The sequence below is a fragment of the Festucalex cinctus genome, chromosome 1, assembly GCF_051991245.1.
Source record: "Festucalex cinctus isolate MCC-2025b chromosome 1, RoL_Fcin_1.0, whole genome shotgun sequence".
Classification (NCBI taxonomy): Eukaryota; Metazoa; Chordata; class Actinopteri; order Syngnathiformes; family Syngnathidae; genus Festucalex; species Festucalex cinctus.
This window is the reverse complement of record NC_135411.1, coordinates 57,360,961-57,504,277: the sequence shown is the minus strand read 5'-3', so window position 1 is coordinate 57,504,277 and position 143,317 is coordinate 57,360,961. Positions and strand designations below refer to the sequence as shown.

At 41.8% G+C, this 143,317-nt stretch overlaps 6 protein-coding genes, 1 long non-coding RNA gene, 2 other non-coding genes and 2 pseudogenes across 10 annotated transcripts; 7 read left to right on the top strand and 4 right to left on the bottom strand.

The window, feature by feature from the left end:
- Positions 1-57,745: 57,745 nt before the first annotated feature.
- trnan-guu (transfer RNA asparagine (anticodon GUU)) lies at positions 57,746-57,819 on the top strand. The gene has a single exon. It is a non-coding gene; the product is annotated as a tRNA-Asn (tRNA).
- Positions 57,820-60,587: 2,768 nt separating this feature from the next.
- On the bottom strand, positions 60,588-62,206 carry LOC144003572 (metalloproteinase inhibitor 2-like). Its single transcript, XM_077500021.1, has 5 exons — positions 61,986-62,206; positions 61,381-61,463; positions 61,218-61,320; positions 60,997-61,118; positions 60,588-60,847 (listed from the first exon to the last, which is right to left on the bottom strand). Exons 1-5 carry the CDS (start codon positions 62,113-62,115, stop codon positions 60,659-60,661), a joined length of 627 nt encoding a protein of 208 aa, XP_077356147.1. The 5' UTR covers positions 62,116-62,206; the 3' UTR covers positions 60,588-60,658.
- A 469-nt stretch (positions 62,207-62,675) lies between these two features.
- Positions 62,676-66,821, top strand: LOC144006983 (metalloproteinase inhibitor 2-like; annotated as a pseudogene). The gene is made up of 6 exons (XR_013280107.1): positions 62,676-62,925; positions 63,439-63,454; positions 63,927-64,006; positions 64,086-64,187; positions 65,452-65,567; positions 65,702-66,821. The product of XR_013280107.1 is annotated as a metalloproteinase inhibitor 2-like (transcript).
- A 3,304-nt stretch (positions 66,822-70,125) lies between these two features.
- On the top strand, positions 70,126-92,606 carry LOC144006280 (metalloproteinase inhibitor 2-like). The gene is made up of 5 exons (XM_077505418.1): positions 70,126-70,255; positions 86,312-86,391; positions 91,826-91,928; positions 92,146-92,267; positions 92,418-92,606. Exons 1-5 carry the CDS (start codon positions 70,126-70,128, stop codon positions 92,604-92,606), a joined length of 624 nt encoding a protein of 207 aa, XP_077361544.1.
- On the bottom strand, positions 70,599-70,672 carry trnan-guu (transfer RNA asparagine (anticodon GUU)). The gene has a single exon. It is a non-coding gene; the product is annotated as a tRNA-Asn (tRNA).
- LOC144006114 (E3 SUMO-protein ligase ZBED1-like) lies at positions 76,716-78,911 on the bottom strand (annotated as a pseudogene).
- LOC144003505 (metalloproteinase inhibitor 2-like) lies at positions 79,202-80,721 on the bottom strand. Its single transcript, XM_077499896.1, has 5 exons — positions 80,537-80,721; positions 79,985-80,067; positions 79,822-79,924; positions 79,601-79,722; positions 79,202-79,451 (listed from the first exon to the last, which is right to left on the bottom strand). The coding sequence occupies exons 1-5, from the start codon at positions 80,664-80,666 to the stop codon at positions 79,263-79,265; spliced, it is 627 nt and encodes a 208-aa protein (XP_077356022.1). The 5' UTR covers positions 80,667-80,721; the 3' UTR covers positions 79,202-79,262.
- A 3,065-nt stretch (positions 92,607-95,671) lies between the features above and the next one.
- On the top strand, positions 95,672-97,884 carry LOC144005581 (metalloproteinase inhibitor 2-like). Its single transcript, XM_077504230.1, has 6 exons — positions 95,672-95,827; positions 96,651-96,720; positions 97,032-97,114; positions 97,183-97,285; positions 97,451-97,572; positions 97,717-97,884. The coding sequence occupies exons 1-6, from the start codon at positions 95,771-95,773 to the stop codon at positions 97,882-97,884; spliced, it is 603 nt and encodes a 200-aa protein (XP_077360356.1). The 5' UTR covers positions 95,672-95,770.
- A 3,493-nt stretch (positions 97,885-101,377) lies between these two features.
- LOC144003482 (uncharacterized) lies at positions 101,378-102,783 on the top strand. Its single transcript, XR_013279000.1, has 3 exons — positions 101,378-101,606; positions 102,356-102,477; positions 102,589-102,783. It is a non-coding gene; the product is annotated as an uncharacterized LOC144003482 (long non-coding RNA).
- A 1,588-nt stretch (positions 102,784-104,371) lies between these two features.
- LOC144003420 (metalloproteinase inhibitor 2-like) lies at positions 104,372-106,597 on the top strand. Its single transcript, XM_077499684.1, has 5 exons — positions 104,372-104,589; positions 105,195-105,274; positions 105,346-105,448; positions 105,879-106,000; positions 106,116-106,597. The coding sequence occupies exons 1-5, from the start codon at positions 104,457-104,459 to the stop codon at positions 106,308-106,310; spliced, it is 633 nt and encodes a 210-aa protein (XP_077355810.1). The 5' UTR covers positions 104,372-104,456; the 3' UTR covers positions 106,311-106,597.
- Positions 106,598-121,815: 15,218 nt separating this feature from the next.
- On the top strand, positions 121,816-138,462 carry hs3st2 (heparan sulfate (glucosamine) 3-O-sulfotransferase 2). The gene is made up of 2 exons (XM_077499558.1): positions 121,816-122,469; positions 137,375-138,462. The coding sequence occupies exons 1-2, from the start codon at positions 122,003-122,005 to the stop codon at positions 137,991-137,993; spliced, it is 1,086 nt and encodes a 361-aa protein (XP_077355684.1). The 5' UTR covers positions 121,816-122,002; the 3' UTR covers positions 137,994-138,462.
- Positions 138,463-143,317: the final 4,855 nt, after the last annotated feature.

Sequence of the window (143,317 nt, the reverse complement as noted above, 5' to 3'; positions counted from 1 at the left end):
AATTTTCGGCCAGGCGTCAGACTTTGAAAAATTTCTGGCCAGCATGGGACTTTGAAAAAATTCTGGCCAGCATGGAACTTTGAAAATTTTCGGCCAGGCGTCAGACTTTGAAAAAATTCTGGCTAGCATGGGACTTTGAAAATTTTCGGCCAGGCATCAGACTTAGAAAATAATTCTGGCCAGCATGGGACTTTGAAAATTTTCGGCCAGGCCTCAGACTTAGAAAAAATTCTGGCCAGCATGGGACTTTGAAAATTTTCAGCCAGGCGTCGGACTTAGAAAAAATTCTGGCTAGCATGGGACTTTGAAAATTTTCAGCTAGGCGTCGGACTTAGAAAAAATTCTGGCCAGCATGGGACTGAATATTTTCGGCCAGGCGTCAGACTTTAAAAAAATTCTGGCTAGCATGGGACTTTGAAAAAATTCTGGCCAGCATGGGACTTTGAAAATTTTTGGCCAAGCGTCAGACTTAGAAAAAATTCTGGCCAGCATGGGACTTTGAAATATTTCAGGCAGGCGTCAGACTTAGAAAAAATTCTGGCCAGCATGGGACTTTGAAAATTTTCAGCCAGGCATCAGACTTAGAAAAAATTCTGGCCAGCATGGGACTTAGAAAAAATTCTGGCCAGCATGGGACTTTGAAAATTTTCGGCCAGGCGTCAGACTTAGAAAAAATTCTGGCCTGCATGGGAGTTTGAAATATTTCAGGCAGGCGTCAGACTTAGAAAAAATTCTGGCCAGCATGGGACTTTGAAAAAATTCTGGCCAGCATGGGACTTTGAAAAAATTCTGGCCAGCATGGGACTTTGAAAAAATTCTGGCCAGCATGGGACTTTGAAAAAATTCTTGCCAGCATGGGACTTAGAAAAAATTCTGGCCTGCATGGGACTTTTAAATATTTCCGGCAGGCGTCAGACTTAGAAAATATTCTGGCCAGCATGGGACTTTGAAAAAATTCTGGACAGCATGGGACTTTGAAAATTTTCGGCCAGGCGTCAGACTTAGAAAAAATTCTGGCCTGCATGGGACTTTGAAAATTTTCGGCCAGGCGTCAGACTTAGAAAAAATTCTGGCCAGCATGGGACTTTGAAAAAATTCTGGACAGCATGGGACTTTGAAATATTTCAGGCAGGCGTCAGACTTAGAAAAAATTCTGGCCAGCATGGGACTTTGAAAAAATTCTGTCCAGCATGGGACTTTGAAAAAATTCTGGCCAGCATGGGACTTTGAAAATTTTCGGCCAGGCGTCAGACTTAGAAAAAATTCTGGCCTGCATGGGACTTTGAAAATTTTCGGCCAGGCGTCAGACTTAGAAAAAATTCTGGCCAGCATGGGACTTTGAAAAAATTCTGGACAGTATGGGACTTTGAAAAAATTCTGGCCAGCATGGGACTTTGAAAAAATTCTGGCCAGCATGGGACTTTGAAAATTTTTGGCCAAGCGTCAGACTTAGAAAAAATTCTGGCCAGCATGGGACTTTGAAAAAATTCTGGCCAGCATGGGACTTAGAAAAAATTCTGGCCAGCATGGGACTTTGAAAATTTTCGGCCAGGCGTCAGACTTAGAAAAAATTCTGGACAGCATGGGACTTTGAAATATTTCAGGCAGGCGTCAGACTTAGAAAAAATTCTGGCCAGCATGGGACTTTGAAAATTTTCGGCCAGGAGTCAGACTTAGAAAAAATTCTGGCCTGCATGGGACTTTGTAAATTTTTGGCCAAGCGTCAGACTTAGAAAAAATTCTGGCCAGCATGGGACTTTGAAAAAATTCTGGCCAGCATGGGACTTTGAAAAAATTCTGGCCAGCATGGGACTTTGAAAAAATTCTGGCCAGCATGGGACTTTGAAAATTTTTGGCCAAGCGTCAGACTTAGAAAAAATTCTGGCCAGTGTCAACTTCCGCTTACCCGCAGGACTTAAATCGGGAAATATGTCCTGATCGACTCTCCAATCAAAGGGTCAGTAATTCCCCTTTTCCCTCACCGGCTCTAAGGCGTCAGCGTGAGGGGACGGGAATTAGTTAAGCCGATATATCAAAGTGGACTCACCTAGGTTTGTTCACTGTCTTCTTATCATGAGGCCAATCCGTTTTCATCCACCTATCAATCCTGAATGAGCAACCACACAGAACCCAGGAATAATAGACTGGACACCTCACTTACTTGGCAGCTCCACTTCTCTTAGTTGTTTGCATTTGTTATTGACCTAGTCATTTAATAATCCTTGTTAGGATCATACGGACTTGTTTCATATCAAGCAGGAGTATTTGACTTTATTAATGCAAATGGAGACATTCATTAGATGTTATTAGAATGCACTTACCTCTTTCCAGACGTCCGTTGCTGCTGTCCGTCTCGAAGAAAAATAATAGGGTCTTATAAAACGACCTGGACTTATTAAACGTCCGAAAGAAATAAAACAAAAGTGAAATCAAATAACTAAACCAATCAAATAAACAAATAAACCAATATTTATATTACAACGGTCTTATAAAACGACCTAGACTTATAAAATGTCCAAAAGGAATAAAACAAAAATAAAAATAAACAAATAAAACAAATAAACATAATAATTCACAATCGGTTTTTAAATCCTTTTATTAGGTCTCATAAAAGGACCCCGGACTTATAAAATGTCCAAACAAAATAGAATAAAACCGAAAGAAACAAATAAAATAATTAAATCAAAAATTGTCTTTCAATGATTTTATTTCAAATAATAATATGAATATAAAACAGTTTTCAAATCCTTTAATAAACTCCCGCCAGACGCGGGACACAATTATAAATCACAAAAATCACAAATATAATAAAAATTAAAATTAATAAAATATAGAATAAAATAGGAAAAGGGAAATCAAACATAAATATTTAAACCTTTGATAAGAGCCTTCTAAGATTGATCACTTCTCAAAAAAGCTCAAGACCTGAATTTAAAATAAGATGTTTTTGGCTAAAAATTAATTTAAAGATATGGGAGTGTGTTAAATGGCTCCGTCCCTACACGCGATTAACCGTTCATAACTTCCTGCTAAACATCTTATTTAATAAAAGCATTTTACTTTACCCAATTTGGTGAGAAAAGTCCCGGTCGCGACTAACAGCCAAAGGTCCTTCGAATAAACCTAAGTCCTACCACGCCGCTGAACAGTCCTCCAGTGACACACTCCATACAGGTTCATCGCAGGGAGAAGTCGAAGAGCAGAGCCCCGATCCTCGCAATGGACGGATCTTTTATAACCTTGGTTGCGTGTCACTGTTTCCTCTTGGTGAACGTGTCCTTCCGCGCGTCTTGGGGGATTTCCAGTCTCTTGTAGTCTCTTCACATATCAATGCGCCGAGACGAGTTAGGACTTGTTCACAGTCTTCACACCGTTGAGTGACAGGCGCGCAACATTGCATCAGCTCAATCTTGCATCAGCGCACACAGGAAACTGTTGAACCAGGTTGCGCTCTGTGGCTTGCGTAGCTTAGCAACCAGTTCCTGTTTTTCAAACAGGAAATTCATCGTGCTGCTAAGGTCTCAGTTACAATTCAACGGTCTTGGCTCTTATGTGATAGTCACAAACATCAAATCAATAACAATATATGATAATGTTTTAACATAACTAAGCAAGCATGAATAACATGTATATACATGACATGTTAATTCCCAAATTCTCTCAGGGAATCTCAACAGGTTAATTCTTTTTTATGTTACACTTCTTGTATGACAATGCTGGGAGAAACATTTGCATACAGGCAATCTTGACACTCAATGCAGTTACAGCAAACTTATCAGCGATAAAAGACAGTATCGCTTGTAATTAAAAGAAAAGAAAAGACAGCAGAGCTTCATAGTGGCTTCAATGTGCTGTGAGCATTGATCCATAATTCAGGATAACAATTGTCGAATTAAGATTGTGTGTGTGTATTATTACTTAGTTCAGGATACCTTTTATTTACATCTAATTTAATGTGTATAAGATATAAGATCATAAGGGATGACCGATCCCTGCTAAGCAGGCGGCTCTGGTTGCTTAGGTTTGGCGGCATCTGGTGGTTGCTTTGAGGAACTACCCTCAGAGGCCAAAGTTAAATTATATCAGCCCTATAGACACCAATTCCTCGATCTTATGGACACCAATTGATCTCTAATTCTAGAATTGAGTTCAGTCCATAATTCGTTATCTAATATTACATGATATGGCACCACATCTGACCCACTCGATCCCACTCAATTCAACACCCCCTCCTAGAGATCATGGGTGTCATTCATGCAAATCAGCCGCATATCCAGCTCACCATCCAACCCCATCATCCACACCTCATCTACCCCCCCGTCATCCCCCAACGGAGACGCCGGGGAGTCAGAAGGCATGGAGACGGACGAAGGATCAGGGAGCGGAGACCACAGGCCAAATTCACCTACCATCAGGGAGGGCGACAACGCAGCCAACGAGTCCTCATCCTCATCCTCGCTCAGCACAATCACCGGGTCATCAATAGATGATGAAACCGCGGGGGAGGCTGGCCTCAACAGTGGCATGACCTTACCAACTGGAGCCTCCTGTCGGGCGGCACTGGATTCCCCAGGCTCGTCAACCCGGTCCAGGGAGGTCGAGGGGGCCGTTTCAGGCGCGCAGGGCCGCTCCTCCCTAACTCTACCCCTGGCTCGCTCGCCAGGTCTGGCCTTCCTCTTAGGAGTGGCGGCTACACAAAAGCCAGACGGGGTATTGAAAGTCAGGCGTCGGGCACCGTCAGGCAGGCGCCATATCATGCGCATCAAAGGGACAGTTCTCCCGATGAGTTCACATTTCTTGTCAACATAATACCGCATATCTTTTATTGGACTTTGAACCAAACCTTCCAACTTACTTGAGCTCGCGAGGTCAGCAAAGCCAGGCCATATCCACATTCTACTTAAGGCAGAATCGAAGAGATCACTCATATAAGTCATATAAATCCCATCAGGTATAAGCCACATTTCTCTACTCACACCCTCTGGGGGCAAAGGATAGCAGCAGTGCCCGTAGAAAGCGTCTCCCACCACCCATGCGGAGAAGAGGAGGAGATCGCTTCCACAGAAGACACACCGCGGCTCATCCTGCCATGGTAGCCCCCGGGGGGGGAGGTTATCCTGGTAAACACACAGACACAAGTCGACAATTCTTAAACCTGAGGAGAGCCTACAAGATTGCGGCCCCCAGTATATACAGTCCGATTCTGATCTAAATGTTCATCCGCATCCGCTCTGTCGAGAGAATGCGGAAAGCCTCTACCACGAGAGAGCGAGGATGTGGTCGCTCTCCGAGTAGCGGAACCTTTTGGCGGGAGAGTAAAGAAAGCTGCATATGTAAAAAACCAAACTACTAAAACTAATTGGTCGACCAGGCGCAACCAAAGGAGAATTGAAATTATTCCCCAAACCATACCCCATAATATTAGTTTAGCTGTTCGCCACACCCAGACCCTGCTGCCCGTAGCCACGGGGTTCCTTTGAAGGCGAACCACCATATTCATAATGTAGAGAGCCAATGCCATTGCCAATACACCTTCTAATACAACTGCTCCATATACAACCTCAAAAATCTTGATGGAGGTTATATCTAAACAAATCCAACAAACCAAGAGGAAAGTTTCAGCTACCCCTCTTGGAGTTTTATAATTTATTCTAATACGGCCATGCATGTACACAATAAAGCATCCTAGTCCCATTGTGTATGTACAAAATACAAAGCGCAACACCAATACCTTGATAACAGCTATTATCAAAATAATGGGTCGAGTTAGCTGCCAAATGTCCCATTGTCCAGTGCAACAATAAAGAAGCCATATTATGAAAATTATCCAATACTCAGCTTCATTACTTACATTTTGAAGGGCGCCTGGTCTCCCTTTAGTACCATTAACCGAACTGCATGCCATGGTCAATTGTAGTTTTACTGTTCCGCCAAAAGATTTCAGTGAGAAGTGAGGAAGTCGGGGCTAGGGCGTAGTATTTAAAGTTGGGTCGATCCCGCCCCTTTCCGTAGCCCTTCCCCAATGCTCAGTAACTTCCTTTTTGTCGTCCCTCCCCAATTTGCCTGCAGCTCGTTGGCCAATAACTGAGCTTTTACCTTATTTGGTATGGTTTTCTCTTTATGATTTTGGCGAGGAAATAACGACAAAGTTCCTCTTTTGACAATTGCAAAAGCTATCACCGCTGATAGGACGATTCCTAAACCTAGCAGGAACCAAAGTCCCACTTCATGTACTAAATTATATAGCCCTGTACTTATTCCAGTAGCTGCCGTCTCCGCTACCTCTTCTACAACTTCAACGGCTGTTGTGGCCACAGTTTTTACCACACCTTTTATTGCCAATCCCATTCTCTCATACCATGTACACACATGTTCCCCTTTACGGTTATATTCGTCACTGTGTCCACAATGCAGCCACCTTTCAGCGGGCTTGTGGCATGTGCCAGGGCCATAAATTTTATTAAATCCCAACCAATCAAACCCTGTAACTATATTTCCTTTACAAAGGGTCTTCCTAAATGCGTGACCTTCTAAAATTTGCATAATAGAGTCAGGGGGTTTGGGGAGAATTTTCAGTCCTACCATCTTGGACAAGTCATTATCTTTGTCCCATCGCGCGCAGTAATCCCTACCTGCAGCCTGACTCCGGATCCATTTACTATTATTATCCTTAATCCACACCGCTCCCTCAACATTGGCATATTCTGCATCGCGGTAACGTGGAGTACAAAAATTCATAAACCGGGACTGAACATTGAGACAGGATATACGTGCTAATACAATTGTACAGTTTTTAAAATTTTCCACTGCATTACCTCCCTCACACACCATCTCCCATGGCCTAGGATTAGCGTATAAGGCTGGTCTCTCAACATCAGGCCAAATATCGTTTTCTTTAGAGTATACTGTCGCAATATATTGGTATTTAACCCAATAATTTTCCGACTCTCCTAAGCATGGTAACACGTCGCTAACAATTTCATCTTTATTGAGTCCCCACCACGTCTTACTCTCCTCTCTCGTATGTTTTTCTTTCCACGCTTGTAGCACCCCTTTAATCGTCAGGTTTCCCTTTAACCCTGTACAGTCATAAATCCAATGAGTCAAAGGTGGCGTTCCCATTTCCATCAAGGGACATCGTGGTGAAATTCCACTTTTCCACTCTGACCCATGTAATCTGTTAAACATTCTCAACGCCACACATTGGTCAATTTTATCAAAATCACCCTTCGGGACATTATGTAAATCATCCGGTGTTGGAATACGTTGAGCCCACATTCGTGCCCACACTACATTTAATACATTTATCCCCAAGGTTCTATTAAAGGTCGATTTCAATAATTTTGTACCTCTTTTCCATATCCATGGAAAGGAGTCGTTCAGCCACTCTTCGTGTTTCACTTCTATTTTCTTTTTATTCAATGTGTTTCCGAGAGTCATTCCAACAACCCCAGCCAAGGGAAACAGGGGAGTTAGAAACTTACTTGCGTCACCCATACGCCCTTTGTCGGGGATGGTAATGCTATTACCCTCATCCGCATAGCAAAACATATGATAGGGCTCAGGACAATATTTCATCATATTCCAATCACAATGGCTGTCATTATACGACTGGGCCTTTCTTAACTTTAACCTACAGCCTGGCCTGTACTTTATTTCTACTATTTTTTGTGGTACGGGCTTTTCTCTACTTCCAAAAACGCCTCCGCGCAGCTTAAGAAATTTAGGTGACTCCTCTGCTGACAGAGTAGGAGTACCTGGCCGATAAGTTATCGCTCGTTTAATAACCTTAATCGCCCCCGGTTTTCTAAATTTCCCAAACCCTTGTAGCCGAAAAATTTTAGATGACTTACCCGATGATGTAGTAGGAGTACCTGGCAGGTGGTTGGTGGTCCCATTGGTCCCTGGTCCCTTGCACCGAAAGGTTAAACAGCTCCAACATGGTTCCCATGCCGGCCGAAGTTCGGTACAAGTGTCATTTCGTGAGACCGCCGGGTAGGTGAAATCAGGGGCATCAGGGTCAGTCTCCACCCAGTATCCTCCTGTTGCATCTGGCAATCCTGCACAGTATTCGTTGAAGAACCAAGCAGGATCTCCTTCTCCAATCTGGATCCAAATATTTCTGACAATTCTTTGCTCTCGCTTCTTCAAGCACAACAGGGTAATATTGACTACAGAGTCGTTCGCTGTGTTATCAATCCGTCGAATAACTCGGACTTTACACTTAATCTTTGATTTTACAGGGTACGTTGTGCTTCTTTTCAAAATCTTCATGGATTCATTGTAATACGTGTCGTTGAAGGTGTTGCGGAGGTAGGAATTCACGAGGGCGGTTCTCTCTTCCCTCCATCCTTTCTCACAAGGATTATTTGCTCCGGCACCGCAGGCTTCCCTATTCGGTCCCTTCCTCCTCCTCCATTCTTCACAAACATGCATCACCTCCACTTTCCAGCATGTTTGGTTGGTTATTTTAGTGGTGCCATGCCGTATCTCCACCAGGTTGATGGGATTAATTGGAGCCATGCTGTCGAAGCTGAACCTTCGCCTTCTCTGCGCTCGCAGCCCCAACAAACAATAAATCAATGTTATTACTATCAAGCAAAGTATGGTGGCCAGCCAAACCCTTCCATACACCCAGCGTTGTCTTCGACGGATGACCGGAACGTTCATGTAAACTCTGTCAGCTTCAGGTTGTTCATGAACGGTGTCCAATGGGTCTTCATGTGCTGGAGTATCATAGTGGTTGTCTAGCATTTGGCGCTTTGGTTGGCGTGTAATCGTTCCTCCGTCGGGGTAGCCATGCGGTCCTTCACCTACTTCTAATGTCAGGGGGTGAGGCACGTTTAGAGTCGCAGGTCGGGGTATGTCATAAATCGGGGTTTCGTATCCAGGAGGACTCCATCCTCGGCGCTCGAATTGTTCCCTTGCCTCGGCTGAACAAAGTTTCCCGGGTATTACTAACTTGCCCCCGCTGCCACCAAAATCTTTCTCTTCTTCCATCGCGTCTTCGTAGCTTCGTTTCATGCTTTCTCCTGTTGGTCTTGTCTTTTGTGGACTGCTAAGTTTTGAAATCTCATTGGCTCCTCCCTCTTTTCCTTGGGGGTTGGCCTTCATCACATAGTTATTTTATTTTTATTTAAATTGTTTCTACATTCCACTGAGCCAAATTCATCTTAATCTTGATCAAGAGGGGGATTTTTATTATTATTATACTCAATGTACCCCGCACCTCTTAATCATTTTAACTACTTATCTTCATCATACTTGGCCCTCAATTCAGCCATTCTTTCTTGCATTTGATTCTGTCGAAATACTTGGTAGTCAAACAATAGGGCCGTTGAGGGTCCTGGTGACCCCTCCTGCTCAAGGTTCGCGGGGGTCTGGTTGGACCTCTGTATTTTGGCCTCAGCTGCCTCGATTCTTTTTTCCAATTTCTTAATTATCTCCCTCATTTCATTTTGCTCAGCGATTCTTTCCTGAGAACGCTCAATTAACGACAACCAATGTGGCCTAAATTGCCCAATATCTACAAAAAGATTGTCTAGGGCCGGTATAAATGCTCCTAAAAAATTTTCTAATAATTGTCTATGTGTCTCTAATCTGGTTACTCTAGTCTTTAGCTCAGCAATCTCACCTTCCATCTCCTTTCGTTGCTACTTCTCAGCGGATGAAGAGGGCTGTGGGTCCTGGTGCCTGTTCCAAAAGCGTGACAGGACCCCCTTAAGGACCTTGTGCTCATCAGCCTCGCTATCTTCGCTCGCCTCGCCTTCATACCCTTTTCCTTCTGGCTCCTCCTCATTAGAGGAGGGGTCTTCATTCATCTCTGGCTTTTCCCTCCACACCGCCTTCGACCCTGCGTCGGGAGTTTCCGGTACCCCCCCCTTTTCCGTTTGCTCCTCTTGAGGAAGCACGGAATGGGGGGCCTCTCTATACATTTTTATCAGCTTTTTCCACTTAGGCTTATCGCTATACCGCCATGGGTTTGCCTCATAAAATTTAGGGCACCCACGCAGAGACCAATGCCTTTTGCGGTAGCCTGACAAATTTCCATCACCGTCACAACCCGGGTAGGGACATCCAAGCCCCCATCTCTTCTTCGGGCGACCCCTGAGGTCAAAGTCTCCCTTCGACCTGGGTGCCTTGTGTTCATCCTCTTCTAATGAACTCACATAACAATATTCCAGCTCTCTTGTGGCCACCTGAGCCAATGCCAACAACTTCTCATTACCCTTAGGCTTTACTCCTTCATCTCCACTCTCACTACTATGCCCTCTTGTCGGCCCAGTACCAAAGTATTCTCCATAAAAAGCACAGTTGGGGTGTAACCGTTTGGCTTCCTCCTCTGTACTCATCGACACTGCCACCCCTAACGAGTATATTCCCTCGTAGGGTTTCATAGCCATCATTACTTTTACTTTCAACCAATATATCGGGTCCCCCAAAACCCATCGTCGCGGCATCGCTGGACTCATTTTTACTACTACTGTTTTAGCTTTATATTCCATTCTATCCAATGTAGTCCCTTTTACTGTATGACTACCTTCCGTAGCGCTAATATTCACTGCTTTCTCTTGCGGGACACCCGGCAATGTTTCCATTGAAATGTCCCCTCGAGCCAAAGCCACATTGATTAGCGTGGGCCAGGGGGTTCTTGGTTCCCCCCCACTTAACACAGGTTCAACGTGAACTAAAGTTGGCACCGCTTCCGAGCCAACAATTAATGGAGCCAAGCAATACTTACCTCCATGCGGTGGCCAGTTGTTGTAAAGCAGTGCCTGGAACCCCGGGTCGCGAGTCCTCTCGTTCACTTCCATCGGCCAATAGGTCAGTAAATCGGAACTTAGCGACTTTATCGAAGTTTCTGCTCTAGTTAACTGCCATCCCTCGGCCTCTCCTGCTTCCACTAGTGAACCTTTTTCTATTCTCATCCTACAATGTAGGCAATACTGTATGCTTTCCCCGTCCCACAAACATTCACAATGCTGTGCCTCGGTATTCTCTTGCGGGGCTAAGTCCCACTGAGCATACGCTTTTATCCTAGGTAGGCTTTTTATTCTACAATATCCACACACCTGTATTTCAAGCACCTTAGCCGGGCCTATTTTACTCAGGTCCGGCATAAAGCCATCTACCCAATACTTATTGGCTATATTCCACTGTCTCCTCGACTCCTCGTTTCCACTGCAAATTACACAGGTCGAGACAGCCGGTTGCCAACTAAAATCTTCCACCCTATTACTAATATATCCTCTCACTGCATTCGTCCAAAGATTAAATGCCTTACCGACCATTATCACCTTCTCCGTCCTCCGCACGATGACAGCTCCCTTCATCATAACGAGCCTGACAAAGTCCGGAGGGACTGGTTCCATTTTTAATTATTTGTCTTACTCCTTAACTTCAGGCTGAATTAACTGGTATCGGTTTTAGCTGCTCTACCCCTTGGACTCCCTTCTTCTTCAGTCGCACTGTATTTCTGTCTAAAACTTCTTCAACAATGTCAAATTGGTCATATTTAGCTTTCACTGCCTGACTATCAGAAGGACTATGAGATTTTATCCACACTCTCTGTCCTACCTGAAATGGACACTTTCCCTTTTGAGGGTGTTGTGTGCTTTGCATCCGTCCTACCTCAAGTGTGACAAAGGGGCGCTGGTTCAATTCCTCTGAAGGGGAGGGTCTATCTGCTCTGCTCCTCCCATTCAAATCCTTGACCAACTCCACCAATTTCTCACTCCATTCTTTTCCATTAGCATTTTTCCCGAGCCAACTTTTAACTAGGCCAATGGTTCGTTCAGCCACGCCATTAGCTTGAGGGGTGTAAGGCGGAGAGTAAGTCCTCATTATTCCCCACTTTTGACACCACCTGTCTATTGTAGCGTTTTTGAAATGAGTTCCATTGTCAGTTCTTAACTCTCTCGGTATGCCTAACCACATACAACCCTCTTCTAGCGTTTTCAGCACGCTATTAGCATTCGCATTACGTACAGCTTTTAAACCAAAATGTCCTGACATCGAATCAACAAGCACAATAAGATATTTCTCACCTTTAGTGCCGCTTACTCCCATGGGGCCTGCTACGTCCATGCAAACTGATGCCCATGGAACAGTGCTTTTAATCGTCAATCCGTCCACTCGCTGTCCTCGGCGTCCTGCATTATACTTATTACACAACTCGCAATTTCGTATAACTGAACGGATTTTCTTTTCTGGGATCCAAAGTTCCAGTTTTTCCAGCTCCCTTTTTGTGGGCAAGGCACCTCCATGGCCTAGCGCTTCATGTACGGCCTTAGTCACCTCACACACAAACTCATTTGGGACCACTTTTCCTCCTTTGGGAGTATTGTCCCATTTTTCTGCTCCTACAATTACCAATCTTCTCTCTTGGACGTATTTATCTATTTCATCATTGCCTCTCCAGTGAGCCCCCTCCTTGACGTGGGCTTTCTGGTGAACAACATCGATAGTCATATTCAACCTTAACTCGGCTATTTTCTTCCACAACTCAGCATGAGCAATTTCTTTACTCCTCGCTCCTTCAAACCCATTTTCTTCCCAAATGGATAAGTCCTCTTTGAGCGCCTGAGCACAATAGTGACTATCGGTTATAAGTCTTACTCGACTCACGTGTAATCTTATGGCCTCTAACAATCCTTCCAACACCGCTGTAGCCTCTCCTGCCTGGGCACTACCAGGAGTCTGACCCTTTCGGCGGCATACCTCTTTACCATTGTGTTTCAGGATGAAGCCCCAGTGGGCATTCTGGTCTTCACCCTTTTTAGAACCATCTGTGTATAAAACCCATTCATATGGCTTCTCCTCACCATTTACAGTTTTCGCCTGTTTTTTAGATATGGATTTTGCTGGTCCTATCTCTAAATCGGGGTCTAGCAGGATATCTTCCCACCTCCCCCATCTCACATTAGTCGCTTTAGTACTTTCTATTGTGTCTTTACGCAGGTAGCGATGTACTTGACTCTGCGTAACAACTTTTATGCCTTGTCCCTGGGCTAAGTCTTTTAATGTTCCCCAGTATTTAGCAAGAACCGCTAATTCTCTCTCCTCCTGGGGAAACTTCTTCTCAACATTATTTATAGTATAAGTCCATAATGTTACCAAGCCGGCACCTTCGTTACTAACACTTACCATTGCATTATCTTCATCACATTGAATCTCGGCAACTAACCTAACCTCTAAACTTCTCGGCTCAAGGCGTATAGCATTTTTTACTGCGTTTTTGAGCCCTTCTAAATTTTCTTGGTCTTTAGCCGACCACGGCCAATCTTTTGTTTTCTTTTCGTTAGGATTTTTACGCAATCGGGCGTAAAGGGGTCTCGCAAATTTCTGATAAAACGGAACATGATCTCGAACATAATTACACAATCCTAATACTTTCTGCAGCTCATTCTCGGACGTTGGCGGCAAAATTTGTTCTATTTTCTCTCGATACGCTTGCGACAGCCCCAAGTCTTCAGACACTTGGAATCCCAGGTAATCTACCTGAAATCTGGCAAGCTGACACTTCTTAAGATTTAGCTTCAATCCTGCCGCCGTCACACGCTCGATTACGGCCTGCAGAGTTTCCAAATGTTCCTCCTCCGTATCACTAGCAATGAACACATCATCAATGTATACTGTGACCGGGAGACCTTCTAAAACATGCAAGACAGCTGATTGAAATACGTTCGGAGAATTTTTATATCCCTGCGGCAAGCGCTGCCAAACGTATGCTTTTCCCTTATGCGTAAACGCTGTTTTCCCTTGTGATGCTTTGGCAATTCTCAGGGAAAAAAATCCATTTGCAAGGTCGATACATGATTTATACTTTTTTACTCTTAATGTTTTTAAAGACGCCTGGGGGTTTATGAGGCTCGCTCGATTAGCCACCGTACGGCGGTTTAGAGCTTTAAAGTTAATGACTGGCCTCCAACCCCCTCCTACCGCTTCAGGTTTTTTAACAGCTTGAATTGGGCTATTGGTAATCGGGTTTAGCTCTTCACGAATAATACCAAGTGCTAATAATTCTTTTACAATTACCTCCATTTCGGCAACTGCTCCGGGGTTGAGGGGATATTGCCTTACGGGCGGATGTACTCCCCCACTTATAGTATGCATATATTTTGCTCCTAAATCACCGCAATCATTTTTAAAATGTGCGATAGCAGCCTTGTCTAAAACTTCACCTAATTTCTTTTTCCCTTCCAATGTCAATACACTGTCTTGGATTTGTTGGGCTTTTACGGCTGGTACATCTACTGACTTATACCATTCTTGATTAGATATTATTTTTGTAGGGCCTACTTTCACTAATTTTGATTTTAGTTTTTCCCATCTCTTTTTCGCAACCTGCTTTTTATTTTTAGACTTTTTTATTTCTTCTGCATCTTTTAACGTCAACAAATTGTGAGGTCCTAACACCCACACAATTCCCTTCCAAATCCCTACCGGCATTTTAGCAATCGAGCCATCAGCTACCATTACTTGTAGGTGTCCGATTTGTTTTAAGGCTCTACGGGTCATGGACACCTCAGCCCCTGTGTCTACTAAATAGGGTACTCCCTCCACCTTAGCATAAAGGTTATTCCCTACTCTGTAGACTCCTTCTAGGGTGACCCGTGCCTCTGTCTCCATTACTTTCCAGGCCCCCCGGAGGCTGCAGCCTTGCGCGCCTCGAGGAAGGCCTTCCTTTCTTCTGGGTTTAGTTTGTCAAATTCTTCTTTGGGCATGTATGCCGGACCTGGTCTTCGCGCTGCTGGCTGTTGTCTTGGTTGGGGCCTCGTCTGCTGTCCTGGCTGAGTGGCCGGTCTCTGATTTCCACTCATTCTCTGTTGCTGAGGTCTCACATAGGGGACAGTCTGAACTGGTCGCTGAGCCCCCTGCTGGACTTGCTGTTCGTTCCCTCGGGTACGACTAGCGATTGGTCCGGTTCTCCTCTTCTCAGCGTTATGCTTATTCAGGCGATCCCACTTCTTAACGGAGGCTTCAATTTTCAGTGTCGTGCTATTTGGAGCCATTTTCACAAAGACAGCTTCGTTCCCTTTGTCCTTAACAATCATCCGCAGCACTTTGATATACCTATTTGGCGATATAACTTCTTTAATTTTGTGCCACACGTTTAGCAGTGAAACGTCCCTTTTGAGTTGCTCCCTAGCTCTGTTAATATGGGCATCTTCATCTTCATCTTCGCCATCCACCCATCTTTCATAGACCTGTTGTGGTGTTTCGTTTGGTCCGACGGGGCTAGCGATGATGTACTGAAGCCATAGCTTCTTCGCGCCTTCCCCTCCTGGCGCGTCCCTAATCATGGGCCATGTCTCAACTAAATACTCTTTAGCTGTTTCTAACCTACCTTTTTGGCGAACCAACTCTTTTAAGGTCTTAAACTGTTGCACATCACCCTCTATGTCGTGTGGCTGATTTATTGGATTCGGTACTATTGTAGTTAATCCCAGTTGTGTCATATATTGGGACTGCTGGTTCAAGGAGGCTCTTGGGGCAGCTGGTACCGTTAAAGTAACCGCTGCTCCATCATTGTCTGAATCTGAATTCAGGTCATCGTCGGCTCTCAACTCACATTTTGCTTTATCATTTATTGCTTTCTTGAGCCGTCTTAACATAAAATCATGTGCCACCGCCACGTAACCATCCCTGAAATTCTTAGTCAGGTCTTGGTGAGCAAGTAATGTGGTGTATGGCGGGGCCTGTAAAATGTTAACAGCCTCGCGATAAGTTATTCGCATAGTTAGAGGCATTTTACTATCTAGCTTATTGAGCCAGGCCGGTGGGTAAGGGCGATTTACTTGCCCTGCCTCCGGTATGTACGCTTTTCGCCCATCCTTTGTCTCGATCCATCCCAAACTAACATCCCTAGCTATCCTTTCTGAGGACCGGTACACATCAAACGTGGGTTGAGGATTTTTCTTTCTTCTATTCACTGGTCTTGTAACTATTTTTGGGTTCTGGCCAGGGTTGGCCGGGTCATCCTCTGACGAGGTTGAGTCTCGGTCTTCATCAGCGGGATTAGCGCCAATCGCGGTCGGAACAGGAGCTTGCTCTCCACCGTCTTCCTCTTCGCTCCCATCTTCTGGCAGGGGCACTGGCATCATGGGGGGTCGTCCCGGGAAGGGGTCCCGTGCTGTTCCAGGGGTAGACGTGACGGGGCTAAAGGTCACCGTTCCCCTTAGGGCTTTGTTTTTCCCCTTCGGGGTTTGTCTGCTCGGTCCCGCTCGCTCTTCATCCTCTACCACCCGGGCAGCTCCTGACATCCCTCCACTTACCGGGGAAGGCACGGGAGTTGTTTTAACTGGGGATGGTGACTGGGGCGAGTCCCTGAGTTCTCCGGTTATCGATTGCTGGAGCTGGCGCCGTTCACGATCCATCTGCCTAGTACGGGTTAAAATTTCATCTGTCACTGATTTAACCCGCTCCTCTCTCTGCTTTTTTGATATTCCTACCACAAATTCTACTCCCGATGGTGTTGTCACGGGAGTTTTAGCTCTTAAGGTGAAGGCCGCCACAGCTATGGACTCGGCCTGTTGCCACTGCATTTTCCCAGTTTTAATCCAATTTACATCTATCACTACTCTCTCCGCTCCTTCACCTAGCGCTTTGTCAACCCCTCTCTCCAATGCTTTTGCCATTTCGTCCGCATATTGTGTCTGCTCGCTTTTAGGGTTCCACTCTGTCCCTGGCACGTGAATTATCATGCCATAGGGAGTGTTCCCGCCACTAGTTTTTGCCGCTATTATTGGCCGCTGATAATTTTTCTGCAATTCCTGTTTAACCTCTGATTCATATTCTTGTCCTGCTTCCTGCCTTAAAATGTTCCTAAGCGCTTTACTATGTGGTTTTAGTGATCTATCTGTAATTATCACTATAGCATCCCCTTGTATTTGCCAGGGGCTCCCCACATAGTGACACAATACCACTCCATTCCCGATTGAAACCTTTTTAGTTTCCTCCGGCAGCCCGCCAAGGGCCGCCGTTCTTATCAGGGGAGTCATTCTCACAGTTATCCCTGAGCTCTCATTCTCCGATGCTCCTGCGTCCTCCTCTACTGGGACACATGAGCCCGTATCATAAAAGCCCTCTTCACTTGCGGCTTCAGCAAACCGCTTCCTCGCCATCTGGAGCTCTTTCAACTCCGGTTGTTCCCAAAGGTTGAGGCTTAAAGCTTCAGTCCCCTTGGGATTTGCCAATTCCACCCTTATGTGCATTTTCTCGGCAAGGGATCTTATCGTCGGGTCCCACTGGACTCCGGTACTAACCACTTCCATCACATTATACACATCCAACAACATAGACCACCAGTGGACCCAAAGGCCCACCGTCCCAGAGGTGCATCCCTCTTGGGGGTGGTTTACCACTACTGTTGCTATGCCCATTATTTCGGGAAATTCGCTCACGAACATTCCCGTTTCCTTCACCGCCCTTTCCACCTCGACTGGGAGGTCTGTCGGACGGATCGAAGGGTTGTTTATCTCCAGGTGCCTTCTGGCTCCTGGTGGCCATCGATCTACACCTTCACCCAGTAGCATAACCACTACCGGTATATTCACTTGTTTTAGAGGACGGAATTCAGGCTTTAATCCTGCTCCCCTCTCCGTAGGGCTGGGGGGCTTTTCCCCTCCATTTTTCCCCGTCAATTTTTCCATTACTTCACTAGCGTGTTTTATAGCCCGCTTTGCTTTCTTAATGTAGGAGTGGAGCTATCTATTTCCGAAGCCTACCCGTGCGCTTTGGGTTTCAGGGACGTACTATAGCTCCTGGTTACTCAGCTCCGTACCCGTGTACGTTGCCTTCTACTTCTATCGGGACTACCGCGTTCGGGTTTCCTACCTTAACTCGTAGGCGGATGTCCTCTCTTAAACGGTGGGGTGTACTGTCCTTCCAAATCGGTTGTAATCCTCTCCGCTTCCCTTTTCCGGGATCTGGCTATCTTCTTGTGCCAATGGACACTCCTGTCAGAACCGAAAAAGGCTGCTTCCACTAGAACATTAGTCTAGTGGAAACTCCTACCTTTCCTCCTTGGTTCTCGACGACTTTCTTCTTGTGCCGATGGACACTCCTGTCAAAACCGAAAAAGGCTGCTTCCACTAGAACATTAGTCTAGTGGAAACTCCTACCTTTCCTCCTTGGTTCTCGACGACTTTCTTCTTGTGCCGATGGACACTCCTGTCGGGAACCGAAGTTTAAAAGTTTCTCAAAAACACCAGGAGAAAAGGCAAGGGAAAGGAAATCAAGTTTTGGTCTACAGCGTCAACCTCTGTCAACGTGTCTACTATCAACGAAAAGGGACTATATATTTCTTCAGGCACCCCGCAATAACTAAGCAAAGAATATGGTAATCTTGCTAAATACGGACACCTGTGATAACAATAAAATAAAATAGGCCACCGCACCCAATTTGGAAGACCTAAATGCCGTAAACCATAGTTTATCATTACACTATTAAAGGAGACTGCTTCTCTTCAAGCAGCTCTCCACCACTAACTCTAACTGTTCAAGCCCTCCTCCTCTTTGTGGGCGGGCTTGTACCACCCCTTGACTCAGCCCCTCCCTCAGGAATGCGCGGCGCAGCGCGCTCTACCAGGTACACCATCAGTACCTTCACAGCCGACCAAAGCAGCAGGTCGCTGTAAAAGCCCATTCACTTGTAATGGCTCTCTCACACTCAGCCTCTGTTTGAGTGTAAGTCTCCTGGGGGGAGCCAGTCACCGTTCCTTTAACACAAAATAGTACAATCAACTTCAATTCAAAAATCACACTAGATTTTCACAATTAAAGCAGTTCTTTTCCATGAAACATTTTCATCAAAGAGACTAATTTTGTGTTAGCTCAGGGTCGTCTGACATGACAATTTATCAGCGAGTTCGCCGTCAACTCCAAGCACGGTGCCCCCAGCTCAGAGTCGCGCTCACTCGGGTTCCTGTTCGGGCTTCGATCGACCCCGATTTTGACAAAAATGAGTCAATCGAGCCCCACGTTGGGCGCCACATGTCAACTTCCGCTTACCCGCAGGACTTAAATCGGGAAATATGTCCTGATCGACTCTCCAATCAAAGGGTCAGTAATTCCCCTTTTCCCTCACCGGCTCTAAGGCGTCAGCGTGAGGGGACGGGAATTAGTTAAGCCGATATATCAAAGTGGACTCACCTAGGTTTGTTCACTGTCTTCTTATCATGAGGCCAATCCGTTTTCATCCACCTATCAATCCTGAATGAGCAACCACACAGAACCCAGGAATAATAGACTGGACACCTCACTTACTTGGCAGCTCCACTTCTCTTAGTTGTTTGCATTTGTTATTGACCTAGTCATTTAATAATCCTTGTTAGGATCATACGGACTTGTTTCATATCAAGCAGGAGTATTTGACTTTATTAATGCAAATGGAGACATTCATTAGATGTTATTAGAATGCACTTACCTCTTTCCAGACGTCCGTTGCTGCTGTCCGTCTCGAAGAAAAATAATAGGGTCTTATAAAACGACCTGGACTTATTAAACGTCCGAAAGAAATAAAACAAAAGTGAAATCAAATAACTAAACCAATCAAATAAACAAATAAACCAATATTTATATTACAACGGTCTTATAAAACGACCTAGACTTATAAAATGTCCAAAAGGAATAAAACAAAAATAAAAATAAACAAATAAAACAAATAAACATAATAATTCACAATCGGTTTTTAAATCCTTTTATTAGGTCTCATAAAAGGACCCCGGACTTATAAAATGTCCAAACAAAATAGAATAAAACCGAAAGAAACAAATAAAATAATTAAATCAAAAATTGTCTTTCAATGATTTTATTTCAAATAATAATATGAATATAAAACAGTTTTCAAATCCTTTAATAAACTCCCGCCAGACGCGGGACACAATTATAAATCACAAAAATCACAAATATAATAAAAATTAAAATTAATAAAATATAGAATAAAATAGGAAAAGGGAAATCAAACATAAATATTTAAACCTTTGATAAGAGCCTTCTAAGATTGATCACTTCTCAAAAAAGCTCAAGACCTGAATTTAAAATAAGATGTTTTTGGCTAAAAATTAATTTAAAGATATGGGAGTGTGTTAAATGGCTCCGTCCCTACACGCGATTAACCGTTCATAACTTCCTGCTAAACATCTTATTTAATAAAAGCATTTTACTTTACCCAATTTGGTGAGAAAAGTCCCGGTCGCGACTAACAGCCAAAGGTCCTTCGAATAAACCTAAGTCCTACCACGCCGCTGAACAGTCCTCCAGTGACACACTCCATACAGGTTCATCGCAGGGAGAAGTCGAAGAGCAGAGCCCCGATCCTCGCAATGGACGGATCTTTTATAACCTTGGTTGCGTGTCACTGTTTCCTCTTGGTGAACGTGTCCTTCCGCGCGTCTTGGGGGATTTCCAGTCTCTTGTAGTCTCTTCACATATCAATGCGCCGAGACGAGTTAGGACTTGTTCACAGTCTTCACACCGTTGAGTGACAGGCGCGCAACATTGCATCAGCTCAATCTTGCATCAGCGCACACAGGAAACTGTTGAACCAGGTTGCGCTCTGTGGCTTGCGTAGCTTAGCAACCAGTTCCTGTTTTTCAAACAGGAAATTCATCGTGCTGCTAAGGTCTCAGTTACAATTCAACGGTCTTGGCTCTTATGTGATAGTCACAAACATCAAATCAATAACAATATATGATAATGTTTTAACATAACTAAGCAAGCATGAATAACATGTATATACATGACATGTTAATTCCCAAATTCTCTCAGGGAATCTCAACAGGTTAATTCTTTTTTATGTTACACTTCTTGTATGACAATGCTGGGAGAAACATTTGCATACAGGCAATCTTGACACTCAATGCAGTTACAGCAAACTTATCAGCGATAAAAGACAGTATCGCTTGTAATTAAAAGAAAAGAAAAGACAGCAGAGCTTCATAGTGGCTTCAATGTGCTGTGAGCATTGATCCATAATTCAGGATAACAATTGTCGAATTAAGATTGTGTGTGTGTATTATTACTTAGTTCAGGATACCTTTTATTTACATCTAATTTAATGTGTATAAGATATAAGATCATAAGGGATGACCGATCCCTGCTAAGCAGGCGGCTCTGGTTGCTTAGGTTTGGCGGCATCTGGTGGTTGCTTTGAGGAACTACCCTCAGAGGCCAAAGTTAAATTATATCAGCCCTATAGACACCAATTCCTCGATCTTATGGACACCAATTGATCTCTAATTCTAGAATTGAGTTCAGTCCATAATTCGTTATCTAATATTACATGATATGGCACCACATCTGACCCACTCGATCCCACTCAATTCAACACCAGCATGGGACTTTGAAAAAATTCTGGCCAGCATGGGACTTAGAAAAAATTCTGGCCAGCATGGGACTTTGAAAATTTTCGGCCAGGCGTCAGACTTAGAAAAAATTCTGGCCTGCATGGGACTTTGAAATATTTCAGGCAGGCGTCAGACTTAGAAAAAATTCTGGCCAGCATGGGACTTTGAAAATTTTCGGCCAGGCGTCAGACTTAGAAAAAATTCTGGCTAGCTTGGGACTTTGAAAATTTTCAGGCAGGCATCAGACTTCGAAAAAATTCTGGCCAGCATGGGACTTTGAAATATTTCAGGCAGGCGTCAGACTTAGAAAAAATTCTGGCCAGCATGGGACTTTGAAAATTTTCGGCCAGGCGTCAGACTTAGAAAAAATTCTGGCTAGCTTGGGACTTTGAAAATTTTCAGGCAGGCATCAGACTTTGAAAAAATTCTGGCCAGCATGGGACTTTGAAAAAATTCTGTCCAGCAAGGGACTTTGAAAATTTTCGGCCAGGCGTCAGACTTAGAAAAAATTCTGGCTAGCTTGGGACTTTGAAAATTTTCAGGCAGGCATCAGACTTCGAAAAAATTCTGGCCAGCATGGGACTTTGAAAATTTTCGGCCAGGCGTCAGACTTAGAAAAAATTCTGGCCAGCGTGGTACTTTGAAATATTTCAGGCAGGCGTCAGACTTAGAAAAAATTCTGGCCAGCATGGGACTTTGAAAATTTTCGGCCAGGCGTCAGACTTAGAAAAAATTCTGGCCAGCGTGGTACTTTGAAATATTTCAGGTAGGCGTCAGACTTTGAAAATTTTCGGCCAGGCGTCAGACTTAGAAAAAATTCTGGCTAGCGTGGAACTTTGAAAATTTTCAGCCAGGCGTCAGACTTAGAAAAAATTCTGGCCTGCATGGGAGTTTGAAATATTTCAGGCAGGCGTCAGACTTAGAAAAAATTCTGGCCAGCATGGGACTTTGAAAAAATTCTGGCCAGCATGGGACTTTGAAAAAATTCTGGCCAGCATGGGACTTTGAAAAAATTCTGGCCAGCATGGGACTTTGAAAAAATTCTTGCCAGCATGGGACTTAGAAAAAATTCTGGCCTGCATGGGACTTTTAAATATTTCCGGCAGGCGTCAGACTTAGAAAATATTCTGGCCAGCATGGGACTTTGAAAAAATTCTGGACAGCATGGGACTTTGAAAATTTTCGGCCAGGCGTCAGACTTAGAAAAAATTCTGGCCTGCATGGGACTTTGAAAATTTTCGGCCAGGCGTCAGACTTAGAAAAAATTCTGGACAGCATGGGACTTTGAAAAAATTCTGGACAGCATGGGACTTTGAAATATTTCAGGCAGGCGTCAGACTTAGAAAAAATTCTGGCCAGCATGGGACTTTGAAAATATTCTGGCCAGCATGGGACTTTGAAAAAATTCTGGACAGCATGGGACTTTGAAAATTTTCGGCCAGGCGTCAGACTTAGAAAAAATTCTGGCCAGCATGGGTACTTTGAAAATTTTCGGCCAGGCGTCAGACTTAGAAAAAATTCTGGCCACCATGGGACTTTGAAAAAATTCTGGACAGCATGGGACTTTGTAAATTTTCAGCCAGGCATCAGACTTAGAAAAAATTCTGGCCAGCATGGGACTTTGAAAATTTTCGGCCAGGCGTCAGACTTAGAAAAAATTCTGGCCTGCATGGGACTTTGAAAATTTTCGGCCAGGCGTCAGACTTAGAAAAAATTCTGGCCAGCATGGGACTTTGAAAAAATTCTGGACAGTATGGGACTTTGAAAATTTTTGGCCAAGCGTCAGACTTAGAAAAAATTCTGGCCAGCATGGGACTTTGAAAATTTTCGGCCAGGCGTCAGACTTAGAAAAAATTCTGGCCAGCGTGGTACTTTGAAATATTTCAGGCAGGCGTCAGACTTAGAAAAAATTCTGGCCAGCATGGGACTTTGAAAATTTTCGGCCAGGCGTCAGACTTAGAAAAAATTCTGGCCAGCGTGGTACTTTGAAATATTTCAGGTAGGCGTCAGACTTTGAAAATTTTCGGCCAGGCGTCAGACTTAGAAAAAATTCTGGCTAGCGTGGAACTTTGAAAATTTTCAGCCAGGCGTCAGACTTAGAAAAAATTCTGGCCTGCATGGGAGTTTGAAATATTTCAGGCAGGCGTCAGACTTAGAAAAAATTCTGGCCAGCATGGGACTTTGAAAAAATTCTGGCCAGCATGGGACTTTGAAAAAATTCTGGCCAGCATGGGACTTTGAAAAAATTCTGGCCAGCATGGGACTTTGAAAAAATTCTGGCCAGCATGGGACTTTGAAAAAATTCTTGCCAGCATGGGACTTAGAAAAAATTCTGGCCTGCATGGGACTTTTAAATATTTCCGGCAGGCGTCAGACTTAGAAAATATTCTGGCCAGCATGGGACTTTGAAAAAATTCTGGACAGCATGGGACTTTGAAAATTTTCGGCCAGGCGTCAGACTTAGAAAAAATTCTGGCCTGCATGGGACTTTGAAAATTTTCGGCCAGGCGTCAGACTTAGAAAAAATTCTGGACAGCATGGGACTTTGAAAAAATTCTGGACAGCATGGGACTTTGAAATATTTCAGGCAGGCGTCAGACTTAGAAAAAATTCTGGCCAGCATGGGACTTTGAAAATATTCTGGCCAGCATGGGACTTTGAAAAAATTCTGGACAGCATGGGACTTTGAAAATTTTCGGCCAGGCGTCAGACTTAGAAAAAATTCTGGCCAGCATGGGTACTTTGAAAATTTTCGGCCAGGCGTCAGACTTAGAAAAAATTCTGGCCACCATGGGACTTTGAAAAAATTCTGGACAGCATGGGACTTTGTAAATTTTCAGCCAGGCATCAGACTTAGAAAAAATTCTGGCCAGCATGGGACTTTGAAAATTTTCGGCCAGGCGTCAGACTTAGAAAAAATTCTGGCCTGCATGGGACTTTGAAAATTTTCGGCCAGGCGTCAGACTTAGAAAAAATTTTGGCCAGCATGGGACTTTGAAAAAATTCTGGACAGTATGGGACTTTGAAAAAATTCTGGCCAGCATGGGACTTTGAAAAAATTCTGGCCAGCATGGGACTTTGAAAATTTTTGGCCAAGCGTCAGACTTAGAAAAAATTCTGGCCAGCATGGGACTTTGAAAAAATTCTGGCCAGCATGGGACTTAGAAAAAATTCTGGCCAGCATGGGACTTTGAAAATTTTCGGCCAGGCGTCAGACTTAGAAAAAATTCTGGACAGCATGGGACTTTGAAATATTTCAGGCAGGCGTCAGACTTAGAAAAAATTCTGGCCAGCATGGGACTTTGAAAATTTTCGGCCAGGAGTCAGACTTAGAAAAAATTCTGGCCTGCATGGGACTTTGAAAATTTTTGGCCAAGCGTCAGACTTAGAAAAAATTCTGGCCAGCATGGGACTTTGAAAAAATTCTGGCCAGTATGGGACTTTGAAAAAATTCTGGCCAGCATGGGACTTTGAAAATTTTTGGCCAAGCGTCAGACTTAGAAAAAATTCTGGCCAGCATGGGACTTTGAAAAAATTCTGGCCAGCATGGGACTTAGAAAAAATTCTGGCCAGCATGGGACTTTGAAAATTTTCGGCCAGGCGTCAGACTTAGAAAAAATTCTGGCCTGCATGGGACTTTGAAAATTTTCAGGCAGGCATCAGACTTTGAAAAAATTCTGGCCAGCATGGGACTTTGAAAAAATTCTGTCCAGCAAGGGACTTTGAAAATTTTCGGCCAGGCGTCAGACTTAGAAAAAATTCTGGCTAGCGTGGAACTTTGAAAATTTTCAGGCAGGCATCAGACTTCGAAAAAATTCTGGCCAGCATGGGACTTTGAAAATTTTCAGCCAGGCGTCAGACTTAGAAAAAATTCTGGCCAGCATGGGACTTTGAAATATTTCAGGTAGGCGTCAGACTTTGAAAATTTTCGGCCAGGCGTCAGACTTAGAAAAAATTCTGGCCAGTGTGGTACTTTGAAATATTTCAGGTAGGCGTCAGACTTTGAAAATTTTCGGCCAGGCGTCAGACTTAGAAAAAATTCTGGCTAGCGTGGAACTTTGAAAATTTTCAGCCAGGCGTCAGACTTAGAAAAAATTCTGGCCAGCATGGGACTTTGAAAATTTTCAGCCAGGCGTCAGACTTAGAAAAAATTCTGGCCAGCATGGGACTTTGAAATATTTCAGGTAGGCGTCAGACTTTGAAAATTTTCGGCCAGGCGTCAGACTTAGAAAAAATTCTGGCTAGCGTGGAACTTTGAAAATTTTCAGCCAGGCGTCAGACTTAGAAAAAATTCTGGCCAGCATGGGACTTTGAAAATTTTCGGCCAGGCGTCAGACTTAGAAAAAATTCTGGCTAGCTTGGGACTTTGAAAATTTTCAGGCAGGCATCAGACTTTGAAAAAATTCTGGCCAGCATGGGACTTTGAAAATTTTCGGCCAGGCGTCAGACTTAGAAAAAATTCTGGCTAGCTTGGGACTTTGAAAATTTTCAGGCAGGCATCAGACTTCGAAAAAATTCTGGCCAGCATGGGACTTTGAAATATTTCAGGCAGGCGTCAGACTTAGAAAAAATTCTGGCCAGCATGGGACTTTGAAAATTTTCGGCCAGGCGTCAGACTTAGAAAAAATTCTGGCTAGCTTGGGACTTTGAAAATTTTCAGGCAGGCATCAGACTTCGAAAAAATTCTGGCCAGCATGGGACTTTGAAAATTTTCGGCCAGGCGTCAGACTTAGAAAAAATTCTGGCCAGCGTGGTACTTTGAAATATTTCAGGCAGGCGTCAGACTTAGAAAAAATTCTGGCCAGCATGGGACTTTGAAAATTTTCGGCCAGGCGTCAGACTTTGAAAAAATTCTGGCCAGCATGGGACTTTGAGAAAATTCTGGCCAGCGTGGTACTTTGAAATATTTCAGGTAGGCGTCAGACTTTGAAAATTTTCGGCCAGGCGTCAGACTTAGAAAAAATTCTGGCCAGCATGGGACTTTGAAACATTTCAGGCCTGCTTCAGACTTAGAAAAAATTCTGGCCAGCATGGGACTTTGAAATATTTCAGGTAGGCGTCAGACTTTGAAAATTTTCGGCCAGGCGTCACACTTTGAAAAAATTCTGGCCAGCATGGGACTTTGAAAAAATTCTGGCCAGCATGGGACTTTGAAATATTTTCAGGCTGGCGTCAGACTTTGAAAAAATCTGACAACCAGGCCAGAGAGCGGGTCGTCTGCCCGAGGAGGCCGCCCCAACACTCCTCTTTGTCGGACATAAGTCTGGCGAGCCTCCCTTGTTCAGCCCTGGAGGTGTCACGTCTGAAATTTCTCCCTTCTGAAATCGTGACAACTCCATTTTGCGGTTTGGGTGGAAAGGTGCCCAGATAGGGAACCGGGTGCCCTTCTGCAGCGCCCCCCGATGGTGGCCCGCGGTACTGCAACCCTGGTAACCCAGGCTATTGAAATGAATGGTGTGGGACTTTGAAAAAAATTCAGGCAGTTGTCAGACTTTGAAAATTTTCGTTCAGGCATCAGACTTTGAAAAATTCTGGCCACCATGGGACTTTGAAATATTTCAGGCCTGCTTCAGACTAAGAAAAAATTCTGGCCAGCATGGGACTTTGAAAATTTTCGGCCAGGCGTCAGACTTTGAAAATTTTCGGCCAGGCGTCAGACTTAGAAAAAATTCTGGCCAGCATGGGACTTTGAAAATTTTCAGCCAGGCGTCAGACTTAGAAAAAATTCTGGCCAGCATGGGACTTTGAAAATTTCCGGCCAGGCGTCAGACTTAGAAAGAATTCTGGCCAGCATGGGACTTTGAAATATTTCAGGCAGGCGTCAGACTTAGAAAAAATTCTGGCCAGCATGAGACTTTGAAATATTTCAGGTAGGCGTCAGACTTAGAAAAAACTCTGGCCAGCATGGGACTTTGAAAAAATTCTGGCCAGCATGGGACTTTGAAATATTTCAGGTAGGCGTCAGACTTTGAAAATTTTCGGCCAGGCATCAGACTTCGAAATAATTCTGGCCAGCATGGGACTTTGAAAAATTTCAGCCAGGCATCAGACTTAGAAAAAATTCTGGCCAGCATGGGACTTTGAAATATTCCAGTAGGCGTCAGACTTTGAAAATTTTCGGCCAGGCGTCAGACTTAGAAAAAATTCTGGCCAGCATGGGACTTTGAAATATTCCAGTAGGCGTCAGACTTTGAAAATTTTCGGCCAGGCGTCAGACTTTGAAAAAATTCTGGCCAGCATGGGACTTTGAAAAAATTCTGGCCAGCATGGGACTTTGAAAAAATTCTGGCCAGCATGGGACTTTGAAATATTTCAGGCAGGCGTCAGACTTAGAAAAAATTCTGGCCAGCATGGGACTTTGAAAAAATTCTGGCCAGCATGGGACTTTGAAATATTTCAGGTAGGCGTCAGACTTAGAAAAAATTCTGGCCAGCATGGGACTTTGAAAATTTTCGGCCAGGCGTCAGACTGAAAAAATTCTGGCCAGCATGGGACTTTGAAATTTTCGGCCAGGCGTCAGACTGAAAAAATTCTGGCCAGCATGGGACTTTGAAATATTCCAGTAGGCGTCAGACTTTGAAAATTTTCGGCCAGGCGTCAGACTTTGAAAAAATTCTGGCCAGCATGGGACTTTGAAAAAATTCTGGCCAGCATGGGACTTTGAAAAAATTCTGGCCAGCATGGGACTTTGAAATATTTCAGGCAGGCGTCAGACTTAGAAAAAATTCTGGCCAGCATGGGACTTTGAAAAAATTCTGGCCAGCATGGGACTTTGAAATATTTCAGGTAGGCGTCAGACTTAGAAAAAATTCTGGCCAGCATGGGACTTTGAAAATTTTCGGCCAGGCGTCAGACTTCTGGCCAGCATGGGACTTTGAAAATTTTCAGCCAGGCATCAGACTTTGAAAAAATTCTGGCCAGCATGGGACTTTGAAATTTTCGGCCAGGCGTCAGACTTTGAAAAAATTCTGGCCAGCATGGGACTTTGAAAATTTTCGGCCAGGCGTCAGACTTTGAAAAAATTCTGGCCAGCATGGGACTTTGAAATATTTCAAGCAGGCGTGAGACTTTGAAAATTTTCGGCCAGGCGTCAGACTTTGAAAAATTTCTGGCCAGCATGGGACTTTGAAAATTTTCGGCCAGGCGTCAGACTTTGAAAAAATTCTGGCTAGCATGGGACTTTGAAAATTTTCAGCTAGGCGTCGGACTTAGAAAAAATTCTGGCCAGCATGGGACTGAATATTTTCGGCCAGGCGTCAGACTTTGAAAAAATTCTGGCTAGCATGGGACTTTGAAAATTTTCAGCCAGGCATCAGACTTAGAAAAACTTCTGGCCAGCATGGGACTTTGAAATATTTCAGCTAGGCGTCGGACTTTGAAAATTTTCGGACAGGCGTTGGACTTTGAAAATTTTCGGGCCTGGTGACCCAGGCTATTGAATTGAAGGGTGTGGGACTTTGAAATATTTCGGGCAGGCGTCAGACTTTGAAAAAATCTGACAACCAGGCCAGAGAGCAGGCCGTCTGCCCAAGGAGGCCGCCCCAACCCTCCTCTTTGTCGGACATAAGTCTGGTGAGCCTCCCTTGTTCGGCCCTGGAGGTGCCTCGTCTGAAATTGCTCCCTTCTGAAATCGTGACAACTCCATTTTGCGGTTTGGGTGGAAAGGTCCCCAGATAGGGAACCGGGTGCCCTATCTGCAGCGCCCCCCGATGGTGGCCGGCGGTACTGCAACCCTTTTAACCCAGGCTATTGAAAAGATTGGTGTGGGACTTTGAAAATTTTCGGAGAGGCGCCAGACTTTGAAAACGTTTGTGCCTGTGTCAGACTTTGAAAATTTTCAGACAAGTGTGGGACTTTGAAAATTTTCAGCCAGGCGTCAGACTTAGAAAAAATTCTGGCCAGCATGGGACTTTGAAAATTTTCGGCCAGGCATCAGACTTAGAAAAAATTCTGGCCAGCATGGGACTTTGAAATATTTCAGCTAGGCGTCGGACTTAGAAAAAATTCTGTCCAGCATGGGACTTTGAAAATTTTCGGCCAGGCGTCAGACTTTGAAAAATTTCTGGCCAGCATGGGACTTTGAACAAATTCTGGCCAGCATGGAACTTTGAAAATTTTCTGGCCAGGCGTCAGACTTTGAAAATAATTCTGGCCAGCATGGGACTTTGAAAATTTTCAGGTAGGCGTCAGACTTTGAAAAAATTCTGGCCAGCATGGGACTTTGAAAATTTTCAGCCAGGCATCAGACTTTGAAAAAATTCTGGCCAGCATGGGACTTTGAAAATTTTCGGCCAGGCGTCAGACTTAGAAAAAATTCTGGCCAGCATGGGACTTAGAAAAAATTCTGGATAGCATGGGACTTTGAACATTTTCAGCCAGGGGTCGGACTTAGAAAAAATTCTGGCCAGCATGGGACTTTGAAATATTTCAGGTAGGCGTCAGACTTAGAAAAAATTCTGGCCAGCAAGGGACTTAGAAAAAATTCTGGATAGCATGGGACTTTGAACATTTTCAGCCAGGGGTCGGACTTAGAAAAAATTCTGGCCAGCAAGGGACTTTGAAAATTTTCGGCCAGGCGTCAGACTTAGAAAAAATTCTGGCCAGCATGGGACTTTGAAAATTTTCGGCCAGGCGTCAGACTTTGAAAAAATTCTGGCCAGCATGGGACTTAGAAAAAATTCTGGATAGCATGGGACTTTGAAATATTTCAGGTAGGCATCAGACTTAGAAAAAAATTCTGGCCAGCATGGGACTTTGAAATATTTCAGGTAGGCGTCAGACTTAGAAAAAATTCTGGCCAGCATGGGACTTTGAAATATTTCAAGCAGGCGTGAGACTTTGAAAATTTTCGGCCAGGCGTCAGACTTTGAAAAATTTCTGGCCAGCATGGGACTTTGAAAAAATTCTGGCCAGCATGGAACTTTGAAAATTTTCGGCCAGGCGTAAGACTTTGAAAAAATTCTGGCTAGCATGGGACTTTGAAAATTTTCGGCCAGGCGTCAGACTTAGAAAAAATTCTGGCCAGCATGGGACTTTGAAAATTTTCAGCCAGGCATCAGACTTTGAAAAAATTCTGGCCAGCATGGGACTTTGAAAAAATTCTGGCTAGCATGGGACTTTGAAAATTTTCAGCCAGGCATCAGACTTTGAAAAAATTCTGGCCAGCATGGGACTTTGAAATATTTCAGGTAGGCGTCAGACTTTGAATATTTTCGGCCAGGCGTCAGACTTAGAAAAAATTCTGGCCAGCATGGGACTTTGAAAATTTTCAGCCAGGCATCAGACTTTGAAAAAATTCTGGCCAGCATGGGACTTTGAAAATTTTCGGCCAAGCGTCAGACTTAGAAAAAATTCTGGCCAGCATGGGACTTTGAAAATTTTCAGCCAGGCGTCGGACTTTGAAAAAATTCTGGCCAGCATGGGACTTTGAAATATTTCAAGCAGGCGTGAGACTTTGAAAATTTTTCGGCCAGGCGTCAGACTTTGAAAAAATTCTGGCCAGCATGGGACTTTGAAAATATTCGGCCAGGCGTCAGACTTAGAAAAAATTCTGGCCAGCATGGGACTTTGAAAATTTTCGGCCAGGCGTCAGACTTTGAAAAAATTCTGGCCAGCATGGGACTTAGAAAAAATTCTGGATAGCATGGGACTTTGAACATTTTCAGCCAGGGGTCGGACTTAGAAAAAATTCTGGCCAGCAAGGGACTTTGAAAATTTTCAGCCAGGCGTCGGACTTACAAAAAATTCTGTCCAGCATGGGACTTTGAAAATTTTCGGCCAGGCGTCAGACTTTGAAAAAAATTCTGGCCAGCATGGGACTTTGAAAATTTTCGGCTAGGCGTCAGACTTTGAAAAAATTCTGGCCAGCATGGGACTTAGAAAAAATTCTGGATAGCATGGGACTTTGAACATTTTCAGCCAGGGGTCGGACTTAGAAAAAATTCTGGCCAGCAAGGGACTTTGAAAATTTTCGGCCAGGCGTCAGACTTTGAAAAAATTCTGGCCAGCATGGGACTTTGAAAATTTTCGGCCAATCGTCAGACTTAGAAAAAATTCTGGCCCGCATGGGACTTAGAAAAAATTCTGGCTAGCATGGGAATTTGAAAATTTTCAGCCAGGGGTCGGACTTAGAAAAAATTCTGGCCAGCATGGGACTTTGAAAATTTTCGGCCAGGCATCAGACTTAGAAAAAATTCTGGCCAGCATGGGACTTTGAAATATTTCAGGCAGGTGTTAGACTTTGAAAATTTTCGGCCAGGCGTCAGACTTTGAAAAAATTCTGGCCAGCATGGGACTTTGAAAATTTTCAGCCAGGCATCAGACTTTGAAAAAATTCTGGCCAGCATGGGACTTTGAAAATTTTCGGCCAGGCGTCAGACTTTGAAAAAATTCTGGCCAGCATGGGACTTTGAAAATTTTCGGCCAGGCGTCAGACTTAGAAAAAATTCTGGCCAGCATGGGACTTTGAACATTTTCGGCCAGGCGTCAGACTTTGAAAAAATTCTGGCCAGCATGGGACTTAGAAAAAATTCTGGATATCATGGGACTTTGAAATATTTCAGGTAGGCGTCAGACTTAGAAAAAATTCTGGCCAGCAAGGGACTTTGAAAATTTTCGGCCAGGCGTCAGACTTTGAAAAAATTCTGGCCAGCATGGGACTTAGAAAAAATTCTGGATATCATGGGACTTTGAAATATTTCAGGTAGGCGTCAGACTTAGAAAAAATTCTGGCCAGCAAGGGACTTTGAAAATTTTCGGCCAGGCGTCAGACTTAGAAAAAATTCTGGCCAGCATGGGACTTTGAAAATTTTCGGCCAGGCGTCAGACTTAGAAAAAATTCTGGCCAGCATGGGACTTTGAACATTTTCGGCCAGGCGTCAGACTTTGAAAAAATTCTGGCCAGCATGGGACTTAGAAAAAATTCTGGATATCATGGGACTTTGAAATATTTCAGGTAGGCGTCAGACTTAGAAAAAATTCTGGACAGCATGGGACTTTGAAATATTTCAGGCAGGCGTCAGACTTAGAAAAAATTCTGGCCAGCATGGGACTTTGAAAATTTTCAGCCAGGCATCAGACTTAGAAAAAATTCTGGCCAGCATGGGACTTAGAAAAAATTCTGGCCAGCATGGGACTTTGAAAATTTTCGGCCAGGCGTCAGACTTAGAAAAAATTCTGGCCTGCATGGGAGTTTGAAATATTTCAGGCAGGCGTCAGACTTAGAAAAAATTCTGGCCAGCATGGGACTTTGAAAAAATTCTGGCCAGCATGGGACTTTGAAAAAATTCTGGCCAGCATGGGACTTTGAAAAAATTCTGGCCAGCATGGGACTTTGAAAAAATTCTTGCCAGCATGGGACTTAGAAAAAATTCTGGCCTGCATGGGACTTTTAAATATTTCCGGCAGGCGTCAGACTTAGAAAATATTCTGGCCAGCATGGGACTTTGAAAAAATTCTGGACAGCATGGGACTTTGAAAATTTTCGGCCAGGCGTCAGACTTAGAAAAAATTCTGGCCTGCATGGGACTTTGAAAATTTTCGGCCAGGCGTCAGACTTAGAAAAAATTCTGGCCAGCATGGGACTTTGAAAAAATTCTGGACAGCATGGGACTTTGAAATATTTCAGGCAGGCGTCAGACTTAGAAAAAATTCTGGCCAGCATGGGACTTTGAAAAAATTCTGTCCAGCATGGGACTTTGAAAAAATTCTGGACAGCATGGGACTTTGTAAATTTTCAGCCAGGCATCAGACTTAGAAAAAATTCTGGCCAGCATGGGACTTTGAAAATTTTCGGCCAGGCGTCAGACTTAGAAAAAATTCTGGCCTGCATGGGACTTTGAAAATTTTCGGCCAGGCGTCAGACTTAGAAAAAATTCTGGCCAGCATGGGACTTTGAAAAAATTCTGGACAGTATGGGACTTTGAAAAAATTCTGGCCAGCATGGGACTTTGAAAAAATTCTGGCCAGCATGGGACTTTGAAAATTTTCGGCCAGGCGTCAGACTTAGAAAAAATTCTGGACAGCATGGGACTTTGAAATATTTCAGGCAGGCGTCAGACTTAGAAAAAATTCTGGCCAGCATGGGACTTTGAAAATTTTCGGCCAGGAGTCAGACTTAGAAAAAATTCTGGCCTGCATGGGACTTTGTAAATTTTTGGCCAAGCGTCAGACTTAGAAAAAATTCTGGCCAGCATGGGACTTTGAAAAAATTCTGGCCAGCATGGGACTTTGAAAAAATTCTGGCCAGCATGGGACTTTGAAAAAATTCTGGCCAGCATGGGACTTTGAAAATTTTTGGCCAAGCGTCAGACTTAGAAAAAATTCTGGCCAGCATGGGACTTTGAAAAAATTCTGGCCAGCATGGGACTTAGAAAAAATTCTGGCCAGCATGGGACTTTGAAAATTTTCGGCCAGGCGTCAGACTTAGAAAAAATTCTGGCCTGCATGGGACTTTGAAAATTTTCGGCCAGGCGTCAGACTTAGAAAAAATTCTGGCCTGCATGGGACTTTGAAAATTTTCGGCCAGGCGTCAGACTTAGAAAAAATTCTGGCCAGCATGGGACTTTGAAAAAATTCTGGACAGTATGGGACTTTGAAAAAATTCTGGCCAGCATGGGACTTTGAAAAAATTCTGGCCAGCATGGGACTTTGAAAATTTTCGGCCAGGCGTCAGACTTAGAAAAAATTCTGGACAGCATGGGACTTTGAAATATTTCAGGCAGGCGTCAGACTTAGAAAAAATTCTGGCCAGCATGGGACTTTGAAAATTTTCGGCCAGGAGTCAGACTTAGAAAAAATTCTGGCCTGCATGGGACTTTGTAAATTTTTGGCCAAGCGTCAGACTTAGAAAAAATTCTGGCCAGCATGGGACTTTGAAAAAATTCTGGCCAGCATGGGACTTTGAAAAAATTCTGGCCAGCATGGGACTTTGAAAAAATTCTGGCCAGCATGGGACTTTGAAAATTTTTGGCCAAGCGTCAGACTTAGAAAAAATTCTGGCCAGCATGGGACTTTGAAAAAATTCTGGCCAGCATGGGACTTAGAAAAAATTCTGGCTAGCTTGGGACTTTGAAAATTTTCAGGCAGGCATCAGACTTCGAAAAAATTCTGGCCAGCATGGGACTTTGAAATATTTCAGGCAGGCGTCAGACTTAGAAAAAATTCTGGCCAGCATGGGACTTTGAAAATTTTCGGCCAGGCGTCAGACTTAGAAAAAATTCTGGCTAGCTTGGGACTTTGAAAATTTTCAGGCAGGCATCAGACTTTGAAAAAATTCTGGCCAGCATGGGACTTTGAAAAAATTCTGTCCAGCAAGGGACTTTGAAAATTTTCGGCCAGGCGTCAGACTTAGAAAAAATTCTGGACAGCATGGGACTTTGAAATATTTCAGGCAGGCGTCAGACTTAGAAAAAATTCTGGCCAGCATGGGACTTTGAAAATTTTCGGCCAGGCGTCAGACTTAGAAAAAATTCTGGCCTGCATGGGACTTTGAAAATTTTCGGCCAGGCGTCAGACTTAGAAAAAATTCTGGCCAGCATGGGACTTTGAAAAAATTCTGGACAGTATGGGACTTTGAAAAAATTCTGGCCAGCATGGGACTTTGAAAAAATTCTGGCCAGCATGGGACTTTGAAAATTTTTGGCCAAGCGTCAGACTTAGAAAAAATTCTGGCCAGCATGGGACTTTGAAAAAATTCTGGCCAGCATGGGACTTAGAAAAAATTCTGGCCAGCATGGGACTTTGAAAATTTTCGGCCAGGCGTCAGACTTAGAAAAAATTCTGGACAGCATGGGACTTTGAAATATTTCAGGCAGGCGTCAGACTTAGAAAAAATTCTGGCCAGCATGGGACTTTGAAAATTTTCGGCCAGGAGTCAGACTTAGAAAAAATTCTGGCCTGCATGGGACTTTGTAAATTTTTGGCCAAGCGTCAGACTTAGAAAAAATTCTGGCCAGCATGGGACTTTGAAAAAATTCTGGCCAGCATGGGACTTTGAAAAAATTCTGGCCAGCATGGGACTTAGAAAAAATTCTGGCCAGCATGGGACTTTGAAAAAATTCTGGCCAGCATGGGACTTAGAAAAAATTCTGGCCAGCATGGGACTTTGAAAATTTTCGGCCAGGCGTCAGACTTAGAAAAAATTCTGGCCTGCATGGGACTTTGAAATATTTCAGGCAGGCGTCAGACTTAGAAAAAATTCTGGCCAGCATGGGACTTTGAAAATTTTCGGCCAGGCGTCAGACTTAGAAAAAATTCTGGCTAGCTTGGGACTTTGAAAATTTTCAGGCAGGCATCAGACTTCGAAAAAATTCTGGCCAGCATGGGACTTTGAAATATTTCAGGCAGGCGTCAGACTTAGAAAAAATTCTGGCCAGCATGGGACTTTGAAAATTTTCGGCCAGGCGTCAGACTTAGAAAAAATTCTGGCTAGCTTGGGACTTTGAAAATTTTCAGGCAGGCATCAGACTTTGAAAAAATTCTGGCCAGCATGGGACTTTGAAAAAATTCTGTCCAGCAAGGGACTTTGAAAATTTTCGGCCAGGCGTCAGACTTAGAAAAAATTCTGGCTAGCTTGGGACTTTGAAAATTTTCAGGCAGGCATCAGACTTAGAAAAAATTCTGGCCAGCATGGGACTTTGAAAATTTTCGGCCAGGCGTCAGACTTAGAAAAAATTCTGGCCAGCGTGGTACTTTGAAATATTTCAGGTAGGCGTCAGACTTTGAAAATTTTCGGCCAGGCGTCAGACTTAGAAAAAATTCTGGCTAGCGTGGAACTTTGAAAATTTTCAGCCAGGCGTCAGACTTAGAAAAAATTCTGGCCTGCATGGGAGTTTGAAATATTTCAGGCAGGCGTCAGACTTAGAAAAAATTCTGGCCAGCATGGGACTTTGAAAAAATTCTGGCCAGCATGGGACTTTGAAAAAATTCTGGCCAGCATGGGACTTTGAAAAAATTCTGGCCAGCATGGGACTTTGAAAAAATTCTTGCCAGCATGGGACTTAGAAAAAATTCTGGCCTGCATGGGACTTTTAAATATTTCCGGCAGGCGTCAGACTTAGAAAATATTCTGGCCAGCATGGGACTTTGAAAAAATTCTGGACAGCATGGGACTTTGAAAATTTTCGGCCAGGCGTCAGACTTAGAAAAAATTCTGGCTAGCTTGGGACTTTGAAAATTTTCAGGCAGGCATCAGACTTCGAAAAAATTCTGGCCAGCATGGGACTTTGAAATATTTCAGGCAGGCGTCAGACTTAGAAAAAATTCTGGCCAGCATGGGACTTTGAAAATTTTCGGCCAGGCGTCAGACTTAGAAAAAATTCTGGCTAGCTTGGGACTTTGAAAATTTTCAGGCAGGCATCAGACTTTGAAAAAATTCTGGCCAGCATGGGACTTTGAAAAAATTCTGTCCAGCAAGGGACTTTGAAAATTTTCGGCCAGGCGTCAGACTTAGAAAAAATTCTGGCTAGCTTGGGACTTTGAAAATTTTCAGGCAGGCATCAGACTTAGAAAAAATTCTGGCCAGCATGGGACTTTGAAAATTTTCGGCCAGGCGTCAGACTTAGAAAAAATTCTGGCCAGCGTGGTACTTTGAAATATTTCAGGTAGGCGTCAGACTTTGAAAATTTTCGGCCAGGCGTCAGACTTAGAAAAAATTCTGGCTAGCGTGGAACTTTGAAAATTTTCAGCCAGGCGTCAGACTTAGAAAAAATTCTGGCCTGCATGGGAGTTTGAAATATTTCAGGCAGGCGTCAGACTTAGAAAAAATTCTGGCCAGCATGGGACTTTGAAAAAATTCTGGCCAGCATGGGACTTTGAAAAAATTCTGGCCAGCATGGGACTTTGAAAAAATTCTGGCCAGCATGGGACTTTGAAAAAATTCTTGCCAGCATGGGACTTAGAAAAAATTCTGGCCTGCATGGGACTTTTAAATATTTCCGGCAGGCGTCAGACTTAGAAAATATTCTGGCCAGCATGGGACTTTGAAAAAATTCTGGACAGCATGGGACTTTGAAAATTTTCGGCCAGGCGTCAGACTTAGAAAAAATTCTGGCCTGCATGGGACTTTGAAAATTTTCGGCCAGGCGTCAGACTTAGAAAAAATTCTGGACAGCATGGGACTTTGAAAAAATTCTGGACAGCATGGGACTTTGAAATATTTCAGGCAGGCGTCAGACTTAGAAAAAATTCTGGCCAGCATGGGACTTTGAAAATATTCTGGCCAGCATGGGACTTTGAAAAAATTCTGGACAGCATGGGACTTTGAAAATTTTCGGCCAGGCGTCAGACTTAGAAAAAATTCTGGCCAGCATGGGTACTTTGAAAATTTTCGGCCAGGCGTCAGACTTAGAAAAAATTCTGGCCACCATGGGACTTTGAAAAAATTCTGGACAGCATGGGACTTTGTAAATTTTCAGCCAGGCATCAGACTTAGAAAAAATTCTGGCCAGCATGGGACTTTGAAAATTTTCGGCCAGGCGTCAGACTTAGAAAAAATTCTGGCCTGCATGGGACTTTGAAAATTTTCGGCCAGGCGTCAGACTTAGAAAAAATTCTGGCCAGCATGGGACTTTGAAAAAATTCTGGACAGTATGGGACTTTGAAAAAATTCTGGCCAGCATGGGACTTTGAAAAAATTCTGGCCAGCATGGGACTTTGAAAATTTTTGGCCAAGCGTCAGACTTAGAAAAAATTCTGGCCAGCATGGGACTTTGAAAAAATTCTGGCCAGCATGGGACTTAGAAAAAATTCTGGCCAGCATGGGACTTTGAAAATTTTCGGCCAGGCGTCAGACTTAGAAAAAATTCTGGACAGCATGGGACTTTGAAATATTTCAGGCAGGCGTCAGACTTAGAAAAAATTCTGGCCAGCATGGGACTTTGAAAATTTTCGGCCAGGAGTCAGACTTAGAAAAAATTCTGGCCTGCATGGGACTTTGAAAATTTTTGGCCAAGCGTCAGACTTTGAAAAAATTCTGGCCAGCATGGGACTTTGAAAAAATTCTGGCCAGCATGGGACTTTGAAAATTTTTGGCCAAGCGTCAGACTTAGAAAAAATTCTGGCCAGCATGGGACTTTGAAAAAATTCTGGCCAGCATGGGACTTAGAAAAAATTCTGGCCAGCATGGGACTTTGAAAATTTTCGGCCAGGCGTCAGACTTAGAAAAAATTCTGGCCTGCATGGGACTTTGAAAATTTTCAGGCAGGCATCAGACTTTGAAAAAATTCTGGCCAGCATGGGACTTTGAAAAAATTCTGTCCAGCAAGGGACTTTGAAAATTTTCGGCCAGGCGTCAGACTTAGAAAAAATTCTGGCTAGCTTGGGACTTTGAAAATTTTCAGGCAGGCATCAGACTTCGAAAAAATTCTGGCCAGCATGGGACTTTGAAAATTTTCGGCCAGGCGTCAGACTTAGAAAAAATTCTGGCCAGCGTGGTACTTTGAAATATTTCAGGCAGGCGTCAGACTTAGAAAAAATTCTGGCCAGCATGGGACTTTGAAAATTTTCGGCCAGGCGTCAGACTTAGAAAAAATTCTGGCCAGCGTGGTACTTTGAAATATTTCAGGTAGGCGTCAGACTTTGAAAATTTTCGGCCAGGCGTCAGACTTAGAAAAAATTCTGGCTAGCGTGGAACTTTGAAAATTTTCAGCCAGGCGTCAGACTTAGAAAAAATTCTGGCCAGCATGGGACTTTGAAAATTTTCAGCCAGGCGTCAGACTTAGAAAAAATTCTGGCCAGCATGGGACTTTGAAATATTTCAGGTAGGCGTCAGACTTAGAAAAAATTCTGGCTAGCTTGGGACTTTGAAAATTTTCAGGCAGGCATCAGACTTAGAAAAAATTCTGGCCAGCATGGGACTTTGAACATTTTTGGCCAAGCGTCAGACTTAGAAAAAATTCTGGCCAGCATGGGACTTTGAAAAAATTCTGGCCAGCATGGGACTTTGAAAATTTTTGGCCAAGCGTCAGACTTAGAAAAAATTCTGGCCAGCAAGGGACTTTGAAAAAATTCTGGCCAGCATGGGACTTAGAAAAAATTCTGGCCAGCATGGGACTTTGAAAATTTTCGGCCAGGCGTCAGACTTAGAAAAAATTCTGGCCTGCATGGGACTTTGAAAATTTTCAGGCAGGCATCAGACTTTGAAAAAATTCTGGCCAGCATGGGACTTTGAAAAAATTCTGTCCAGCAAGGGACTTTGAAAATTTTCGGCCAGGCGTCAGACTTAGAAAAAATTCTGGCTAGCTTGGGACTTTGAAAATTTTCAGGCAGGCATCAGACTTCGAAAAAATTCTGGCCAGCATGGGACTTTGAAAATTTTCGGCCAGGCGTCAGACTTAGAAAAAATTCTGGCCAGCGTGGTACTTTGAAATATTTCAGGCAGGCGTCAGACTTAGAAAAAATTCTGGCCAGCATGGGACTTTGAAAATTTTCGGCCAGGCGTCAGACTTAGAAAAAATTCTGGCCAGCGTGGTACTTTGAAATATTTCAGGTAGGCGTCAGACTTTGAAAATTTTCGGCCAGGCGTCAGACTTAGAAAAAATTCTGGCTAGCGTGGAACTTTGAAAATTTTCAGCCAGGCGTCAGACTTAGAAAAAATTCTGGCCAGCATGGGACTTTGAAAATTTTCAGCCAGGCGTCAGACTTAGAAAAAATTCTGGCCAGCATGGGACTTTGAAATATTTCAGGTAGGCGTCAGACTTAGAAAAAATTCTGGCTAGCTTGGGACTTTGAAAATTTTCAGGCAGGCATCAGACTTAGAAAAAATTCTGGCCAGCATGGGACTTTGAACATTTTTGGCCAAGCGTCAGACTTAGAAAAAATTCTGGCCAGCATGGGACTTTGAAAAAATTCTGGCCAGCATGGGACTTAGAAAAAATTCTGGCCAGCATGGGACTTTGAAAATTTTCGGCCAGGCGTCAGACTTAGAAAAAATTCTGGACAGCATGGGACTTTGAAATATTTCAGGCAGGCGTCAGACTTAGAAAAAATTCTGGCCAGCATGGGACTTTGAAAATTTTCGGCCAGGAGTCAGACTTAGAAAAAATTCTGGCCTGCATGGGACTTTGAAAATTTTTGGCCAAGCGTCAGACTTTGAAAAAATTCTGGCCAGCATGGGACTTTGAAAAAATTCTGGCCAGCATGGGACTTTGAAAATTTTTGGCCAAGCGTCAGACTTAGAAAAAATTCTGGCCAGCATGGGACTTTGAAAAAATTCTGGCCAGCATGGGACTTAGAAAAAATTCTGGCCAGCATGGGACTTTGAAAATTTTCGGCCAGGCGTCAGACTTAGAAAAAATTCTGGCCTGCATGGGACTTTGAAAATTTTCAGGCAGGCATCAGACTTTGAAAAAATTCTGGCCAGCATGGGACTTTGAAAAAATTCTGTCCAGCAAGGGACTTTGAAAATTTTCGGCCAGGCGTCAGACTTAGAAAAAATTCTGGCTAGCTTGGGACTTTGAAAATTTTCAGGCAGGCATCAGACTTCGAAAAAATTCTGGCCAGCATGGGACTTTGAAAATTTTCGGCCAGGCGTCAGACTTAGAAAAAATTCTGGCCAGCGTGGTACTTTGAAATATTTCAGGCAGGCGTCAGACTTAGAAAAAATTCTGGCCAGCATGGGACTTTGAAAATTTTCGGCCAGGCGTCAGACTTAGAAAAAATTCTGGCCAGCGTGGTACTTTGAAATATTTCAGGTAGGCGTCAGACTTTGAAAATTTTCGGCCAGGCGTCAGACTTAGAAAAAATTCTGGCTAGCGTGGAACTTTGAAAATTTTCAGCCAGGCGTCAGACTTAGAAAAAATTCTGGCCAGCATGGGACTTTGAAAATTTTCAGCCAGGCGTCAGACTTAGAAAAAATTCTGGCCAGCATGGGACTTTGAAATATTTCAGGTAGGCGTCAGACTTAGAAAAAATTCTGGCTAGCTTGGGACTTTGAAAATTTTCAGGCAGGCATCAGACTTAGAAAAAATTCTGGCCAGCATGGGACTTTGAACATTTTCGGCCAGCCGTCAGACTTAGAAAAAATTCTGGCCAGCATGGGACTTTGAAAATTTTCAGCCAGGCGTCAGACTTAGAAAAAATTCTGGCCAGCATGGGACTTTGAAATATTTCAGGTAGGCGTCAGACTTTGAAAATTTTCGGCCAGGCGTCAGACTTAGAAAAAATTCTGGCCAGCATGGGACTTTGAAAATTTTCAGCCAGGCGTCGGACTTAGAAAAAATTCTGGCCAGCATGGGACTTTGAAATATTTCAGGTAGGCGTCAGACTTAGAAAAAATTCTGGACAGCATGGGACTTTGAAATTTTCGGCCAGGCGTCAGACTTTGAAAAAATTCTGGACAGCATGGGACTTTGAAATTTTCGGCCAGGCGTCAGACTTTGAAAAATTTCTGGCCAGCATGGGACTTTGAAAAAATTCTGGCCAGCATGGGACTTTGAAAATTTTCAGCCAGGGGTCGGACTTAGAAAAAATTCTGGCCAGCATGGGACTTTGAAATATTTCAGGTAGGCGTCAGACTTAGAAAAAATTCTGGCCAGCATGGGACTTTGAAATATTTCAGGTAGGCGTCAGACTTAGAAAAAATTCTGGCCAGCATGGGACTTTGAAAATTTTCAGCCAGGGGTCGGACTTAGAAAAAATTCTGGCCAGCATGGGACTTAGAAAAAATTCTGGCTAGCATGGGACTTTGAAATATTTCAGGTAGGCGTCAGACTTAGAAAAAATTCTGGCCAGCATGGGACTTTGAAAATTTTCAGCCAGGGTTCGGACTTAGAAAAAATTCTGGCCAGCATGGGACTTTGAAATATTTCAGGTAGGCGTCAGACTTAGAAAAAATTCTGGCCAGCATGGGACTTTGAAAAAATTCTGGCTAGCATGGGACTTTGAAAATTTTCAGGCAGGCGTCGGACTTAGAAAAAATTCTGGCCAGCATGGGACTTTGAATTATTTCAGGTAGGCGTCAGACTGAAAATTTTCGGCCAGGCATCAGACTTTGAAAAAATTCTGGCCAGCATGGGACTTTGAAAATTTTCGGCCAAGCGTCAGACTTAGAAAAAATTCTGGCCAGCATGGGACTTAGAAAAAATTCTGGCTAGCATGGGACTTTGAAAATTTTCAGCCAGGGGTCGGACTTAGAAAAAATTCTGGCCAGCATGGGACTTTGAAAATTTTCGGCCAGGCATCAGACTTAGAAAAAATTCTGGCCAGCATGGGACTTTGAAATATTTCAGGTAGGCGTCAGACTTAGAAAAAATTCTGGCCAGCATGGGACTTTGAAAATTTTCGGCCAGGCGTCAGACTTTGAAAAAATTCTGGCCAGCATGGGACTTTGAAATATTTCAGGCAGGTGTTAGACTTTGAAAATTTTCGGCCAGGCGTCAGACTTCTGGCCAGCATGGGACTTTGAAAATTTTCAGCCAGGCATCAGACTTTGAAAAAATTCTGGCCAGCATGGGACTTTGAAATTTTCGGCCAGGCGTCAGACTTTGAAAAAATTCTGGCCAGCATGGGACTTTGAAAATTTTCGGCCAGGCGTCAGACTTTGAAAAAATTCTGGCCAGCATGGGACTTTGAAATATTTCAAGCAGGCGTGAGACTTTGAAAATTTTCGGCCAGGCGTCAGACTTTGAAAAATTTCTGGCCAGCATGGGACTTTGAAAAAATTCTGGCCAGCATGGAACTTTGAAAATTTTCGGCCAGGCGTCAGACTTTGAAAAAATTCTGGCTAGCATGGGACTTTGAAAATTTTCGGCCAGGCATCAGACTTAGAAAATAATTCTGGCCAGCATGGGACTTTGAAAATTTTCGGCCAGGCCTCAGACTTAGAAAAAATTCTGGCCAGCATGGGACTTTGAAAATTTTCAGCCAGGCGTCGGACTTAGAAAAAATTCTGGCTAGCATGGGACTTTGAAAATTTTCAGCTAGGCGTCGGACTTAGAAAAAATTCTGGCCAGCATGGGACTGAATATTTTCGGCCAGGCGTCAGACTTTGAAAAAATTCTGGCTAGCATGGGACTTTGAAAAAATTCTGGCCAGCATGGGACTTTGAAAATTTTTGGCCAAGCGTCAGACTTAGAAAAAATTCTGGCCAGCATGGGACTTTGAAATATTTCAGGCAGGCGTCAGACTTAGAAAAAATTCTGGCCAGCATGGGACTTTGAAAATTTTCAGCCAGGCATCAGACTTAGAAAAAATTCTGGCCAGCATGGGACTTAGAAAAAATTCTGGCCAGCATGGGACTTTGAAAATTTTCGGCCAGGCGTCAGACTTAGAAAAAATTCTGGCCTGCATGGGAGTTTGAAATATTTCAGGCAGGCGTCAGACTTAGAAAAAATTCTGGCCAGCATGGGACTTTGAAAAAATTCTGGCCAGCATGGGACTTTGAAAAAATTCTGGCCAGCATGGGACTTTGAAAAAATTCTGGCCAGCATGGGACTTTGAAAAAATTCTTGCCAGCATGGGACTTAGAAAAAATTCTGGCCTGCATGGGACTTTTAAATATTTCCGGCAGGCGTCAGACTTAGAAAATATTCTGGCCAGCATGGGACTTTGAAAAAATTCTGGACAGCATGGGACTTTGAAAATTTTCGGCCAGGCGTCAGACTTAGAAAAAATTCTGGCCTGCATGGGACTTTGAAAATTTTCGGCCAGGCGTCAGACTTAGAAAAAATTCTGGCCAGCATGGGACTTTGAAAAAATTCTGGACAGCATGGGACTTTGAAATATTTCAGGCAGGCGTCAGACTTAGAAAAAATTCTGGCCAGCATGGGACTTTGAAAAAATTCTGTCCAGCATGGGACTTTGAAAAAATTCTGGACAGCATGGGACTTTGTAAATTTTCAGCCAGGCATCAGACTTAGAAAAAATTCTGGCCAGCATGGGACTTTGAAAATTTTCGGCCAGGCGTCAGACTTAGAAAAAATTCTGGCCTGCATGGGACTTTGAAAATTTTCGGCCAGGCGTCAGACTTAGAAAAAATTCTGGCCAGCATGGGACTTTGAAAAAATTCTGGACAGTATGGGACTTTGAAAAAATTCTGGCCAGCATGGGACTTTGAAAAAATTCTGGCCAGCATGGGACTTTGAAAATTTTTGGCCAAGCGTCAGACTTAGAAAAAATTCTGGCCAGCATGGGACTTTGAAAAAATTCTGGCCAGCATGGGACTTAGAAAAAATTCTGGCCAGCATGGGACTTTGAAAATTTTCGGCCAGGCGTCAGACTTAGAAAAAATTCTGGACAGCATGGGACTTTGAAATATTTCAGGCAGGCGTCAGACTTAGAAAAAATTCTGGCCAGCATGGGACTTTGAAAATTTTCGGCCAGGAGTCAGACTTAGAAAAAATTCTGGCCTGCATGGGACTTTGTAAATTTTTGGCCAAGCGTCAGACTTAGAAAAAATTCTGGCCAGCATGGGACTTTGAAAAAATTCTGGCCAGCATGGGACTTTGAAAAAATTCTGGCCAGCATGGGACTTTGAAAAAATTCTGGCCAGCATGGGACTTTGAAAATTTTTGGCCAAGCGTCAGACTTAGAAAAAATTCTGGCCAGCATGGGACTTTGAAAAAATTCTGGCCAGCATGGGACTTAGAAAAAATTCTGGCCAGCATGGGACTTTGAAAATTTTCGGCCAGGCGTCAGACTTAGAAAAAATTCTGGCCTGCATGGGACTTTGAAATATTTCAGGCAGGCGTCAGACTTAGAAAAAATTCTGGCCAGCATGGGACTTTGAAAATTTTCGGCCAGGCGTCAGACTTAGAAAAAATTCTGGCTAGCTTGGGACTTTGAAAATTTTCAGGCAGGCATCAGACTTCGAAAAAATTCTGGCCAGCATGGGACTTTGAAATATTTCAGGCAGGCGTCAGACTTAGAAAAAATTCTGGCCAGCATGGGACTTTGAAAATTTTCGGCCAGGCGTCAGACTTAGAAAAAATTCTGGCTAGCTTGGGACTTTGAAAATTTTCAGGCAGGCATCAGACTTTGAAAAAATTCTGGCCAGCATGGGACTTTGAAAAAATTCTGTCCAGCAAGGGACTTTGAAAATTTTCGGCCAGGCGTCAGACTTAGAAAAAATTCTGGCTAGCTTGGGACTTTGAAAATTTTCAGGCAGGCATCAGACTTCGAAAAAATTCTGGCCAGCATGGGACTTTGAAAATTTTCGGCCAGGCGTCAGACTTAGAAAAAATTCTGGCCAGCGTGGTACTTTGAAATATTTCAGGCAGGCGTCAGACTTAGAAAAAATTCTGGCCAGCATGGGACTTTGAAAATTTTCGGCCAGGCGTCAGACTTAGAAAAAATTCTGGCCAGCGTGGTACTTTGAAATATTTCAGGTAGGCGTCAGACTTTGAAAATTTTCGGCCAGGCGTCAGACTTAGAAAAAATTCTGGCTAGCGTGGAACTTTGAAAATTTTCAGCCAGGCGTCAGACTTAGAAAAAATTCTGGCCTGCATGGGAGTTTGAAATATTTCAGGCAGGCGTCAGACTTAGAAAAAATTCTGGCCAGCATGGGACTTTGAAAAAATTCTGGCCAGCATGGGACTTTGAAAAAATTCTGGCCAGCATGGGACTTTGAAAAAATTCTGGCCAGCATGGGACTTTGAAAAAATTCTTGCCAGCATGGGACTTAGAAAAAATTCTGGCCTGCATGGGACTTTTAAATATTTCCGGCAGGCGTCAGACTTAGAAAATATTCTGGCCAGCATGGGACTTTGAAAAAATTCTGGACAGCATGGGACTTTGAAAATTTTCGGCCAGGCGTCAGACTTAGAAAAAATTCTGGCCTGCATGGGACTTTGAAAATTTTCGGCCAGGCGTCAGACTTAGAAAAAATTCTGGACAGCATGGGACTTTGAAAAAATTCTGGACAGCATGGGACTTTGAAATATTTCAGGCAGGCGTCAGACTTAGAAAAAATTCTGGCCAGCATGGGACTTTGAAAATATTCTGGCCAGCATGGGACTTTGAAAAAATTCTGGACAGCATGGGACTTTGAAAATTTTCGGCCAGGCGTCAGACTTAGAAAAAATTCTGGCCAGCATGGGTACTTTGAAAATTTTCGGCCAGGCGTCAGACTTAGAAAAAATTCTGGCCACCATGGGACTTTGAAAAAATTCTGGACAGCATGGGACTTTGTAAATTTTCAGCCAGGCATCAGACTTAGAAAAAATTCTGGCCAGCATGGGACTTTGAAAATTTTCGGCCAGGCGTCAGACTTAGAAAAAATTCTGGCCTGCATGGGACTTTGAAAATTTTCGGCCAGGCGTCAGACTTAGAAAAAATTCTGGCCAGCATGGGACTTTGAAAAAATTCTGGACAGTATGGGACTTTGAAAATTTTTGGCCAAGCGTCAGACTTAGAAAAAATTCTGGCCAGCATGGGACTTTGAAAATTTTCGGCCAGGCGTCAGACTTAGAAAAAATTCTGGCCAGCGTGGTACTTTGAAATATTTCAGGCAGGCGTCAGACTTAGAAAAAATTCTGGCCAGCATGGGACTTTGAAAATTTTCGGCCAGGCGTCAGACTTAGAAAAAATTCTGGCCAGCGTGGTACTTTGAAATATTTCAGGTAGGCGTCAGACTTTGAAAATTTTCGGCCAGGCGTCAGACTTAGAAAAAATTCTGGCTAGCGTGGAACTTTGAAAATTTTCAGCCAGGCGTCAGACTTAGAAAAAATTCTGGCCTGCATGGGAGTTTGAAATATTTCAGGCAGGCGTCAGACTTAGAAAAAATTCTGGCCAGCATGGGACTTTGAAAAAATTCTGGCCAGCATGGGACTTTGAAAAAATTCTGGCCAGCATGGGACTTTGAAAAAATTCTGGCCAGCATGGGACTTTGAAAAAATTCTTGCCAGCATGGGACTTAGAAAAAATTCTGGCCTGCATGGGACTTTTAAATATTTCCGGCAGGCGTCAGACTTAGAAAATATTCTGGCCAGCATGGGACTTTGAAAAAATTCTGGACAGCATGGGACTTTGAAAATTTTCGGCCAGGCGTCAGACTTAGAAAAAATTCTGGCCTGCATGGGACTTTGAAAATTTTCGGCCAGGCGTCAGACTTAGAAAAAATTCTGGACAGCATGGGACTTTGAAAAAATTCTGGACAGCATGGGACTTTGAAATATTTCAGGCAGGCGTCAGACTTAGAAAAAATTCTGGCCAGCATGGGACTTTGAAAATATTCTGGCCAGCATGGGACTTTGAAAAAATTCTGGACAGCATGGGACTTTGAAAATTTTCGGCCAGGCGTCAGACTTAGAAAAAATTCTGGCCAGCATGGGTACTTTGAAAATTTTCGGCCAGGCGTCAGACTTAGAAAAAATTCTGGCCACCATGGGACTTTGAAAAAATTCTGGACAGCATGGGACTTTGTAAATTTTCAGCCAGGCATCAGACTTAGAAAAAATTCTGGCCAGCATGGGACTTTGAAAATTTTCGGCCAGGCGTCAGACTTAGAAAAAATTCTGGCCTGCATGGGACTTTGAAAATTTTCGGCCAGGCGTCAGACTTAGAAAAAATTTTGGCCAGCATGGGACTTTGAAAAAATTCTGGACAGTATGGGACTTTGAAAAAATTCTGGCCAGCATGGGACTTTGAAAAAATTCTGGCCAGCATGGGACTTTGAAAATTTTTGGCCAAGCGTCAGACTTAGAAAAAATTCTGGCCAGCATGGGACTTTGAAAAAATTCTGGCCAGCATGGGACTTAGAAAAAATTCTGGCCAGCATGGGACTTTGAAAATTTTCGGCCAGGCGTCAGACTTAGAAAAAATTCTGGACAGCATGGGACTTTGAAATATTTCAGGCAGGCGTCAGACTTAGAAAAAATTCTGGCCAGCATGGGACTTTGAAAATTTTCGGCCAGGAGTCAGACTTAGAAAAAATTCTGGCCTGCATGGGACTTTGAAAATTTTTGGCCAAGCGTCAGACTTAGAAAAAATTCTGGCCAGCATGGGACTTTGAAAAAATTCTGGCCAGTATGGGACTTTGAAAAAATTCTGGCCAGCATGGGACTTTGAAAATTTTTGGCCAAGCGTCAGACTTAGAAAAAATTCTGGCCAGCATGGGACTTTGAAAAAATTCTGGCCAGCATGGGACTTAGAAAAAATTCTGGCCAGCATGGGACTTTGAAAATTTTCGGCCAGGCGTCAGACTTAGAAAAAATTCTGGCCTGCATGGGACTTTGAAAATTTTCAGGCAGGCATCAGACTTTGAAAAAATTCTGGCCAGCATGGGACTTTGAAAAAATTCTGTCCAGCAAGGGACTTTGAAAATTTTCGGCCAGGCGTCAGACTTAGAAAAAATTCTGGCTAGCGTGGAACTTTGAAAATTTTCAGGCAGGCATCAGACTTCGAAAAAATTCTGGCCAGCATGGGACTTTGAAAATTTTCAGCCAGGCGTCAGACTTAGAAAAAATTCTGGCCAGCATGGGACTTTGAAATATTTCAGGTAGGCGTCAGACTTTGAAAATTTTCGGCCAGGCGTCAGACTTAGAAAAAATTCTGGCCAGTGTGGTACTTTGAAATATTTCAGGTAGGCGTCAGACTTTGAAAATTTTCGGCCAGGCGTCAGACTTAGAAAAAATTCTGGCTAGCGTGGAACTTTGAAAATTTTCAGCCAGGCGTCAGACTTAGAAAAAATTCTGGCCAGCATGGGACTTTGAAAATTTTCAGCCAGGCGTCAGACTTAGAAAAAATTCTGGCCAGCATGGGACTTTGAAATATTTCAGGTAGGCGTCAGACTTTGAAAATTTTCGGCCAGGCGTCAGACTTAGAAAAAATTCTGGCTAGCGTGGAACTTTGAAAATTTTCAGCCAGGCGTCAGACTTAGAAAAAATTCTGGCCAGCATGGGACTTTGAAAATTTTCGGCCAGGCGTCAGACTTAGAAAAAATTCTGGCTAGCTTGGGACTTTGAAAATTTTCAGGCAGGCATCAGACTTTGAAAAAATTCTGGCCAGCATGGGACTTTGAAAATTTTCGGCCAGGCGTCAGACTTAGAAAAAATTCTGGCTAGCTTGGGACTTTGAAAATTTTCAGGCAGGCATCAGACTTCGAAAAAATTCTGGCCAGCATGGGACTTTGAAATATTTCAGGCAGGCGTCAGACTTAGAAAAAATTCTGGCCAGCATGGGACTTTGAAAATTTTCGGCCAGGCGTCAGACTTAGAAAAAATTCTGGCTAGCTTGGGACTTTGAAAATTTTCAGGCAGGCATCAGACTTCGAAAAAATTCTGGCCAGCATGGGACTTTGAAAATTTTCGGCCAGGCGTCAGACTTAGAAAAAATTCTGGCCAGCGTGGTACTTTGAAATATTTCAGGCAGGCGTCAGACTTAGAAAAAATTCTGGCCAGCATGGGACTTTGAAAATTTTCGGCCAGGCGTCAGACTTTGAAAAAATTCTGGCCAGCATGGGACTTTGAGAAAATTCTGGCCAGCGTGGTACTTTGAAATATTTCAGGTAGGCGTCAGACTTTGAAAATTTTCGGCCAGGCGTCAGACTTAGAAAAAATTCTGGCCAGCATGGGACTTTGAAACATTTCAGGCCTGCTTCAGACTTAGAAAAAATTCTGGCCAGCATGGGACTTTGAAATATTTCAGGTAGGCGTCAGACTTTGAAAATTTTCGGCCAGGCGTCACACTTTGAAAAAATTCTGGCCAGCATGGGACTTTGAAAAAATTCTGGCCAGCATGGGACTTTGAAATATTTTCAGGCTGGCGTCAGACTTTGAAAAAATCTGACAACCAGGCCAGAGAGCGGGTCGTCTGCCCGAGGAGGCCGCCCCAACACTCCTCTTTGTCGGACATAAGTCTGGCGAGCCTCCCTTGTTCAGCCCTGGAGGTGTCACGTCTGAAATTTCTCCCTTCTGAAATCGTGACAACTCCATTTTGCGGTTTGGGTGGAAAGGTGCCCAGATAGGGAACCGGGTGCCCTTCTGCAGCGCCCCCCGATGGTGGCCCGCGGTACTGCAACCCTGGTAACCCAGGCTATTGAAATGAATGGTGTGGGACTTTGAAAAAAATTCAGGCAGTTGTCAGACTTTGAAAATTTTCGTTCAGGCATCAGACTTTGAAAAATTCTGGCCACCATGGGACTTTGAAATATTTCAGGCCTGCTTCAGACTAAGAAAAAATTCTGGCCAGCATGGGACTTTGAAAATTTTCGGCCAGGCGTCAGACTTTGAAAATTTTCGGCCAGGCGTCAGACTTAGAAAAAATTCTGGCCAGCATGGGACTTTGAAAATTTTCAGCCAGGCGTCAGACTTAGAAAAAATTCTGGCCAGCATGGGACTTTGAAAATTTCCGGCCAGGCGTCAGACTTAGAAAGAATTCTGGCCAGCATGGGACTTTGAAATATTTCAGGCAGGCGTCAGACTTAGAAAAAATTCTGGCCAGCATGAGACTTTGAAATATTTCAGGTAGGCGTCAGACTTAGAAAAAACTCTGGCCAGCATGGGACTTTGAAAAAATTCTGGCCAGCATGGGACTTTGAAATATTTCAGGTAGGCGTCAGACTTTGAAAATTTTCGGCCAGGCATCAGACTTCGAAATAATTCTGGCCAGCATGGGACTTTGAAAAATTTCAGCCAGGCATCAGACTTAGAAAAAATTCTGGCCAGCATGGGACTTTGAAATATTCCAGTAGGCGTCAGACTTTGAAAATTTTCGGCCAGGCGTCAGACTTAGAAAAAATTCTGGCCAGCATGGGACTTTGAAATATTCCAGTAGGCGTCAGACTTTGAAAATTTTCGGCCAGGCGTCAGACTTTGAAAAAATTCTGGCCAGCATGGGACTTTGAAAAAATTCTGGCCAGCATGGGACTTTGAAAAAATTCTGGCCAGCATGGGACTTTGAAATATTTCAGGCAGGCGTCAGACTTAGAAAAAATTCTGGCCAGCATGGGACTTTGAAAAAATTCTGGCCAGCATGGGACTTTGAAATATTTCAGGTAGGCGTCAGACTGAAAATTTTCGGCCAGGCGTCAGACTTCGAAATAATTCTGGCCAGCATGGGACTTTGAAACTTTTCAGCCAGGCATCAGACTTAGAAAAAATTCTGGCCAGCATGGGACTTTGAAATATTTCAGGTAGGCGTCAGACTTTGAAAATTTTCGGCCAGGCGTCAGACTTTGAAAAAATTCTGGCCAGCATGGTACTTTGAAAAAATTCTGGCCAGCATGGGACTTTGAAATATTCCAGTAGGCGTCAGACTGAAAATTTTCGGCCAGGCGTCAGACTTCGAAATAATTCTGGCCAGCATGGGACTTTGAAAAATTTCAGCCAGGCATCAGACTTAGAAAAAATTCTGGCCAGCATGGGACTTTGAAATATTTCAGGTAGGCGTCAGACTTTGAAAATTTTCGGCCAGGCGTCAGACTTAGAAAAAATTCTGGCCAGCATGGGACTTTGAAATATTTCAGGTAGGCGTCAGACTTTGAAAATTTTCGGCCAGGCGTCAGACTTAGAAAAAATTCTGGCCAGCATGGGACTTTGAAATATTCCAGGTAGGCGTCGGACTTTGAAAATTTTCGGCCAGGCGTCAGACTTAGAAAAAATTCTGGCCAGCATGGGACTTTGAAATATTTCAGGTAGGCGTCGGACTTTGAAAATTTTCGGCCAGGCGTCAGACTTAGAAAAAATTCTGGCCAGCATGGGAATTTGAAATATTTTCAGGCAGGCGTCAGACTTTGAAAAAATCTGACAACCAGGCCAGAGAGCGGGTCGTCTGCCCGAGGAGGCCGCCCCAACACTCCTCTATTTTTTTTTGTTTTTTTTGTTTTTTTTTTAAGAGCTCAGAATTGTTCATTCGGTAGTCTTACCGATTCAACGTCTTGTCATCATTGCTCTTTTTTTTCTTTTTTTTTTTGTGTGTATGTGTGCGTGCGTTTGCGTGCGTGCGTGCGTGCGTTTGCGTGTGTGCGTTTGCGTGTGTGCGTTTGCGTGCGTTTGCGTGCGTGCGCGTGCGTGCGTGCGTGCAAATACGTATAAATTTATACTCATTCATTCACCTAAAACCTTATAAATATCCCATTACCCTTCGCCTTAACCAGGTACTTCAGAATCTTGCCAGAGTCGTGAGGTTTAAATGGTCAGGAGACCAGAGAAAAGGTCAGAAAAAAAAGAAATAAAGTGAAAAGAAAGGAAAATCAAAGTGAAATCCAGCACCGACCAAACACTTCCTGCCTTCCCCATGATTACAAAATCAAAGTCTTACGCCAACCCCGGAAGCCTCTAAATTCCAGCAAATTTGGCGAGATCTCAAGAGACCAGAGGAAAAACTAAAGAGAGGAAGGAGGGAAGCATCGATAAGGCAGAGAGAGATCCATAGAAGCCAGTACATCCAATCCATCAAAGTGAAGTCCAGCACCAACAAGACCCCTCCTACGTGGTTACAAAACCAGAGTCTTATGCCAACCCCAGAAACCTCATACTTCTAATAAATTAAGATCTCAAGTGACCAGAGGAAAAACTAAAGAGAGGAAGGAGGGAAGGATAAATAGAGCAAAGTGAGAACCACAGACACCAGCACCAACTGATTCAAGGGGCTGTGGGAGGGAGAGGCTACTTCTGTTGAGTTTCAGTAGATGCTGGTGCGACGGATCTGGCATGCATAAGGACCACCACCAAAGAAAGAAGCCGTCAACCGCGGTCCAGCAAAGCGAGCACCCCCCCCCCCCGAAATCCCCAGGCCGCGGCAGCACCAAGGCCACCCCCAAGCCACCCGAGCGGACACCGGTCGGCGAGCCGACCCAGACGCCCGGAACACCCCCGCCCCAGCCCCGGCCCACACCCCCGAGCCCAAGGCCGCAGAACGAGGCCCAGCGGGCCCCCACAGCGCCCCACCGGTCCCCAGCCCCCATCCCCCCACGACCCCCCCGCACCCCACCCAAACCCGCCACCCACCACGACCCAGGCCCCACCACCCCGACCCCCAAACCCCCGAACACACCCCGACCCCCAACACCCAACCCCCCTCCCACCCATACCTCCACCCCCCCCCCAAACAAGCCGCCCCCCCCGATGGCCGCCAACCCCCCCCCCGCGAACCCGGCCCCCCGCGAAACCCCCCCCCCCCCCCGGAAACCGGCACCGGGCAGCAGCGTAGAGAGGGAAGATGTGCCCACCCCACCTCCAGCCGCGTGAGAGTAGCACAGCGGCGGGAGGGGGGAAGCAGAGGAGGAAGCACCAGGGGAGAAGGCGGAACACCAGAACACCGAGCCCGGTGGGGAGAGGCCCCGGTCGTCACGCCAGAGTACTAGTGACACCTAACCCTGTTACTGAGTCCGCCAGCTCGCCGACTGGCGAGCTCTACCCTTACACCGTGAATGTGGCCCCACCCAGTGTATATACAAGTGTGTGCGTGTGGTGCATTAAAATTGGGAGCAGGTGAGTCGGAGCAGAGGGAAAAAATTTCCCCTACTCCGACACACCCGTATCCCCCCCAAAGAAATGAATATGTATATGTGTGGTGCATTAAAAAAGGGAATGGAGGGACAAAGTGGTGGGGCAGGGATACAAATGGGGGGGACCACAGCGCTGCCAGGCACTGCAGTCCATCCCCTCTGATGGCTCCCCGCCCCAACTCACCCCTCCCCTTGGACGTGAAGTGCATTAAAATTGGAGGGGAGTTGAAGGGTGAAGACGGTGTTTCCACCCTTCCCCACCCCACCAAGAAATGTGTTGTGTGCCCTATGTGTATATTTACAAAGTGTATAGTGCAAAGCTAGTGAAGTGAGTAAGAGGAGCGACCAGCACCCCCCCCCCCCCCCTACCCGCCCCCCACCTCATCCACCCGGCACCACAGCCCTGGAGGTGTCACGTCTGAAATTGCTCCCTTCTGAAATCGTGACAACTCCATTTTGCGGTTTGGGTGGAAAGGTGCCCAAATAGGGAACCGGGTACCCTATCTGCAGCGCCCCCCGATGGTGGCCCGCGGTACTGCAACCCTGGTAACCCAGGCTATTGATATGAATGGTGTGGGACTTTGAAAAAATTCAGGCAGTTGTCAGACTTTGAAAATTTTCGGTCAGGCATCAGACTTTGAAAAAATTCTGGCCACCATGGGACTTTGAAATATTTCAGGCAGGCGTCACTTAGAAAAAATTCTGGCCAGCATGGGACTTTGAACATGTTCGGCCAGGCGTCAGACTGAACATTAGTTTGAATTAAGATTATGGTTATGTTTAGTGTTATAGTTACGTTTAGCCTAAACGTAACTATAACACTAAACATAATAAGCCTAAACGGTTTAGGCTTAGTAAAAAAATAAAAATAAAAAATAAAAATAATAATAATAATAATAAATCTCAACCGAGGAAGCTGTTCCGGATAAAGTGACGTCAGCGGAAAAACAAAGGCGCCGATTGGCCAAAGAGGAGATTTGTGTATCTGTATTCGATTGCTCTTCCTGAAGTACCCGGATGTTTATCAAGCGAACTGAATTTAAATTTAGAAAATTTGAATATGTATTTGCAAAACTGAATGTGAACATATATTGAACATTGAATTTTTTTCTACATTCAAATTTGACAATACAGATTGAGTTTTTTACTTCAGTGATTCCTACCAAAAAAAATACCAATTCAATTTAAGCCTGGTTCACACGGCAGGAGAATTGGCCCGATTTTAGTCCTGAATTTCCCCTCGCGACAATCGTAAATACGCGCCGAGACGCAAGCGATAATCTTCACAGATAATCCTGCCGTGTATGTTGTCACCACAAACGGGGCCTCCCGATATCGGCGCTCGGAAGGACCCCCGACTTGAAATCGGGCATATCCAACATGTTGGATATTTTCTGGCCCGATTTCGCTCCGCGCAGCCGATTGAAGGTGACGTGCAGCCAATCAGAAAGCGAGCCAGCGAGGAAGCCGGTGGGGATCCAAAATCAAAACAGTCATGAAGCAGCAGAAAGTCCGTGCTCGCGCTATTACACTCTTTTTATTTTATTTAATTATTTGTATTTTTTTTTAATACACGCACACACATTCTCCACAAATAAACGTGGTCTCCGGGTGGGACGCCAACCCGCGCCGCCAGCACCGAGCCGAGGGCAAGTGATGTCTCGCCAGTGCCTATTTACGCTCCTTTAAACAACACCTTTTCTTTTTATGCCGCTTTTTCGGCTGAAAACCAGGATCGACTCATGTTGACGACTCGGAAGCCACGTTTAATCTCGAGAGGTTTTGCGAGACGTCCTGTCACATTCTTGAATGAACTCGGCTCGTGTGGAGTGTGTTGATTGTGCAGTGTGGCCGCACACCACGCACGGTAGCCTACGTTCAAAACTGGAACTCCCGTGATTTTTTCTCTTCACGTGTGGTGTCTGCCAAAGATTGGAAATCGGCCGACAATTTTAAAATCTTGCCGCGTGAACCAGGCTTTAGGTAATTCAAATTCAGTTTTTAATTCCAGTTATTCAAAATGAACAGCACAAATTCAATTTATGAAATTCAGATAAATTTTTTCAATACAGTTATTCAAGTTTAGCGATTCAAATTCAAATCTAAATAATTCAGATTCAAGTTTAGTGATTCAAATCTAAATAATTCAGATTCAGTTTCTGGTGGCACAAATATCAGACCATACGGGGGTAGATTCTGTTTTTTTTTTTTTGTTTTTTTTTTTTGTTTTTTTTTGTCCAGGCTTCACGCTACTAATAACCGAAATGTTTACCCAAACTTTAACAGTAGTTTTTGCTTATAAGTCTCTTCTGTGAGTGAAAATGAAATGAAATGCTTTCATTTTAAGCTTGCACCGTTGTTACAGTCGCTGCAAATGACACCAGAAGTCGCAATGCACGTAATGTATTTCTGGCCACAAAATGCAGAACTTTGTGCGAAAAGGTCGAGGCTGTCTGGTGTAGTGCCAGGACACGCAGTGTATGTAGTCTGGTGCCATTCCGGTCTAGTGGACAAGTGGTTTTGTGTCCTCTGTCAAAAGAAAAGGTGATGAAACAGTTGTCAGCATGACCCTGCCCCAGCTTTTTTAGAATGTGTTGCAGCCATAAAATTATAAGTTAATGATTGTTTTTTTCTATATAAATAAAGTTAAGTTGAGTTGAGTTTGTTAAAAAAAAAAAAAAAAAAAAAAAGCACATTAAATAACCTCGTGTTTGCAGTGCATTCAATTAAATACAGGTTGAAGTACAGGACATCATTTGCAAATTGTTTGTGCAAAAAGAATGTATTGTTTTAGCACATCCCAACTTCATTGGAATTGGGTTTGCATAGAAAATCTGGAGGTAGATTGAAAACCATGTGCATGAGTTCAAAGCAATCTCTTTTCCTTTAACAGCCTGAACAAGTTAACTAAGACTCACCATACTCCCTTTATATTGATGCAAGTTGGTTAAATCCTAAAATGTTTCGAAAACATTTTACAATTCATTCACTATTGATTTCAATATGCAAAAAATAATAATAAAATAAATCTCACATTCATGAAGTGTTTCTCAATTCCGGTCCTCAGGCCCCCCTAGCCAGCCTCTTTTCCATGTCTCCCTATTGCAACGCAGGTGAGGATCGTTATCAGGCTTCTCCAGAGATGGCTGATTAGCTGTCATTGGAATCAGCTGCATTGGGAATTGGGAGACATGGAAAACAGGTTGGCTAGGGGGGCCTGAGGACTGGAATTGAGAAACACTGCGAGTGCAGCACAATAGGTCAGCGCATTCGGCTATAAACTGAACGGGTGGTGAATTGAGCCCACCCAAGTACAAGATGCACTTTTTCAGAATTTCCATTTTAATAAGCTTGTTGGCCTGTTGAATTTCAAAAATGGAATCTCCCCCTCTTTGTAACGTCTCTATGGTGCAATCGGTCAGCGTATTCTGCTGTTAACCGAAAGGTTGATGGTTTGAGCCCACCCAGGGACGTGGCTTACTTTTTCAGAATTTCCCTTTGGATTTGAGCTTGTTGGCTTGTTCAAATTCAAAAACGTAATCTACCCCTCTGTCGTGTCTCTCTTGCACAGTAGGTCACCGCGTTTGGCTATAAACTGAACGGGTGGTAAATTGAGCCCACCCAGGGACGAGGTACACTTTTTCAGAATTTCCAATTTGATAAACTTGTTGGCTTGTTGAAATTCAAAAACAGAATCTACCCCTCTTTCTAAAATCTCTGTCGCACAATAGGTCAGCGCATTGGTCTGTTAAGTGAAAGGTTGGTGTTTCAAGCCCACCTGGGGACGTGGTACAGAGTTTTCTTTTAGATTTGAGCTTGGCTTATGTGTTGAAATTCAAAGCTGTAAATGCCATGACTTGTAGTGTCTCTCTAGCTCAATAGGTCAGCGCATTTGGCTATAAACTGAACAGGTGCGGAATTGAGCCCACCCAAGTGCAAGGTGCACTTTTTCACTTTGATAAGCTTGTTGGCCTGTTGAATTTCAAAAACGGAATCTACTGCTCTTCCTAATGTCTCTGTGGCGCAATAGGTCAGCGCATTCGGCTGTTAACTGAAAGGTTGGTGGTTCAAACCCACCCAGGGATGAGGTACACTTTTTCAGAATTTCCAGTTTGGTGAACTTGTTGGCTTGTTGAAATTCAAAAACGGAATATACCCCTCTTTCTCACATCTCCGTGGGTCAATAGGTCAGCGCATTTGGCTGTTTACTAAAAGGTTGGTAGTTCAAGCCCACCTGGGGATGTGGTACAGCGTTTCCCTTTGGATTTGAGCTTGCTGGCTTATGTGTTGAAATTCAAAGCTGTTCATGCCATGACTTGCAGTGTCTCTCTAGCTTAATAGGTCAGTGCATTTTGCTATTACCTGAAAGGGTGGTGGTTTGAGCCCACCCAAGTATGAGGTATGCGTTTTTAGAACTTCCATTTCGATAAGCCTCTGGGCTTGTTGAAATTCAAAAACGGAATCGACCCCTCTTTGTAATGTGTCTGTGTTGCAATAGGTCAGCGCAATTGGTTGTTATCTGAAAGGTTGGTGGTTTGAGTCCACCTAGGGACGTGGTACACTTTTTCAGAATTTCCCTTTGGATTTGAGCTTGTTGGCTTGTTCAAATTCAAAAACGTAATCTACCTCTCTCTCATGTCTCTGTAGCACAGTGTTTCTCAATTCTGGTCCTCAGGCCCCCCGAGCCAGCCTGTTTTCCATGTCTCCCAATTCCCAAATGCAGCGGATTCCAATGACAGTTAATCAGCCAGCTCTGGAGAAGCCTGATAACGATCCTCACCTGCGTTGCAATAGGGAGACATGGAAAACAGGCTGGCTAGGTGGGCCCGAGGACCGGAATTGAGAAACACTGATGTTGTGAGTCACGACACTGCTTCACCACTGTTATCCGTACCACTGAAGCAGTTGTGTTGAAATGGTTCAGTGCTTCGAGGCATTTGAGACAATTCAGTGTGGTGACATCTACTGGACAAAAATATATTTTATTTACATTCGGCAAAAGGATAAAGCGTCACCGTTGTGACAGTTTTGTGACACAACATGACTGTTGTGACACTGTTGTGTCAGTTTTAAATGAAAAGGTGAAATACTTGTGCAACAGAAAACTGATGATGGTATTTGAATAAAATGCTTGTGACACTGGGACGGGGATTTGGGTGTTTCATTAAAAACATCATTATTGCACCCTTTGGTTTCAGTTGGTTATATATGACCTCTCCGGCTTTGGAGAAGATCGTTTTGGTGATTTGATATATATCATAAATCATATAGTGTGTGTGAATGAATGCCTACAATATGTGCAATTGCGAATTAATCTATTGTGTAGTAATCTAACTTCACCTCCACTGTAAAATAAAGGGAAGTGATATTTACTTGGGAAAAAAAAAGTATATTGTAAATTTTACAAGGAGGGTTTTGGGTACAATTTACCAGTTTATTTAAAAATAAAGTTACTAAAGTGTAAGAGTGAACTCCTGACCTTCAGATTGGTAGATAAGACACTCTTATGTGAGCCATTTAGTCTTGCTGTTTTCCACTATAGGCTAAAGTATTTCTGGTGACTAAATGGAGCAAAAACCTGAGGTACGAGGACCTGACACCAGCAACACAGCAGGACTGGCGTGGCTCAGCAAGGCTGTGACCCAACCTGAAGGTTGTGGGTTCGTTCTTCAACCTTTCAGTACTTATTTTTTCCTCATTAAAAAAAATACAAGATGTACTCGGAACACTTGTAAAATTTACTTAATTTTGGAGCGATATCACATTCCTAGTTTATTTTTCTCCGAGTAAATATTACTTTTTTCTTTTATAGTGCACCCTTCTTCGTTTTCAATCACAATTCACGCAAAAGCTCTGCTCCTCTCAACCCACCAGCGTTGCCAGGTGGGAAATGTAGGATTACCGTACCATAGACTCAAAATTATCATACTTTGATGGAAATTATCGTACACCCGTCATAACCAAAGTACATTGATTCGCAACAATCAAATATAGTCGTTCTTATGTTTAAAAGCGCTCACAGGCACTCAAGGCTTCGTTGCGGGTTAATGTCACTGATCTGTATACATTAATGGATAGGTGGTTTGAGTCTTGCGCGAGTTCCTGTTTGGGAGTGTCTCCTGGGGGCGGGCACTTACCGTTGGGCCAATCAATGCATGGACGTCTCTCGTTTCTCATGCTCAGCAAAGCGTGATTGGCTGGTATGTCACATGAGAACAGATACCTTCAGGGTTTGAAAAAAAAACTCTGGCAGCTTCAATTTTGACGGCAATAATCCAAAACGGTCAAATTATCGTACATTTTCCATTTTTTGGGGATTATTGATCGTACAGAAGGTCAAATTATCATACAAATACGATAATTATCGTACATCTGGCAACACTGCAACCCAACACTGCAACCCACAATCTTGCCCCGAAGCCCCTCCCTACCTGGAACGACACGGCGACAGTGACAGCATGTACTTAACGCTTCACTTCCGCGGTCACGTGATTATTATTATTTTTTTTTTTCATCCTACCGAATGAGCACGGCATCTGAACAACGTATCAAGACACATTGCCGCGAGCGGTCGACACTTCCCATGCGTCTGTGTCGAGCGTGACGTCACGAGATGTTCTACTAGAGACGACCAATTGTGACACTTATGCAGTGAGTGCTCGACCCTTCACTCATATTCAGACCTGCCCAAAAGGTCCGAATCAGCGTGGGAAACAAAGTCCGATCCGTTTAAAGCGGACCAGACAGTGCAGGTCTGAATACACTCTAGTTGTTATTACACTTTGCCTTTAAAGCATTTTTTAAAACCATTGAATTTGAACCTTAAGGATATAAATGAAAGAAAGGGGAGGGGCGGCGGGGACAAAAAATGCTGCATTTATTTATTTTGAGTTGACCACAAAAAAGGTGCATTGATTTATGCCTTTTAATGGCGGGGGGGTTTTCCTGGCCTGACATCACCCCTGTACCATTCACAACATCCATTGCTGCTCTTGATGCAAGCAAAGTTTTGGGCCTGGAGGACACCGTTGCGCAACTTGCCCGGAAGGAAGTCTGTCCACAAACACTCCATCAGGCTGGTCATACAGCACGGGAAGCTGAAGCAGGGCGTGATCTGTGGGTGACCAATGGAAGGGATTTCAGCAACATGGTGAACAACATGACTACTAGGTTGCTAATAGATACAGTAAAGCACTTGCTGCTTTGTGCTTAGACAACTTCTGATAAGTGGCTGCTACAGAGTGGTACCAAATCAATTCCTACCGTGCACTCGCAGCCCTCTCCATAGCGGTCCAACACCTTCTTCTGCGCATCGCTCAAGGCATCCCACGGCTGATAGAAGTCACACAGGGAGACATGCAGAGTGCCGTCAAACTGCAGCCTGCCTGCATTTGCAGAAGAGAAAAGGAGCATGCACTCAGAACAGTGGCAATAAAAATAAAGGACATAAAATACACCTGTGGGAGACAACTCGAGCTTTATACCCATGAATAGATATACAACGCCCTTGGTCAGCGTGATTCCACATGCTGCAGAGTTGGGTCCAGTGTAGATGGCACCAAAAAGTTTTTCCACACCCTTGAATGTCTGAAAAACAAAGATTTATCTCCAACATGCACACAAGTTGCATTTACAAAAGTTCCTCACCTTCAAGTGCCAGATGGCATACTTAATGGATCCACTTTCACCTTGTGTGTCAGGCATCACGCCAACAACCCTTGCCTTGATGACTAGAAAGATGTATTGAAAAGATTCATTAAAACACAAAGGAGCATCCAGGTTAGAGGGTTTGAGGCCAAGACAGCAGCACAAAGCCAAACAAAAGACTAAAAAAAGCCAATTAAGTTAATTGAACAACCATTTTGTGACAGGAGGACAAGTTGTCCCATGTCCCACAATAGGAATGTGGGCGTACACTTCCTTAATACCATTAGCATGACCTGCAAACTCAAATGGCTACTTTTAAAAGTCTGTTAGGCCGGTTTAGCCTGTTCAGCCATTTTGTTCCAAAGTAGCCACAGAACTGGTGACTGGGTGGGTGCAAAAAAATAAATAAATAAATAAAATAAAAATAAACAAAAAATTCCAGAGACAATAATTCACCAGCGATTGGATTTTGCAGACTGCCTTAAACATAGTGTACTTCATTTCATAACAATAATAATAATAATAATAATAATAATAATAATAAATAAATAAATGAATAAAAAAACAACATAAATAACGACTGGAAATTGACTTGTTCAACTTACCAACAACATCTCTTTGGCAATACAACTCCTGTGGATGCATTGGTAAACAGGTGCAGGCTTGCACACCTTCCTTCTGCAGCCCCCACAAGCAGAGGAGCGCAACTGGCACCACAAAGTTCTTCCAGATCATCTTGAAACCGTCAATGACCCCGTCAAAAGCAACAAGTTCTGTTACAACAGGATGTTCACTCTGCTTGAGTTCATTTGAAGGAGAGCCTTTTTCTTAAAGCTGCAGACTCCGCCCACAATTACTCACTTGCATCACCGACAAAATTGAAAACAATTAATCTGAGATGATACATACACTTTATACATCATTTATGCAGAAATTTGGATCTATGAATATATGGTAAAATATGGGGGGGGGGGGGGGGATACCAATTCACACATTCTTCCTAAGTAAGGAGAAAGTGGGATTACTATGGTTGAATGAATGTTATCAATTTACACCACAAATGTTTTGTGCATGAACAAGACTAGAACAAATGAGCCAACTTTTCTTGGCTTTAATTCTGCAGGTAGAAACTGGTTAGAATAGATCAAATTTGGCATCTTTTTTTTTTTTTTTTTAGGTAATCTCTTTGATTTTGTTGGTGAAGAAAGTCTCAGGTGAAAACAGTCATCAATCAGTGTGTGCAGGTGTTGTCGCTTAATTGTGGGCGTAATCTGGAGCGATCAAAAGGCCCTTGTCTAGCTGGGTTCACCACAGTAATAAAACTCGTGACACAACAAAGTGCCGCCTCTGAAACAACAACAACAACAACAGCAGCAGCATGGTTGTGTAACCACAAATCTTCTAATTTGTTTTGGCTTTGTTACATGGAAGGTTTCAGGATGAGCTGGAAGAAGTTTGTTCTGCCTCTGGTGCTGCTGTGCTTGTGGGGACTTCCAGGAGGAAGGAGCACAAGCCTGTAGCTGTTTCCCAATTCATCCGCAACAGGTGAATTGCCAAGCAGATGTTGTCCTTCATGTGCTAAACCTAACAGGAAGTCCACCATTTTGATTTACTTTGGAATGTGTTGCCATTTTTTTGGCCATTTCATAGGGGTCTTATTTTAACGAACTCCTCCTACAGTGTTTATCCGATCATCTTCAAACTTGGTGTGATTCATCTAAAGATGTTGAAGATGAAAAGTTATTGAAAGCTTTTTATTTCGTCGCACGCTGTTGTCGTGGCATGCACTGTTTGCAAAGGAAAAAAAAATCTTCTTAAAGAAGCATTCCCAGTTGTACGAAGCAGCTAGAGCTACGAAAATTTGTAGACATATGTAACAGCCCAAGATGTACAAAAATGTCTCTTGGTGACCTGTGCTAAACCCGACAGGAAGTCCCCCAGGGGCCGGGCATCACATTTTGAGCTAACCCCCCCCCCCCCCCCCCCCCCTTTTTAATGGTTAAATGCTACAAAGTACATTTGGATGAGTGTTTATAATGTATGTTTATTATATGACAGGGCTTCCCAAGTGAAGGTGAATTATTTTGCCCTTGTCCCCCTGGCAAAGTCTTACCATTCCTATGTCTGTGCATTTTTTTTTAAAATTAATATAATGAGGACAATTTCTATTTTACTTTGTTCTAAATTGACTGATAAAACTTTTTTTGTTTTTTCTCTCCTTTCCTCCGCTTGGTTAAGTAGAGAAGCAGGTGTTAAAGGATGGTTTACCTATTTTTGACACCATTTCTAGTCCATTTTATGACAATTACTTGCCGAATTTACTTCTAGATCTTTTCTTTTCTTTTCTGCTAATTTTTGTGTGGGTCTAAAGCATTTATTTTATGGCACGACGAGGCGTCAATTGTCAAAGCTAGCAGTTGAACTGCACTACTCATTTGAAAGGGCATCCTCAAGCATCTTTCAAATTTTCACTTTTGTAGTACTGTAACTAAACGGTTTCCTTTTAACATGACAAGCAAGTCTTTGCTTTCGATTTGTCTTTCTAGTCATTAAGGCAAAGGTTGTCGGAGTGATGCCGGGCGCACAAGGTGTTCGACCCACAAAATACAACATCAAACACATTACGGTGAGATGCAATTATTTTCATGTATAGTACCTTTTTATGAAGAATGCAAATTGGCCATAAATCTAGCTTGTTTTTCCAGACTTTCAAGGGTGTTGAAAAGCTTTTTCATGCCATCTACACTGGCCCAACTCTGCGTTATGTGGAGTCACTCTGACCAAGGGAACTGAATATCTACTCATGGGTATGAAAGTTACTTTAATTTTTCTCTCCACCATATGAAAACTATTGATTACATGGTCTATCTAAGGGCTGGGTGATGGGGCCCAAAACTCGTATGGCAGTATAAACTGCATGTGTAAGCAAATTATTTATATATTATATACCTTTGGTTACTACGGAGCCCCTAAGGTGACGTATTTTTATTTTATTTATTTATTTATTTTTTAAAAGAGAGAATAAAAAACTGGGCGTTCCCTCGCAGAGCAACTTTGTGTTCAGGATGCAAAGTTTTTTTGTTTTGTTTTTTTCCGCCTACCATGTCACCTTAGCTGTGCTGTAAACGCTTCCGGGTCATCTTCCCTGTGACCAAAAGCGACGTGTAAACAAAACATTGGGAAAATAGATGATCCATTCTAGTTGCTTTGGGAAAGCTTTCCCGCTGCTTTGTTTCATGTTTACAAATGTTCCATCCTCGTCGCATTTGGTCACATGGAAGATGACCCGTAAGTGTTTACGGCGCACCTAAGGTGGTAGACATGGTAGGTGAGAAAAAACAACAACTTTGCGTTCCCTCGCGAAACAACTTTGTGAGGGAACGCAAATTATTATTATTATTTTTTCTGCCATGTCACCTTTGGGGGCTCCGTAGCTTACTTGTGTGTGTGTGTGTGTTTTTAAATCTCACGCCAAAATTAAGTCGGCACTCTGCTGCAAAATTATGCAAACAAAATATTGCTGATAGTTTAACTAAATGAAAACTGGCTTACAGGTATTCACTTGAAGATCACAAGTGGCCATTGTAAACGGCACAAGTCTAAGTTTTATACAACAAACTGAAATGGTGATGAAAATTAAGCTTAACTCATTCACTGCCAGTCATTATAGAAAATTTTTACATTTCCAATACTCGCGTGATATTACATTCAATAATTATATATAAACCGAATCTACCAAATAACAGAATAGACTCCCTACTTTTTGTCCCGTCCCGTTCTTTTATAATTGACAGCAGAAAAATGTAGGTTTGCCAAAATACCACCATTTCTCCCATGGACTCTGAAACTGTGTTTATTTCCTATAAAATTGGGCAATGATGTCATCTACCGGTGGTTGGGCATCAGTAAAGTTGTTTCCAAGTTTGATATTTACAGTGGAGCATGCTCAGATTCGCCCCCATTTAGCACCGCTCTAAAAAATACAATTGACAAGTATACTTGTCAAAGGCAGTGAATGAGTTTTAAAGGTTTTTTTTTTTTTTTGGTTTTTTTTTTTTGTCGTCATTACAGGTAGGTTGCAGTATGGCTCATTGCATGTTAACCTGTGCGATTTCTATCAGCCATGGGATGCCTTGGATCTTGTGCAAAAGAAACTTCTGTACCACTACAGGGAGGGCTGCAATTGTGTTGGAAGAACACAACCAACACCCCCCCCCCTCCTCCTCCTATCAGATATTGCCCACATGGACAAACACTTCTTAATCAGGCTGAGTCTTCCAGTAAGTGTGTTTGTAAACATGTTGATTAAATCCATCCACAGATCAAATCCTGCTTCTCCTTCCCGTGCCACATGACCAGACCAACAGAGTGCTTGTGGACAGACTTCCTGCCAGGCAAAATGGGCAGTCGCGACCAGGCCCAAAACTTTGCTTGCATCAAGAACAGCAAGGGATATTGTACCTGGTACAGGGGGGCTGCCTGGTCTGGAAAGGAATACCCAGCTTTAAAAGGCCGTTAACTCAAAATAAAAATCTTTATTTTTTTTTTATTTTATTTTTTTTATTTTCCTTCTCTGTGACGATTAATCCCTGGCTGACTTTAAAGTACTTGTGATTCTTTAACAATGATGGGCAATTGGACATATTTACTGTACATAAGAGCTGGCTTTGTAGCTGGAACTCATTACAGTGAAGATGCCTTGCAAACTTTCAGAATTAAGTTGCAGTGAAATTTAACGGGGCTCAGAGATGGGGGGGAAAAGTACTTGAGTACGATTACTTGTATAAAGAGGACTTTTTGTAAAAGTAATCAAAAATAATTACTATTAAAACGGTATCTGTACAATTCTTAAAAACAGATGGCTGTTAGTCTACTTGTTACTTTTATTTCGCATGTATGACAATTTAAAAATATATTAGACCTAACCTGAGATTGGCTGGCAACCAGTGCAGGGTGTCCCCCGTCTACTGCCCAGAGCCAGCTGAGATAGGCTCCAGCACCCCCCGCAACCCTTGTGAGGAATAAGCGGTCAAGAAAAAGGATGGATTTAGATCTAACACAAATGCTGTCATCCTGTCTTTGCCAATCATATGATTGGTTACACATGATCCAACATCCATCCATGCTTGTGATAGGCTCTATCTCAAGCAATGAGACGGCGCAAGAAGAGGTGACGCTTCTGTTGATCTGAATGTAGCATAGGTGGCAGCTGCCACTTAACAGGTGGGCATTGACTGGAATTGATGATTGATGGAAGTGCCCACCTTTTGGTGTGTGCTTCAGCACTTTCAGCGAATGCTTGATGAGAAGCCTTGAAAAAAATGCACAGAGTGATCAGTGAGTGAAGCAGGATTACTTCCGTTAATCGCTGAGTCCTTCCCAATCTGTATTCTGTGCGAGGCTTCGCATTATGTTCATTAAACACTCATTCTGTTCCTTTAGTGGTTTGTTTTCTTGTTTTAACCCAATTATTTCTTCATTAGCTAGCTCCAGTGTCTCTGACCGTTGGTTCATCTTCAACAGTCGGTGTCTCGGATCAGATTCACCTTCCAAGTTCAAGCAGACTCAGCTCAGCGTCAGCCTGTCTTCTTAGTAGCTCCCTTTCTTTTTTGCAGTTCATAGAGACCAAGTGCAGCCTCTTTCTTCTTAGCAGCTTCCTTTCTGCTTTGCAGTCTAGCATAGCGTGCAGCTAATTTAGTGGGTGACTTTTTTTTTTTTTCCCCCATCATAGCTGAGGTGTTGACTCATAAGGATGTGATTTTACTGAAAGTAAATTGAATATTCATCACAATGTATTTACTTTAAACAATAAATCCAATCAAATACTTATTTCAGATTCCAATGGCTAGGTGGTGCCATTCTCCAGTTGTCAAGTGCTGTATTACGAAGGAATTCAAATGTTTTCCCATCAAAATAACGTAATCATGAATCACATATAATATTTCTCTTTTCTAAACATTACTGTCACAAATTAAGGGGAAGCTGACTTTTTGTATTTTTTTATTTTCTTACACTTTTCTGTTAGACCAGTAGACAACAAAATAGCACTGTTAAATAAATTCCTCATCCTCAAACATTTTTGACACAGTTTTACTGATAATTTATTATACTGACACATAAAGTAACATTGGCTCCATAATTTAATAATTATCAATATGAGGTTATCAGATTACGTACAATACTTCATTCTACAAGACGGCGCTGATCACTTGATCCACTTTCCGGTAACACACACACACATTTATTTAATGAAAGTCGTGTCTTTAGTTATTAGCTTTCTACAAAAAAAAACAAGAAAAAAAAAACATAACTATAAAAACTCACCTTAAATGAAATGATCCGAACAAACACGTAGGGGTTCGTACGACCACACTTTTGATCTGTTGATCGCAGCAATCCATGCTCGCCTTCGTTGTTCACTTTTCTATTCTCCTGTTGACAAATTACCTTCGGAATGCGATAAAAAACGCTTTTTATTTCTTCCACCCCGGCTGTAGCAGTTAATAATAGCACACGTCGTAGGAATTATCACTCGATGAATTGTCAACAAGTGAGAGAGTATACCGCGGAGCTAACACGTAGCAACACGAGCCTTCGAAAATGTCTGCCTGCAATGCATTGTGGGATATGCAGAAAAGGGAAAACCCCTCCATATGGCACGGAAGAGGCAGGACTGTTTTTGCATATCAGTTTGGTTCCGGTTCGGTTTGCGACGTGTGGGCTGCGTAAAAAATACTTGTGCTTCCGACTTTGTGCCGCTCTTGCGCGTTCGCAACCCAGACCGGAACCAAACTGATGTGCAAAATCACGTCCCGCCTCTTCCGTGGCATATCCCCCATATAAAGATGTTTTATCGGTACCAAGATCCACGCAACCCAATGGCCGTCTTTGTGCGTCAAAAGGTCCTCCATCCAAAGGTCCGTCGTCACTTGAGCCAGTAACAGCGAAGCCTCTCGGCGATGGACGTTTTGAAAAGCCAATCATATCCTCCAAATATCAACGTGCTGGTTGCCAGGGTAACTCATTTTTTTAAAGTCTTTTCAACACCCTGCGCGAAAACCCTCCAATGTCATAAGTCACGTTTTTGGTTGCTGCAACCTTCCAAATACGCACACGATTCACCCATTCTTATGTTTGAGTTAGCAATCATGGTTAGGCCCCTCCAAACCATTTTACAAACTAGGACATTGTGCATAAAAAGTCCTCCCTCGTACGACGCAGGAGGCAGTCACAGCCAAATTCATGGTGATTGACCTATTGAACAGCCAAAGAGATTCTGAATACGTCAGTCTTGCTTTTTTTGTTTTTCCGAAAGCCAGCTCATTACAGAGAAGAATAGAGAGCGTCATTGTGCGTTATAAAGTCACATATCTCTTTGACTCCCTTTCTTTGAATTCATGTCAAAATGATGATGAAATGTGGATAAAGTCTCATGTCTAAAAATAGAATAGTGACAAATTAAAATGAATTGTGATCAGACTTGACCTGAGCTTTCAAGGGTCCCCCAAATGCTCACCTAGACCCCTGTTTTGGAAAGTCCTCTGTAAAATGCTCATTTTCTGTAGTATTATTGTCAAACTTGAACTAGAATTAGGGAAAACCTCAAGCTTTGATCCTGCAGTTTTCAAGCCCCAATCACCATTCTACATTCTTTTTCAAGGCAGATTTTGTGAAAATATTTAGACAAGCATAAAATTCTTTTTTTCTTTTCTTTTTTTTTTAAATTCAAACTTAAATTACTCAGTGCTAGGATCACTTATTAAACAGGTTATCTTCAAAAAGAGACCAAAGCTATGCTGATACTCCAAATGGTTCAAGAACAGCTTCAAATTTACTTTGGAGGCACCTTTTTTTTTTTTTTGGCCTTTTTGGCAAAAATGGCAGGAACTATAAGAGGTTTTAATGTGTTTAAATGATAAAAGTGACAGGTGAAAGCAGTCATCAATTAGTTTGTGCTCGTATTGGTGTAAAAAAGGCCCTCATCAACATCCTCTTATGACTGAACAGAACTTGACCTGCATCTGGAACTGCAGCCCGTTTGGACAACTAAAACCTGATTCTTCTTCTTCTGGTTCTTCTCTGCCAGCAGAGACAACTGGCAGCGGCTGTCACTACCACTATCCGGGGTGACCCTGTGGAATTGGTGGAGCAATACACATACTTGGGTATAATATTTGATTGCCTCTTGAGGTTTTCCTCCAACACTGACGTGATCATTAAGAAATGCCATCAAAGGAAATATCTGCTGAGGAAACTGAGTTGTGTTGGGCTCAAAAAGGACATTCTCTTGATGTTTTACCATACATTCATTGAGGATATTCTAACTTTCTGATTCACTTCTTGGTTCCATTCCATCACCATGCGAGACCGGACACGTCTACTTAATATCACTAAAGTATGTTCAAAAATCACTGGACACCCTGTCAGAGCCTTATCTTACTTTTGTGACCAACAAACTTTACTCTCTGTCCACCGAATCCTGCTCGATCCCTCTCACTCACTTCATCCAATGGTTGAGTGGCTTCCATCAGGCCGCAGGCTGAGATGCCCACGCTGCAGAACACAGCGGAGGAGGACTACATTTGTCCCCAGAGCAGTAAATCTCGAACAAATTGCGACAGACTGACTTGTTTGTTTTTTATGTTTATTGGTTCAATGCCTGTTTTTGTTTTTTAAACTTGCTCATATGCCATTGAATTGCCCACAAATAAAGTGTTTTTGAATTGAATTCTGTCTCCTAGAAGGATGAGTTGGAAGAAATTTGTGCTGCCTCTAGTGCTGCTGTGCTTGTGGGGGCTTCAGGAGGAAGGAGCACAAGCCTGTAGCTGTTTCCCAATTCATCCGCAGCAGTTGTATTGCCAAACAGATGATGTTGGTAAGTTGAACGGGGCTCCACTTTGTCATTAAACAAGTGGTTTTTTTTATTGTTTGTTTTGTAGGATAAATTCAAATCCAATTGTCCACAATATTTGGGAATCTGAGATTTTTTTTTTTTTTTTTCCCAGCATTAACTTAACAGGCTAGGCTTAAAGGAATTTCTTAAAAAGTGTACCTCATACTTGGGTGGTCTCAAAACACCACCCTTTCGGTTAACAGCCAAATGTGCTGACCTATTGCGCTAGAGAGACGCTAGAAGTCGTGGCATTTACAGCTTTGAATTTCAACACAAAAGCCAACAAGCTCAAATCCAAAGGGGAAAAAAAAAAAACAGTGTACCACATCCCTGGGTGGGCTTGAACCACCAACCTTTCGGTTAACAGCCGAATGCGCAGACCTATTGTGCCACAGAGACATTACAACGAGAAGTAGAATCCGTTTTTGAATTTCAACAAGCCAACAAGCTTTTCAAACTGGAAATTCTGAAAGTTTGCCTCATACTTGGGTGGGCTCAAACCACCACCATTTCAGTAAATAGCCAAATGCGCTGACCTATTGCGCTTGAGAGACACGACAGGTACTGGTATTTACAGTTTTTGATTTTAACACGGGGCGTGACTGTTTAGCACGTTCTTCTCCCAGTTCTGAGGACTTGGGTTTGAGTCCAGGCTCCGGCCTTCATGGGTGGAGTTTGCATGTTCTCCCCGTGCCTGTGTGGGTCTTCTCCGGGTACTCCTGTCCCCTCCCACATCCCAAAGACATGCACGGCAGGTTCATTGGGCGCTCCGAATTGTCCCTAGGTGTGTGTGTGAGTGTGGATGGTTGTTTGTCTCTGTGTGCCCTGCGATTGGATGGCAACCAGTTCAGGGTGTCCCCCGCCGGCTGAGATAGGCTCCAGCACCCCCGCGACCCTTGTGAGGAATAAGTGGTCAAGAAAATGGATGGATTTCAACACATCAGCCAACAAGATCAAATCTAAAGGGAAATTCTATTTTTTTTTAAATGAAAAAAAGTGCACCACATCCCTGGGTGGGCTTGAACCACCAACCTTTCAGTTAACAGCTGAATGCGCCGACCGATTGTGCTACAGAGATATTCCAAATTGAGAAACACTGCGCTAGAGACACGACAGATACTGGTATTTCCAGTTTTGAATTTCAACATATAAGCGAAGAAGCTCAAAGCCAAAGGGAAATTCTGAAAGAGTGCACCACTCCCCTGGGTGGGCTTGAACCACCAACCTTTCGGTGACATTACAAAGAGTGGTAGATTCCGTTTTTGAATTTAAGCCAGCCAACAAGCTTGAACTGAAAAAGTCCTAACCCTTTCATTAATAGCCAAATGTACTGACCTGTTGCGCTACAGAGACGCTACAAGTGATGGCATTTACAGCTTTGAATTTCAACACACAAGCCAACAAGTTTTTCATAAAGGAATTTCTGAAATGTGTAACACATCCCAGGGTGGGCTCAAAACACCAACCTTGCAGTTAACAGCCAAATACGCTGACCTATTGTGCCACAGATACATTGCAAAGAGGGGTTGATGTTTTTTTTGTTTTTGTTTTTTTAATTGCAATGCATACTGCTTTGGTCAGACTACAAACAAGCCCAATTTTGGCCCGACACTTGTCGCATATCGTTAACGATTTTGAATTGTCTTGACGTAGTTCAACGATTGGACGCCTTGTGTCTGGGATGCTTCATGACCATCACGCTGAAAGTATAGCATGTCAGAATTTTTGCTCGTCTCGTCGTTGTCCTTTTGGTTCCACAGCATTGACTAATAGCGAGAGGAGGGGAAACAATCATAGCACGCTGACTCCTCGTTTTTTTTTTGTTTGTTTTTTGCCCTGATAGTTCATGGGACTGCATATGTATGTTGTGCAATTACATCATAATGCCGTCAAACTCGTCGGAGCAGCATACCTTGGCTGACGAAGGATACAATTACTGATGATTTAGCACTGCATTTTATTGCGTTTTGTAATTATTTCATTTAGTGAAAGTATTCGGAGAGTAAGTTTTGACGTAATTATGGCTATTTGATGACAGTAAATGTGTTAGGGATATGTAATATGACGTATTATTTAAGTCTATTTGTTAAGAGGGTTAATATGACAAAATGTATTTTTTAATATATATATATATATATATATATATATATATATATATATATATATATATATATATATATATATATATATATATATATATATATATAATTTTTAACAGCCAACATCTGTTCAATTAAACGTAGACAATGTTCTGTCGACAACTATCATACATGATGGTATTGTTGGAGCCAATATTTTGTTGTTTGATTATAATGTTGCTAATTAGAAATGACAATTGTTTCACATAGTGGCCAAGAGACACGGAGACTGAAGTCATCTAAAAATACAGAAACTCATGCAAATAATTTGTCTGTGGGGGCACGTTGGCATAAGGTCTGCTGTAGTTTTAATGTGGATCTAGTTGGCCTGAATTTTTTGGCTAGTAAAGGCAACAACGTACTGTAGTGCCCATTTTCAGCTTTCAGAACAGCATACTCGTGTTAAAACTATACATATGCTTCTGCATCGGTGTTTAACCTAATTGCAGTGTATTATTATAATTTACGGGAACATCATAACGTAGGAATGCTATTCTGACTACGTATGCTAGCCCGATAGAGGCAGCTGTCAGATCAGCATACGGGTACGCTCGGACCCGTCGGCATGGGCGGGCCTTGCGGGTCCGTGCCCGCCCTCGCAGTCAGCCGTGCCCGTTTTAGCTATTTTAGGCGGAGCACAGACTACGCGAATTTTTTGTCTTTCAATTTTTTGTCAGTCGAATTGTCAGATTACCTGATAAATTCGCTCTGTGCCATGGACCGGATGTGTTGTCACACTTGCAAGTCTGAACTCGACAAGGCACCACCTGATCGGGTGTTGTCTTGCCGAGAGAACTGCATCGGCACTGGTGTCGGAGAGGCGGAACCATAAATAAACATCAGCGCATTGCTTGCACTCCCTGCGCGGTAGTGTTTAAAATATGATTTAGTAGCCTATAGTATAGGCTACTATGCCATGGTGCAGGGTCATCAGCCGGTGACCACCCTTCCCTGATGTTTTGCTCCATTATCCCCAGAACATCTCCAGGTGGTGGAGCAGCGATAGGGACGTCTCCCTACCGCCCACTTTTAATATAATCATAGGAGTATTAATCAGGAATTACATGGCTGGGGCCTCACCTTACGAGAGGCTGGCATGTTTTACCACCATCTTTCCTGCTACAGCTGCCCAAAGGACAACTTTGAACATAGTTAGCCTGGGTGGTGCTTGCCTCGAGTGTCGGACCCACTGGGTCAACCACTGCTGTAGCCTGAAGGTGGCTGTTGCCGAGTCACATTCTTCAGGCTGCTTGTCACATTTCGCTTTGCGCTAGTCACTAGCTTTTTTCCTTCTTCGTAGTTTCTCCCACTATCAGCGAGTTAGCCACTTCAAAGTATGGCTCAGACCAACTCCCTTGAGTTTTTGGTGTCGCTTGCTGGGCTTCACATTGACAGAGATGCTAGGTCTGTCAAGCAAACTAATTGGAGGTAGGCTTGTGAAATGTAGTCAGAGCAACTGTAGTGTGTGCTTCGAAATACATTCGCTTTGGCTGCATGCTTTAATTTAGCGATATGTAGTAGTTAATTACGCTTTACCTTTAAAGCACTTTTTAAAATGCTAGATACAAGATGTTTTTCCCTCCACAGCAAGGTTTACATTTGTCATGGCCTGGTTTGCATGCGCTACAATCGCGCCAGAGTTCATGACCTGTTATGTGTCTGTTTAGGTACCGATGAAACAAGTGTCTGTTTACAAAACGTGACGTTCGTGATGTCAACCTTTAATCCTTTAGGTGAGGTCGGGACCTATGGGATGTCGTTCTTTAGTCCTTTACGATTCACTGTCTGTGGGTGCAGGCTGAGAATTGTGTGGGGTTTGCCGGATTACTGTCCAACTGTCCTGTGTACAACGTCTGAGTTTCTGCCTCTCGATTTGAATAAATGGAGAAAATCTTATTTGTGTCTGCATTTGGGATCCAAACCTTTCAGTACATAACAGAATAATCCGGCCACATGGATTCCGCAGACTTAAATAAGAGGTGCCATGCGCTTGGACAGCCGCTCGAGGGAGGGTTGGAGAGTACGTCGCACAGAGCAGGTCCTGTGTCGTTTCGGAGAGGGCAACAACCAATGGAGAACCAGTCATCCTGTGCCAGCACCGTTTCCCAATGCTGACGCAGAAGCTCCCGGGTTGGGAGAAGGGTCCCACCTCGTGGCGAAGGTGCTGCCGTTTCAAGTTCCTCCTCGTGGCGAAGGTGCCGTCATGTCAAGTTTCCTCCTTGCGGCGAAGATGCCGCCGTTTCAAGTCAGCGACCGCCCCCGCTCCAGTCCCGGACGCTCGGAGGTGTCCGGCCAGCGGCCAACTCGCTCTCGCTCCTGTTCTAGCGACGATTAGCAAGCCCCCGCTCAAGTTCCGGACGACGGCGTTCGGCAGTGGCCTCCGCTTCTCCACGTCTGGCGGCGCGTAGCCCGTGGACGATGGCGTTTGACCAGCGGCCTCCGGCGGCGCTCAACCAGCGTCTCTCGCCGCTATAATTTCGGACGACGGCGTACGGCAGCGGTCCTCTCTTCTCCACGTCTTCTCACTGAACCGGCGGCGCGGACGATGGCGTTCGGCAGCGGTCCTCTCTTCTCCACGTCTTGTCTCTGGTCCGGCGGCGCGGACGACGGCGTTTCGACGAGCGGCTTCCGGCGGCGCTCAACCAGCGTGCGCTCCCCGCTATAGATTCGGACGACGGCGTAAGTTCTGCGACCGTCTTATGTTATTTTCTTACCTGGGATCTGGTGAGGGTTTGTGTTTAAACGCCAGGAGGCATTCTTTGGGGGGGGGTACTGTCATGGCCTGGGTCGCATGCGCCAGAGTCGCGCCAGAGTTCATGACCTGTTATGTATCTGTTTAGGTCAGTGTTTCTCAATTCCAGTCCTCAGGCCCCCCTAGCCAGTCTGTTTTCCATGTCTCCCAATTTCAATGCAGGTGAGGATCGTTATCAGGCTTCTCCAGAGCTGGCTGATTAGCCGTCATTGGTATCAGCTGCATTGGGAATTGGGAGACATGGAAAACAAGCTGGCTTGGGGGGCCTGGGGACCGGAATTGATAAACACTGGTTTAGGTACTGATGTAACAAGTGTTTGTTTACAAAATGTGACGTTCGTGATGTCAACCTTTAATCCTTTAGGTGATTTCGGTACCTACGTGATGTCGTTCTTTCGTCCTTTACGATTCAATGTCTGTGGGTGCAGGCTGAGAATTGTGTGTGGTTTGCCGGATTACTGTCCAACTGTCCTGTGTACAGCATCTCTGAGTTTCTGCCTCTCGATGTGAATAAATGGAGAAAATCTTATCGTGTATGCATTTGGGATCCAAACCTTTTAGTACCTAACAACATTACAGGCATATATATATATATATATATATATATATATATATATATATATATTAGGGCTGTCAGACGATTTAAAAAAATAACTAATTAATCGTGCAATTTTTTATAGTTAATCGCGATTAATCGCGATTAATTTATTTCTTATTCATTTTTTTTTTAACTTTTGCTTATACAATTTTTTTGAAAAATTGTAACAAATATTTACCCAAGTACAGTGTTTAAATTAATGTAGAATGATCACATACAGCACGGTAGTTGAGTGGTTAGCACGTCCGCTTCCCAGATCTGAGGTCTCCGGTTCGAGTCCAGGCTCGGACCTTCCTGGGTGGAGTTTGCATGTTCTCCCCGTGCCCGCGTGGGTCTTCTCCGGGTACTCCGGTCTCCTCCCACATTCCAAAGACATGCATGGCAGGTTAATTGGGCGCTCCGAATTGTCCCTAGGTGTGTGTGTGTGAGTGTGGATGGTTGTTCGTCTCTGTGTGCCCTGCGATTGGCTGGCAACCAGTCCAGGGTGTCCCCCGCCTACTGCCCAGAGCCAGCTGAGATAGGCACCAGCACCCCCCGCGACCCTTGTGAGGAATAAGCGGTCAAGAAAATGGATGGATGATCACATACAAAGAATATTTCGAGTCAAAAACTTTTATTTTTTAAACGCTTTCCTTAATTTTTTTAAACAATTATTCTCCTGTAAAATATAAACTTTAAACAAAAAAATCAAATTTGACTCACATTGCGAGCACCTTTTTTTTTAATACTCTTTACTCTAATATAAATAAAAACAACCCATACCTATTAAAAAGTGCAGAGGGCGATTTCTTGCATGTTCTACTTGTAATATAAATTAAATTACATTTTGAATAACAACAAATGTGTTCTTATCACTCAAAATAAAAAAAAGTACATGAGTCAATGTAAAAAAAAATAAAATAACTGCTGAAAGCTCTATTGAATTTTTTTTTTCTCCATGGAAAGAAATTTGGCTTACTCCTTCTTTAAACTTAGCCAATTACTGAGGCAAACCAGTTTGTTCACATTATCAGGGGACAAAGAAGCTCGCTTCTTTTGAATGATGTGGCCTGAGAGCGAGAACAACCTCTCACAGGGTACTGTGGTTGCAGGAGTTGACAGGTACATGCGTGCAATGGATGCCAACCTGCTGTGTGCTCCTTCTCTCTCTGACCACCATTGTAGTGGGCAATCCTCCAATTCCATTCTGGGCTCTGCTTTGTAGCGATTCAGACAATGATGTACGGACTCCTCATCTTCATCAGACGTATCAGGCGATCCTTGAAAGATGGATAGCTTCCTCTTCTTCTTTGGTGGCTGTTCTGCAGTTGTCACACCAGGTGCTTCTTGTGTCATGAGGCCACAGACTGAGGCCCACACCTCACTCCTTTCATCTTTGGGGAGACACTTCAGATCTTTAAATCTGGGGTCAAGGGCAGTAGCGATTTTCAGCCAGGTGAGGTTGGTACTGTTCTTCCTCCCAGTTAGGTCTGTGGTAAAGATCTTCTTGAACCGCACAACATAGACTGGATCATCATCTGAAGGCTCCATAGCTTTAAACAAGTAAAAGTAGGCTGGCAACACTACCGAACAGGAGACATACTGCTCCCCTCCCAGCAGTTCTGTCACATATCTGCAATGGAAATAACAAGATGTTTTAATCATGTCGGTGTGAATTTGTACAACACAGAATAAAAGCACTTGAATCACCACCTTGGGGATGACGTGGCTCAGTGATAGGGTGGTTGTCTCCCAAACCAGAGGTTGTGGGTTCAATCCCATGCCACTGTGACCACTCAAAGTATACTTGAGCAAGATACTGAACCCCCAGTTGCTCCTGATGCTGCATCATCAGTAGGTGAACGAGTAGCCTGAATGTAAAGTGCTTTGAGGGCCTTGTAAGATGGAAAAGCGCTATATAAATGAAGTGCCATTTACCATTTCATTTCTGTCTGTATGCACACCTACATATCAGCGGGTGCGGGAGGAGAACGCACACAGAACACAGTTGTACAAAGAAATAGGGAGAGAATATGGTGTTCTCTCACGCACTCTCACATGTGCACACACGCACACACGAGGGAACAAAAACAATGAAGCATACTAACCTGCACGGCTCAAGTAGTTGTTCTAAATTTTGCAACTTGGCCAGGTCCTGTTCAGTCAGCATGGCAATCTTACTCTTCTGCTGTGCCAGAGTAGTTGTCAGTGGAAAACTGTTTCGTCGGATCCGCTTCACCATCTCCAGGGTGGAATTCCATCGTGTTGCAATGTCCTGAACCAACGATTCTTGCTTATTTCCATGTGCAACTTGCTGCTCATTTAATTCATGGGCGTTTGATGGACTATGCTTGAAGTGACCAACAATTTTTCGACATTTGGCCAAGACAGTTTCAAATCCACTGTCAGTAAGAGAAACAGAGATCGATCTTTGCACTGTGGGCTGTGCAGGGCAGATGTTCAAATGGGAGCAGTCTCGCGGTTGCAACCATGTTACGGGCGCTATCAGTGCAAAGTGTGGTTAGCTTCTCCATTATTTTCCATTTGTTTGCAACTTCAATAAACTGGTCAGCACATGCCTGTGCATAGTGTCGCTCCTCTGTTTTACTCACAGTTAGCACAAATGAGTGCAGAGTCCATTCTTTGTCAATAAAATGTGCTGTGACCCCCAAGTAGTTATCATTACTCACAGAAGTCCAGTGATCACCTGTGACAGCGACGTTCGCTGCTTTTTGAAGCATGTCCATCCGCTGAGCCAACTCGTCCATACAACGCGTGCATTCTTGATACTATGGTTCCTCTCGACGGCAGATTGTAATTAGTATCCCCCGATGCTGCTCGAATGACCGCTGTCAGTCCGTCGTCTTCAACTATGCTAATTGGGCGGCAGTTTTTCCCTATCCACATTACCAAGGAATTGGTTACCTTGTCACTTACAGCTTTAGTTATCCGCCCACGAGCGCCACCCTCCCGCAGCGTTACTTGGCGAGGCCCCTTTGAACGAACTTCACCAGGGTGCTTTGCTCGAAGATGATACGTTAAAGATGTACAACTACGGTGATATTTGAATTCAGCTTTACAAAGTGAGCAAACTGCAGTAGATTTATCCAACGAGCCGTCGGGTAACTTTTTGAAGTAAAACTTTCCGCCCAAAAGTCCGCCATGGTCCATCTTTGCGCCAGGGACGCTACATAAGTCACGTGACCAGAAATCTTCGTCGTCGTCGTTTTCTTCTTCTTCGTCTTCTTCTTCTTCTTCTTCTTCTTCTTGTGGCAGTTTGCTTCGGCTCAAGGCAGCAAAGGAACGTTAAAAAAAAGAAAAAAGAAAGAAAGCTTTAACGGCGTTTATTTTTTTTAAAGCGTTATTTGTTTTTTATTAATCGCCAAATTTAACGCGTTAACTTTGACAGCATTAATATATATGTATAAATTAATACATAAAAAACACACACAGATCACCACAACAATGCTGCATTTATTTATTTTGAGTTGACCACAAAAATGCTGCATTGATTTATGCCTTTTAATGGCGGGGGGGTTTTCCTGGCCTGACATCACCCCTGTACCATTCACAACATCCTTTGCTGCTCTTGATGCAAGCAAAGTTTTGGGCCTGGAGGACACCGTTGCGCAACTTGCCCGGAAGGAAGTCTGTCCACAAACACTCCATCAGGCTGGTCATACAGCACGGGAAGCTGAAGCAGGGCGTGATCTGTGGGTGACCAATGGAAGGGATTTCAGCAACATGGTGAACAACATGACTACTAGGTTGCTAATAGATACAGTAAAGCACTTGCTGCTTTGTGCTTAGACAACTTCTGATAAGTGGCTGCTACAGAGTGGTACCAAATCAATTCCTACCGTGCACTCGCAGCCCTCTCCATAGCGGTCCAACACCTTCTTCTGTGCATCGCTCAAGGCATCCCACGGCCGATAGAAGTCACACAGGGAGACATGCAGAGTGCCGTCAAACTGCAGCCTGCCTGCATTTGCAGAAGAGGAAAGGCGCATGCACTCAGAACAGTGGCAATAAAAATAAAGGACATAAAATACACCTGTGGGAGACAACTCGAGCTTTATACCCATGAATAGATATACAACGCCCTTGGTCAGCGTGATTCCACATGCTGCAGAGTTGGGTCCAGTGTAGATGGCACCAAAAAGTTTTTCCACACCCTTGAATGTCTGAAAAACAAAGATTTATCTCCAACATGCACACAAGTTGCATTTACAAAAGTTCCTCACCTTCAAGTGCCAGATGGCATACTTAATGGATCCACTTTCACCTTGTGTGTCAGGCATCACGCCAACAACCCTTGCCTTGATGACTAGAAAGATGTATTGAAAAGATTCATTAAAACACAAAGGAGCATCCAGGTTAGAGGGTTTGAGGCCAAGACAGCAGCACAAAGCCAAACAAAAGACTAAAAAAAGCCAATTAAGTTAATTGAACAACCATTTTGTGACAGGAGGACAAGTTGTCCCATGTCCCACAATAGGAATGTGGGCGTACACTTCCTTAATATCATTAGCATGACCTGCAAACTCAAATGGCTACTTTTTAAGTCCGTTAGGCCGGTTTAGCCTGTTCAGCCGTTTTGTTCCAAAATAGCCACAGAACTGGTGGCTGGGTGGACAGGGAAATGCCCCCCAAAAAAATTCCAGAGACAAAATAATTCACCAGCGATTGGATTTTGCAGACTGCCTTAAACAGTGTATTTCATACCATTTAAACCTTTATTTTTATTATTTGTATTTTTTTAAAATAATGACTAGAAATGGACTTGTTCAGCTTACCAACAACATCTCTTTGGCAGTACAACTCCTGCGGATGAATCGGGAAGCAGGTGCAGGCTTGCACACCTTCCTTCTGCAGCCCCCACAAGCAGAGGAGCGCAACTGGCACCACAAAGTTCTTCCAGATCATCTTGAAACCGTCAATGACCCCGTCAAAAGCAACAAGTTCTGTTACAACAGGATGTTCACTCTGCTTGAGTTCATTTGAAGGAGAGCCTTTTTCTTATAGCTGCAGACTCCGCCCACAATTAGTCACTTGCATAGCCGACAAAATTGAAAACAATTCATCTGAGATGATACATACACTTTATACATGATGTATGCAGAAATTTGGATCTAGGAATATATGGTAAAATATGGGGAGAAAAAAAAAAACAATTCACACATTCTTCCTAAGGAGTGGGATAAATATGGTTGAATGAATGTTAGCAATTTACACCACAAACGTTTTGTGCAGCGGTGGCTGACTGGTTAGCACGTCCGCCCCCCCACATCTGAGGACTCTGGTGCGAGTCGAGGCTCCGGCCTTCCTGGGTGGAGTTTGCATGTTCTCCCCGTGCCTGCGTGGGTCTTCTGCGGGTACTCCAGTCTCCTCCCACATTCCAAAGACATGCATGGCAGGTTAATGGGGTATAGGCCACGGAAGAGGCGGGACTGTTTTTGCGCATCAGTTTTTTCCCGGTTCGGTTTGTGACGTGGGGGCCGCGTCAAAAATACTTGTGCTTCCGACTTTGTGCCCCTCGGTTGTGCGTTCGCAACCCGGACCGGAAACAAACTGTTGTGCAAAATCACATCCCGCCTCTTCCGTGGCATATACCCCATTGGGCGCTCCGAATTGTCCCTAGGTGTGCTTGTGTGTGTGAGGATGGTTGTTCGTCTCTGTGTTCCCTGCGATTGGCTGGCAACCAGTCCAGGGTGTCCCCCGCCTACTGCCCAAAGCCAGCTGAGATAGGCACCCCCCGCGACCCTTGTGAGGAATAAGCGGTGAAGAAAATGGATGGATGGATGTTTCGTGCAAGAACAAATGAGCCAACTTTCTTTGCCTTAATTCTGCAGGTAGAAACTGGTTAGAATAGATCAAATTTTGCATCTTTTTTTAAAATCCAACTTTCTTTATTAATTTTCACCCAAAGACACAACAAACTAGACATCTTAAACAGCTTGGTTTCATTACAATTTTATGTCCATTAACCCAATATCCCATCCCCTGAACTCACCCACCCCAGATCCAAACAGTGCAGTGATCTAGTAGACAGCTGCACACGGACACAACACACCACCCACACACAAAAGGGAAGGAGGGGGAAAAATAAAAAATACAAATAATAAGATAATAATAATAATAATAAAGGTAGGTACAACCTAATCCACCCCTACCTGAGGAAGCAAAATGACAGCAAATAGTAGAAAAGGTTGCCAGTTCTCCTTAAATTTGCTAATAGAACCATTCACTGAAAATCTAAGTTTTTCCAGCTTTAAATTAAAAAGTACTTCCTTCATCCACGAATCATGGGATGGAGGGCTAGGGAGTTTCCACCTCAATAAAATGAGCCTACGAGCTAGTAAAGTTGTAAAGGCCAGGGCCTGCTTAAGGGGACCAGATACTGTTGTGTCAGGAGGAGCGCCGAAGACAGCCGAAAGCAAGGTAGGAGGAATAGTTTGGCCATATGCTTCGCTAAGTGTATTAAAAACCTCTCTCCAAAATACACTTAGTTTGGGACAAGCCCAGAACATGTGAACATGATTTGCCGGTGATTGCCCACACCTATTGCAAATGTCACGAACTGCTGGATAGATTTTAGACAATCTAGCATTTGTATAATGTATTTTATAAAACACCTTACACTGGATTAACGCATGACGGGCACAAATTGAGGAAGAAGATCAGATTCCATTGCTGTTCAGATACAGTCAACAGTAAGTCGTCTTTCCCAACTTCTTTTGAAAACATCAATTTATTTTAAAATTATTTCATCAAGTATTTTATACAAGACTGAAATGCATTTACTCTGTTGACGGTCTATTCCCAGTACAACATCCAAACAGGTTTCTGGGGTCTGTTGGGAAAGTAAGTAAAGGAACAGTTTCTTGACAAAATCTCTAGCCTGTAGATAACGAAAAAAATGTGAATTTGGTAAACCAAATTTTGATGATAGGTCAGAAAAAGATTTAAAAAAATATATATATCATTCTCATACAAATCCCTAATTGTCCGAAGCCCTTGATCATACCAAATTCTGAAGGCGATATCAGTATTTGAAGGTATAAAGTTACAATTTTTCACCAAAGGTGTTAGTATAGAAGGTCCAAAGAGCCTACAACATTTTCTAAACTGTCTCCAAATGGCTATGGTTTCCCGAACTATTGGGTTATTCCTAAAGTGTGATAAAGACAGAGGAAGTGACGAGCTAAGTACTGACAATAAAGAATAGCGGATAGACGATTTTTCCATTTGTACCCAGGCTGGCACTGAATTAACCTCATCACACGCCCAAAACAAAAGTTTCTGAATATTGGCTGCCCAATAATATTGTCTGAAATTAGATAGGGCAAGACCGCCATCGCTTTTGGAAGACTGAAGTATTGATTTATGGATTCTTGCGGACTTCCCACCCCATAAAAAATGTGAAATATCTTTATCCAGCGTATCAAAAATGACTAGTTAAGGAGAATGGGGACATGTTGAAAAAGGTAGAGAAATTTAGGAAGAACAGTCATCTTAATTAAATTCACACGTCCCATTAACGAGAGTGGTAATGAAGACCACCGGTCAAAATCTTTCCCAGCACAGTCCAATAATGATAAGAAGTTCTGTTTAACCATGTCGGTCATAGATGCAGAGACAAAACCCCCAAGATATCGAAATCCGGTTTCTACCCACTTAAATGGTACAATTGAACGAGGAAGCGCGGTGGCCGAAGAATTGAGAAGAAACAACTCACTTTTTTGATAGTTCAGCTTGTAGCCAGAAAATGTACCATACTGGTCTAATATATCAAAAAGCACAGGGAATGAATAAACTCGGTCCGAGACATATAAAAGCAAATTGTCTGCATAAAGAGATACTTTATGTATCACACCCATCCTCACAAGATCTCGAAATCTTTCCTCTGAACGCAACCATATAGCCAGAGGCTCTATCGCAATAGTGAACAGGAGAGGCGAGAGTGGGCACCCATGTCTAGTGCCCCTACCAAGTGGGAAAAGCGAAGACAGGGTATTGTTTGTACGAACTGAAGCTGACGGAGAAGAGTATAATAGCCTGACCCACCGAACAAAATCTTCACCCAAACCAAACCTATTCATCACTTCGTAAAGAAAACTCCATTCAACACGGTTGAATGCTTTTTCCGCAACTAGAGACACAACCACCTCTGGCCCCGAGTCGCCTGGCGTATGAATAATATTGAAAAGACGTCTAGTATTGTGGTAGTAGTGCCGTCCAGCCATAAAGCCTGTTTGATCCAAAGAGATGATTTGAGGTAATACACGCTGTAATCGAAGTGCAAGAACTTTAGAAAGGATTTTCAAATCTATATTTAAAAGCGAAATAGGCCTGTAGCTACCACATAACAAAGGGTCTTTATCTTTTTCAGGATGAAGGAGATCGTAGCGTCAGAGAGAGTCTTGGGAAGTCAGCCCTTTAAAAAAGCTTCATTGTACATTGACTCCAACATTGGTGCTCAGAGATCTGCATTAGCTTTATAGTAGTCAGCTGAAAAGCCGTCAGGGCCAGGAGCCTTGCCAGCTTTAAGTGATGTAATAGCTTCTTGCACTTCGCCTACCATGACGGGTCCTCCCAATCCCCTCACCGATGACTCTTCTATCTGTGGAAAATGTATATTTTGAAGCATCTCATGTGCAATAGGTGGTGATCTAGAAGCATATGAATCTGAGTAGAAATGGACAAAAACGTCATTAATACCATCCGGGTCTAATATAGCTTCACCAGTAGCGGCTTTCACACACGGAATCAGTTTTGAGGTCGCATCAACACGAGCTTGATAAGCTAAAAGTTTTCCAGCTTTGTCCCCAGACTCAAAAATCTCTGCTTCGTCTTAGTCAGTTGAACCACAGCCGCAGTGGTAGTTGTAAGATTGAGACTAGCTTGAAGTTTTAAACGTTCCGTATAGAGGCCGGATCTGGATTTAATGCATACCTATCATCCAAATCTTTGATTTTGTTCAGCAGAACATTCACATGAGATAACTCTCTCTTCTTCAAGTGAGAAACAAAACTTATAAGCTGACCCCGCATATATGCCTTTGAAGCTTCCCATAGCGTGCCTCTTGATATATCTGGCAAATCATTCAGCTCTAGAAAAAGTGAAATTTAGGATCTTAAAAATTTTGTATACTCATCATTCATCAACAATTAAACCTCCAGCATTTAAGAGGGCGTGACCTGATGTCTAATTTCAAATCAAGGGAGACTGGCGCATCTGATATAGCTATTGTATGGTAGTCACACGATACACACCATACACACCAAACAAACAACTGGGGGGAGACACCCACCAAAAATCTCACCAACACTGCAGTGCCTATTGCACAACAGAAATTCTTTTTCCTGTAGAAATAAATAACCGAATCCTACCTAATGGCTTCCCTGTAACAGCAAAAAATAGGGCTCACTAACACAAACGGCTTCTAACACCATCTGTAAATTTTAAAGGTAAATTGCAATGACAGCATTATTATCACTCCCCCCCCCCCAAAAAAAAAGGGAAGAAGAAAAATAAATATACCAAAAAAACATTTGTAGTGAAAATTACAAATGTGTCTTTGACAGGTTTTCTTTATCAGAAAAACCTTATAAAATTATAATAAAATGAGTAACAAAAAATGAATGTCAAAAATAAATTAAAGAAAAAATAAATTCAGATGTGCCATAAGCAGTAATAAAACACATGACTCAACCATTTCTACAAAAGAGTGGTATTGAACATTGACACAAAAAAAAAAGTAAAAAAAGGAAAAAAAAAAAGGATCTTTTTTTTTAGGTAATCTCTTTGATTTTGTTGGTGAAGAAAGTCTCAGGTGAAAACAGTCATCAATCAGTGTGTGCAGGTGTTGTCGCTTAATTGTGGGCGTAATCTGGAGCGATCAAAAGGCCCTTGTCTAGCTGGGTTTACCGCACTAATTCAACTTGTGACACAACAAAGTGCCGCCTCTGAAACAACAACAACAACAACAACAGCAGCAGCATGGTTGTGTAACCACAAATCTTCTAATTTGTTTTGGCTTTGTTACATGGAAGGTTTCAAGATGAGCTGGAAGAAGTTTGTGCTGCCTCTGGTGCTGCTGTGCTTGTGGGGACTTCCAGGAGGAAGGAGCACAAGCCTGTAGCTGTTTCCCAATTCATCCACAACAGGTGTATTGCCAAGCAGATGTCGCTAAATAGAATAGGACTTCACTTTCAGTTATTATACATCCACTTTTTCATTTTAAAGTAGAGAAGTAGTTATCAATGGATGGTTTACCGATTTTTGTGACACCACTTCTAGTCCATTTTATGACAATTACTTGCCAAATTTCCTTTTAGGGACTAACATTTTTGTTTTTTAAATTTATTTCCTTCTCTGCTAACTTTTGAGTGTGTCTGTAGCATTTATTTTATGGCATTATGAGAGGTGTCAATTGTCAAAGATAGCAGTTGATCCTTGCCATTGATTTGAAAGATGCTTGGGGATGCAATTTCGATTTTCACTTTTGTAGTGCTGTAAATAAATGGCTTCCTTTAACCTAAGTCTTCGCTTTCGATTTGTCTTTCTAGTCATTAAGGCAAAGGTTGTCGGAGTGATGCCAGGCTCACAAGGTGTTCGCACCACAAAATACAACATCAAACACATTACGGTTAGATGCAATTATTTTCATGTACAGTACCTTTTTTATGAAGAATGCAAATTGGGCATAAATCTAGTTTGGGTTTTTTTCCAGACTTTCAAGGGTGTTGAAAAGCTTTTTCATGCCATCTACACTGGCCCCAAGTCTGCATTTGTCACGATGGGGGGGTGTTTGAGGAAGGACCCAAATGCAGGGGGCAACAAAAACAGGGCAAGGCAGGGATGCAAGTAAAAAAGGGGATTTAGTTAACAAAAAATGTAAACAAGGTACTATGGAAAAATTAACAAGGTCAAAAACACACAAGGCATGGCATGGAAAACATGGGCTCACAGGAACAGGAACAACAACAGGCGCAATGACTCAACAAGAACTGAAAGAAAGCAGGGTAATTAAATACACATGGTAACGAGAAAACAACAGACACCTGGGCAAGATACAAGAGGCTTGGGGAGCTGATTGGTCAACACAGTGGGAAGGGAAGACACACTCAGGTGGACATGGTTACACATAACGGGACAAGGGACGAGACAAGGAATACATGACAAACGACCAAAAACACCAAAAGAAAACAAAATCCCACCCCCACAAAACCAAAACATGACAGCATTATGTGGAGTCACTCTGACCAAGGGAACTAAGTATCTACTCATGGGTATGAAAGTTTTTTATATATATATATATATATATATATATATATATATATATATTTTATTGCCCTGCGATTGGCTGGCAACCAGTCCAGGGTGTCCCCCGCCTACTGCCCAGAGCCAGCTGAGATAGGCGCCAGCACCCCCCGCGACCCTTGTGAGGAATAAGCAGTCAAGAAAATTGATGGATGGATGGATTTTTTATTTTTCCCTCACCCATATGAAAACTATTGCTTACATGGTCTATCTACGGGCTGGGTGATAGGTCCAAAACTCGTATCACATTATAACTGCATCATGTGCGTGTGTAAAGCAAATTATTTATATATTATATAAATTTACTTACTGGTTTATCTAGTCCTTTTTTATAGATGCTAAATGGATTTAAAAAATGAAAGAATAAATTTTATAATTTGTTGTGTAAATCTCACATCAAAATTAAGTCAGCACTCTGCTGCAAAATTATGCAAACAAAACATTGCTGATAGTTTAATTAAATGAAAACAGTACAGCTGGCTTACAGCAAGTAGTCACTTGAAGATCACAAGTGGCCATTGTAAACAGCACGAGTCTAGGTTTTACATAACAAAGACTGAAATGGTGATAAAAATCAAGCTTAATGAACATTTTTTTGTTTGTCATTATAGGCAGGTTGCAGTCTGATGGCTCATTGCATGTTAACCTGTGCGATTTCCATCAGCCGTGGGATGCCTTGGGTGTTGTACAAAAGAACCTTCTGTACAGCTACAGGGAGGGCTGCAATTGTGTGGTAAGAACATAACTCCACCACTCAGTGGCCGTTTCTCAATACGCATTCTTGTCCGTATTTACGTCCTCGTGATGTCTTGATACGTCATCAGTTGCGGCCCAAGTACTGTTCCAATTGCAAGTACGCAAAAAGCAATAGCATGTTGTTCTTACTGCGAGCTTCCTGCTTGTGACGCATTGCCATAACTGTACCACGTGACTAGATGTTATATAATTATTACTATTTTAAAATATTATTTGAAATGAAATTATACATGTGATTTATCTAATTTCCGATAATATTTGGGGGGTCTGGAAAGATACCGGTGAAGTTGCAGGTTTTGTTCTGATTCTTCTGAAATTGTGATGATGCATCTTTATGTTCAAGTGTGCAGATCCCAAAAACATGGGAAGGAAATCAAGTTTGATGAAATTTATTCCAAAACACAGCTGCAAAAATACAATAGTACAAATCTTGCAAATAAAAGGAAAGAGCTTGCAAAAGGCAAGAATCAAAACCACCGAAACAAGAATACCGCCCCCACCAAAAATAAATAAATCAAACAAGCACAAAACTGAGGTGAGATGGGAAAGGTGCGGTCGAGACTAGTTGGGCAAAGTCGGTGGATCAGCAAGAGAATTAGTCCGACAAACTGGTGTACTCCGTTGCTAAAGGCAGCCTAATCAACACAAAACAGGTGTGTGGGAAGAAAGAAGAAAAAACGTGATGCTCTTCCGCTCCCATTCAGTCCTTGAAGTACGAAATGCATCCTGGGATATATTCACAACCAAGCCTTCACCAAGCAACAACCGATGCATCCTTGGTTGAAGCTAGCAATAAAGAACGCGAATTCCGTGTGGCCTTGGCAGCCATTTTGGTGACCTAAGCATAAATGTTTTGTGATAAACACTCCGTCCGCACACCCCATCACCCCTCCCCTGGTAGAAATGAACAATATCTGAGTATTTGTCAGTATTGCTTTATTAAACAAAATAACTTGTAAGTAGGGGTGGGTTTGAAATATCGATATATCGCTATCATATCGATACACCTTTTCATATCCCAATATCGATACATAAAACCATGTATCAATATATCGACCCCCCCCATTTTTGTCAATTTATTTACACAGCCTGTGCTGTGGTTGTAATTTATTTAAATTATTATTTATTGTTTTTATAAGGCCATGTTAAATGAAACAGATTAATGTAACTGCAATGGATTCAATTCCTAATGTAAATATTCATATTCTTAATAATGCATTAAATTAGAGCAAGAAGTTTCTACTCTTTACAGCATTGGTACTTTTGACTGTCTAAAATATGTGCTGCATGAATTTCTCAACTGAATCGAAAATCGTTGTGAATCATGAATTGAATCGGGCCCTTGTGTATCGAATTAAATCGATTTTGGAAATCTGAATCGATACCCAGCCCTACTTGTAAGGGTCAATATTGAAGTTTTAAAAATGTTCACAAAAATAAGTGATAAATAATAAGTCTTTATAAAACTAACAATGACACCAAATACTCAAATAAATAAAGCTAAATGAATTAAAATAAAACTCAATGCCACTACTATTAACAAATAAACATCTGGAAATAAACAAAGTGCAAGCAAGTTAGTAGAGGCCCTACAGAGGCACATGTCTCCATTTCTGGGCTGCAAAATCGGCTATCAGGTCATCATATGACAGCTTTTGTGCAATTTCCGCATTTATGTTAGGGTATGAAATGCTCCTTGAACATATTGAAGCATTGATCCTGTATTCAGAAATACAAGACAATATTCAGGGATTCTACAATGAAATATGGTTTTGAACCAACCATGGTACAAACATTTTCTAAATTGATTAGGATTATGGTATTGTGCAGGCCTATATTTAAAACACAGGTACATGAAAATTTTAATAATCTACCTTTTTAGACAAGGACTGATAGGGTACTATGTAAAAATTCTGGACATAATGTTAAAACTATGAATATGAAATGAGGAAATCTACTTAGCCTTAAGATGATTATTATTATTATTTTCAAATTAGACTTTTACCAGTACATGCCGCTCTTGGCCGTTCCATATGAAACAATATTGTCTCGTCACATTCCATTTAACATACCGTATAATGAATGAGTGTTTTTTTTTTTTTTTGCTAACTGTGGTCATGTAAACGTAGCTGCTACAAAATAAACAAATTGTCATTGTCATACCTGCAAGTGAGGCGCGAGCATCATCTCATTGTTTTTTCTTTTCCGCCCCCAATTCGTGATGCCTTTTTGATGACATGTCCAGATATCCAAGAATAAACTTCTGCCAAATTTGCGATTGAAGCATAAAGTGCACCCCGCCCCCCTCCCCCTTTCCCAAGTAGTTTGTTTCGTTGGAGCAAAAGTGCACCCCGCCCCCCTCCCCCTTTCCCTAATAGGAACAAACTACTAGGGGAGGGGGGGCACCAACGTAGACCAGCGATACCGCTCGTCGAGTAAATAATGCTACGTTATTTTTTGTATTTATTAACATGCTTTACAAGCTTTTATTTTAAATATTAGACACTGATATTATAATTACTAATATGATTATTTTTACGGGCTTGATTTGTTTTTTGGTGCCCCCTTAGGCAGTTGGTGCCCTACGCGCAGTGCGTGGTAAGCGTATGCGGAGCGCCGTGTCTGGGTCTTGGCTTATGCATACTTTTGATTGGAACAGTACTTGGGCCGCCATTGATAACATCTCGCGAAATCACAAGGATGTAAGTAAAGTTTTTAACCGATGTATGTTGCACAAACACATTTTGAAATTTACAAATCCATTGAAAGAAAGTCACATGATATAACTACGTTGAAATACGCCAGCGAGATATGCGTGCTTGGGAAGTACGTTCTTGAGACCGGGCTTACCAAGACTCTGCTCGTTGCGTCTCAAGTACGTACTATGTGTTCTTGATATTGAGAAACAGCCATTGTTTTTGCATGTATGACGATTAATGAAAAAAATAAAAATAAAAAAAACGCTGCCGTCCTGTTGCAGCCAATCATACAATGCATTACACACGATCCGACATCCATCCCCGCTTGTGATTGGCTCTATCTCAAGCTATGAGATGGCACGAGAACGCGATGCTTCTCTGTTGGTCTGTATGTAGCATAGGTCCCGGCTGCCACTAAAGAACAGAGGTGGGCATCATCATTGACTGGAATTGTTAAGTGCCCACCTTTTGGGTGTGTGGGTTAGGGTTAGGGTTAGCACTTTCAGCGAATGCTTGATAATGCTATGCCTTGAAAAAATGCACAGACTGATCAGTGAGTGAAGCAGGATTACTTCTGTCAGTCGCTGTGAGTACACACGGTCCTTCTCAATCCGTGTATTTTTGTGAGGCTTCACATTATCAAGCATTTGCTGAAAGTGATGAAGCACACACTAAAAGGTGGGCACTTCCATCATTCAATTCCAGTATATATTACTGGATAGCTGATAGGCCAAGCGTTTTGAAGCCACAAGGCCGCCATATTACTCCTCCCCAAGAAATGTTTCTCAACCCCGTGTGGCTGCGCTCCAGCGCCACTCCAGAATTGGCATATACATGCAATTGTATTGCCAAACCGATGTTGTTGGTAAGTTGAATAGGGCTCCACTTTGTCAAAAAAAAAAAAAAAAAAAGTGTTTTGTTTTGTAGGATAAATTCTAATTGTCCACAATGTAGCATTAATTTAACAGGCTTAAAGCTAGCAACTTGTTTGCTTGTCACAGGGAAGCAGATGTTCTTAATGAAAACTGTCTACTGACACTTAAAAGATTAGCTCATGTTTGGTTTGGTTCTGTGCCGCTGTCTTGGTCCCAAACCTGGATGCTCCCTTTTAGGTTTTAATGCATCGTTTGAAAATTTGTCTTTCTACTTTTTGTAGACATGAGGGCCAAGGTTGTCTGAGTGATGCCTGGCGCCCAAGGTAAAGGTCAACCCACCAAGTATGACATCCAACACTTGACAATGTTTACAAAAAATACATCTTCATGTACAGTGTGTATGTGACACATCAATCTTTTTGCTTTTCAGACCTTCAAGGGTGTTAAAAAGCTTTTTGCTGATGTTTACACGGGTCCCAACTCTGCAGCATGTGGAGTCACTCTGACCAAGGGCACTGACTATCTACTCGTGGGTATCAAAAGCTGGAACAATTCTCAACCATATGTAAAATCAAACTATTAATAGTGCTCAAATGTAAGCCTTTAAGTGCTTGCCCTGCACTGCCTATGACAGTTTAGACTTTTGATGTGTATTTTCGCATCCATCCTTTTACTTAATGCTTTGCGTCTTTTTTTTTCTCCTCTCCCCCCTGACACCCTCATTTCCTTTCCTGTCTTGTTTGAATAAAGGCAAGCTGCAGTCAGATGGCACATTGCATGTCTCCCAATGTGACTTTCATGAGCCGTGGAATTCCTTGAGCCCCGCTCAAAAGAAGCTTTTATCCCTCTATGCAGAGGGCTGTAGTTGCACGGTAACCACACCACTGCGTTTTTTTAAAGCCTTCAATGTGTTTATGCTGTTGGAGGCTCCCGATTATAATAAATGGGCAAGTGCCAACTGCTTTATCATTTATTAGCTTTCTAGTAGCCATGCTTAATTTTCTGTCCTTGGTCACTCGCAGATCAAGTCGTGCTTCTCCTTACCATGCTGCATGACTGGCCCGACCGAGTGCTTGTGGACAGACTTCCTGCCGGGCAAGATGGGCAGTCGTGACCATGCCCAGAACTTTGCTTGCATCAAGAGCGGCAACGGCTGTTGTGCCTGGTACATGGGGGCTGTCGAGTTTGTAAAGGAAGGGGCTAGTAACTAAAAATAAATCAATCAATCAATCAATCAAATCAATGTTGCGTATGTGTTTGGTTTTTTCTTTTTTTGGGGGGGGTCAAAATGAGTGGGAGTGACTCATTACTGTTCAATGGTTTAGATGGGTATTGCTTGTCATTCACAGTGACAATGTCACAACTGCCACTTGATTGGGATGTCTGCCATAATGTCATGTCTGATATTAAAAGCAACGCATCTGTCAAGTTGATTTCCATTTGTGCAGTTCTAGCACCCTCTGGTGGTTACTTATTAGTGGTTTAATTTTCATCGGGAACGGTTTGGCCCTTCTGTTTAAAATCTTTGCTAATCGTGTGAATGTCGTAATATGCTTGTGATTGAGTCAATGTGTGCATTAGGAAGTAAGTGCCTCAATATTAGAAATTTGTAGGGAGTGTATATGCATTGCTGTTATGTACAAAAGCACAAATCAACATACTGTACTGTACTCATCTTGTGTGGGGTAATAGGGCGCTACACAACCGTGATACATTAAAAAAAAAAAATAAAAAAAATAATTCCATTAGAATACTTTGAACACATCAATGATCAGTTTCTAATTTCAAAGAGAATGAAAGTTCAGGTTGTTAGACTTTAAAATAACACAATGCTGTATAAAGTAATGTGTTCAGGTATAGGCCAACTGCACAGGGTTGCCAAATCAAGATATCTATCAAAACAAACTGAACTCAGAAACTAGCATGCAGGCGCGGTTGACAAAATTTCCTCACCAAACTGAGGCTTGTTCACGAGGCTGATTGCACATTATAACATTATAATGGGTCCTGGCTTGTACACAAATTGGCCACTAGGTGACACAATTCCATCCATCCATCCATGTTCTTAAGTGTGGGAATTCTTTCTTTCATTATGGCTGTTTTTCCTTTGAATTGGTCCCTACTAGTTATGTTTCAGAGTTCTGTTTTTTTGTTAATTTTTTTCTCCCCCTGAAATTAAGACTGAGCAGGGTTAGGCCATTTACGATTTCCATCCTAAACCTTCAGACCAGCCAGTGTTACACAGTCTGTTCAGTTAATGTGTTGTGCCATAACATGCTTGAGTAGTCGGGATGTAACAATATCCAAACATCAGCATATGAAGCTCACGATACAATATTGCGGGGATGGTGGCGATATTTAAAAAAAAAAAATCCATACAAATATTGTGCTTTTGTACATAACAGCAATGCCTATAAACCACCTACAATCTCTAACACTTAATATTGAGGCACTTACGTGCTAATGCACACACAGACGCACACGCACCCACGCACACCCCTACTAAATTCACAAGCATATTATTACATTCATCCGACAATTAGCATAGATTTTAAACAAGAGCCAAAAACATTCCCAATGAAAATTAAACTGCACTAAAAAAAACTAGCCACCAGAGGGTGCTATAACTGCACAAACAGAAATCAACCTGACTTTAACAGATGTGTCGCTTTTAATAGTGGACACGACATTGAGACAGTTTTATTTTAATATGACATCCCTATGGAGTGGCAGTTGTGACATTGTCACTATGAATGACAAGCAATACCCATCTAAAATCATTGAACAGTAATGAGTCACTCCCACTCATTTTGACCCCCGCCAAAACCTAGTGTGAAATGTTGGCAAGGCATCATAAGGGAAACCAGGATTGTTAACAGTTATTTCGATCATTGTGAAAGAACCAGAAACACTGTCAGCCACTGCTGAAGCAGAGTTTTAAATAATAAATAAAAACTCCACAACATTGATTTTATTTTGTATTTTTTGAGTTACTAGCCCCTTGAAATTGTAAGACCAACTCAGGTTTACCGGAAAAACCCTACGCTGGCCAAGATGTTGAAAACAGGACTTGGTGGCCATAAATTTAGAATGTATTTATGTATATTCTCATTTTCCCAATTGAATTAAAACAAAAATCAAATTCCCAATACTTTGAACTAAAACAAAATTAGAAAATACACATCTCACCGACTTCTGGGGAAAATTTTGAGTTCGTTGGACAGACGTGAAGTCGACCGGATCCACCCAAGGAGTCGGTCCTTTTGTCTCTAACACTTTTGCTGAGGTAGAGGCCAGAGGGGAGTCTGAATTAGATCCCGGAGGCCACTCACCGACATCCCTGAAGTTTACCGACGGATCTTCAGCTATCCCACTTCTGACACCAAATTGTAGAATTTTCAGCAGTTAGGCGAGATGTATGAAACAATCTGGAAAACAATTTGTCTTTTGGGTTTCTTTATACTGCAATGGGCTGGCAACCAGTTCAGGGTTTATCCCGCTTACTGCCCAAAGCCAGCTGGGATAGGCTCCAGCACCCCTGTGACCCTTGTGAGGACTAAGCGGTTAAGAAGATGGATGGATGGATGGATGGATGGATGGATGGATGGATGGATGGATGGGTTTCTTTATATTTGAAACTTCAAATATACACAAGTCTAACAGAGCAGTCTACAAGATAGTGATCTGTGAGAGAGTGTGCAGTAAGAATCATGGGAAGATTCTTTCTGCTGCATGGTTAGGAATTTGGGAGGAAAAAAGGGAGTGTCAGCTAGATAGGAAAGCGAAGCGAACCTGTTCTGAGCAGGTTAATCAGTCAAGGTGACTTCATGTACAAAAAATGAAAAATCCATTGTTAAAGAAAATACAGGTGTCTACAATAAAGTGTAAACTGATGTTAATATGTGCTAAATAATTATTTTCCATTACAGTGGTCATAATTTACATCATAACTGTCTCATGTATGGACAAGACCAGAACAAATGGGCCAATGTTTCTTTACATCAACACAAAAATGTCATATTTTTGCCAAATATCTGGAGGTTGAAACTTGTTTAAACTCTGGATAAGCCATAGATGATGGATTGATGGAACTTGTATAAATTCCCTTATATATAATTTTACAGGAAATCTCTTTAATTCTGTTGGTGATAAAAGTGTCAGGTGAAAGCAGTCAACAATCAGTGTGCGCACGTTTCGTCGTCACTTAATTGTGGGTGGAGTCTGCAGCTATAAAAAGGCCCTCCTCATCCTTGACTCAAGCAGCGTGACTGTCAACCTCTTCTTGTGACGGAAAAGAACTTGAGCTGATTCTGGAACTGTGACCTGTTTGGACAACTAAAACCGGCTTCTGCTTTTTCTTACTTTACCTTTAAGGATGAGCTGGAAGACATTTGTGCTGCCCCTGCTGCTGCTGTGCTTGTGGGTAGTGATGGCAAAATGAAGCCCCGTAAAGCAGTGAAGCCCTGCAGTGAAATGCTTCACACACACGTAGGGGCTTCAAGATGATTCATTTCCTCGACTACGCCATCATGTGGACATAAAAATGTATAACATGCTTGGTGCATGCAATAAAATGGTGGGGTGTAAATCATGCTCTAAATACAAAAGAATATATATTTGAAGAGTGTTTTAACATGAATTGTTCTGTGTTACTTTGTCTATGTTTGTGCTTATGCAACAAGTGAAAATGTGAAATAAGGAGGTACAATAAAGTGCTTATTCATTTTTATTTAAAAACTATTTTTTCCGAAGTTTTTGGACTCAGGCGGTTTCTTTTTTTTTGCCGAGAATTTCACCTGCTTTGGAAAAAAACTCTTTCACATGGTACTGATGAAGCAGGGGTGCATCGATATGAGATAGCAAGTTTGTATAGAATTGGACGCGTATATTTCTGTGATTCCCAGTACTGAACAAGGGAAAATCTCTTTCTTGCTGGTTCCATCGCAAAAAGAAGCTCGTCAAATCGAATGCCAAAAGCAAAAAAAAGTAGCGTAATAAGGGACCCGAAAACACAAAAAGTGAAGGGGAATCCATAGCGTTTCTTTGCCGCTTTTATTTCGAACTACACTCAAACCTAGCGAATCATTTCCTGAATCAGTCACGTGGTACACCTGCTTCGTGGGGCTTCAAACGTCACCACGTACGTCATCAACACACGCATTGACACGCCGTTCATGAACCACTCATCTGCATTACTCGGCACACGCTTCAGGGATTCGACCCGAGAAGCACATCACTACTTGTGGGGGCTCCAGGAGGAAGGAGCACAAGCCTGTACCTGTTTCCCGATTCATCCGCAGCAATTGTATTGCCAAACAGATGTTGGTGAGTTGAACGGGACTTCACTTTGTCATTAAAAAAAAAAAGTAGTTCACTTAGGGTTTTTTATTTTTTATTTATTTATTTTTTTATTTTTTTATTAAATCTTGCAGTTGGTTGGATGTGCATGAGTACTGGTTATGTATATTTGGCAAAGAATGTTCAGTTGACTGACATTGTCGGTTAAACTTTTATGGATTGTTTTAAACATGTTAAAAATAATTTAAAGATCAGCTCATTCTCGGTTTGGTTCTGTGCTGCTGTCCTGGCCTCAAATCCGCCAACCTGGACACCGTTTTTGAGAATTGTCTTTCTAGTCATCAGGGCCAAAGTTATGGGAGTGATTCCTGGCGCACAAGGTAAAGGTCGACCCACCAAGTATGACATCAAACACTTGACGGTGAGATAATGTTTACAAAAATGCATCAAGTATAATGTGCATGTTAGATATGAATCTTTGCTTTTCAGACCTTCAAGGGCATTAAAAAGCATTTTGTTGCCATCTCCACTGGACCCAACTCTGCAGCATGTGGAGTCACTCTGACCAAGGGAACTGAATATCTCCTCATGGGTATAACCTGGATCAATTTTTCAAGCATATGTAAAATCAAACAATAGTGTTTGCCCTACTGCTTATGATAGTTTAGACTTTTTGATATGTATTTTCGCATGCATCCTTTTACTTAATGATTTGCGCTTTTCCCTGTTCCCCCATTTCCTTTCCCCTCAAATACAGGAAAGCTGCAGTCGGATGGCACACTGCATGTCTCCCAATGTGACTTTCATGAGCCGTGGAATTCCTTGAGCCCCACTCAAAAGAAGCTTTTAGCCCTCTATGCAGAGGGCTGTAGTTGCACGGTAACCACACCACTGCGTTTTTTAAAGCCTTCAATGTGTTTATGCTGTTGGAGGCCCCCTATTATAATAAATGGGCAAGTGCCATCTGCTTTCTTTGAGCTTTCTAGTAGCCATGCTTAATTTTCTGTCCTTGGTCACTCGCAGATCAAGTCGTGCTTCTCCTTACCATGCTGCATGACTGGCCCGACCGAGTGCTTGTGGACAGACTTCCTGCCGGGCAAGATGGGCAGTCGTGACCATGCCCAGAACTTTGCTTGCATCAAGAGCGGCAACGGCTGTTGTGCCTGGTACAAGGGGATTGTTGGGTTTTAAGCGAAGAAATGTATTTTAGGGGCTAGTAACTCAAAAAAAAAAAGTTTTTTTTTTTTTTTTAATATATAGACACACCCCCACCCACAGATTCAGCACTGGCTGACAGTGTTTGAGGTTCACTTCCTATAAATCAGGGGTGTCAAATATGCGGGCCGGATCAGGCCCGCAAAGGGGTTTAATCCGGCCCGTGAGATGATTTTGAAAAGTTAAAAAAAAAAAAAAATTGTAATGTTGGACTAATTGATCAGCTGGCCACAATCAAAACATATAAATTTGTAATTTCACAAGCAGTCCTCAGATAAGCAATGCAACTTGTACGGGAAATTGTCCTGGATGTCATTTTACACACAACTTAAAGTTACGTTGGGTTTTTTTTAATGATTTTTTTTTTTTTTAATCATAGACCGAAAAACGTGTTAAATAAAAAAAAAAACAATTACTAGTAAGAATTAGCATCCTTTTCACGTCATTAACTGCGCCACATAATGTATTCTGGGAACAATTTTTGTATATGCAAATCAGGTGGATTTAACACGTCTGGAACGTTTACTGGCAAAGTGTTGCCGCGTTCCATTTGTGTTAATTTTCAGGAACAATAATTACAGTTGAGCTCAGTAAATTAGGGCTAGCCCATGAAAATCTGCGTATAAATGACGGCAATCGTTTTTTTAAGTTTTATACCGTTGTTTTACAGATACGGCCCACTTGGTAATATATTTTCCTCCATGTGGCCCCTGAGCTAACATGAGTTTGACACCCCTGCTATAAACGCTTCACTGTGGGTCACGTGATTTTGTTAAAGCTGTACGCGCACCGACTCAGGGATTGCACTGTGAGATCGGGGTTGTGGGATCCATCACTACGTGCCACTTTGGAGCTGACATAACGTGATTTCCAGCTGAGCTGAGAGTCAATAATTCCGAAAAATGTATTCTTGTATACCTATTCCAGGCTTAGTAGTGTCAGTTTTTAGCATCACAGACTAGAGAATAGTGCCATCTCTAAAAAGCCATAAATTTAGCTCCCCGGTATTTAAAGATACATCAAACCAACATTTCAATTTGACCAACATTGTTGCGATAACTTCCACCAGCTGCTGGAAGTTCTCTCCTGCGCAAAAAAAGTGTCATCAGCCAAGAACATTCGAAGCATTGCACATTTATGTACAGCATATATTTTGACCCTAGTATTGACAATTGCAGCGCACCACAGGAGATACCCAAAAGTGAAGACCTACCCATGAAGTTCCGCTGGCCTATCTGCACAAACTGAATCATCAGTCTCTTTGCATTTCCTGCACTGTCAATATGAAAGAATGTTCTGTTTTGAATACAGGGATGGAAATTTTAAAATATTTTCAGAATCTCATTCATTGATGCAATTCACAGGAAAAAGGTCATTTGTACTTCATATTTTGAGGGGGGATTGGCTGGCAACCAGTTCAGGGTGTACCACACTTACTGCCCAAAGCTAGCTGAGATAGGCTCCAGCACCCCCCGAGACCCTAGTGAGGAGTAAGCGGCTCAGGAAACGGATGGATTTTGAGGGGGTGGGAGTTGTTCACTTTGTTTTTCCCATGAAATTCATTCTCTCTCTCATTGCGTCGATTACAATTTCAGTATATGCCGATTGCCAGTTGTGTAAATTAGGTGATGATGGCAGACAGCCAATACTCCATTTCCTATCCCTACTAATCCATGTGTGCAATTTGCACCACAACTGTTTCGTGTATGCGCAAGGAAGGCCAAAACGTAACCTTTTCTTTTTTTTTCTTTTTTTTACCTCAACACAAAAACTGCAATTAATATCTTCCCCACACATTTCTGCAAGTTGAATCATTTCTTAGGAAATCTCCCTCATTTTGTTGGTGAAGTCTCAGGTGAAATCACTCATTGTGTGTAAGTGATGCTCCTTAATTGTGGGTGGAGGCTGCAGCTACAAAAAGTCCCTCATCAGCTCAAAGTGAATCTGCTGGTGTGAGACAACAGAGTGTCTATTCTGGGACAGCAATCTGTTTGCGCAACCTTTAGTTGAAAGGATATTGACACAAAAATTTACACTAATAAAACAAATGCAGGTCTTGTGTTCTCTCTGACAATTCTTTTTGGCAGTGGCTGACTGAGGATGTCTTTCCCACCTCCTTTAGATATATATATATAAACACACCAGGTACTGAACAGACATGCCTCGAAATTATTCGGGCAGTGTTTTAGTCAAACAAATGCACAAATTTGTAACTCTGTGGCTGGTCTGATGGTTTCGGGCCGAAATCTCAATTTCAGTGGGGAAATTCCGTTAGCCTTCTCAACAAAAAACCCTGAAACATCTAGTAGTGACCAATCCAAATTTCAAAGACTTCACCAAAGAAATTTTCCCAAACCTGATGCAATATACCACTAGCAAAGCAGTCTCTGCAGTTCATAATGGATCATTCACTCTGTATTTCTTGTACAGTGGTGGGCAATTGGAAAATTTGTGTGCATATACTTTCCATGCAGGCAAAGCCTGCTCATAGAATTTGGGCAGCTTAATGGGCAATTTTCCACTGAATAGTTACATATAAGAACCTCCAGACCAACTTCTGTTATGAAGGACCACAATGAACCTGAATATTCATACAGAGAATTTCCTTTTACTAATGATGCTTATTTCCTCATAAAACCTAATAATTTATCGATCTCCACACATTGTGAAGGGTTAAAAAGTGACAAAGCAGGATACACCATCGTGATATGCCTTCAACCTGAGACAATACTCTTCCATAGATAGAGAGATCCCTTTGGAGACACATATATAATAGATAGTCTTTTGGATTTTGGGAATAAAATTTTGATGCTGGCTGAGAGCATTATTATTATCCATCCATCCATCCATTTTCTTCCATCCAGCCAATCGCAGGGCATATTATTATTATTATTATTTAATAAAAATGCCAAGATGTTTTATACATTAACTGGAATATTGCAAATTGAATTAGCATCAGTTTCATATAAACACAAAATCTTGATTTTATCTACATTAAGCTTAACACCTGGTGCTTCAGAAAATGTTACTGCTAATGCATTTGCACCTGTTTTCTATCCTTAGGAAACAATATAGTGTCACCAGCCAGCTGGGATATTCATATCTCTCTATTAAATGTGATTAGACCCTCAATATTTGGAGAATTTGCAATATTGCAACATAAAAGCTCAGCAGCTACCAAAAACAAAACAACAGACTGGGCATCCTTGTGGTGCACTCCTCTTGATATAGAAAATCTTTTAGGCATGCTGGGATATAAAATAACAGAACCACTAATGTCCTTGCATCTATAAATTTACTCCCGATACCAAACATACTCAGTGCAAAAAATAAAAATAAAAATAAAAAAAAGCACAAAGCATTGAAATAGTCTCAGGTGAAATCACTCATCAATCAGTGTGTGCAAGTGACCTTACTTAATTGTGGGTGGAGTCTGCAGCTATAAAAAAAAAAAAAAAAAAAAAAAAAAAAAAAGCCCTTATAAACACCTGCTGGTGTGAGACAACAGAGGACTTCTTCTTGGGTGACAATCTGTTTGTGGAACCTGTTGATTGTGTTTCTTGGAAGGATGAGCTGGAAGATGTTTGTGCTGCCCCTGGTGCTGCTTTGCCTGTGGGGGCTCCAGGAGGAAGGCGCTCAAGCCTGTACCTGTTTCCCGATTCGTCCACAGCAGGTGTATTGTAAAGCAGATGTGGTTGGTAAGTTGACTGGGCTCAAATTTATTTTCTTTGGTCCTCAGTGCAAATACTACACTGCATATATTTGGATCAGTGTTCATTTGATAGCCTCTGTATATGACAGAGCTTCCAAGTTGACGGTGCAACTGAAGGGCTTCCACTTTAACCCTGCACCCCTAGTAAATGGTGTTAATTTACAGGTGCTAATACACATGGTAACAGTCTTGATATTTTGTCTATGACCAAATTACTTTTAAAAACGAAACACTTTCACTAATTAACTTTACATGTTAATTTCAATTCTAAGACTTCCTAGGCTATGCAATTTCACTTTGTAGTTATCAAGGCCAAGGTTATTGGTGTGATGCCTGGTGCACAAAGTATGGGTAGAACCATAAAGTATGACATCAAACATGAAGGTGAGGCGCCTGTTGTATTTGTGCATCTTCAGGAACAATGCAAATTGGAGAAATGTTCTGAAATGTTTTTTCTTTCAGACTCTCAAAGGCACTGAAAAGCGTTTTGCTGCTGTTTACATGCGTCCCAGCTCTGCAGCATGTGGAGTACTCTAACCAAGGGCACTGAATATCTACTTATGGGTATGAAATGTCTCTTGCCCACCCAAATGTGCAAAGGAGCTACTCCATGGTCAACCTATAGACAAATGTCAGCCTTTGATGCTTGCTGAAGGCTTACGAAACATTGCCTAAAACTATTCTTACCATGTTCTAAGGTGTCCTTATTTTCTCTCCTGTCTTCTGCAAATACAGGCAGGCTGCATTCTGATGGCTCATTGCATATTAACACGTGCGACGTCCATCAGTCGTGGGATTCCTTGAGCACCATGCAAAAGAACCTGTTATATCGCTACAGAAAGGGCTGCGATTGCACGGTAGGAAAATGGATGAATTGTAGTGGCCCCTGATTCTAGTACATGTTGTGGTGATTTAATGAATTGGCATGTGAACATGTTGCTTAAATCCCTGTCCTTGTTGGCCAACAGATCAAGTCCTGCGTCTCCTTCCCATGCTGCATGACGGGCCCTGCCGAGTGCTTGTGGTCAGACTTGATTATGGGCAATCGTGACCAGGCCCAGAACTTTGCTTGCATCAAGAGCAGAAACGGATGTTGTACCTGGTACAGGGGGGGATGCCTGGTCTGCAGGAGTTTACCTGGGTGCGAACAGCTATTAATTAAAAATCAAAACGTGTGTTTTTTTTATTTTATTTTTTTTATTTTTTTTATTTATTTTTTTGTGTGTGATTAAGTGCTATATACGAACTTGTAAACTGAGCTGGCCTGCTCGCTTGGTTCATGACTGACTATGGACTACAAAAAAAAAAAATTCTGATCTTTATCTTCAAACAAAAATTCTGACTGCTTTTGATGCTTTCTGCTACTTGCACAACAATTACAACTTTAACGTTGCCTGAAGCTTGTCCTATGTTTACTACCCTGGCTGTAATGGGTGCAAATTTTGCAGTGGTGGCTCCAGCAGATGGCGCTGTTGGTTTACAGTTTTGTTAAATTCCTTTTTATATTGCATTGATAAGTTGTCTCAGGAATTTTCAAATGTTGTGATTGCTACTTAGTTGTACCTAAAAATAGTCAATACCTTCACATTGCTATACTGCAGTTGTATGTACTGTCATGGAGACTCCACACAATCCTATTCTGTTGATAAGTTTAAAGGTGTTTCAGGCAACCAAGCCACTGCAGCAGTGGTTCTCAAACTTTCAATTAAATTTGCTCAAGTACCACCATTAAATAAGTGGGCAGTTTAGGCCAGAGAGTTAAATTGGTGATGTCAATTAAATGCGTGTTACATATTCTATCTGCTGGAATTTTCCCAAAAGAAATACTTCTAGATGTGCTGAAATATAAAGATTCAAAATTTCCCCAAACGCTGGAATACTCAAAAGTTATCCCAATGTTCCATGCCACGCCGAGCCCTTTAAAAGTTGTATTATGGGGGATAGTGTTGCAGTGCCACACTTTGGCACAGGGGGGCGGTGTTGGTTCAGGAAGTGAATGGGAGCCACTGTATGTTGGTGGAAAAAGCTAAAAAAAAAAAAAAAAAAGTTTGTGCTGAACCAACAAGAGAATCTGCCTGCTTAGTCTTTGTACCACGGTTAAGAGGTCACTGGACAGTCGAAGAGGATTTAACACCAGTATTTTGTCAATCTACTGAAATTCTCATTTTTACTTGAATACTCTTAAATCTATGAAATATCCTCTAAAGGACACCTAAATACGAGATGTGCAGCCATGGACTTAACACGGACTGCTTGCGGATTTAGTTCTGTTGTATTCGTCTGCCACTAGAGGGAGGCCGCGTACCACAATGAGAAGCAGTGCACTACATCAGTCACCGGTTCTGAGACGCTGCTGATAACAGAATGCAACGTAATGGGCCACCCGGCTCCCAGGCTTGTCAGACAAAATAAAAAAAGAAACACTAAGGTCTCCGCAATTCTTAAGCTCTTTCTTTCTTTCTTTCTTTCGTTCGTTCGTTTGTTCGTTCGTTAGTTCTTGTTTAATTTAAACATGGTTTAACTTGTACTTATATTTCTGTTTTGTTTTGTGAAGGCCTTACAGCAGCGGCACCTGGTCACTAGAGGGCGCTAGTGTGCCGCCCTACCATTGACAGTGATCAAATTAACTTCCTGGAAATGAAGATAGATAGATAGATAGATGTGCCAGGGTATTAAAACAGTCCTTAATTTAATCAGTGTGTGCAGGTGCCTTCTCTTAATTGTGGGCGGTGTCTACGGCTATAATAAGGCCCTCGTGAAGCTGAATTTAAGCATAGCCATCCGGTCGCTGTCATTGTTGTTTGCTTGCAGAACTCAAACTTAGTTGGAATGATCAATGATGGGCTGGACGGTGAAGAGCTTCATGCTTCCTCTGGTGCTACTGTGCTCATGGTGGCTAGAGGAAGGAACACAGGCTTGCAGCTGTGTCCCAAGGCATCCACAGCAGGTGTTTTGCCAAGCAGATGTTGGTAAGCTTAATGGAACGCCACATTGTTAAAACTGAGGTGTTTATTTTAAAAAGTGTTGTAAAACTATACAGTGAAGTTACTGAAATTGTTTCTTGTAACATTTTTACCTTTTTTTTTTTTTTTCTTCCCTAAATTAACCTTACCTTTTTATGTATTTTTAGGTCTAATTCTACTCTAATCAGTATTAAAATATCCAAATGCGTTTTGATAAGCTGTTGGCTCTAATTACAGCTGGAATTTTATTTTATAAAGCCAACAATTTGGCTTGGCTAATTAGGAAAGCAGGTGTTTTCAATTATACCTTTTCAGTGTCAGTAGTTGCAGAATGTCTGGCAAGCTACATTGGATTTAATGTTTTAAAATGCAATGCACAAGCTTTAAGCTGCAGTTGTGCTTTTGGTGAGAGGTGGGAGTTGCAAGTCAAAAAGTGCCTAATTCTCCTTTTTTAAGGATCATCTTGCTAATATTAGCTGCTGTCAGTTTTTGCTGTTTATGTAAGTACTCTAAGATAGTTTGTCATGACCATGTGTTTTGCACATGGCTTTGACTTTAGTGCTGGTCTCTTGCAACCTTTTGGTAAATGTAACTTTAAAAATGTTTTCCAGTCATCAGGGCACTGGTTGTTAGACGGAAGGCTGACTATGATGGCTACAAACCCGTCAAGTATGTCATCAAACAGACAAAGGTAAAAGACTTCTGTTCATCTATCTGCCAATTCAACAAATCTAACCTGTCTTTCCCTCCCCCACCCATCAGATGTTCAAGGGCCCAAAAAGGGATTTTGATGCCATCTATACTGAATCAAATTCTGCAGCATGTGGAGTAGCTCTGGAAACGAGTGTCACGTACCTACTCATGGGTAAAATGCTCAACATTCTTACATTCACAGGAAATGATCTCTTCCAGGGCTCGGCTATTAACAAAACATTTGAAAGTAATGTAACATTTCAACCCTTAATTGTTAAAACCTTTAAAAAAAAAAAAAAAAAAAAAAAAAAAAAAGCCTCAGATTGCTAGGCTAACTTTCTTTGGCTACCGAGTAACTAAAGCTAGCTATGCTTGTGCTAACATGTTTGAAAGGGCACAATACATGATTGACACAATGTCCAAAATGGAGCCTGCTAATCATCAGGGGTTTAATATAATTGAAAATCTTATTGTACATGGAAGTGCTCAAAGCTATTCCTTTTCCTCGCTGAACTGAAGTCTTGCTCAGCATCACTTGCCCTGTAATGGTTTTACACGAACTCATGATCAACTTTCTTTGCCCGTCACTTGTGCCATTACAGGCCGACTGGAGTTGGACGGCTCACTGCACATCACTTTGTGTGACTTCTTTCAGCCATGGATGTCCTTGAGCTTCCCACGAAGGAACCTGTTGCGGCGCTATCGACTGGGCTGTTCTTGCAAAGTGAGAATGCAAAACAAATGAGTATCCACTAACTTAAGTTTGGCGAAAACACATGGGCAGATTTTAATTGCGTGTATGCATATAAACATGTTTGTTTTTCCTTGGTCTTGTGCAGATCACACGCTGCACCTCCCTCCCATGTGGCATCAGCAGCCCGGCAGAGTGCTTATGGACAGACTTCCTGCCAGTGAAAATGGCTAGCGGCGAGCAGGCCCAAAACTTTGCCTGTATTAAGAGAAGCTATGGCTATTGTGCTTGGTACCGGGGTGCTCGCTCATCCAAGAACTTTTTCAGGGGCATCAAACAATAAAAAAATAATAATAAAATAAAATAAATAATGTGGTCTTATGTTCTGGGTCCATAAGCATGAATCATAACTTACATTAAATGAGCCTGAACTGTATGTAGTTGTCTCACCAAATGTGATGCATCACAAGTCATGGAAATGCAGTTTTGCATGTCTGGCACATGACCTTTCACGATTGAAAGTAATAAAAGAGAAAATGCAAAAGTATTGCCAGATAATCGCCATGACCACTATCTTTGCCAGGATAATTATGACGATGGCCATTTTAGTATTCAATGAAGTTTTTTTTTTTTTTTTTTTTTAAGAGCGTATGTTAAACTCGGACACAAAGGGAAGTCGGCGCAGAGATTAAAACCTTGAACCACAAAGGCTGAGGCAGACATGCTAACCACTATAAACTAGTGATGGGTCGAAATGGGCTGAGGCTCGGAAGCTTGTGTCGAGTAATGGGAGGGGCGTTTCCACGAAGCTTGTGTCAAGGAGCGCGTTATTTCGGCAAAACCCGGAAATGTGTGAAGCGTCACCGGCCAGCTGAATCACGTAAACACTTCGGGACTGGTTTGGCGCGCATTGCAAACACAGACAGAATGAAAGTCCATTAGTGTCCTGGGAGACACATAAAAATACCTAAACAAATTTACATAAACTGGCACTCGCATTTTTCTGCACTCGAGCTTCATCTGTGCCTTGTGAAAGAATATTTTCTAAAGCTGGTGAAATATTGTCCAAAAAAAGAAACAATTTAAAGCCACCACTGTGGGAAAGCTATTATTTCTAAATAAAAATGAATAAATTATCCTTCACAATTGTATTTTGTTCACATACTAAATTACTGACACAAGCACATTCATATCTTTGTCTTAAAATAGCCATTGAATTCTTAACAAGGTTGACCTCTTGGGCTTTTAGACCACTTGATGGCGCCATAGAGTAAATGAAGCACCATGAAGCTTTGATACATGTGCAAACCAATTGGTTGCAAAGCTTCATTGCTTCATGAGGCTTCATTTGGCCATCCCTACTATAAACTATAATCCCCAAACAATTGAACATTTCAAATGTTTACAACAGTACACTAAAATCAAGCCCATTCTAAAAAAAAGACAACTGGATATCTCCCTGCTAGCAAATTATAGACCAATCACAAACCTTCCCTTCATAACTAAAATAGTTGAAAAAGTGGTTTTTAATCAACTCAGCAATTTCTTGAGCTTAAACGGACTTTTGGATAAATTCCAGTCAGGTTTCCGACCTCATCACAGTACAGAAACAGCTCTGATTAAAGTACTGAATGATATAAGATTGAGCACTGATGCAGGGAAGGTATCGGTGCTCGTCTTGTTGGACCTCAGTGCAGCATTTGACACGATGGATCATAATATACTGTTGGACAGGCTGGAAACTTGGGTGGGGTTAAATGGAACAGTCCTTAAATAGTTCAGGTCCTATTTGGAGGAAAGGAGTTACTTTGTGACCATTGGAAATTTTGAATCTGATCGAAAGGCCATGACATGTGGGGTCCCTCAAGGGTCAGTCCTTGGACCCCTGTTGTTCAGTCTGTATATGTTACCTTTGGGTCAAATGCTTCAGAACACCGATGTTGACTATCATAGTTATGCAGATGACACACAACTGTATTTATCGATGTCCCCAAATGACAGCAGTTCTATTAACGCATTGTGTCATTCTCTAGAGCAAGTTAACAACTGGATGAACCAAAATTTCCTTCAGCTGAACGAAAACAAAACGGAGCTCATTGTTTTCGGCAATAAAGAAAAGAGGATTGCTGTTAAAAAACAGCTTGAGTCACTGTCTTTAGAAACTAAAGACCAAGTTCGAAATCTTGGGGTATTAATAGACTCAGATCTGACCTTCAGTAATCATATTAAATTTATCACTAAAACAGCCTTTTACCAGCTGAAAAACATATCCAGACTGAAGGACTGCATGCTTCAAGCAGACCAAGAGAAGCTTATCCATGCTTTTATCTCCAGCAGACTAGATTACTGTAACGGTCTTCTGACTGGACTCTCTCAAAAGAACATGAGACACTTGCAGCTCATTCAGAACGCTGCAGCTCGAGTTCTGACCAAAACAAAAAGATCAGAACATATTACTCCAGTACTTAAGGATTTACACTGGCTCCCTGTCAGCTGTAGAATCGATTTTAAAGTTCTGCTACTCGTCTATAAATCGCTAAATGGTTTGGGTCCTGAATATATCCAAGAAATGCTGATTGAGTACAAACCCAGCAGGGCTCTGAGATCTACAGACTTGGGCCAACTAGTGGAACCCAGAGTTCGAAGCAAACATGGTGAAGCTGCATTTAGCTATTATGCTGCACACAGATGGAATAGGCTACCAACAGAAGTGAAGTCAGCCCCGAGTGTAAATGCTTTCAAATCCAGGTTAAAAACTTTGCTTTTTTCTTATACCTTTGATTAGGGACTTTTAAACAGCTTTAATTAAGTGTTTTTTCTTATTTTAAACTTCCTTACGTTAAATGTTTTAAAGTTTGTTGAATAATGATTTAAGATTGTTATTGTATGTTAAATTTTCTAACCTATTTTCATTTATTTTTCTTCCTCTGAATGTTACCTACTGTTTCTTGATGCTTATGTGTTGTCTTTCCTTGCGTAAAGCACATTGAGTTGCCTTGTGTATGAAATGTGCTATACAAATAAACTTGCCTTGCCTTGCCTAAAATAATTCTTGCACATTAGATTTAAGAAAATGCACTTGACATACTTCTGCACCAGATACCATTCCTGACACACCATTAAGAGTTCAATTCACTTTGGCTTCAGTACAAAACTGTCCAAAATGGTAAACCACTTAAGCCCTAGAGTCCACCCAAATCCAATCTTCAACCCAAACTGCTGGGTCAAAAAAATTTAACCAAAGCTTGGACAAATGTAACCGAGTATGCTTAAAATCCACAACTCAGTGACTAGCTTAGGAAAACAACCCTTTTTTTTTTTTTCTTTTTTTTTAAGGAGTGCACCCAAAGTGTGATGGGATGATCTTTAAGGACAAGCAGCATAGTCATTAATGGTCAAGCATAAAAAGTTGTGTGACATGAGGAGTTGCTTGCTAAACAGAGGTGTCATGAAACATTGCATCGCATGTGGATGTGCTAAGGAAGTTGGAAAAAATAGAAGCGATGGCAGCATAAAGGTGTGAGTTAGGAAGGATGAGCGTGGCGGTGGGGCCATCGACAGCGGCAGGACGGCGGCGCTAATGCGAGCTCTACGTGTGTAACCTCACTCTAGACGAGCGCCCTGATTAAACAATGATTTATAGGCCCGCTGGAGCCTCTCAACAATCCGTCCCTGCAATGAGATTTTTTTCCTCTGCCGCTCCGGTGAAACATCTCGAGAGAACGTCCAGACTGGACAATGTGTAGTTGAGAAGAGGGTGGGTATAAAATGCTATCATCATGATGGCTCTGGTGGGCTCACGGGAGCATGCAGGCACCTATTTGTCTCTCTCTCGCACTCACACACCCACACACGCGCGCGCGCACCCGCGCATGCACACAAGGGCAACACAGGTAAGGCTGGCTAGCTTCCTTTTGTAGAATAAAGGAGCCAATATGTTTTGGGATGATGTTTGACTAGAGTGGCGACACATTTTACTTGTGTCATGATTCTCCTATTTAGCAAAAACAAACAAACCGGTGAATAAAGATCTGAATCCAACAATGGACTCCTATGGAAAAGTGATTATATATATATTTATTCAATATATATATAATATACGTAAATATGAACAAATGGAGCAAGAATAGTCAGCAATATCATTTGTAGCAAATAAATATATACATATATATATATATATATATATATATATATATATATATATATATATATATATATATATATATATAAATAGTCACTCCACTGCTGTTAATTTATTGAATCATGTGCAGTTCGTCGACATACAACACTGCTGGCTATTGCTGCTTTTGTTTACACTTACATCTACATATTTATATACTGTAGCATGCAAGCGTCACAGCTACCGTTCATGTAATGTTGTCAGTCACCCCACTGCTATTTACTGATGCATGTAGCGTGAATGTATGTATATATATATATATATATATATATATATATATATATATATATATATATATATATATATATATATATATATATATATATATATATATAAATATGTAGATGTAAGTGTAAACAAAAGCAGCAATAGCCAGCAGTGTTGTATGTCGACGAACTGCACATGATTCAATAAATTAACAGCAGTGGAGTGACTATTTTGATGGACTAGTTTTTACCCTCTTTTGGGTCAGACTTGACCCAGTGTGTTTGAGGTCAAATCCTCAACCCGAAGCACTGGCCATAGATAACCTGACATTGGCTTGGTATCTCTTTGAACCCCGTGCTGAGTTAGCTATTTCACCCAGTTTGGTTTGCTTTTAGTCGAGTCTAATTTACAGTGAAGTGACATTACATGAATACTTTATGAACATTCACTCCGTATGCTACACAGTAAGTATGTAGACATGATAGGGGGAAAGCAGCAGCAAGACTCGTAAAAGGTATTTTGATAATTATACTATAACAGTACGCCACACTGAATTCATGTTTTTGACTGAGATTCAATCAAAAATATAAAAGCAACACAAGTAATCGTATTGGAATTGATTTTAAAATATTACGCTTTTCAAGTGTGCCACAAACATTAGCAATTAGCATGTCTGTGAGCTTTTTGGAGGTAAAAATAAAAACAAAACAGAAAAATAAGCGGCATTCCTCATTAGCACTGCACTGGGTCACGGATGAGGAAGCACGCACGCCAAGTCGCCGTCTTTCAAGTGACTTCAAACGCAGTCTTTCGTGTGACACGGCGGCAGGAAGTTGAGCTTCACCAGGAGGATGGATTCAGCCACCAATAGAGGATTTGTTTTCGCCTTGGTGTGGACATGATGCATTCTGCATTTGAGTCGTATCTGCTGTTGATTTGAGTGCTGAGGGCTCCAGATTATGCAATTGAATGTCAATGCATCATCACCATCCTACTGATGGGAGAGTGGGAAAATTTGTAGTTCCACCCCTGTTTTTTTTTTTTTAGAAAACTATATAAATACAGGATTTATACCCATCAATTCCTTCTCAGTCCACACCTCTGTGCTTCTGTTAATGTGTGGTGGAGATTTTTTCCTAACCCCAAGCCTGCATTTTTCCATTTTGTGTTTGTTTTGTCAACAGCAGGACATTTCTGTGGACAAACAGTTGTTTACCCCTCCAGCCAAGCGCAGAGTGGGGGGTGGCGGGGGGGGGGGGGGGGTGGGGGGAGTAAGTATTAGAGTAAGTATTAGACAACAGTGTCACTCACTGTCGCCAGGCGAATTTGTCGGCTGCATGACGTCACTCCTGCGGCAACTTGACAGCTTTTTTTTTTTATTCATTCACTCACTCACACAAGCTTGAGTGAGTGAAAAAAAAATAAAATCCGTGCGTGCTGTCAAGTTGCCGCGGGAATGACGTCATGCAGCTGACAAATTCGTGACACGTCACCCCCCACCCCACTCTGCGATTGGCTAGAGGGTTAAAGAACTTTCTGTCCACAGAAAGGTCCCGCTGTTGACAAAACAAACACAAAATGGCAAAATACAGGCTTGGTTTCGGAAAAAATCACCACCCCACATTAACAGAAGCCCAGAGGTGTAGACTGAGAAGGAGTTGATGGGTATAAATCCTGTATTTATATAGTGTATTTTCCTGAGTTAAAACGGAAGATCCTGCCTTTAAGAAATTAAAAGAGAAAAACAATTTTTCATTCATTTTATTGTCACATTTGTATGGTTTCATTGTACGCTTGCTTTGGGTCTATGAGATTAACCTGTAAAAAAAATTGTTAGCAAACAAACTTTTTCATATCCTAATTTACTTTTGTTCCGTTTTATAAATAATTTATTAAATGTATTCTGCACTCATTGTGACATTTAATTTACCATGCTCACTAAATTTGAAATGCATTTATTTAAATAGTTGCAAATGAATATATACCTGTATATTTAGATTATGTTGAATTATTGGTTACATTTTTATTTTAATAAAAGAACTACTATAATCCTTTTAACAAACATTTTTTTTTAAATTATAAACAAATGTTTTCATCGTACCCCCAAAAATCAGAAAAAAACAATTCTATTGGTGTAAATGCACTTTATATTATAATTTGTTTATTGATGCTGATTGTCCATCAGAAATCATGTGATATTACTTATAAACCAGACAGTTCACAGCATGATAACACTCCATACAAATGCAACATCATACAACCACCGCTGTGGCCCTTCCGACATGTTCGGTGGGGGCATCATAAACAACCTGTGTGGTTGACAGAAATCTAATTGCTTTAATTCTTAAGATAAAAGGTAAGTCACATTGCATTACAAACCGTACTGCCAATACACACTATTTAAAAATAAATAAAATAAAAAATACTCCAGATCTAGAGATCTTCCACTGCAAATGAATGGCGCTTCATGCTCAAGCCACCACCGCCCACCCATAAATCAAGCGACCATATTGATTCAATTGTATTTTTACTTGCATTTTTTCTTGTATTTTGCAATTAGTGAATGATAATAGAATGATCAAATTGTTAGAATATGACTGTATGACCGCTCTTACCATGTGTCAGTGAGAAGCGGCAATCTTACAAAAATAAAAATAAATTCCAGACATCATTCTGTGTTGCTATGGCCACAGCCAAGCAACCCCTCCTATCATATCACAGATAAGAACATCCATTGATGGTTGATTCCCGTGGGATTACGGCGGTGCGGGTGACAGTAAATGAGATGAGAATATATCGCAGCACTGGGAAGAATTTAAATGTAAATTATGAATGCGGGAAAAATTCAGAGCACCCTTCAGAAAAAAGTTTTTAAAAAAAATCTCTCTCATGCTTCAGTAATAGATTGGCTTGCAGGATTTGCATTTATCATCTGCTCTTTGTAAAATGATCTGGTAAATAAAGGGATACATTTTCCAGTAATTAACCTTGAGTGGAAACCAGCTTGCTACGCGGATTCACATCATCATCATCACACAGCATCTGAACAGCATACTTAGCATGTTAATTATTCAGGAACCTTCATTACAAATGTGTTTCTAAATGTGTCCCTGCGCTCCTCGCAGCTCAGCATTGCCCATCCAGATGCAAACTTTTTTCAAACTTTTGAAACGTGTAGTATCTTGACTGCAGTATGGCTGGGAGCAAAATGTTACCAAATGACAAACTGCCCAGAAAAGCAACCACATAATTTTGCTTGAAGGTCCGCTAGGTTAATGCTAACACATAATGGAAGACATCACAGACGGGCTAAAAAAAAATTATCATCTGTGTTGCGGTGTCAATACCCACTAAGCAGCGGATATTTGAATACAAAAGTTGGAGGAACACAAACAGACAATATAACATTACATTATAACATTCACTCAATGGAAGCAAGACTGATGAATTAAGCTGATATTAACAGCAGCGCTAAAGAAAAACTACAGGAATTAAATCATTATGTACAGTACTTCCATGTTGAATTCTGTTGACTGCATGATCATCCTACTCGGCATCACAGCCAACGCAAGCAAGCGATCGATAACCTGATAAGGTGATGTCATCCTGAGGGCTTGCTAATGAGCTTGAGAGCTGTTTAAGAAGTCCAGAGCAGTTGGAGCAAAGAACCCCTTTCACCTGAAGATTTGTGATGAGGGCGGGGCCTTAACCTTCACTCGGGTGGGACTATTTGAAAAGTGCTGTCAAGGCAAACAGCGGGATAATTGCAGTGTTTTTTTTCTTTTGGGACCAGACATTGAGATGCTCAGCGGACGGCGGCGAGCGATGCTATTTGCCCGGCATGTCCCCCCTATTGTGAGGAGACAAAAGTAAGCGATGCGAAAGAAGCGCTTTTGATTTAAACAGCTCAGGCTAAATGTCAGCGGCAATTAGTTAACAGTGAGGTAGCAGGGTAGCCTGCTGTTTCTGTGGCCTTTGAGGGATGCTTGACTTTTTGTACTTGTTGCATACACAAGAAAAAGAAGAAGAAGTAACAAGAACTATTTGGCCTCATTATTATTAGTGCCAACTTCTTTATGTAGGTTTTAGTATTATAACCCACAGTGGCAGCAGGATAGACTTGTGGACTTACACGAGAGTGGGGTTGCAACGTGCAAGTAGTGTTAAGTTTGCCAACAAAAACTAAACAAAAATAATTTTGTCAACACATATTTTTCACCTGGGCGGCACGGTAGTCGAGTGGTTAGCACGTCCGCTTCCCAGGTCTGAGGTCTCCGGTTCGAGTCCAGGCTCGGACCTTCCTGGGTGGAGTTTGCATGTTCTCCCCGTGCCCGTGTGGGTCTTCTCCGGGTACTCCGGTCTCCTCCCACATTCCAAAGACATGCATGGCAGGTTAATTGGGCGCTCCGAATTGTCCCTAGGTGTGCGTGTGAGTGTGGATGGTTGTTCGTCTCTGTGTGCCCTGCGATTGGTTGGCAACCAGTCCAGGGTGTCCCCCGCCTACTGCCCAGAGCCAGCTGAGATAGGCGCCAGCAGCCCCCGCGACCCTTGTGAGGAATAAGCGGTCAAGAAAATGGATGGATGGATGGATATTTTTCACCTGACTAAAATTAGACTAGACTAGACTAAAACCCTCATTAATAAACAATAACTGGGACTAAATCAGAATGCATTTCCGTCAACTAATGAACACGAGAGGAAAATGTTCTTCACTTAATAAAAACTGGTCTAAAATCTATGGACATTTTTAGTTCATGAACAAAAACGAGACGAAAATGATATGATTTTGTGATTTTGTAAAATCTTGTCTCTGCTAATCTGTGACGTATGTGACATTGTCATGTGACAGCACAAACTTATGGGACAGAAAGGAGGTGGATTGACGGTGAAAGGTTAAAAAAAAAGAAAAAAAAAAAAGAAGTACCGTACATTATAGTTATATGTTAATATTAATCCAACAGCTATAATGTTAATGCGACCGCTCACTCATGCTGGCTAACTTACTAGCTCATAGCATGGAGCCACAGTAGCCACTGTAATTGTATGTGAAGTTGTTTTTCATCAAAAAGATGAGGAAATATTATGTGAAATGGTTTTAGATCCGAAAAGGTTCAATATAAACTGCTGACAAAAAATATACAGGGGTAAAATGGTTGTCCTGACTAAAAACTAGACAGTTTTTGTTGACTAAAACTAGATGAATAAAATTAAGTTTTCTTGGACTAAAATAAAGAGTAAAATTCTAGATTTTTAGTTGACTAAAAATGGACTAAATAAAAATGAGATGAGGTTGACTAATTGTGATAAAAACTAACAAGCATGACTGAAATTGGACTAAAACTGAGACTAAATTTAAGAATGTCAGACAAAATTAACACTAGGTGCAAGGGCACAATTACTTGCTCACAGACACTTTTTCACAAATAATTGATTTTAATAACAGAAGATTGACTTGATTGCTTAATTTCCTCCAGTATTTGCAGGTGATAGGACTGAGCCCTGCCATGAATAGCCTGTAGTGGGTAGGGGGACCGGGGCAAGTTGTATCAGGGGTAAGTTGTCACATTGCAATTTTCTTCTCCACCACAAGGGTGCAACAAAAAAGTGGAATACTAGTTTTCTTCGTATAAATGGTCAGGGGTTGTGAACTGTCTGAGAAGAGAATAGCACATTGTGAGCTGAGATGGGTGCAAGTTATCTGTTTTGCACAACCCAAAGTAAATGTTTTTACCTTCATATATTTTGAAACAGGCGTCGTACATAGACAAATTCTAGCAGCAAATCATGTGGACTCGATAGAGGAGAGATTCAGGCATCTTGTCACGTCTCAGTCACTGCTCTGTTTTAAGCTAACCTTGAACTAGAGTAAGTATTAGACAACATGGTAGTTTGGGCAATTTGCCTCAGTCATTTTGGGGATTGTTGTCACATATGCAAAGAATGGGCAAATGAAAAATGCACCTCTGGCAACTCTGTTTACTTATGATAGAATTGTTCTTCATATGATGAGTCTGAAGAATGAGGAATTTAATTTGCTAGGTTTTGTTTCATTGATAAAAATTGATTTTCCAGTTGTTGGAACTACAGTATGCCCACATGTCTGGACTAGTTTAAGTTTCATAATGCACCATCCATCTATTGACTAAAATGCTTTAATTTTTTTTATTATTATTATTAAATTTAATATCAAATTTCCAGTATAATGGAAGCAAATCAGGCATTTGAGGCTGAGAGCTATGACGTATATGTCAGCAGTTCCTCAGGACTTTAATTTATTTCATAATATTTTATGTTAAAGTTTTCTCAATGGCTATAGTAAATTGTCAAGATCAATGAGAAACAATTTCTCTGGCTGTAAAAACAAACAAACAAAACAAAACAGGAGAACAAAGATAATTTTGATAATTTAGTTAAATTAGTGACAACTTACCCATAGGTGGGGAAACATGTCACATGTTCACTCCCCCTATTTGATGGCTTATAACTCTGCACTGACACAAAGTACGAAAATGACATGAATACAAAAAAATATACCCAAGACTTTGGTCTTTCATCTGGTGAAGAAATATATCAAAGTATAAAAAGTGATACAACCAGCCCCGGTGTCCCCTATTACAAGATGGTGGCCGAGCACTTCAAATATGAGATTCAGTTTGGATTGATTTATTCGTCCATGATGACAAAGAAAAAATAATTAGCAAAAGATCAGCAACATGCATCTAGCATGTGCCCAATCATGAAACACGCGGACTGAGATAGACCGTCTGAATTGACCCGGATTGATGGATGAAAACCTGCGTCAGTCGGTGCTCAGTCCATGTAATTTGTTGAGGCTTTGAGTCATAAAGCACTCGCTGAAAATACGGAAGCACTCGCCAGAAGGTGGGCATCCGTCAATGATGAGCTGAACGGTTTTATTCAGCTCTATCACAGGTTCATCAATAGTACTGCTAACAAGCTGGTACACACTTTTGACAAAATAATGTTCTGGCACTCACAAGGTTTTGCTCTTTGTGTGTTTTAAAATAAGGTAATAACAAGACAATGGATCCAGACATGATTCTGCATGCAACAAACCGGCAGCAGCGGCTTATACAAATACTTAATTTCAAACTAATCCCACGAGCTGCGTGATTACAGGAAAGCAACGTCGTCGTGTTCTCTGCAGGATTTAGCTCAAAGTTAATTTACTCCAGCGTGCCGTCACGCCGCTGTTCATTTGCGAAGCGACTCCCATTGCGTCTTCTCCCGTCGCGTAAATGTCAGACGACCTCTGCCTGCCATTAATGAAATCATTTGGTCGTTTTGGAATCAGCGTGTCCTGTGTATTGTTTTAAGGTTTGAAACAGGTTTGGCCTGAAGGAACACAGATGAACATATTAAATCATCCACATTTTTTTATTTTTTATTTTATTTTTTTTATACATCGTTGAAGATGGATAGAAAAACTCTCTTCATTAAATAATGTCCTGAGTTACTGCATCGCATTTTGCTACAGAGAAATAACTCTGTCAGGACTCGATGAATTGGTTTTCTCGATGAGGCAATTTTAGAGTCAGTGGAGTGTAATAAATGTCCACAATAGTGCATTTAAGAAAAAAAACTTGTCGAAGAAAAATGACTTATTATCCATTATGGGAGCACTTTTTAACTGCAATTTGCCAGTGAAGGGACTTTTTTTTGAAAGACTTTTTTGAAACCTCTTTTGAAATGATCTGTTTTGGTGTCACTCTGTGGACATCAAAAAGCTGCATAGACCATTTCTTAGTGACCATAATAGTTATAACTCCATCCATCCTACAAGCATAAAAAAAACACACACAAATACTGCTAATATTAGGACAAGAAAGAAGTAAAACACTAAGCCAGAACAAATTCATTGATATTTTATCATCATGTTTACAATGGAAAAAGTACAATTCCATCATTCCTTAAGAATGATCCTCCACACTCACCACAGTTTTAACGTTTACAAATGGCAGCCATGATCATTTCCTGAACAGATTGGGGAGCAAATATTTGTAGGCGCCCACACCACAAGATAATCTTTGCTGATTTTGATTGGAAGTAGAAAATCAGGCTCAAATTAGATCCGATTATTAGTATGCCCCAACAACTACACACCGTAGCTTTTTTTCCCGTCCATGTTGTATATTTGTAAGGAAGATTGAGAAAAGGATGAGCAGCGGGTGCTGCCAATCGACAGCTACGTTTCTTCAGACAACACTCGGATGGGTGTTGACACGTTTTGACTGTAAACTCGCATTTTCGAGTCTCATCATCTGTCAGACGAGGCGGAGAAGAAACAGTACAGAAGCGCAGCCTCCGGTGCGACACATAATTTTGTTGTATAATGTCACAGGGTTTTTTTTGCAGAGTGTGCAGAAAAACGCTGTCAGCTCGTTGAGATCCTATAATCTGCGCAATAGCAAGAAAGTTAGGAGATATCCTTGAAGGTGCTTCATTTCCACAGGGGCCTGGCAAGGTTGCTGATTCTCGACGGTTGATTTGAATTTAAAGAGGACTGATTTATTGTGAATCACCAAGGGACTGTATTCTCTGGAAGCAGCTGGCGATTAGGTGGCAGCGCAAATGGTGCACACGCAAGCACGACAAGACGGATTTGGGCTGGATACGCATAGTGGACGTACAGTACGGCTGCTACGTGATTTGCATAAGAGCAGAACAAAGAGGCTGGCGTGTGTTTGAATGCAGAGGGAAATGGCAGCAAGTGTGAAGACAGGCTGCAAGTGTCTCTCAAGCAACACTCGCTCATCAATATGCACATAATTGCTCTTCAGCTTCGCCAAGTCTCCCCGGCTGTTAATTGTTTTTCGCAGCTCTATTATTGACTTGACTTGTTTTACTTTAAGCTTGACCAACTCCAAGTGAACATGCTCAGAAATGCTGAAACAAAATAAAATAGCTTTGTGTTCTCAAAAAGAAATGTGCAATAATTCTCAGTCTCAATTAATACAGTACATTTGTACAATTCAGTTGTATTTAACTTTGAAGTACAATACATCTGCAAATAATCTTAGAACTTCTTTTTAAAATGTTTTTCATTACATTTTTACTTAAAGGTATGGTCCAAAGAATTTGTTTTGACCTGGCCAGGACGTTTCTGGGCGGAGACTCAAAGTTTTTCTTTCCTTTCACACTATCTCTAAGGAGCCCAGACACCCTGCGGAGGAAACTCATCTCAGCCGCTTGTATCCGGGGTCTTGTTCTTTCGGTCACGACCCACAGCTCGTGACCATAGGTGAGGGTTGGAACATACATCATCTGGTAAATCTTTTTTCACCACAACAGACCGATACAGAGTCCGCATCACTGCAGAAGCTGCACCAATCCGCCTGTCAATCTCCCGCTCCATCCTGCCCTCACTCGTGAACAAGACCACAAGATACTTGAACTCCACTTGGGGCAGGATATCATCCCTGCTGCTATCAGTGGCATATGCAAATTTCGCTGTGCGAACGCCCGCTCTTGATTGGTGGGCTGGTTTCACACTCGTTCCTGGTTGGCTGCTTCCTCAAGCGCCAGTTTTGAATGTTGTATTTACAAACAGAAACGGAAAAAACATACCTTTAATTTGGATGCAATAAATTTTAATTCTCATCATAATGTGAGGTTAAATATAGCTGTGATTAAAAACAATACTAAGCCTAGAAACAGTTGGGTCACAAACAACCTAATTATGGGTCAAAAAAGAACTGGGTCAGTTGCATGTAATTTTTAAAACGTTTATTTATTTATTTATTTATTTATTTATTTTGTACAAAACAACCGAAAAATTGGAGTAGGTTGGTCCCTTTTTGACACATAATTGGGTTGTTTTTCACCCAACTCTTTTGTTTGAGTGGCAACAATTTCTAGAAGAAGAAGAAACTTGGTCAGAGGTTGCCAGCGGAAGTGATTTGCATGATATTTTAGACAGTTTGTTTGTTTGTTTGTTTGTTTTTTACAGTTTTTAGACATTTTCCCTGATGCAACCACACATTTTCTGTGGTTGGGCTGCCACCCTAACTACCGCAACCTCAGTACACAACTCCATCCATTTTCTTAGACACTTTTCCTCACAAGGGTCACGGGGGAGCTGGAGCCTATTCCAGCCGGCTTCAGGCAGTAGGCGGGGTACACCCTAAACTGGTTGCCAGCCAATTGCAGGGCACACACAGACGAACAACCTCTCACACTCACAAGCACACCTAGGGACAATTCAGAGTGCCCAATTAACGTGCAATGCGTGTCTTTGGAATGTGCGAGGAAACCGGAATGCCCGGAGAAAACCCACACAAGCACGGAGAGAACATGCAAACCCCACCCAGGAAGGCCGAAGCCTGGACTCGATCTTACGTGCTAATCACTCATCCACCGCCCATAGTACACGACTTTAAAAAAAAAAAAAAAAAAAAAAAAAAAACTTCAGCTCTTCTGCCCACCCAAATCCAATCTTGAATCCAATATGCTGGACGAAATATAGGTAGACTGATGGGGTTTTTTTTTTTCCAGGGCTGACACTGATACCGATTAGTCGTCAAGGGGGCTGATAACCAATATTTGAAGATGAAATACAGTTTGAGAAAAAGGGAAAATATTAGTGTCAACATTTTCAAAAATGAAAACTCCAACTCTTAACTTCACAACATGTTTGCTTTAAAATTCTAACAAAACGTTCTGGAAGCTCCAGGATGATCAGCATATCTTAGAAAGGTAAATGAAAACGTAAACAAGTTAAATAGCTTCCAGAAATGTTGTACAGCAAGTAAAAGTGTCCAAAATGTCAAAATAACAAAAATGTTAAACTTTCACTTTTCTTTGTTTTAATTACAAATAAGATGCAGAGTTCTCCGGGTCAACAGCATCTCTTATAAAGTATAAATTATTATAAATGAAAATTAATTACCTGAAGTTAACACAGCTTTAACTTGATCTCTTATTGGCCTCTCTCTCTCTCTCTCTCTCTCTCTCTCTCTCTTTAATGATGCAGATAATAAATCCGCCAGCCAACAATTGGTCCCTAATAATAATTAACCCAAGATTGGGTAAAAGTAACTCACTCTGCTCAAAATCCACAGCTACCTAGTGAGTGCATGGGTTACAGGAAAATTAACCAAGCAAGCATTTTTTTTTTTAGTGTGTAAATGCATTTGAATGGGTGCTTTTACTATTTTAGCTTTACTTTTTTCTTTTTTTACACAAGCAGGATATATTTTTTTACTTTCTTTTTCTATTATCTTTTTTTCCTGCCTATATAACAAAAGCAGCGTTTCAGTGTCATTATACTTACAACATGAAGACTTCAGAGATCAAATTGCACTATAGGAAATGCTTGACTCCCGCCAATTAGGAGCCCTGTGATGACGTCATTTTTTTTTATTTTTTTTTTTTTTTTTATTTATAATCATAGGTGGGTGAGCATCACCAGAAGAACCACTTCCAGATCCACGATGGAGAAGGAAGGTGGACTTTTGTGGACTGTGAGCGTCCACTTTTACTGGGATTCTTTTTAAGACGGGTCACTCCAGTAGACCACATGTTTGCAGCACAGTAAGGAGGAGGGGGAGAATGGTGATGATGAAGACGAGGTGTCGGAGAACGGGTCCAATGGAGCGCCGTGCAGAAACTTGAGCCCCCATGGAGACATGGCACAGCGGTTCCTCTCGTCCGCCTTCATGCTGACCGTCTCGCTGTCGTGCACTTACCTGTGCTACACGATCATCTTCGGCCGCACCACCGTCATCTCGGGCCGGGCGTACGAGGGGAGCCGATGCCCGCCGAGCCTCAACGCGGCCGGGAAGAAACTTCTCGCTCAGTCCGAGCAGTGTGCCCGGCTGCGGGGGGTCCGCGCCGCCGCCGCAGCCCAGACCGGCACCGCCGGATCCTCTCCTCCTCCTCCTCCTCCCTCTCCTCCGTCTCGCTGGGTGAGAAACTCAAGTTTGGCGCAAAGGTACGGGAATAAAAAACTCCCAGGCGTCTTGATAGTGGGAGTGAAGAAAGGAGGAACCAGGGCGGTGCTGGAGTTCATTCGGATCCATCCAGATGTGCGCGCGCTCGGAACCGAGCCGCATTTTTTTGACCGCAACTACGACCGAGGACTGGACTGGTACAGGTGGGCAAAATAAAGTCAACTTCTGCCTTCAAACAATGTCCTTTATTCATCGTGTATTTGCATAACTTCTATTGTGTTCTACACTCTTGCTGCTTTTGGGAAAACTGGGAAATTGCTAATGGGCCATTTTCTAGCCGAAATTTCTATTTGGAAAGTCGGCGTATTAAAATGCAGACGTCACGTCATATACACGTGAACGTCAATTAAAAGTGCAATTAGAAGAACATTCGACTATAACAGCATAAAATACAATCCAAGTGAAAGCCTCTTCTTCTATGCTGCACATCTAGGCTCTAAAGAAATTGGAGTGCAACTCCAAGTGCGTGTTACAATAAAAAGTACAATGAAAAAATAAATAATAGAAAAACTACATCAGTAGCCTACTAAGTCACGCCTAAATTATGCAGTTGAATAGCTCTAAGCAGCGGAACAATGTTATATAAAGTTGTATGAATGACATCAACTGTGTACTACTCGGCTGTTTACTTTAAAGTCTCACACGCCTGATGATGTTCAATTTGCAGAAAAGCAGAAATGCAGCATTTGAGAAAATTGGGAAATTGCAGAAGTGCCATTTGATAATTTGTTTTTGACAAGCTCTTGTAATGACATGCATACCCACAGTAATGTAAAACGTCATTTTCATTCACAATTTCCATCATTTTGTTGAAGTCCAGCAAGTATTGCAATGCTGCATTAAAGTAAACTGGGGAATTGGAAACATACAACGGAATGCTGCTCAGAATATTTGTCAGGATGAACCCGTGAAAGTCAATACGCAATATCAACTTTTTATGTACTGTGGGATCTCTAAAATGAACTTGCCCCACCAGTTATACAATTTGGAATGTTTCATTTGGTCTACTCCAACAACAAGCATTAAAGCTGCATTCGAGAACACAGGGGAATTGGAGCATAGATATATGGATAGATAGATAGATAGATAGATAGATAGATAGATAGATAGATAGATAGATAGATAGATAGATAGATAGATAGATGGATGGATGGATGGATGGATGGATGGATGGATGGATGGATGGATGGATGGATGGATGGATGGATGGATGGATGGACAGACAGACCAGACCCATAGCAAATGTGAAACATCAGCTAATGTCTTTAGCAGCTCTATAGTGACATTGCACAGCTGATCAAGTGTGTGACTTTGCTGTAAAGATGTATTTGGGAAAACTGGGAAATCAGAATGCACAGAAATACCACAAGCCACCCCCATCAACCCAGTCCTCACTTCTTTCTTTGGATTTTTGTCTTCTTTTTTTGGAATTTTGTCTCAGGTAGAATATCTCTCAGCTTTGAAGGAATTTCGTGTGTTTTGCGAGCAAGTATACAAGTCCAAATGAAGGACGTCAGGCGAATATGAGTGTGCAGACTACAAACGAAGGCGTTCAAACATTCTGGGCGTCATGTTTCATTATGTTTGATGCTGGAAAGCGTGCGCGCCAGCCAGTCTTCTGGAAAACGCACCACAGTGCAACAAGAACAAGACAAGTGCTAAAGGCTGGAGTGGTGATGTTTATGCAAGAAAAAACAAAAAGATTTCCATGACAGCCATCAGGAGTCAAAATGAATCGCTGGGCAAGTAACACGTTTGTGGTTTGACGGCGTCATCTTTACTCAAATCCACTTTAATTGACACTTTAATTTCAGACCCTCACGGCGTCTCTGTTTGATGAATGACTTGCATAATCAATGACCAAATATGTCACCCATTGATTTTCTCTCAACTACAATTTCTTATTTTTTTTTAATTTGATTTCATTCTTGACCTTAGGATCAGATGAACTGACAATACAAATCAATCACAGCTCGATTCACTGCAATTACATTATACTCCAGTTATATACAACTCTCGTCTATAACGACATGGTTGACTGCAATCGCGATACCATTCACTCCGTTTACGATAAACCACTACTACTGTACTCTAGTTACGATATGGTCCACTCCAATTGTGGTAGGATTCACTTTAATCGCGATATGATTCCGAACAATCACGATACAACTGTTACGTGATTTGATTCAGTACAACTTTAATGATACATTCACTCCAATCATAGATCATGTAGTTCACCACAATTATTATGCAATATGATCAATAACAATACCATACAATTAAAGTTGATTCATCCCAATTACGATTCGATTTACTCCAATCATGATATGGTTGAATGATGATGTGATAAGATTCATTCCCGTCACGACTTGGCTCAATCCAATTAAAATGTGATAAGATGCACTCCAGCGATACAATGCAATCAATTAAGACGATTCAATGAACTGTCATTATGTTGCAATGTGTGTTATGCTAATTAATATGATACGATTCACTCATGTCAATCACGCTACGGTTCAATCCAGTTGTGTTATGATTCAGTTCGATCATGATTTGATTCATTGCAATCATGAAGTGGTTCACGCCATTTAACAGTACAATTCAATTCAATCACAGTATGGTTCACTGCAGTCACAATATATAATTCCCGACAGTAACAATAAAATATAATTCACTCCAATTATGAGTCACACCAAATGGGATTCAACACAGTCCACTCTAAATGCATTCTGATTCACTTCAATTATGACACAGTCCAATCAATTCAAATTACTTTACAATTCCCTCCACTTATTTGATGTAATCACTCCAATTACGATCTAATAAGAGCACCATGTCTTTGATTACACCAACTTCACCTTTGCTCACCACCCTGGTTAATAATGCAGAATCACCGTGAGTGTAATGTGCACTTCTCTTCACTTAAACGAGAACCATCTCACTTTCTGTCCTCGTCAAGCTTTTTCTGACGAGTCCCCTGCCAGAGCTCCTTGCCTCCCGGAGCCAATTAACGCGGACCTTCTGAGTATTTGTTACCACGGTCTGGACTCACACAACTTTGAACACTTTTTTTTCTCAAGGAAGTGCATCTGAATCAAGTGAAATCAATAGAACTGAGAGAGAGGTGCCCTTTAAAGTCTCCGAGTTGTAGTTTGATCTTTTTAGGGTGGAGGAGGCAGCGGCGTGACGGAGACACGGTTTTGCAGTTTGGCGTTGTGAGCTTGATGCAACAGGCTGCAGCAGACTTAACTGAATAACTGGCAAGGGTCCACGGAATAGTGCATGGTGGTCATTCTTCAAATTGCTGACAATTAGTTAAATGCCCAGTAAATTCATTACAAATCATAATCAGAGGGGGATATGTGTCAATCTACCATCATAATTTCCAATGATTTGCCTGATTAGGAAAAAACAAAAAAAATTGTCAAAAATACAGTATAATACATAATAATAATAATAACAACAATAACAATAATAATAATAATATTATTATTATTATTATTATTATTATTATTATTATTATTATTATTATTATTATTATATTATTATTATCCATCATCTGAACCACTTATTCTCACGGTAATGTCATAATTTAATAGAATTTAAAGAATTAAACCATTAATGCAACATATTTTTTTTGCTTCAATTCAATGACCATTTTCTTTCTAGAATCTGATTTCATATATATATATATATATATATATATATATATATATATATATATATATATATATATATATATATATATATATATATATATATATATATATATATATATATATATACATATATATATATATATATATATGCTTGTGTTTGTAATTAAGTGGGATTTTATTTTAATCTACTGTCTTGTGTCTATTATTTGGCACAAAAATCTAATTGTGTTTCCATTGTTTTTATTTTGCCATATACTGTTTGTGCATTTTCATAAATTCTCTGTATCATTTATAATATTTGTGTATTTATAACAATTTCTTTTCTACACTTTTTGCTCTTTTTAGTGTCCGAGATATGACATTTCCATACTATTTCATCTAGAGATGTAATGAAATCCAAACATCATGATACAATATTGTCACAATATGAAGCTCACGATACAGTATTGTGAGGTGGTTGGCGACATTTAAAAAAGGTTAAAAGTATTGTAAAAAAAACAAACAAACTGGTTTTGTACATAACAGCATATAAAACACCTACAATCTCTCATAACACTTGTACTTTCTTGCTAATATAAGCACACATTGAGTTCCTCCACATATTGACTCGCTTCACAAGCATATTACGTTCCCCTTCATCTGACAATTAGCGTAGATTTTAAATATAGAAGGTTCAAAACATCCCTAATGAAAATTAAATTGCACTAAAAGAAATAGCCACCAGAGGGTGCTAGAACTGCACAAATGCCAAATCAACCCGACTTTTTTTAACAGATGTGTTGCTTTTAAATATCGTGAACATGACAACGATATTGTGGCAGGTTTAATACCACGATTTTGCCCTTATCTACATCCCTAATTTCATCTGTACACCTCATATTACAGTTAGATATCCTAATCCATTTTTGCCCCATGTAAATCACTTATCCCTACATTGCTGTATTGTAATACGATCACTATATCACATAGTAAGTTCCTCATTGGTTCCCATCTCTAGTAGTGTGACTACAACAAATAGTCCATGTATGCTTGAATGTGCTCCTACATGTACTGTATATCACTCGACAGCGGGAAAATAATGCCAATCCAGCAGTCAGCAATACTACCATTTCTTTTGAACACTTCCTTCTTCCTCATTGATAAACCGACACAACCTGCCTGAACTCTTCCTCCGGTGTCCTTTTACATGCCCAACATCCAAGCCGCGGGTGAAGCAGGTCAATATGTGGCTCGACCTCAAAATACCCTTGACTGTCACATTGCCGGAGGCTGTACAGTAAACCCGGTTGTGAGCCTGTGCATCCTAACGTTGCTGCTGCTTCTTAAAATCACCGTTTATGATGGTCAAGATGAAATCAGAATGAAACAAATTTGATAGTTCTTGGCTTGGTGGTGTGCCATTATTTTGAGAACTCACCCTGTGAAATTTGGTCGAGATGTCTTTCATGAGTAGACCCACCAAAAGGTCTCAAGACGCCATATCCAAAAAGACACAGGAAGTCTGTCATTTTGGTTTGAAGCAGTCATTTCATCAGGAGCATCCTCTGATAGTTTTTAAAAATTCAGCCCCCAAAGCCAGTTTAACTTAGCAACATGAAATTTGGGGGGGACTGTCTATTATCAGGGGACCCACAAAAAAGAAACTATGCCCGAAAAACACAGGAAGTATTCGCATCTTGATTTGAATTAGTCATTTCTGTTAGCCCACACCTCCCTTCATTTGGAACTAAATTCAGACGCCAAAAACAGTTTCACTTTGCAATATAGAATTGGTAGGCATGTCTATTGTCAGTAAACCCTCAGAAAAGTCTCAACAAGCCACCCATGAAAAGATACCGGAAATATGTCATTTTGAATTGAAGGGACCATTTTAGGGTCATTTTGGCCATGATTTCCAGATGGTGTCGAAACAGGTTGCGGTAAAAACTGAGGCTGTCAACTAAAACTTGAGCAATTGCGATTGTTTGAATTTTATGAGCTTGACTTGATAATTCCGTTAAGATTTGATGCGGAATGAGCCGTTCAGGCCACCGGAGCCTCATCAGGAGATGGCCTGATTCGTTTTTCGTGCCGGCTGTTAATGTGACAGCTCTTCAAATGGCTTCAATTCAGTGTCTTATTGCTCAAGGAGAGCAAATGTCAGTCATTTCCCTCCACACTGCAAAGCATGAATAATTGTTATTCTATAGTAAGGGCCTCCGGTTTTATGAAGGAGCGTTTCAAGGTCAAGTGTGTTATGCCGCTTTATTTTTTTTTGCATAGCAGAACCAGTCTCTTTTTTCTTTCAACTTGCCTTTATCACTTTTTATCTGAGCTGAACCCTCCACAGTAAGAAAGTCTTGCATTTGATTCATGACTGGCCGTCTTTAGAGCTCTAATTTTAGAGTGATACTTTAATAATGGAGTAGCTCTTGACGTTCTATCTGTCATATCAGGAAGAGAAAAAAGGCAGATGCCTTTTTGTCTCCCCTCTTTCTTTTTTTTTTTTACGAGGTGCAGCAACTGAGACTGTGAAATCACTCAAGTTGAGGACATTTTCCTTCCGCGTTCAAGCTTAGTTTCTTTATTCCATTCACGGTGTGTCAGCTTTTCGGGGCATTTTGGGACAAATGGGGCATGATTCCTTTCCCGGTTTCCGATGGTGGAGAGAACTCTATTTGGACGGCCTGTGTGAGTGTGACGTTACTAATGTGACACCTGTGCCTTCCTCGTGGACACCTGTGTCTTCTTCAGCAGTTTTTGGCCCCAGAGCTAAAGAAAAGATTCAGGACAAAAAAGAAAGCCAATGACATCCCTTAAGACCTTGCCCCAGATTTGACTATTCAGTTGCAGATCTCAAGAGACGGGACAACCTTGATTTTTATTATTACTTAAACAGACAAATAGTTGTTGTCCAGAAAGAGACCAAGGCCATTCTTTCCATTTTGATGAAACACTTAACAATTTTCCCACACTTGTTGTGTGAACAGTCACCTTGCCAGTCATTTTTATTTTTTTTTTGCACCAGATTGTTCTGCTTTCCAGTTAGTTAAGCCAGTTAAGTCATTTAGTAGAATTGGGGTCGAAATCACAATCTTTGAGTCTAGGCAGTCCACTACATCCACTACATTAGGTTGCAGTGGAACACTCATTGTAGAATGCACAAGGAGTATTTGCACCTCCACAGAGGTGTACATACAAATATTTCATGGACAAATGATACTATTTATAGTCGCGGCGGAGAGTTGGGGCAGGGTTTAAAATAGTGTCTTCTTTCTTGGGGGCATAACAAAGAAAATGGATGCTAAATTACTGAACATGAAATGTTTTTACATACAATATGTATGTGGATGGAGTATGGTAGAGAAACATAATTACTTGCCATGAAACATTCAAGTCTAAAATCCACAAAAGTTGGGTGGGGGGGTCTAAAATCCAAAAGTCTAAAATCCAAAAAGTCCAAAGTCTAAAATCCACAAAAGTCTGAAAAAAAAAAGTCTCAATAAGCCATGGTGAAAAAGACACAGGAGGTCTGCCATTCTGTTTGGACATTTTAGCTTCATTTCCAGGGGCCGGAGATGGAGATTTTTGAACCATTGTTACCAAATTTGAACCTTGGATGGGTTGCTGTAAAGGAAAAATGTTAGTTTTCGTCATTATTTATGAGCAGTGCCTGGCAAAGATGTTTGATGATTCGCCATAAAACATGACACTGAAATATCAGGTGTGTGATCAGGGTTGGGGAATCCAGGACCACCAAGTTAAAAAAAAACACACAAAAAACAAACCAGTTTGGCTTTAGCCACAGTTGCTTCTACTCAACTTGTAGGTAAACCAGCTTGTCTCCACCTAAGTAGAAGAACACCAGTGGCTTAAGCCAAACTGTTTCAGGGTTTTTACTTTCTGGACCTGGATTCCACAACCCTGTGTGTGATTAAGGTACCCGAAAATCTTCATTAGTCTCCCCTACAGCAGTTACAGTCCCTCTTTATGAATCCTTGTTTCACTCCAATCCAATGATTCGGTATCATTTACAGCAACTGCATTCTGAACTGAACTCTCGGTTGCCTGGCTGTCTGGTTTTGTAACTCTCCGCATTGTTCGCTGTGCTCTCGCTGCATACATGAAGTGAGAAGACTACACCGCACGCTTTTAAGTTCAAGGCTTAGTGAAGTGACAGCCATTCATTCAGAGTTCATTGATTTTTGAAAATGATTTTATCCTTTGTGCTGGTCCACAGACTGCACCCTGAATGTTTTTTTTCCCCCCCATTTATTTATTTATGCACTTTGGATATTTCTGTTCAAGCAACATGAATGCCATTCACTGAATTGTACGACACAGTGCTGGCCAAAAGTCTTGAGCCACCATCGGATTTGATGTGTCAGCAATGCTTTCATGACCATAATGTAACTCGAACCGGTGTGGGCCAAAATATGGTGGCTCTATTTAATTGATTGAGAATAGCATTTGTTGCATCAATTTAACTGTCCCAAGTTGGTTGATTAAAATGTATTTATTAATTTTTAATTAAATAATTATATTTAAATTCATCCAGCCATTTTTTAAATACCGTGTTTCCTCACTAGGGTCATGACTCATGGGTGAGATGAAGTCTATGCTAGCTGACTTTAAGCGAGAGGTGTGGTACACTGAAATCTGAGAGCACGTTCTGACAAAAATGCAGAAATGGGACTGTTTAGAGTCTACGGACATTGAACCAGAAGGCAAGGCAAGTTTATTTGTATAGCACATTTCATACACAAGGCAACTCAATGTGCTTTACACAAGGAAAGACAACATTAGCATCAACAAACAGTAGTTAACATTCAGAGGACGAAGAGAAAATAAAAGTAGGTTACAAAATTTACTAAAAACAAAAAACAAAACAAAAAACATACATTGTCAATATTAAAACATTATTCAGAAAACTTTAAAAACATTTAGCAAAGTTTAAAATAATAATTAAAAAGGCAAAAAGAAAAACATGATTAATTAAAGCCGGTTAAAAGTCCTTAATCAAAGGTATGAGAAAAGCAAAGTTTTTAACCTGGATTTGAAAGCATTTACACTCGGGGCTGACTTCACTTCTGTTGGCAGCCTATTCCAACTGTGTGCAGCATAATAGCTAAATGCAGCTTCACCATGTTTGCTTCGAACTCTGGGTTCCACTAGTTGGCCCAAGTCTGTAGATCTCAGAGCCCTGCTGGGTTTGTACTCAATCAGCATTTCTTGGATATATTCAGGACCCAAACCATTTAGTGATTTATAGACGAGTAGCAGAACTTTAAAATCGATTCTACAGCTGACAGGGAGCCAGTGTAAATCCTTAAGTACTGGAGTAATATGTTCTGATCTTTTTGTTTTGGTCAGAACTCGAGCTGCAGCGTTCTGAATGAGCTGCAATTGTCTCATGTTCTTTTGAGGGAGTCCAGTCAGAAGACCGTTACAGTAATCTAGTCTGCTGGAGATGAAAGCATGGATAAGCTTCTCTTGGTCTGCTTGAAGCATGCAGTCCTTCAGTCTGGATATGTTTTTCAGCTGGTAAAAGGCTGTTTTAGTGATGAATTTAATATGATTGCTGAAGGTCAGGTCTGAGTCTATTAGAAGACCATTTGTTGTTATGTGTCGCTACTTTACTGCTGGGATTTGTAATAAGTAATTTTAATTTTGTGCTTTTGGTATTTCTGTAGCTTGTTCGAATAACAAGAGGTTAAATTAAAGAAGTACAGATAGCAGCAGGAAAGCTAATAACACATTTATTTGTTCTTTGATTTATGGTTGAAACATTTGCCTGTGAATGTTAACAACTTATTTCATGTCCAGATATCATACTGTGGATAAGAGAATGTTTAGTCACACCCACTGTAAAGCAAGAGATTACAACAGCTAATAATTCACGAAGCTAATGTTAGTATTCCCATTCATTTATTTACCATTGGCAATAGCATTAAGCTAGAAGAGCTTTTCATATCATTTCAAATATGCAAAAATGTTGTTTATATGTGAATGTGTCCAGTTGTAAATCATCTTAGATGGATAGGTAGCATATATTTATTTCATTTTTGTCCATGGAGATAATCTCACCATTCACACTCTTATAAATTGGAGTACTACTTTTAGTTGCAAAAGTGGTTTAGCTTTGTGTGTCCCAATACTTTGGTGTACATAGTGTGTGTACTAATTAGGTAAACAAGCACAGTCACCATTTTTTTGTGGTGTGAGTCGCTTGTTATTTCCAGTGAAGATGCACACTGTAACCGTATCACAGCATAATAGGGAGTCCTTGCTACTTTGAATTAAAAGACATCGGCGCCATCTTCCTCCAGAACAGTGTAGCTGTGTCCCAAAGGGAAACGATTGTGAACCCTGAGACACCGCGCTGCTGCAGCAGCTAGATAAATCGTGGAGCGACACAACCGCCGGGCGCTCTCGGAGGTCGCTTTTGTAGTGAGCGCTCATTAAGTGAGGGAGCAGCGGGCACTATGTGTTCCGCTCTTGACCCAAAGTACCTGTAGAAGAGCCTTCTCGGAGGCTGCGTGTTGTTGTTTGTTCCTTCTCGTTAAGAGTTTCACATTGGTACATATCACAAAGGGTAAAACTTGACAGAGGTGAGCAATGCATCGATTAATTAATGTGTTCTTTTCATATTAAGAGCTATCGAATTTTTAACATGAAGTAACTTGCGAATTTCTGCACACTTTGAAAATTGTACATTTTAATTTGTACATTTAAAACCCCTGGGCGTTATCTTATTTTGAAATGACTTGGTCAGAACCATCAAAAAGCCCAAAACGGGTCACAATAATGCCAAACGGTTAATCAGTCAATCCCAGCTGTCTTCGGGCAGTAGGCTGGGTATACCCATGAATATCACGATTTACCATCAGGTCCTGGTCCCTTACCCTTTTTGAGAATGGCAAAGGGGGGGGGGTCCATCCATCCATCCATCCATCCATCCAGAAGTTTCAAGGTCAAAGACATCATAAGTGCACTAAAGTGTGGATTCACACTCACAAGACACATTAGGTACACTTGCACAGTCTAATGGTATCCAATCCAAGAAGTGAATTACAAGAAGTCACTAGATTGTGTACCCGATGAGGTGTCCAGTATTGTGTAAGATAAACATGTAGTCTTTTCTAACAGATTGTCCAATGCTCACTTAAATGCAATGCACACAGTGAATGGATAATGCATTATTAAATAATAATGCCCCTATTAACAACCGCCTGTCATTGGACACTATTAGTTATTGAAAATTCTGGATGCAAATTTGTATATCTCATTAACAATTTACCACTAATTAAAGTAGCCAAGCAGGTGAGTACACAGTATGCAATTACAGCTCCATTCAAGTGTTTTGGAGCAGTAGCATTGTGTTAACAGTATCGAACGCATTGTCCTCGCCTCACTCAGGTTCATTTTCTCAGAGTCATTAAAATGTCACCACCGAGTTGCTAATGCATCTTGACTTAAACTTTAATTCACCGCCAACTCAGTGAGTGGGTGTGTGTGCGTGTGTGTAGTAAGAAGATAATTATGCAGAGCTTTTAATAAAATATGTGATACTTCTCAATACTTATGCAGTTTCAGTAATTATTTAGTTTTTGTGCCTTTGCATGTGCATACAAATCTTGTATGAAGATTGGTTAGATTGAAAGGCTGTTGCCTGCTTTGGTGGTTGTGTGTCAATCATTCAGTTTGTTGATCAATGGACATGGTTAAACGAAGGACAAGAGTAAGACATTCAATTTTGATGCGCATTTGTTTGAAGATTTTCCACACAGCAAATAAAGGGGGAGGCGGCTAATTATTCAGAGATGAGAAGTTTTTATTTTTGAGTTGAATAGTCGGTTAGGTCATTTTCAGTCAGTCAATCTGTCTGTCTCACAGTAGGTAGGTCTTTTTTAGTGTTAGGTGGTCAGTGTGGTTTGCGGTTGCTTTCAACAGTCTGTGGGTCAGTTAGTTGGTCACTTCATTGATCGGACAGCCAGTGGTTTGTTCAGTCAGATTTTCTGTCGGTTTGTTAATGAGTTAGTTGGTTACTTGGTGGATTGGTCAGTCAATTAATCAATTACAGAAGTTTGTAAATCAGTGGCCCATAGACAAATTCTAAGTAATTAGCCAGTCAGTCAATCAGTCTGTGTTTGGTCTGTTTGTCAGTTAGAAAGTTGGTATGGTTGTAGGCTGGTTGGTTGTTCAGTCTATGGGTTAGTTAGTTTGAAAGTCAGTTGGTTTGGCAAAGTGACCCCATGCCGCACGCTAAGCTGTGTGGAAAAATGAAGTTTCACTCTGTGCCACTGCGCAGCTCCAGATTTAATTTAAAAAAAAAAAAGTTCTAAAAATAACCTCGTATATTTATCCGAGTACTGATCTGGAGACAATGTCCAATTAGCAACGAGTCAGCAACCACGTGATTGGGCCCGAATTGCGATCATGTGATCAGATTGGGACATCCTTATGCACTTCCTAGCCAGATTTAAGACAAAAATTATATTTTAAATATGTACCAAAAAAAAAAAAAAAGACATACCGGCCTGTAAATAGTGAAAATGCATTTATATGTGACCCCTATTGGAATGCATTGGGAAAATGTGTTGGTGTTGGGGGCCGGGGGTTACAAATAATTGGTGACTCTATGGCTGCTGAAGCAAAGAGTATGTGGGGGTGCACTGTAGTACAGGCAATATGCTTATAATCCCCCCCACCTCCATTTATTTATTTTTTTTTAATTATCAGCGGCTTGTTAAAGACTGTTTATAGCCTTGGCGGTGGTCTTAATACCATAATACCTCTTCCATTTGAATACAACCTTTGTGATGGACATCATTTGTCTCGTGTTCACAGTGTGAAGTAAAGGAATGCAGACAGTGCAGTACAATAATGTAGTGTGTGTTTCTAAGTACCGTAACTTGTCAAGTGTCGTACTATTTAAAGACATACCATCTGTGACCTTTCACACTGTCAGCCCTTTTGTGTATTTGACAGCTTGCAGCCGACACCTTCCATGCCACGGTTGCAATCGTCACCACAAACGTGCGCACAAAGCCTGTGAAAAATGCCCGTGAGTTGTCGATTGCTCGGGGAAGAAGGCGGAGTTCTCATGAAAGATTAATTGTTTGCTCTTCGGCCCCCGAGGTTCGGGGTCCTCCGACGACTCGGGATGAATAAAGCAAAACGGATCGATAGCGGTGAGACTTTCGAGGTAACCTATGGCTAGAGTTTGAAAGGTTAGCTTTTAATCGAAGCCTGCCCACACTCATAATGAAGGAATGTCATCTTTAATCATCCACACTGAAGCACAGCGCTGTAAGAAATGGCAAAACAATTCGTTGACACATTCTGGTATGACAAAGTTGTCACTTCAATTTCAACTTTCAATATTTGTAATCATACATATACTACTCAAAAAAAGTTAGGGTTATTTGGCTTTCAGGTGAAATTTCAGGATGATTAAAAAATGGACTACAACAGGTGAACTTAATTTGAACCTTTTTAACCTAATCTTTTCAATACACTTCAAAATGTTAATTGTTGTTACATTTTTTGCTTTACATGGACTTTTGTAAAACATATATATATATATATATATATATATATATATATATATATATATATATATATATATATATATATATATATATATATATATATATATATATATATATATATATATATATATATATTATCCTATACTGTCAGACTATCAAAATAAAAGCAGGCCATGAGTGCACCACATGCTCAAAGATAATATGACAAAGAAGTACTTTAGTACATTGAAAAAGCTCACAATGAGCTTCTTTGGCCCTCTCAAACAGTAGCTTTCTTCTACACCGGGCTACTACTAACACCACATGGCTACTATCAGCAACTTTGCATATCAGCAAACTTGTTTGCCTCCCACAAGCAGCTCTAGCATTTCTGAGGATTATCTGATATGCCGCTAAAACACTGAGCTCAAGTGGACTAAGTAGCCATCAGCTGACTTAACCAAGATGGAGACGCAGCAAGAGCGGGCTACATGCTAAGCTGAAGCCTAGCCCCACAATAACACTGCGACCCTGTTACTAGCCAAGGTCCTAGTCTCTCGACAAAGAGATGGATGAGCTGATAGCCAGGATAATATCGTGTTAGGGACTTCTGTGCTCTGATTTTTCGGAAACGAAGAGACAACCAAACGTGGTGGAATATTCAGATATTCAGGTGATGGAGAATGGAGAAATACTGCCAATGGACAATGAAGTGCAGATAGCGAAGTGCATAACTTGGAATCTACCAAAGGAGTTCAATGTTGTGTTTGTGCTGGCTATTTACATCTCATGACAAAAAGACTACAGCGCCAGCTCGACTTTATGACAGCCTTTGTAAAAACGAGACTACAAACCTAGACACATTCGTTGTGGCACAAGAGTTGATCCAATGTAACCTTAGAACTGTTCTTCCAAAGTCTCTTTTTTTGTGTGTGAATATTGAAGGATAGGTGAATATACAGGGTTGTACTGTATACCTTGGTCTGTAGTCTACTATTATGGAGGACCAAAAGTGCCAACATAAAATAAATAAATACACCATTAAATAATTAAATAAAAGTGTCATTAATTAATTAAATGTGTAATGAATTAATTAAATTCACTATGATTACATACATACATATATATATATATATATATATATATATATATATATATATATATATATATATATATATATATATATATATATATATATATATATATATATTCTGTACAATACTTAGAGCCGATTGGACAATGTGACATCTTGTGCGCGCTTGTTATGACCAATCACGGCAACGGATAAAACTCGTCTTTGGTCTCGTCCTATGGGGAAAAAAAAGCACAAACATCTTTACTGGATAAAAACGCACGAAACGCCTGTCGCTGTTCAACATTCAACAAGGAAATGGTGATTAATTCTGCGAGAACAGAATTAATTGCAGCGTTAGGATTGTTCATTTCCCCCAGCGTTGGCGCTTCCTCGTTTTGTCAGCGCTGCATCTCCCACCCTAAACAACGCCCGATTGATCCGACCTAAAAAAAAAAAGGTCGGTTGCAAACAAATCAGTGGGAGAAGTACAAGATGGGTCATGTAGTATTTGTGAACAAATACCGCGAAAATTCAGCTTGCTGGCAAGGTTAGAGGCAGTGTGGACAGATTTTTTTTCTACATGGGGAGGGGGGGAAATATTTGGTTTCAAAAATACCCTGCTGCATGTGTACAAAGCCTCAATTGAAAGCAGCCCACGGTTACAAAATTGAAATGACTTCTCGGCTCACTAGATGGCGCTTGCGGCCCAGGCCCAATGGTTAAGAATCACTGGTAGACTACATTATCTAATATGACAACTACTTCTCTAAACAACTTGTTTTATTCTGTTTTCCCCCTCAAGGGGGCTCATGCCACGAACACTGGACAGTCAGATCACGCTGGAGAAGACCCCTAGCTACTTTGTCACGAGGGAGGCGCCCCGCCGCATCTCCAGTATGTCCCAACAGACCAAGCTGATCGTGGTGGTGCGCAACCCCGTCACCAGGGCCATCTCGGACTACACGCAGACTCTGTCGAAGAAGCCCGATATCCCGACCTTTGAGGAGCTGGCCTTTAAAAACAGGAGCCAGGGCGTCGTGGACACTTCTTGGAACGCCATCCGCATCGGCATGTACATCCTGCACCTGGAGAACTGGCTGCGCTACTTCCGCCTCTCGCAGATGCACTTTGTGAGCGGCGAGCGGCTCATCACGGACCCGGCGGGCGAGATGGGTCGCATTCAGGACTTCCTGGGACTCAAGCGGATCATCTCAGACAAGCACTTCTACTTCAACAGGACCAAGGGCTTCCCGTGTCTGAAGAAGCCGGAGAGCAGCGGGCAGCCTCGCTGCTTGGGGAAGTCCAAGGGCAGGACTCACGTACAAATAGAGCAGGAGGTCATCGAGCAGCTGCAGGAGTTTTATAGACCATTTAACATCAAGTTCTTTGAAACGGTCGGACAGGACTTCAAGTGGGACTGAACAGAAACCTCTACTTGGCTAATTACTTTGCCTTGAAACCCCTTAAAACTTTATTTTATCTGCTTGACAAAATGAGCTAATCTAAAGACGTGATGCTCAAACCAACCAGGGACTGAATGTGTCACGACAAAGCAAGCAAGTTCTACTTCAAATACAAATAATTGTTCCTCAAATAACTGAAATCTTTTAGTTGACAAAATGAGGTCATCCAGTTGTATTTACAGGAACAGTTACAAACCAGAAATTAATGTCATGCACAAGCAGGAAGAATTTAAAATACATTGCCATTAAAGTGCTGAAAACTTTAAGGAACATGCACAGTAGACAAAATGAGTATGATCTCATGCTAAAATCAGACACTGTACAGGAATAGTAATGAACCATGCTGTGGGATTGAATGTGCTACATAAAAACTGGAAGTTACTGTGTAATTAAGTGATGAAATAAAAATATGAAGCTGTGGAATATTTATGGAAGGGGTTTGACAAAATAAACAGATCTGGGCATTTGTGTTAATCGTTGATTCAATTCGATGACGATGCTCACCTTTCGCCGGGTACTTCCGCATATTTATGACGCAAAGCCTTGCAAAAATACACGGAATGAAAGGGACCGTCTGTATTCACTCACTCCGATCGACGGACATAAACCAACAAAAGAACATGCCATGGAAATTAACGTGTCATACTCATAGTGTCATAGGAAATTTGATGAAGTGCACTCAATTGGAAATATTTTGTTCTTATAGCACTTAAAATTTGGGGGAAGATGGATGTTGACAAAACTAGTCTGATCTCATCCCAAAACCAGACGGTATGGACAGGAAAGTGTCAAACCATGCATGCTGTGGAATGGAATATGTCAAGAACACGTTGGGTGTGTTCAGATAGAAATACATTCCCCTAAGATTCCTGAAATCTTTAAGGAAGATGACAAAATGATCTAATCTAGAAACCAAGCTGTATTAACAGTTCAGTTTGGTGTACCAAATAATTGGTGTGGTTCTACACACACCGAGTCGATTTCTTGGTGGAGAATGGCCACATTTGTTTGACAATGGTCAGCACCCTAGTCAATAGAACTGAATTGGAAATGTTGGTGAAGATACGGCTTAAGGTGCCAATTATCTCGAAAAATCAAAGCAAGTGTAGCTGCCCCACGCTTGTAAATCATATGAATAAATTAGCGGACAAGCTGCATTAATTCTTCAAGGCCTCTGTCGTGTTAGCGCCTCACGCCCATGCGAATGGCACCGCTTTAATATTCATAGATTTCTTTCCGACACTCGGTCGGAATACATCCATGGTATTCCTATTGGTGAGCTCTCCACATAGATGTTCAACCACACATAAAAAACAACAACATTGTCGACAAAAATGAAAGCAACACAAAAAATACATGTTTGCTGTTTACCAAAAATCACTTCTTTGTATTCCATTTCCTACCTGATGTTTCAATGACTTTCCCAATAGTCGACTGGTTGTTTATATCGTGAGCTCTGTCCGCCAATATCAACTGGTTCTGAAAACTTGACATGCGGTGTGTGGGGCGGGCTAGTCGAATCAATACATGTTTCCTGTGCTATCAGACTGGTCTTCAGACTTTGCGCTAATTGGCTGCGGTCAAATTAAGAATGTTATTGATTTTGATATTTGATGAAAAAATGTGAGAGGTAGTGAATGTCAAAGTTGAAACTATACGTGATTTTTATAGGAGAACGTTTTTGGACTGATCTTCAACATACAGTACATCAGGGGTGGCGAGATCCGGTCCTCGAGGGCCGCAGTCCTGCAGGTTTTGGATATTTCCCTTCTTCAACACAGCTGATTCGTGATCAGCTCATCAGCAAGCTCTGCAGAAGCCTGATAACGAACCTGTTAATTGGAATCAGCTGCACTATGAGTAGGGAAATCTATAAAACCTGCAGGACTCCGGCCCTCGAGGACCGCAGTTTGCCACCCCTGCAGTACATGAACTCCTCCAAAAGCATGACTGTCAGGGTTCAGAACACTAATGATTTTTAACCATACCTGATTAAATTTGGGCAAGGTAGTCAGTGTGACTAATCTTCAACTTTCATGAAGTCCAATGCCTAGACAAGAACTCAATTGATTTTCTGATTATCTTTCAGCTCCCATGGTTCATAACCCTGCAGATTTATTTATTTAATAATAACACTGCACTTGCAACTGATATTTCACCCTCTCCGGGATAATTGTCAAAGCACGCTTTGGGTTGATTGACCAATGTCAAATAAGCAAAAGGACTATTCTTTTTGAGGATCTGACACAAGATGAGTGAGGATTTTGATGTGAAAGCTCAAAGTTCACCTGAACTTTTCACCTTGTGCACATCCATCAGATAAATCCTATGTCAAAACAAGAACCTGCAACATCCCCCTCTTAGTGATTATTGCTCGGAGCTGTGTTGATTTTGGATGATGGGTAGTCAAAAACAATTCACATTCTCATTACTTTTCATCTGATTTTCAGACTCTTGGACATCCTTTTCAAAGCAGGACGCCATTTAATATTTTTCGCCAGACTCTCAGGCTTTAGTGTCCAATGCCAAAGCAATTTTGAGCATCTGACACAAGATGGGCTGGATAGCTTGTTGTTATGCATGTAATCATATTACCACTATGCATACAATTTTTTTAAATTATTAATATTTTTTTTCAAGACAGACTTTCACTCACATTCTGACTCCTATTTATAATTCTTCTCCTATGAAATTTTGACTGACAGGTCAATCGCGACAGGCGTTTGTGTCTCGCCCAGCCGTCAGCGGCAGACGCGTCGTGTTTGGCAAGTTTATCTCTCGTCGGTTAATTATATTTTTTCCCCCTCACTGCCAACCTCAGAAAGCTGGAGGCTTTATGACATTACACTCACAAAGTTTGGGTGATGTGATACTTTCCATTTGACAAGTGATAAAAACCTGCTCGGCGTGACAATTTTGGGGGAAACTTCTTATATCCTCGCTAGTGTTCATTTGCTTATTAATGTGGCCCTCAGTTTGTCATGCATTTGTGTGTAATCACAGAAGATGCACACTACATTCAAAGTGAGAGCAGAACTATTGGTAATGAATGCAGCAATGAATGCTGGGATGGCCGCTCCAAGGGAAGGCGATCAGGGAGATGATAGTCCAACTTGTCATGGTGTCCGCTCAGGTTTAGCATTTCCATTATGACTTTTTTTTTTCCTTCTTCTTCTTCTCCTTCCAGAGAAAATGGCTTCAATTCAGCCGGTGCCCCGATTCCCTGTCTGTCAGCGTTGACCTCAGAATTAACATATTCATGTTTCATGACTTTCTGGTCGAATTACTGCCGCTCAAAAGCATGTATTAGCAATGTTTTATATATATTGCATTAATCCTGTATTAACGCAGATTAATCACACTATTAATTTTGACCGCAGATGATCAGCTGACACAGGTTGTGTTTGAGCAATAAACACAAGTACATGCATTCACGTCAAGCATTTCATTTATGTATCACCACTGATGCAGAGGCATATTTTGCCAGGCACTTTAGGCCTTAATGTGTGCTAGAAATGTTTATGTTTGACATTCAGAATAATTGTTCAAAACTACCGGCTATTTTTATTTCCTTTTGAAATTATGCAAGTGCTTAACTGAAAAGAGGATGAGGATGAGCATATGCAGTGGATCAAAAAATGTTGCAGTCATCTTCATAACATTAAATGACAAAAGAATTAACAAAATTACAAAATCTACAGTAAAACATTACAGCATTATCTTGTCTTTGAATTTTACAGTATTTAACTGTATACCACAATGCATTATGGGTAAAACAAAGTGCATTATGGGTAAAAACTAAGTACAGTAATTTGCTGTAGCTATAACTAGCAGTCAAATACTGTAAATTTTACAGTAACTATATTTTGGAATGTGTATATGTGGATTACCTGTAAAAACTAGTGCTGTCAAACAATTAAAATTTTTAATCTGATTAATCACACTTTTTAATTTTGATTAATCACAATTAATCAGCCAAATAACTTGCGTATTCGCGTAATATAAAATAAATACAAAATACCGTAATATTTTGACATTAACGCATTTTATGATCTGAATGTCATTTGCAAACACTGATTAAATGCATGTACGCAATTGCATGCATGCGTGTATTGTTCAAAACGTAACAGCATCATATCAATTGGGTGCAATTCAGCAATTATTAATTAATTAAACGCAAATTACTTGTGTTTTATCTAAAGTCCCGTCGGGGTGTTTTTGAAAGTGAAATTTACCACCGAGCACGCCAACCGGAGTCACCCCGCTCATTTTGGAACAACAGGCGTAGGAAATGCCGTGCATTGACCTCATCACTGACCTGCGCAGCCTTCAATGGAACCATCCGCGGTTACGTTCAAGGCTCAAGTGCGGTCCAAAAAAGTAGTGCGATTAATATGCGTTAATACGTGATTAATGCGACTATTTTCTGTGATTAATTAATCTATTAACGCTTTAACTTTGACAGCCCTAGTAAAAACTGTAAAAATTGTCAGATTTTGGCGGGTATTTTCTTGAGGAGAAGATGCAAATAGCGGATCCTGTATTGGCACTGGAGCAAGGACAACAATTCAGCGAATTGGTGAGTAATATTTTAGTGTGAGGGCAGTCTGCATCGTCTTCATATCGCATTTCACCCATAAACAGGCATTAGCTCTCATTCATTTATGTATTCGGCTGGTTACCACGTCCGCCTCCCAGTGCTGAGGATGTGAGATCGAGTCTGGGCTTCGGCCTTCCGGAGTGGAGTTTGCATGTGCTCCTCATGCCTGTGTGGATTTTCTCCGGGTGATCTGGTCTCTTTCCATTGCAAAGACATGCATGGCAGGTTAATTGAGCCCTGTGAATTGTCCTTTGGTGTGATTGTGAGTGTGGATGGTTGTTTGTCTCTGCCGCCTCTGCGAATGGCTGGCAACCTGTTCAGAGTGTAACCTGCCTACTGCCTGAAGCCAGCTGGGATAGGTGCCATGCAGCGACCCTTTTGAGGAAGAAGCGGTTAAGAAAATGGATGGATGGATTTTACAATGACATACTGTATTATTTATTTACAGGAATTTATTGGTAACTTTAGTTATATACAGTAAATACTTGTAAAAAGATACAGTAATATAAAGTAATAATTTTCCACAGTTATTAAATGATTTTACAATAATTAGCTGGTAACTTTTATGCTAGTTATTTCTTGTAAATGCTACAGTCAATTTGTTATGGTGCACACAACAGGTGCTCTTTAAATTTGTCAGGCAAAAATGCTGATAAAAAGCCTTTTTAATTAAAGGGATACT

What these genes read in the sequence shown, in the direction of transcription:
- LOC144003572 (XM_077500021.1), bottom strand. Translation starts at nt 62,115, where the DNA reads ATGATCTGGAAGAACTTTGTGGTGCCAGTTGCGCTCCTCTGCTTGTGG. An exon ending in TTGCCAAAGAGATGTTGTTG is followed by an intron (nt 61,464 to 61,985) that starts GTAAGTTGAACA and finishes ACATCTTTCTAG; the next exon opens with TCATCAAGGCAAGGGTTGTT. An exon ending in ATGCCATCTGGCACTTGAAG is followed by an intron (nt 61,321 to 61,380) that starts GTGAGGAACTTT and finishes TTTGTTTTTCAG; the next exon opens with ACATTCAAGGGTGTGGAAAA.
- LOC144006280 (XM_077505418.1), top strand. Translation starts at nt 70,126, where the DNA reads ATGAGTTGGAAGAAATTTGTGCTGCCTCTAGTGCTGCTGTGCTTGTGG. An exon ending in ACAACATCAAACACATTACG is followed by an intron (nt 86,392 to 91,825) that starts GTTAGATGCAAT and finishes TTTGCTTTTCAG; the next exon opens with ACCTTCAAGGGTGTTAAAAA. An exon ending in CACTGACTATCTACTCGTGG is followed by an intron (nt 91,929 to 92,145) that starts GTATCAAAAGCT and finishes GTTTGAATAAAG; the next exon opens with GCAAGCTGCAGTCAGATGGC.
- LOC144003505 (XM_077499896.1), bottom strand. Translation starts at nt 80,666, where the DNA reads ATGATCTGGAAGAACTTTGTGGTGCCAGTTGCGCTCCTCTGCTTGTGG. An exon ending in ATGCCATCTGGCACTTGAAG is followed by an intron (nt 79,925 to 79,984) that starts GTGAGGAACTTT and finishes TTTGTTTTTCAG; the next exon opens with ACATTCAAGGGTGTGGAAAA. An exon ending in CGTTGTATATCTATTCATGG is followed by an intron (nt 79,723 to 79,821) that starts GTATAAAGCTCG and finishes CTGCAAATGCAG; the next exon opens with GCAGGCTGCAGTTTGACGGC.
- LOC144005581 (XM_077504230.1), top strand. Translation starts at nt 95,771, where the DNA reads ATGAGCTGGAAGACATTTGTGCTGCCCCTGCTGCTGCTGTGCTTGTGG. An exon ending in TGTGCTTGTGGGTAGTGATG is followed by an intron (nt 95,828 to 96,650) that starts GCAAAATGAAGC and finishes TGGGGGCTCCAG; the next exon opens with GAGGAAGGAGCACAAGCCTG. An exon ending in ATGACATCAAACACTTGACG is followed by an intron (nt 97,115 to 97,182) that starts GTGAGATAATGT and finishes TTTGCTTTTCAG; the next exon opens with ACCTTCAAGGGCATTAAAAA.
- LOC144003420 (XM_077499684.1), top strand. Translation starts at nt 104,457, where the DNA reads ATGATGGGCTGGACGGTGAAGAGCTTCATGCTTCCTCTGGTGCTACTG. An exon ending in GTTTTGCCAAGCAGATGTTG is followed by an intron (nt 104,590 to 105,194) that starts GTAAGCTTAATG and finishes AATGTTTTCCAG; the next exon opens with TCATCAGGGCACTGGTTGTT. An exon ending in GACTGGGCTGTTCTTGCAAA is followed by an intron (nt 106,001 to 106,115) that starts GTGAGAATGCAA and finishes GGTCTTGTGCAG; the next exon opens with ATCACACGCTGCACCTCCCT.
- hs3st2 (XM_077499558.1), top strand. Translation starts at nt 122,003, where the DNA reads ATGGCACAGCGGTTCCTCTCGTCCGCCTTCATGCTGACCGTCTCGCTG. An exon ending in CGAGGACTGGACTGGTACAG is followed by an intron (nt 122,470 to 137,374) that starts GTGGGCAAAATA and finishes TTCCCCCTCAAG; the next exon opens with GGGGCTCATGCCACGAACAC.